This window comes from Homarus americanus, unplaced genomic scaffold, assembly GCF_018991925.1.
Source record: "Homarus americanus isolate GMGI-L3 unplaced genomic scaffold, GMGI_Hamer_2.0 scaffold16430, whole genome shotgun sequence".
Classification (NCBI taxonomy): domain Eukaryota; kingdom Metazoa; phylum Arthropoda; class Malacostraca; order Decapoda; family Nephropidae; genus Homarus; species Homarus americanus.
In genome coordinates, this window is record NW_024729259.1 from 7,479,809 (window position 1) to 7,609,555 (window position 129,747).

Sequence of the window (129,747 nt, forward strand, 5' to 3'; positions counted from 1 at the left end):
ATAAACAATGCCGGCAGCCGTCTCGTCTCCTCTAATATTCCACGTATTATTAATAAATTGTATTGTTAATTTTGCACACACGTACATTAATTCAATAAAAACAAATTCAGAAACATTAATTAAAATATATATGAACAGTAAATAAGTGTTGCTTTCATATTCTTATGTAAAGTAATGATGATATGTTTTCACGTGTGCGCATGGCCACTTACATATGCGATCTCTCTTTTTTCTTTACCATTATCGTTAGCTACTTCTATTGTTCCATTTATTAACATTAAATAACATTACTTAAAACAACCATATTGATTTTACTACAGCTACAACCAAGGTCTTATTTTCTTCAGTTTTATATGTAAAACCAGTCAGTCACTGGTTTTGTAATCAACGAATACAATGCTGTGTCATTTCCTTGTGTGTTTTAATATTCTACGTATTATTAATGAATTGTATTGCTCATTTTGCACACATAACATTAATTCAATAAAAAAGACATTCAGTAATAAACAATAATGAATCTTTTGTACATAAGAGAAATGACCCTGTTTACACGATTATGCACGTCATCTGCACGTTGGCGGGCCGTTCAAACCCGTCGAAATTCAAGTTTCCTCCGTCAAAATTTTTATTTATTTTTTTTTTGTGTGTTCCAATAAAATACGTTAAGAATTAAAAACTCGCGAAATTTGAGAAGCTACTATACGACATTAACCCTTCAATATGTCTTCAAAGAGACCATGATGCAGAGAAAGTGGTGCTAGTGCTTCCAAGCATAAGCACAAGTCACTATCTATCCAGGAAAAGGGTGAATTTCCATGGTCCGGCAATTTCCATGGTCCGGCAATTTCCATGGTCCGGCACCGGTCAGGTCCCGAGGTTGCCGGACTAGAGAGGTACAACCTGTAGAAGTTTTGCTGAAACGTAATGCATTTCAATGTAAATTAGGATAAACTACATGAAAACAAAAGACTTTACCTAACCTTCCGATGTTCAAGATATGTTACTCTTTTTAAGTAGTTTTCGGTTAAAATACTCTTATATTAGTGATATTCTATTCATACTGTGCTTGATATAATACATTCACGGAAATGTAATATTTTTGCAACTACAATGCTGATGTCAACTCAAGTGTGGTTACAGCAAGACTGACTGAGTGAGGGAGAGCTATGCGTGTGTGTGTGTGGTTGCGGGAGCGGGCGGTGTCCCTTGTTCGGTGCCGCACGCGAGTTGAATGGCGCGCGATTTGAATGTACTTCAATTACTTCAATGTACAGAATATTCCTCCGGCGGGGTAATCCGCGTATGTTAAACCCGCGTATGTTAAGGGCCGACTGTATCTCATAATACATTACGCCCGGATAATACGCGAATTTTTATTTCGCTGTACCCAAGAATGTTTGCGGGTAGTTTTAAAGTTGCCAGCATTTCCACAGATGGGACTGGGAGCCATTCATTCTAGAGACAATAATATCCTTTACCTGTATTGTATTTATGTGTGTGTATGTGTTGACACACACACACACACACACACACACACACACACACACACACACACACACACACACATACAAATAAATAATAATGGGAAAATACTCTCACAAATAATCAGAAACAAATTTATTAAAAATGTGACAGTCTACCCCCAAGTCTACTTCGTGCTTGTTATTATTAAAATACAGAGTAAACTTGAGGGTAAACTCATATTTTTAATAAATTTGTTTCTGATTATTTGTGAGGAGATTTTCCATTATTATTTATTTATGTATTTTGTGTGTGTGTCTACAAACACACACACGCACACATATATATAATACAGATAAAAGAAATAATTGTCCTAGGGGCAAACACATAAGGGGAATATACATTTCTTTGTACAAAAGTAAAAATTTAACCCCCCCCCCTCTCCCGTGGTCAGCAAATGTTATTCGCGGATTTGGCAATTCCCGATCATTTTGAGAACCTAACCCTCGCGAATTTGAAGGGCATGCTGTATTTTATTTTATTATACAGTAAAGAGCAGGGCCGGCGCTACCCACTAGGCGAACTAGGCGATCGCCTAGGGCGCCAACATCTGGGGGCGCCACAAATTCAGGGCAAACTTGGATAAAATTAAAAATGAAGGGAAAACTGTGGTGGACACTGTGGTGGAGCCGTGGAGGGTCGGAGCAGGATGTTAGAAGGGTGGGGGGTCAGAGGGAGGCGAGGGTAGGTAGACGGTAGCCGACTGCGTTTTCTTTTTTAATATTATTCGTTAACCCCCCGGAGGGACTAACCCGGGTCCTTATCTTTGGCGGCCTGGAGAACTGTCGAGCAGTGACCTGAAGGCTGACATCTGAGGAACCCTTCTCCCAACCCCACCATCCCCTCCCCTCCCTTACTGCCAGGGCGACTGAGCCGCCCCTTCCCTGTCTTTGTCGGGATGAGGCAAGGTTACCTGACCTCTGAAGTTTACGTCAAGGATTTATTGACTTAATGTAATAACAATAATTGGTTATTTGCATGGGTGAAGTAATAAAGCCACAAGATGAAAACAATGTAGTAATGGGTTACTGTACCTACATTAGCTTATCAAAACTTTCAAGGGGGCGCACATCTAAAGGCTTGCCTAGGGCGCCAAATCATCTTGCACTGGCCCTGGTAAAGAGTATTCTAGATCTGTTTTATTTATCAAATTAAGAGTTCTGAAGACTGTATATAAATTATATTCTGTAACATCAAAAGCCAGTTTTATATCTGACATTGGTTCTGGCCTTTATGTATCTATTGTACAATCACTCAAAAAATTATCTACACAAAATTTTATTGAGAAAATGACAATGGACGAAGGATTTTGACAACCCTACCGAGACGAAAAGAGTCTCGGTGTTCATTCTAAAATTCATTGACTCCTTCAAGTACAGATAGTTTTTTGAGTGACTTTACTTCTACTAAGAAGCAGGGGCTTACAGATTTGTCCACCCACCCATTCCAGTCTTGTGTAGACACACCGGTATATATGCTTGATTTACAGTTTACACAGTGCTTGTTTATTTGAAATGTGGGCTTAAGGTTGTGTTGTTGAAGTTGTGCTTTAATCATTAATTTTTAATTAAGTTTAACAAGTAAGATTTTTCTTTTACTATTATACAGTATCATAGTTATCACTTTGTTCTGTAGATATGTATGTTTAAGTATATTTAAATTTCATCTTTCAGATAATGGTCCTCTGTGCACCACACCATTTTACCGGCACACAATCAGTGAAGCCGCCTTGCCTGGTACTCCACTCCTCAGGGTTTCAGCTACTGACCATGATCTTTCACCCAAACCTCAGTTCTATCTCACTGGTCAAGGTGCTGGAATGTTTGCTATGGATATTAATTCTGGACAGCTTAGTGTGGCAAAACCTCTAGACCGTGAAAGGCAATCAGATTTTATGCTCAAAGCTACAGTAAAAGATGGAGAAAAATTGGATTGGGAATGCACATGCCAGGTGGAGATACAAGTTACAGATGTGAATGATAATCCACCCATTTTTGGCATGCCCAGTTACAGCATCAATGTACCTGAAAATTCTCCTGAGAACTTACTTTTATTGAAAGTTCATGCATCTGATCCTGACAAAGGTAAAAGAAATTACTGTACTGTACTCATATACAGTCTGCTCATGTTGGACTGTTTGTGTTGTAACAGCATATGTATTGGTGGTTATATTTTATGTTGTATTTGAGATGATTTGATAAAGGTCAGATGGGTACATTTGTTTCCCACTTAATAATGCAATTATTTTAATTTTCTAGGAATCAATCGAAAAGTTACCTATGCCTTAGAAGGACATAATATATTTGTGATGGACCAGCAAACAGGAATACTGAGTGTAACTGAAACACTGGACAGGGAAAGCCGTGCCATGTATAATCTAACAGTCATTGCTACAGATCATGGGTCTCCAAAACTGTCGTCAAGAACAAATATTCTCGTACTTGTATCAGGTGAGATAGAATAAGTTTCTCTTTTTAATTAATATATTTTAGATTCACTTAATATATAAAACAGTATTTACACAATATCCCTAATTCTCTTAGGAACTTAAATACTATACTGTACTATATTCTGTAATGAGGTACCATAATCTATATACTGTATATTACTGTAATAGGAATACCTTGGCGTATTGTCTAGTTTAATATAGTACAGGAAACCCTCGCCAACTCCGGCCTACTCGAGAAATTGGCCCTCTCTTACCCTCAGTTAGTCTGAGTTGGCGAGAGTGTACTAAATATTAATTTGTGTTGCCCTGCCTCTGCTGTGTATACAGGGAGACATAATGACTTTTACTTTCCAACCCATACTTTCACTTCTCCCAGGACTGTTAACAAAATGATATAAAAAGTATTTCGCAAAGATCAGTGAAACATGCATATATCTTTATATCCATATCACGGCCAGATCCAGGCTGATGTAACCAGTGCACTTGCATTGCTCAAAAAATTCTGGCTGACGCAAAGATTTCATATGCATCAGTCAAATAATTGACCTATTGGTAACATGATCTCATTGTCAGTGTTGACCTGCATGGCCCACCAGCTTCTAACCATAGCTGTCACTTTCCGTACCTGAGTGGCAGGTTTGACAAACCGTCCCCTAGGGTGGGATAATCGGAGCGGGGTCTGGGAGTTGGGTAAGGTAATAGGTATGGTTACACTCATCACATCCTGACTCATATCACCTGAACTCCAGCTGGGATTTCCCTTTGGGCCATCACCTTTGACAATGTCAGGTAACAAGGGCCAGATTACGGTTGTGAGAGGCATAAGGCTGATAAGAGGGAAGGGACGAAACTGTATATGTACTACTGTATATTATACACATAAAAAAGGAGGTATTTACTCAAGTATATATTAACCATAGAGCCTTAATAAACATAAGTCATTTACTTAACCACCATTTGACGTTGTGAACTTGTGAACATATTTGCTGCCAGAATTCCTTACATGGAATTCTGTACACACATGCTGTAGAATCACTGATAGTTTTATTTCTTATCAGCATAGATTTAGGGGTGGAAGTATATCTGAAGGCAATATTTACATCGAGATCCTGACTTACTGAATTAATAACACCTTAGGTTTGATACGTAGGGCAAAGATATGTATGGTTTACTTACATCCGAGAGCAATTTAGCTTAAATCGGGGAATGTGTTACCTGACTTTGTCAAAGGTGACTGCCGGGCGTGGTGATGCCTAGAGGGGAAATCCCAAATGGAGCTAAGGTGATGTGAGGAGGACCTGCCAAGCTTCAACAACCTATCTGGAGTGTTGGCTGTCTGGCATTATCACGCACAGAACACATATTCACAAAAACAAGAGTCGACGCACTTTCCAGTCACAGAAACACAGAACAATCGACAAGGAACCATATACAGGGCAGTAGTGTGTGGGTTGGCCATGTGGCGGCGCATGGGTTGGCTAACAAGTGAAGGTACAGATGTGCGGTGCATAGGGTTAAATTTTTTTCCCTATAAATGTCACTGACTTGACATAGAAAAATATAACTTACATTGCTGGAATCCTTGCAAGACGGCGATTAATTTGAGTATAAGCAACCCATAGTTTGCACAACAAGAAAAAAAATAATTTTCCAATCAGTGGCTATCGATGGGTATTCGATGAATACACTGTATTGTTAAAGTGAGTTGTTTTGATCGTATATCGGGAGATGGTGTGAATTTATAATCACCGTTGAAGTGAAATAACACCTCTCGGGGTTTACCTGAACTATTGTTCTACAATAACTTGGGCTTGTATCTGCTGATCCATGAATAATGAATACTCGGACAACGAGGACACCCTGTACATTATTGATATACAGTCAACCCTCACATTACGCAGTCCCGCATTCCGCGGTTCACCGTTAACGCGGTGCCCTGCCGGAACCTAACATGCTCACATTCCGCGGTCGTGAACCCCATTACGCGGAGAGCGGCTGGTAAGCCGCGCCATTTTTGGATCCAAACCTCCCGCCATCCGCCATGTTGTGTAAGAGGCGCGAAAATGGTGCGCACAAGGTCGCCCAGTCATCAAAACATTACCAGTTCTTCACCCGCCACCCACTACAGCCGGCCCAAGTCAGTGATAGTGATAATTATAGTGAGGATATGGACTTATATGAACTTTGGGGGGTTTGACAAAGAGGCCCTGCAAGCCTCTGTGGTGGATAGTGATACAATTGATACAAGTGATACAGGTGAGGGCCAATAATCTGCCCTCTGCCTCGGAACCAACCGCCCATCCCCGTGTGCCCAGCCATCTTTTCTACTAATGTAAGTGTTAAAAAACCTAATATTATTGATATTTCTCTTAATTATTAATTGTGTGTGCATGCCATCATAAAGTTAAGATAATATTTTTACTACAACATAGTTGTGTGTCGTCAAAAAGTGGAGTTTGGGGATCGGCCTGGACTCCATTTCAATTAATCCCATATGTTATGTTGTTCACTTTACGCGTTCCTCACTTTCCGCGGTACCCTCCGGGTTACATTAACCGCGTAAAGTGAGGGTTAACTGTATACAGACTTACTTCATTTTATTTTATGAAAAAAATATAGGCTCAAATATTTAGCTAAACATACATTTATTGAAGTAAATTGATTAAAAATACTCTTTTTAATCTGGGCGAGCCTCGACTACAATAACTGAAAAGTTGCTTGTACCTGGATACAGTATTCTCATCATGCACAGTGGTTTATAGTCATCACCCATATTTTTGTGAGGGTGCATTCCTGTCTTGTGAAACTAAAATTTTACAAGAATTCACTTCCTTAAACTAATTGAAAAGGAGAATATGTTCCAAAGCATCATACTATAGGTAATGTTTGTTTCAAAATAATTAGATTCAGTTTATTAATTATTCATTATAACAGTCAATGTGTGTTGTCATTAACCATCTGAGTTTCCTCAAATGTTTGTTTGGGATCAAAGTGGTAGGAGTCTTCTCTTTAATGACAGTGATAGATGGATGTCCCCTTCCTTTTGGTCACATATGTAGAGATAAATGGAAGTGGAGATATTATTACAATCAAGGGTGCATTCAGCAGTAAAGTGGTGGGAAAAATTGAGCTTCTGTAGTGACTGCTAAAGGAACTGTCTGCAACATCATATAAATATTAATAATTGCGATGATTTATTGTGATATGCCAACATTTTAACTTCTGTGCAGATTAATGCTCTGGTAAAGATGACCTTTCTGTATTTTATGTTATTCTATATTCCATTTTATATTCCTGTGAATCATCATATTATTATTTTTTTATTCTCATTCTTATTCTTCAGGAACTATGGTGTGCTATTGTATTGTTTTGAAACGCTGCTGCCGATCATGGTGGCTGGTTATGCAACACCTTTTTTTTTTTTTTACATTATAATTGCCTAAAATTCACATGCTCAGGTTTTTTATAAGGTGTCTTTGTTTGGAGGGGGTGCTAAATTGTTCCCCCCCCCCCATTTTTTCTAATTATTTTTGTTGTGTGTGTCAGTTTCATTTCCATTTTAAATACAGTATTTAGTTTTGACATATTGTGTTATGCCTTGATTATTATTTTGTTTTTTACTATGTTTTGTACAAATGATATATGGGCAATTTCTCAAAAAATATATGCTGCTTCTGTCAGTTGGATAATATTTGTTTGTTGGATTCCAAGAACATTTTTCAGGGGAACTGATTTTTAGTACAGTGCTTTTCTTTGTGTTACTTTCTATGTTTTTAAATGTGACAGAAAGGACATAAAGAGAGTTTTTATTATAATTCCAGATGTTAATGATAACCCACCTGAATTTGCCAGTCATACTTACTTCACAACTGTGACTGAGAGTGCAAATATTGGATCAGACATTGTACGTGTGTTAGCAACTTCTAGGGACTCTGGAAAGAATGCGGAAATAACCTACTCGATCATTGGAGGCAATGAACACCGCAAGTTTGCTATTCATCCGAAGACAGGTATAGTTTCTCAGGACTACATATTGGACTAAAAGCTAAAATTTATATCGGTACTGTAGATACATATAAATTTTGATATTATAATTTACTTGTCATTTGTATTTTGATAACATGAATATTTCTCTGGGAATTGAGCATACTTAACTAGTGGAAAATTTCTCAACAAATGAAGCATTTTGGTGGAATTCATGAATTATATGTCAGGTAATGAGATTCAGTTTTTTTGTATTATCCTACTCACAAATGTTTTTATAAGTACTGTATTATTCTCAGATATTTGGGAATTAGTTGATTTTATCACTTTGTATGATATTTATTTATTCCTCATAAATATATATGCTTTTTTGCAGGCGTCGTATCCATCCTAGACCCACTGGACTATGAAAGAGCACATTCCTACCAGTTGACTGTTCAGGCAACAGATGGGGGTGAGCCACCACTCTCAAATCATGCAACCATCAATGTTACTGTTACTGATATCAATGATAATGAGCCAATATTCCTGCAGAACTCCTACTCTGTGATTGTTAATGAAGCTGCAATCATTGGAGAAAGATTGATTCAGGTAAAGTGGATTCTGTTTTGTCTTTTTAGACCAATGAGTCAAAGGGTGTTCAAAATATGGTTAAGTTATTCTTAGCACTAGAGGAAGGTGCATCAAATGTGTAGAAATATCAAAGTGAATAATTATAGGTTAATTATGTTTTCAATATCTTTGATTGTTGAATATGTTTAATTTGCCATCTAAAACATAGTAAATTCCTAACTAGTTAAGGTGGAACAGCTATATGGAAAAATAAGACTAGTATCTGAATTTGTTTTTATTTATTTACCCTAATCTTAAACCGAGTGAAATAGGGTACATTAAATTTTCCATGTTACTATGAACTTTTCATAGATAAACACTGCTCAAAAAGTGTATTTCTTTAACACTGAGACTAGTTGTCATATATATTTCTTCTCCACCATACTTCTTTACCACTCTTTATTCATTTTAAGTTCCATGTGTCCACACCATTTCGCTCCCCTTACATATGTGTATATTTCATAAATGGTAAATTAAAAAGAAACAAGGGGAAGTGAGCATATCCCTGAGAATAGTATCCATCTCAAAGATGTGAAAGACCTTGAAGTCAGTGTTGTGACAGTCTATGGCTTAACTCCTGTGGGTATAAGGGGTCCTCGCTATATGTTGTACCGATATACGTCTCCAACAAATATAGAAAAAAAATTTCAAACGTCAAGTGTTTCACATATACGCCATCTGCATCATCCAGTGTTAAAAACACATATTATAATGTAAAAATACATTGCTCAATTGTTTAAGTGTAACAAGTAGCCATATCAAGCCATCATGTACAGTGGTCCCTCGGTTAACGAACACAACTTGTTCCAGAAGGTCGTTTGTTAACCAAAAATTTCGTTAACCGAAACCATTGTTTCAATGGGATTTTGGGTAATTGGTTCCAATTCACCGAAAATTACATAAAAAGTAAAAAATAAATGCAGTAAAGTACACTTCCTTTGAGGTGTGTCTGTAGAAGGCTCCTGGTTGATGATGATGATGATGATGGGAATTAGAAGTGAGGGTGGAGGGGAAGGGAGAAGAGAAGGAAGTGAGGGTGGAAGAGAAATCACCCCATGCTTGATGCTGTCATTTCACCCATAAAATTTTAAGTTCACTAGGTGTAATTCAAGATTATTTTCTTTAAATCAACACTGCACTGCACTATATATTGTCAATATGTTAAATATATTACAGAATGACCAATAATTGTACTGTAAAAACATAAAAATACTCAGTGTTCAAGAGACCCACAAGCAAGATGTTTCCTCCACTAAACAGATGCAAACTGAGGCCTTGGTGGGTGAGTGAAGTGGCTGATGGGCACACCAAAAACTAGTTCCCTGTACTGCAGTTATGTTAAATAAGTGTTAAAATTACTAAAAAATTTAATATAAAACTTGGAAAATTATTGAATAGTACAACCTTCTTGATATTTACTCCAATTTTAACGAATGTAAGCCCTAGAACCGATTTCTGTATTGGCGGACGAATCTTCCAGCTGGTGAGCAAACATTTTCGTAAGAATTTCGTTAACCGAATTTTTGTTCGTTAACCGAAATGAAGATTCTTATGGAAGGTAATTCATTAACCGAATTTTCGTTAACCGAGGGACCACTGTACTGTATTACTCAAAGGTAACAAATAATGTTCTTGGGAATGTATCTCCATATCAAATACTATACATACAGTACAGTATGCGATAACTCCATTGTAAGGTGATTTGTTGAGATTTCAAGAGGTATTACTGTACATGTTGGAATGGCATATACTGTACCCTTAATTGCATTAATTCTTATGGGGAAAAATCCTCACAATAAAACCTTCCATTATAAGTCGCTTTTCTCTGGAATACATCCCTGACATATAATTAGGAGCCCTTGTATATTTAGGTTAATTTGCACTAAAAAATAATGAAGCATTTAAAAAAAATACTATCATAGTAATATAAGTTGTTTTAGGAGAGCTTGCTTGTTACATGTGTTCAAGAAAGGTTGACTGTCTTATGATATTTTCCTATGCCATTTCACTTACATATTCTTACTAACAATCTTTGCAGATATCTGTAATATGTTTAATTTCATCTTTGATCACTCATGACAACTTTTACTCCTCTTTACCTTACTTATAATAAGTCCATCAGAAAAATATGATACTCTTAAATAATTTGAATTATATCTTAATTTGTGTGAAGTAAAAAAAACACTTGTTAAACAAGGATATTTCTTGATATTTCTTTTAAAAATGTTCATGTTAAGATACCTTTAGATTTCTAGTTGTATTTTATCCACATATTCTGATATTTAACCAGGAGGAATTTCTGAAAATTAATAAATAAAATGGACAATTAATTCAAAATTTATGCATTTGAATGTATCCAAAGTTAGGGATTGAGTATTTTGTGTCAATGGTTGCAAGTATCTGTACTGTACAGTGTGTTACTTCTCCCTGGGCCTCGGCCCAACACTATCTAGGTAGTAATTTTGACTCCATAGCCAGTTGGAAATATGATTGGTTTGTCTAAAATTTGTTTTAGAATGTTGTATTGCCTGTGTGATTTGAAGTACAGTTGATTTCCCATTAGTTTCTTAACAAAATCTTAAAGGTCATCTTTTATTTGTACAGTACTGTAGATTGTTTTATAAAATCTAATTGTCTATACTGTACTATATTTACGATCAGTCTGTAATCGTAGTACAAAATACTTTAATTAATTCAAATTCACTTTTCTAGGTAATAGCAACGGATTTGGACAGTCAGGCAAATGGAAGGATTACCTATGGTATAGCCAATGGAGACCCTAATCATCAGTTTCGAATTGATCAGTTATCTGGCTGGATATCAGTGGCAGGTCCACTGGACAGGGAAACCGTTGCATCATATAACCTTGAAGTAATTGCTCTTGATCAAGGAATCCCTCAGAGATCAGGCTCTGTCATGGTGAATATTGAAGTGAGTGATGCAAATGATAATCCACCAATCTTTGTGGAAACAAATCACACAGCATATGTCCAGGTATGGTAAATTACCTTATTATATTGTTTTTGTTTGTTTATTTGTTTTGTAAAAATTGCATATATTTTGTATATTTTGCTATGAAATAAATTTATGCCAGTAGATTATATATACATATACAATACTGTATATATGCGAAAATCATGGGATAACAATGTTTATTTTCTACTACTGTATGCCTTACTATAGCTAATTTTAATTGTTTCCATTATTTCTATCCTTTTAAGGAAGACAAACCTGTGAACCATCTGGTATTTAAATTTGATGTGATTGATAAAGATGATGCTGCCCATAATGGTGGTCCATTCACTTTTGAAATAATATCTGGTAATGACAACACAGCATTTCGCATTACTCAAGATGGACACCTACGGACCGCTACTAAGTTCAACCATAAAGTGAAAGGCCATTATCGTCTCCAGATTAGAGTGTACGACAATGGTCGTCCACTCCTGTACTCTGAAACCTGGATTGATGTAAAGGTCTGTATTATATGCAGATGCAATGGTATTCATAGCTAACGAGTTAAGAACCATGAGTGATATTTGGAGAAATAAAAGAATTTGTTTATGACCTTCACTGACTTGGAAAAAAAAATAAACATGATAGAGTCAATAAAAAATTTATGTTGGATGCATTACAAATGTATGGGATAAATGGAGGCTGTTCACAGTTTGTAGAAGGAATATCGCAGGAGGGTGTCAGGAAGAGAGAAAATGGTTTCTAGTTAAAGTAGGATTTTGTGAAGGATGTACGATCGTCAAAATGAATGATGTCACGATTTCTAGAAATTTTCAATCAGAAAGTGGTATCTGGCATCTACCTGATTTGCTTTATTTTTGCTTTAAATTTTTTGAGGTGGAACACAATTCTGTGAAATAGTAACAAATTAATTAATAAATGCTAAAGCAGTTTCTCATAACAATATTCCAAGAACAAATCACATAGAAATTTTAGTATATTTTGAAACCAAATAATATGACACACAATGTTATTGCTGAAGGGCATTCAGGAATAATTTGTGGAGTAATAATTGGATGTTAAAATGAAAAGGTACTGTATACATTAATTGAGTTTAGTTTAAATTAATTTTGAGTAAAAAATATGATTTGAATAATACTCCTACTCACTACAGTACATTTATGCAATGTCTTTAATGAATATGTAAACAACTATACTCTGTATTCACCACCTCAATGGTTGCACACCAATGCTCTTCATTTTTTTATAACAATATATTTTGTATATATTTAGGTACACTCCATATCATGAAATAAAATAACTACAATAACATAAAAACAATACAAAAGAACACTGTGTGCGTGCATGCATGTGTGTATGTGTAATAATAATAATAATTAATGGTTTATTGAAAGAACATGTCAACCAAAAGGCTGAAAATATACAGTTACACATGTGTGTGTATGACATTTGTAAGTGACTAAACATTTTAACTAGCATTTACCATTGCCATGTGAAAAATTCTAGAATGCTTGGCGTATTTTTTCCTGCCACGGTTTGGAAGTAGTGTACTGTATAGGTTGAAGCGTTGGATGAGCATCTCCCACACATGCTCCTTTTCTAAACCGCATAGGACCATATGTGCGGAAAAAATCACTTATGTGAAGTAGACTTACATAGGAATATGAGAGCTGCAGCTAGGCCACCCAGTTTGAAATATTACTGTTGGGTATTGTAATTTTTAATTTGCGAATATCGAATAGGGGTTAAAATATCAATTGCAGATAAGCGGGGGTTGCGAATAGCGAAGTATGTATGCCTGTAATTGAAATTAATTACTCAGCCCTTTAGCACCCCAAATATGGTGGTAACAAATATTTAATTTCATCTAAGTGTTGAGAGGAAAATTAAGATAAACACCATTTCTTTTGTGTTTCAGATAATTGAAGAGTCCCGTTATCATCCAGTAGTATTCCCACTGCAAGTGACAGTGTTTGTGCAAACAGGTGAATACTTTGGAGGAGTCCTTGGTAAAGTTAAAGCTGCAGATGAAGATCCTTATGACACCTTGACATACTCAATTATGCCTGACCCGCTGGGTGTTAACACAAGATATTTCGGTACTAATCCACAGGATGGTACACTGTCTGCCCAAGGAGGTCTGGATGAAGGCACTTATACTGTTAATGTGTCAGTTACTGATGGCAAGTTTACAACTTTTAGTGAAGTTGAAGTTGACGTTGTTGACATAAGCGATGATATGGTAGAGAATGCCGTTATCCTTCGACTTGGAGGAGCAAACCCTGAAGAATTCTTGTTATCATACAGACGTAGTTTTCACAGAGGTGTAAAGAACCTTCTCAACGCCAAATCCCGTGATGTAATCATTTTAAGTTTGCAGAACAGTAATGCAAGAGTGCGAAGAGATAAAAAAAAATCGGTTCAAAAGTCAGTGTTTGAACAAGGAGATTTAGATATTCTTTTTGTTGTTCGTAAGTCTTCTTATGATTTCTATCCAAGGAACTTGGTTCGGAAGAAAATTTCATCTGGTCGTCAGACTTTGGAATCAGTTCTTGGGCTTCGGGTAATTGGAGTGGTAGAAGATGAATGTACTGAAAATACTTGTGAAAATGGTCATTGTGAAGAACGTATTGCACTTGATGATGACCAGGTAGCCATATCCACCGACACTATGAGCTTTGTTTCTCTTCATCATCGCCATGAATCCAAGTGTATATGTCCTAATGGCTTCTCTGGTGCTCGATGTGACATTGTTGTTAACCAGTGTGCCTATAAACCTTGTCCATCATACAAGAATTGTGTTCCAGACAGCTCTACACTGGGATATGTATGCCTATGTCCTGAAGGATTGGTAGGGGCTACATGTAAGCAAAACAAGTCCAGTTGCATTGGCAAGGCAAATAGTCCAGAATGTTATAGCCCAGTATCACCACTATCATTCAAAGGCAAGAGTTATGCCCAATATTCACTACGTAATCCCATTGAACGTCACTTCTCCTTCTCTCTCTGGTTCCGGACACTTCATCCATCTGGGAATCTGATGTTTACAGCAGGCAGGATTGACTACAGCATATTAGAGGTATAAGGAACATGTTCTCTTTATATATATATATATATATATATATATATATATATATATATATATATATATATATATATATATATATATATATATATATATATATATATATATATATATATATATATATATATATATATATATATATATATATATATATATATATATATATATATATATATATATATATATATATATATATATATATATATATATATATATAATTTTTTTTTTTTCTAGTAACTGTCTCATAATACTGTAACAGCTGAATTACTTGATATATGTTTCAACTATCAGGTCATCTGTCTAATTAACAGAACATTCTTATTTCAGCTGGAAGGAGGCGAGTTGCGTTATCGCTGGGACCTTGGTAGTGGTGAAGGAATGGTAGCCGTAACATCTTTGCGTGTTGATGATGGCCAATGGCATCATGTTAATCTTGAACGATTTGGCAATACTGCTGAACTAACAGTTGATGGTCAACACCGTGGACAAGGAGCTTCACCAGGATCATCAGACTTGCTCAATCTTGATACACCACATTTATACCTAGGAGCAGAAGTACGACCTTGGGCAGGAGCACAGGACCCACGCCAAGGACTTGTAGGTTGTGTAGATGACCCTAGAGTCGATGATACTCCCTTGCCTCTGACTCACACAACTACCACCAAAGTTGCATCACTCACTGGCCTGACTCATGTAGCACCTCACTGTCAAACAGCATTGCAGCCTCCTGGTGTTTGTGGTGCCCATCCATGTCTTAATGGTGGCACATGTGAAGAGCGAGGTGCATCTTTTATATGTCAATGTCACCCCCGTTTTCAAGGTTCACGGTGTGAGTTGGACTCTAATCCCTGCGCATCATCGCCTTGTCTGAATAATGGGCATTGTGTCAATGTTGAAAATGCTTACAGATGTGAATGTCCAGCTCGAGTGTCTGGTCTTCGCTGTCAATACATGTATTGTAATCCCAATCCCTGCCTAAATAGGGGGATATGTGAAGAGGGGATTTCAGGACCAATCTGTAAGTGCAGAGGATTCACTGGTGCATACTGCAACATTGATATCAATGAGTGTGCAAAGAACCCATGTCACAATGGTGGCACTTGCATCAATTCCTATGGTAGTTTCCGATGCATGTGTCCAGGGAATGCCACTGGAACATACTGTGATTCACACATAGGACCTCTTATTGACATTGGCATAGAAGAGGTATGTCTTCAAAATCTAGTTTTAAAGTTGTTATAATTTATCTCTGCATATTCTTGTATAACATGATAAACGGTTAGTGTTTTAAGCAATCCAAAAACATTTCCTATCTGCATAATCCATTTTTTAAATACTTTTTTTCAGATCATCTACATAGTTATTGGCATTGTAGCCGTCATCATTTTAGGCCTAATAATTGTTCTTGCAATGCACTGTCGAGAAAGAAGAGCAGCGCGAAGACGGCAACTAATTCAACAGACAAATCACGTCATTCTGAAACCCAAAAATACAGATAACCACAACATCTATAAGCGAAATTCAAAAATGAGCAACTTGGAAGCTTCCCAGGTAAATATAAATGAAGCTTTCAAGCACCCTATTCAGGATTTTGTGCTGTGTGCTGATATGTGTGTGTGTGTTCTCATGATTGTGGAAGTGTACTCAGGTAATAATATCACTAAAAATCTGGTTAAACAATGTTTTAATGCACCTGTGGTAATCTTTGAAGCTAGTAACATCTTTGGTAAATATAAAGAGTATAAAGACATTACTCATAATTCTTATGCTTTCTGTATTTTGGTAGCATTATGCAAATATCTTAAATCACACTTTAAAATATCATTAGTAGATCTCACTGCTAGATATTGCTTTTCATCACCGTATTGGCATATTAGCTCTTTATTATTTGATAGAAGCTGTGCATGTGCTATAGGCTTGAAAATTATTTTCACATGCATTTCAATAAGTTCTGGGACATTTTCATGGTTTTTGTTCTTTTAGAGTGACCCAACTAACATTATGGTAACTCATCAAAATGTAAGCATATAAATTAGTCATCTTAATGTAATTTGGTAAACCTTGTTACATTCTTTATCAAGAGCATTTTAATGCAAACCCATTCTTGTCAATTAGCAAACCATCAATGAAAATTAATGCTTTTGATTAAAATATGTAACAATTACCAGTTTTTAGTTTAAAAATCTGTATTTTGATGGCTTACCCTTCCTCCTGAGCAGCCCCAGTCAGGTTCTGAGTGTTGTGTTGGCTGTGCCTTACTGTTGTGTTGGCTTGTATGTGTTGCAGAATCCGCACGGTTGCACGCCTCGCCCCGACTCCTACCCCACTAGTCCTAGTGAACCTGCGTACATGCCGCTAAACAACTTTGACACCATCCGTAGCTACGGCTCAGCTGGAGATGAGCTAGAGAACCTCCCTCAATACCCCCGGGAGTTTGTCCAAAACATATCCAAGTCCAACAGCCTCTATCACCACCACACACCCCAGATTAATCCCCTGGGAACCCCCCGGGGCTCCACTTTGGGTTCTATGGTGGGTTCTGGTTTGGGCTCGACCATGTGCTCCCCAGGTACTACCACAGCTGCTGACACTGATAGTTTGCACAAGCCCTGGAAGGATGCACTTGCACATAATCTGAAGGACACCTACTATGAGAATAACAAGATTCAGAATGGTTTGTATTTTGTGTGTTTTGTAGCAAATGGGTGAGGATTTATACAAGAACATTACAACATTGAATTTTACTAAAACAGCTGACACCACATGTAGACTTTTTTTTTTTTAGTAATACATTGAATTTTTATTAAATTTATTAGTTGGTCACTGAAGTGCGTTTCATACAGACTCATTACGGTATAAGAAAAGTTATGAATCCTTATGTTTCAAATAATTACTGAAGTTAGTAATTCTGTTATGTTCAATTTTGCTTGCATTACTTTGGTGACCCATCTTTGTATTTTATTTTCTAATTCACTTCCATAGAACCTGTCATTATTTTATATAAAGGTTTTTAGATGTTGTTTATGTTACAACAATCTGTCAATCACACAAGGCAACCGTCTTGTTCTTGGCAGATGTAAAGTTCCGCCAGGGTGAGTACTTGAGCCTCAAGAAGCTAAGTGTAGACGGCAGCACCAGGGATGATGCCAGTGTACGTTCAGGGACATCAGTGGATGATCTGCCAGGTGAGATGATAAGAGTTTTTGTGTCCCAGGTTTTCATGTAAATTCTTGGCATGAGCTCACACTTTATGATGTGCATCTTACATTTGTTGTGTGTTTGAGTTGCATAAAGTTTTATGTTACTGTATTTGCATGTTTTTGCTTGTTTTTGGATTAGTTTGATATATGCCAGCACCTGCAGCATTACATCCATAAAGGTATTTTAAAGGTAGTTATCCTTAAAAACAGACTATAAATAAACAGTGAAAATTTTTCACTGCTGGGAAGTTGTTAAAGAATGTAAATTGTCTTATAAAATGGTGTGGTGTCTGAAGCAAGCAGCTTGATAGGTTATTAGTGATTCTCACTCTAAGTGTGCAGCTACAGCCAATTAATTTCTTAATGTGATTTGTAAGGCTAAGTTAGTTAAAACAGAATACATCCAGGACAGTATGTATAGATTATTGCAAATTAGTTCAGATATGTTAGAATTAAAACCTTTTTGACCAATTGTCTCTAGAAAGTAAAATGCGTGAGATTTGTTTTTATTATTTGTAGTCAGTGAACACCTCTTTTAAATGGACTTTTTTAGTTAATGGTAATAATGCTGTATTACGTATAACATGATACACATAAGGTAAAATGGCAGTATTCCTTGACATTGATATGACGTTTGTTTAAAAATCTTAATATAAGTTCATACCAGATCATCATCATTTTTAATGAGAGTGCTTAGTTAGTTCATATGTAAGTCCATGAACCATGAAATGACTGGCAAATTTTGACATTTAGAATTTTGAATGAGTGTGAGTGAAGCCAGTACCGGGTATACAGTATTAGCAACTGGATGAGATGGTATGAAAAAATTATGGTAATTTTTTTTAAGGCTGAGGCACAAAGAGTAAAAGGAAAATGTATGTTGAATAGCATACTTTTGTAACCTACTATAAACTCTGAGTTTAGAAAAAAGAGCATTAAACAGTGTTGCCTTTTGCACCCCTATTACATTTAGGTCATTTTGTTACTGCAGTTTTACATGATCTTCTGTCACACTGTTGTTTCCCTTAACCCATCTTTTCTTTGACATACAGTACTTCACATCATAAAAAGTAGACATACTCACTCCATATTCCTCCATTATCACTTTTACAGGCACATTTTTTTACAGTTTGTTCATGATGTCAAATTCTTCTTTTATTGTAAGTCTTTTTGCTGTGCCTCTCCTTGGCCCCTTGATGTCACATTTTTTTTTTCTGTAGCTTTTGGCATACACATGCTGTATACTGTACACCCCTCCCCCCCTTACACACTAGGCTACAGTAGGCATACACTGCCAACTGCTTTCTACAGTATTGTATGTATGGTTCTTTCTTACTTATTGAATGCACAGTACAGGTATCCCCCAATTTACGATCTACTTATCTACGATATTCTGCTTTAATGCTGGTGATGTATTAAGGCTACCCCCTATATACAATGTAAACAATCTGCATGAACAATGGTTATCATCAGGCCAACACACACTCATCTTTCGGTGCACTTGTCAGCTGCTGTCTATTCACGCGCTGCCATGCAGCCACCCATTGTACGACAGTGCCAAGCTTTGTTCCAGCGTGATCTCACATGGCCGTGATTGTTTAGCTCAACAATTATCAGTCAGTATCAGTGCTGTTATTTATCATCAGTGGTTTTTTGGGGTTATTTACTTTACAGTGAGAGGACACCATGAACATTTACTTTGTACTCTATTTTGGGGACTGAAGTTATTTTAGCTATGTTTTTTTACTGTAAAGTGCTTTTCCTCTGTTGTTGTAAACATGTGAGCAGTGTTGGCCACAACAATGTTATCATCGTTCGCTCTGTTTTTGTGACTGAAGTGAGCAATGTAACTTTGAAAATGTCTGGGAAGACCAAGGCACCCAGGAAAACTCTGTCTCTGGAGGTGAAGCGTGAAGTGGCATGAGACTCCCTAGAGCAGGGGTTCTCAACCAGGGGGGAATTTTCCCCCTCAGGTTTTCAGGGGGGGGGTGAACTGATACTAATATGGAAAAAATAAAGGATTTTCAGCATTATATGCATATTATTTGGAATGCACTTTTTGAGGCAGACAATCTTGGAAAGGAGGGGGGAATGACATTCTGACATATGGTGAAAGGGGTGCATGGGGCAAACAAGGTTGAGAACCACTGCCCTAGAGGCTTTGTGAGAGTCAAGAGTGACATCTCCACTCCACCTTGAAGAGTCCCCTCAGCCTCAAAAGTGACATGTAATGATGACCAGGCTTGTTCTTAATGATATGGTGAGTGTTGTTGAATTGTGTTGTAGGTATGGTATTGGTGTAGGATTTTTTTTTTTTGTACGTGTGGTTGTTGGATTGGCCGAGAACATATCGCATTGAACTCCATGTTAAAACGATCCTGATTTACAATATTTCGACCTGTGATGGATTTTTCAGGAACGTAACCCCATCATACATAAATAGGGGGATACTTGTATAGTACTGTATATGTAACTCTAATCACTTTTTACGTCTTGACACTGCTTTATCGGTATTCTTGGCTAGTTGTATCCTGGGACAGTAATGTACAGTACTGTACTGCACAACACAGATCGTATGTGAAAACAGCAACGAATGAGTTGGCAAACTTGTACAATGGCAGCAGACAATGAACTAAGCACATCATGATAATAGAGTTTGAGGAGGTGGCCTGTGAGATACATCAGCCAACCATAGGTAACCCTTGCAGTCACATGACAGTACAGTAGTAACCAATCACAGTGAATGAGTACTATGAGCCTATGACCTAAGTTTCCCATGCAACTGGCCCACCCACACGCACAGTGCATAAGGCAATCTCTCGAAAATTCATTTGAATGCCCAGAATGGAGAGGTTTATTGCAATTTCTCAGAATTTTGAATTTTATTTTCATGGTACAGTATTGGAAAGTTCCTAGGGTCAAATATTCCATTTTTGGGGGGATAATACCTTTACTGTAATTTTTAAAGGTTTCTGAAATAAATATCATTTGTGTATATGTGGGTTTGTTTTTAGGTGCATGTGTGTGTGTAATAATAATAATAATAATAATAAACGGTTTATTAATAGAGTTGCAGCTGGTGGCTGAAAATATACAAACTTAAATGTGATTTAGACATAATCATATGCGTTCAATACATTTACAGACCTGTACAGTACATAAATCAGGAGTTGTTTATTATTTTAACAATAGATGGGATGGTGCTATTCTTATATTTATCAGTGTGGGCTCTTATGGGCTGAATTTTGTTGTAGTAGCGGACTGCGCGAGGTGAGCAGGGGACTGCCTGTGGCAGGAGGTGGCATGACGAGGATGGTGCATTAGTCCACTGCCAAACCTTGCTAGTGCTTGGTGGTGGAGGTCACTGAGGGATGGCATTTCCAGGGTGGAGAGGGTGTTGTTGTAGCTGGAGTAGTCTGCGCCGAACATGATTCTGCAGGCCCTTTTCTGTACCTTCTCTAGCTGACGTTGTTGGGTAGAGTTGAGAGAAGACGACCAGGCTGGTGACGCATACGTTAATTTGGGGAGAATAAAAGTGTTGTAGATAATGTGTGTGTTTGTACATGCGTGCACGCGCGCGTGTGTGTGTGTGTGTGTGTGTGTGTGTGTGTGTGTGTGTGTGTGTGTTTGTACGTGCATGTTTTTTTTGTACATGTGTTTGTTTTTGTACCCTGTAAGTGTGTGTGTGTGTGTGTGACTCGATATCACACACAAAAGGATAACAATATTGATCGAAGAGGAAATAGCCAAATGAGAAAAATTTAGAAGTACAGTACAGTAATATCCCGTTAGCTGGAGTCCCTCAAACCTGGAACTCTCCAATAGCCAGAATTGAAATTTGCTCGGAATTTTTCAGGAAATTCCAAAAATTCCAGGTTTGGGAACAAATTCTGAGGTTGAAAATCAGGAGCATTTTCTGAAAATTAAAAAAAAAAATATGGAAAATCTGTCCAAATTTTTATTTTTGGGTCTGGGAGCAAATATCGATTTTGAAATAATGGGCAAACCATTTTTCTTCTTTATAATTGATGTTTTCTTATTTCAAAGGGTGATACGTATCCTGAGTATTGCTAATAGGAGTGCTCCTTTTTATTTTATTCCAGACCAAATTGGCAATATCTGCAATAATTACATATGGGAATTAAGTTGAGCTCTCTTGAACTTATACCTATGAATATAGTAATAAATTTTCCTACAAAATCATCTTTTTTTATAATTGACATTAATCATTCAACAAGTAAATCTTGCTTCATGAGTGTTTAAAACCAAGATAAGTGTCTGACAGAAAATGAAAATTAGTCTCTTAACCAGAACTGTGAGCTTTCTCCTTGTGTGTTCCTCTCTTTCTTCTAGCTCTGTGGATTTGTCATTGATTAACTTTTTATTATATCACCTCATAAGCATCTTTCTTCTCTTTTAATGTGTTTTCACTACCTAATTCTGCCATTCCATTCCACCTTGTTCTTCCTCTCGACATAACCCACATACCGTACATGTATATGCTTTGATTTAAATATTCAAGGTCTCTTTTACTATACTGTATTTATAACACAATCCTTATATTGCTCCAACTCCTTTCTTTAACAATCTTTAGTCAGAAGTAAATTTAGCTTAATGCTAGTGCATCTTGACATAACCCTCTTGTTGCTTCCTCCTAAATTGTTCTTTATCATTCCTGACACTCCCTCACTGTAATGACAATTGACAATCCACTGTTTAAGACTGTTGGGCCTCAAGACAATCCACCACTGAAGCTGCATATCACTCACGTGTTTATTACCCTTTATTACTGACCACAGTAATACAGCCCACAAATATTCTTTGTTTAATGTTATCATATCATAATGTAAAGCCAAGTGAATTTATGCATGTGATCATTGTTAGTAATACTAAAAAAAAATCTGTATACAAAGTCCAGTACCCTTTCTTCATTCACATGCTGTACAAAGTATTGCTCTCTTTGTATGTCCAGACTTTGCATCTGCATTACCTGTCACTATTACTTTTTTTTTCATATATTGACACACACTCTTCAGTTCCTCTCTTTTGAATTTGAAACAAAGTATTTATTATTGAGATGAAAGGTAAATGCTATAGTTAAACTACCATACATTTCCAGGATTTTTAAAAATAAAAATTATATGCTCAACAAGCCAGTGTGTCTGCATGTAAGAGATGGATAGTTGTTTGTGTACAGTTAGCCCTCTTTAATCTACTTTATAGAATTACTGTATATTTACTAAATTTGAAGCACTGTATTACAGAATAAATAAAATTATAGCTGCAATATTCAAATAGATCCTTGGATTTAAAACAAACTTATAGTTATTTAAAATTGCGATAAATCTAAATCTTGCAAATGGTGAGATGATGAGGGCTGACTTGGTTGTGAATTGTTGTGACTAACCAGTGTCTGGTGTCTATGTGGTGGCAGGCTACCACTGGGATTGCTCAGATTGGGCGCGACCATCCCAGAATCCACTTCCTAACATCATGGAGGTCCCTGGAGGTGAAGTGAGAGATTCTTCATCATACCATTCCAATGAATCAAATGAGTCTATAGTAGTGGAACCAACAAAAAACCAACCTTTGATGCCACCAGGTGGGTTTTCTATAAATCTTTGATTTGTATGAGGTAATCCTAATACTTTTGTTTATGTAAAATACTGTAGCACTGGTGTTGACTTTTATCAGTAAATGTTTGTATGAGAAGTATTAACCAAATATAAACATGTACACACACACCAAAAAGTATCGGTGCAGGGTGAGATCGACGAGTTCCGAAACGATACTTATGCACTGTGATATGTCGGGAAGGTTGGTAAGTGTATCCTCATAACCCCCCCCCCTCTCCACTAGGTGTTGCCATATGGCTGACAATCAGGGCTGCCAATATACGGCTGGAACAACTCGCCTTTCCCAATACCTATCATCACTGGTCTCAAATTGTTCACACTACAGTATGCACCGATACTTTTTGTTGCGAGTGTACCTAAATTGTAGAAACGTTAGTATAGTAAACCCCCAATATAACGGACACCATCTATAACGGACTTCGGCTTTAACAGACACTCTAATCCGTTCGGACTGGGTTCATATATTATGGACACAGGTCCATCAATGTAAAAAATAATGGATCATTCCTGTCCAAATTATCACAAATAATTACAGTAATACCTTATTTAGCCCATAATGCTGATTTGTCATAGAGCTCTTTGGTCCTCTCCTGGAGTTATATTTTACTAGAAAAAAAATTTAAATCCATATTACAAGATAACATTCGGGACTCGCTGACAGCGGCCATGCTTGTTTACAGCCTCTCCGCCAATGAGAGTGATTTACCCATGTACGCTCTTAGCCAAGCAGCGCTCTCCTCATGTAAAAAAAAGTTCCCCAGTACCATTCAACTTACTTGACATGTTTGCTGTTTATGTCACTGATTTCCACTTATTATAATAAATATTTGTAACCAAAGTTATTTTTTACAAGAAAAAAAAAATTATGAAAATCCATGATACATACAAGTAAACTGTTCACTTGTGCCTGGCGCTGTAGTGGTCATTATTACGCATCATGCCCTCCCCCACCACTTACAACCAACAAGTATCATATGTGTTACTAACGTGTAGAGTGACTTTGTTTATTCTGCTACCCTGCAGACCGTCACTCCATCACCCCAGTTTGAATGCATTCTCATCATGTAAACACCAGGTGGCAGTGGTGTACTTGCCATTGCAGCATTGTAGAAAGAAGCAATTGATAATCCCAAGGAACCAAATCACTGAAATGTATATGAGCAGATTAGAATGCGAAATAGGTATCAATGCAGGTTGATGTACAGTAATCTTAAACTTTCTCATATGAACAAGTTTCAAACTTACATTTTATCTTTTCTTTGGTTGCAGTTGAGGGCCCTGTAGATCCTGGCCGTGATATGGAAACTTTGCCTGCTGATGAGCTCATCAGTGAGTGTGATACAGAGTTTGAACTTGAATCTCGGCCTGATATGGATACCTCCCAGCTTCTCGATCCTAATTCTGATGCCGGGGCTGAATCAGACACCTCCCTCTTCACTCCACAGCCCCAAAGGTAAGCTTTTCTAATTGTCACTAAGTATACAGTAAACCTTGTACTGCATTTGATGCCATATTCTGCAAAAACCCTCTGCTAACATTTGCCTCCTCGCATGCATTGATATTGATGCCCTCCATAGTAACATAACATATTTTACGGCATATAAGACGCACGGCCATATAAGACGCATGGCCATATGAGACGCACGGCCATATAAAACGCATCCCATATTTTAGCAGGGAGTATTTAGAAAATTTTTGTGTATTTTTCTCCTGTATCCATAGTTTTCTTAAAATAATATATACAGTACAGTACCAGTAAATATGAGGAATAAATGAAAATAATACCAATCAGTAAGTTATAACAAAAAATACTGTACAGTACAGTAAAACCTTGCTAAGGTGGACTAATTGGGGGGGAAGGGGTATCCATGATAGAGGTTGTCCACCTAAGAGGAAACTTCTCTAAAAACACTGCCATTTTAAACAGAAAACAAGTACAACACCAATGTATCCAATTTTTATGAAAGAAATACATGTTTTTAATCAAAAGTAATCTGACAAAGTAATGTACACAAAGTAATGTACACTTACTTTTAGTTCACTGATAAGGTCTTGGGCTTAACCTTCTCACCACCTTTACGGATACCAAACACTTTCTTAAGGGCCCAGGTTATTGTTTAATTTTTCAATAATAATGCAAAAAATATGAATGCTACTTCAGCCTATGGTAAATGTACTAAATGTATAAAAAAGACTAAATTATATAAAAAACACCAAAAATATAGTACCATATTTTATGGCAGGGAGTATTTAGGAAAAAACTTTTGTGAATTTTCCTCCAGTAGCCATAGTTTTCTTAAAATAATATACTGTATACAATACAGTACCAGTAACTGTGAGGAATAAATAAAAATACTACCCCAAAGTAATTCTGTATTGCAAAATCAGTAAATAAAAACCAAATGAAAGTTTAACACAGTCGCCATTTGCAAACACTCCTAGTTTCACCATAGTAACGAAGATCAGCTGGGACACCGATTCCCTAGCAAAGCCCCCCCCCCCATCCCCACCTACACTGTGACCGTCTCCCCCCCCCGACACTGAGCCAACTAACTCGTGTGCAAAGAAATGTTTATTCCATTTACGTGTTTGCCTGTAGGACAATTATTTTTTTACTTTTTTCACAATGTGTATGTAGGATGGTATGTACATGTAACCGAGTAAAAATAAATGAAGAAAGTTACATATACAGTATCTACCCAAAAATACAAGTTGAAAAATAGCCATCTCGCAGCTTGGTCCAGTAGCCTTGTGGTTACAGTGATGAGTCTAACCTGGCTACAGTGCCATGATTAATCACTAAGCACGATTATATCAGTAAACACTAATCATAACAATGAATCCAGTGAAATATGGCAGGAAGGGAGGAGAGTTACAACAGCAGATGATGCTCTAACTAGTGGTAACTCACTTACTTCCACGCTCCCGTTGCCAAGCGTACGATCAAAATACAGTACGTATGGGAGAAATACATATCTTGTAGTCTAATTTGAAAACGGTGATGGACACAGTGATAAACAAATTATATAAACCGTGCATTTACCTATGATAACATAACAAGAAATATCATTTCTAGAGTGAACGAAATAATATTCCCACAAACAACAGTTGATAACTCTTATAGTCCTGCAAATATGATCAGTACAGTATCATTTGATGAAGTTTTGAAATATTTTTAATTTTTGAAGTTCTCCATTGGTGTAAAAAAATTCTGGCATTTCAATGAAAATTTCAAAGTACTGTATATTGTAAAGAAATATTGTTGTAGAAAATCATTCTAATCTTATTGCAAATTTTCCATTTTTAAGTACGTACCTTTATATTTTTCTCTCATATGTTTGTACAGTAGGGTATAGGTATTTCTGTAATGAAGCTTTTTATTATTGCTGTACTGTTTTTTGTATTATTATTATTAATATTACCATTTCTTGTGCAGCATATTTCAGATTGTAGATGTTGATACTTAATTTTTTATGTACTGTTGCTTGTACAGTACAGTACATACTGTATTATGTAGTATTATCATGATTCAAATACTTTTTCATTACATTTTACTGCCAATTTTATCATATACATACAATATACAACATTTATACATTATAAATACAGTACAGTAAAATATAGTATCATCTGACTTCTACATAATTCACAGAAGTAGGCATAATAATGAGTAGATTGCTTAACCTTGGAAGTGGGCAAAGTGGCAAGTACTGTAGATTGTTTAACCATTGAACTAGGCATAGTAGTAAGTAGATTGCTTAACCATTTTAACCATTAAATTAGGCTGCAGTAGTACAGTAAGTAGAATGCTTAACCACACAATATGGAGGAGTGGCTGAACTGAAGGAATGAAACCAGGAATACAATATGGCCAACCCTGTTCACAGGCGGGATGGGCACACACTTTTTACTTCAAATGGCTATTCATGCTCCAGAAGATAACTTTAGGGACTATGATGTGACAGGGACAGCAGAATTAATTAATGAATTAGTCTCAATTACTAATGTCTTGAGAGTTGTGAAACAGTATTTGCTTATGGAGGGTGTCGGGTCATAAAAAAAGATCATAGAACCAATCAGTGGAGTTAAGAAGAATCTTGATTCTCGGAAAACTTCACTCTTCATTCATAGAAGGTTCATGTTCTCAGTGTTGTATCCATTTTGTAGGTCTTCTTTGAGTCTAATGCTTTATCAAACTGTACCTGTACAGTATATAGTTTTATAGCCATGCTATTTCCCAGAGATTTCTCTCCATACATTCTTAATTGTATTCATTTTTACATCTTTATTCTTCCTCTGGTTCATTCTTTCATTTCACTTATATCAAATCATGCAGAAATCTTTCCATATCCTTCAAAGTAGTTAGTCATGTGTAGTTTTGACCATGTTCCACTGAAATCTAAATTATATATACTCTTATGTATACACAGTATATGACATATATTTTCTTATTGTTGAAAGATGGCATTTTCTCTGTCTTGGTCAGCTAAGTCAACTTAAAAGTAAATATTTTAATTAGCATGTGTAAGTTTTCAGTATCCAAGTTAAAAATAGAAAGAGCTATGACTCTTAAGTCTTAAATTTTGCCTAGCCTTGTGATTTTTATGTATATTGGAGATTAATTACATGGACTGTAATATTTGGCTATTATTAGTACAGTAATTAACATGAGGAATATCTTATTATTTACATTTTATTTTTGCAGAATACTAACTTCAATTTCAAGTTTCAAATACTTTAGTAGAACTGTGTGCTAGCATAGAAAAAAACCATTATCTATACATGTGCTCCATGTACAGGTATATAATATCTAAACAATTCAGTTTCCCTTCTTTATTTGCACAATAGATGGATAATTTGCCATCCACTTACACTAACAGTAAAAAACATGACAATGCATAGCCACAAGAGTAATCTAATCCTAGTAGAAATAAGACTGGGCAACAGAGATTATTGATGATTATCTAGGATTACAGTCAACTAATCATCAGTGAAGGAAAGAGTTGAATAAGGTGTAAACCTTAAATCTTTCTGCTGATTATTTTTCATTCTCATTCTTATGTTCAAAGGGGAAACTAGGCCTAATTCTCTTCCTGCATTACTAATGAACAACATTTGGCATACACTATAAATTGAAATAATCGCCAAACACATATCATGAAACACCCACATTTTTTCTCTTCAGATATGAGACTCACCCCAACCAATACCTTCCACATTACCAAATTGGCAGTGAAACAGAAACAGAAGATGAAAGAAGCAAGCTACTAAACACATTTGATGACCCTTACAGCATAAACTACCAGCCTCCACCAATCAGTCATCTCCCAGAGGATCGTAATGGTGTCACTTATTCTCCATACCGAATCCGCAGTAATCGCAGACATGATACTGTAAAACGTTTCAGCGAGTTTGGAGGCGACATGTCTGTGATCTCTGGTATGGAGGATGAAGAGGAGGGAGCCTCCCTTTGGGGGGGTGCAGCTTCCAATACATCTGCATCAGACCTGGATAATGTCTGTGATATTGAGGACTCAGAAGTAAACTCGGAATTTGAAAATGATGATAAAACAAAGAAATAAATACTAAGTACCACTAAAACTGTTCATATCTCTTGCAGTCTTCAAAATTGGACTGGATGTCTAAATAGACTTCAAATATTTTGAGTGAAATGCACAAACAAAACAGTAGGAAATATGTATTTTTATATTTGAGAAATCAAAAGACCGGTTAGAAACTTCTCAAACAAGCCTAGAGTGATGGAAAAATACTATATTAAACTGTGACATACAGACAATAACAGGACTCTCATTTATATTTCAGCTGCCATTTCCTAGTGCCTGTATGCTGATTAAGTAAAATAAGGGTTCATATAACTTATGTATATCTTCCAGTGTGCCTAACATCCCAAGGTTTTCATTAATTCATATAATGACTCAGAGAATGGTTCTGATATTTTCTTGTGTGAACCTGAATTGTGATTTCCTTGGGCAAAGTGCCAATTTTTAATTGTTAAAGGAAAAACAAGGACTTCCTATGTATGAAGTGTCAGTAAGTTAGACCTACTTTATAGCACTGGAGATGATAGTTTTTGTGAGCCAGGAAGTGACTGTTGGAGATATCTCCCTGGAATATATAGATTCTCAAGGTCTATGGTGCTATTGCAGTGAACTGTGCAAAAATAGCTAGCAGATATAGCAGTTTGCTGGCATTGACTGGGCCATGTAAGAGTGCTGTGTATATAAATGTGTAAATAGAAAAAGTTGTCATTGTATATAATTTACATAATGTGTTCCACAGAATGTTTATATTTTTTGCAGTGTGAACAGACAGGGTTAGATTTTTTCAGGTATGTTGTGCTGCCTGTGAGGATTCTGGGTATGTAACCAATCACAGTTTTGGCTGAATGATCGATTAGTCTGTATTAGACATTTAGCAATCTCTATGTAGTTTTTATCACCATTTGGACGACAGTTTAGTACTCTAAACCCATTTCATTGTTGATGGTATACTATCATTAATACATTTGTTTTATATTATTTTGAAGGTATTTAAAAACTTAACCCAACTGTTGTGCAATTAAATTTGTAGAGAATATTTTAATACATTTTATTACAAATTTCTTATTTTTCAAGTGTACTGCATTTTTCAATTTACCCCTGTGCCAAAGGTGGCAATCATTTTCTTGTGTCCACAAGTGTCCTTGAATTGAACAGAGCAGAATAGAGATTCGGGTCATTGACGAGAGACATCTTGCTGCATGTCCGATATCCTGTGGTATGATACCGGCCCGTGTCCTGACTGCCCTGAATGTAGCTTGCAACTCTTAAGATTAACTGGAATTTAACAGCTTTTTGTATAATCCTTTTAATTCTTATGTAATCTTTATGTACTGTATATCAATGATAAATTGATTAATCTATTCCAGTATAAGCAGATCTCCAAACAGCTTCCCAGAAAAGGCTTCCTCTTTATCAGTGGAATTCTTTGTACACTGTGGTTAATCATCCAATTGTGTAACACATGCATTGTAACTAGAGATTCAGATTTATCATAATTTACTTATCATTAAGTGTGTGTGACGAGGCCTGCAAAAATGGTTCAGAAGTAGTTGCTGGTATTTTAATTACATTCAAATATTTTCTGGTAATTTTACAGTTAATATTAGGGTTAATGATTGCTGCTTGGTGTTGCTGGTCATGCCACATACAGTGTACTCTGTTTTTGCTGTTTTTTCAAGCTGTCATATCCTCTTTACCATTCCGTTCCTGATAGGTTATTGTACTAACCGAAGTAATTGTGATAATAGCTGTACTCTGTAAAGGAGGAATTCATATTTTTTATGTGAACTAATACAGGAGTAATGGTTATATTAAAACAGTTTTATGGATAATGTATGGTTGCCTTGGCAGCTAATGTTTTATACAGATTTTGTAAATAAACTTGTAATAACTTGTAATCATAATGTCTTTGTATACCCTGCAGTTACCGGTTAACTTGTAATGTTGACCAACTATAACCACCTAAAACAGATACCTGGTAGTAAGAGAGATGATATTTAACAGAATTATATAATAAGGTTCTATTCAAGGAATACAGTATCGCCTCTACTTACAAACTTTCATACATATGAACAAACCTGTCTGAATGTCCTAAATTCCATTCAGTGCAAAAGTTATCAGTTCTAGCAACGCTCAATAGATGGCATTGGTGTACTACTCCCAGCATTCCCAGTCAAGCATCAGCCATTTTAGTTGTTTTTGTTTGAAGTGTTACGGAGGTGATAGTTCATTTCTTGTGGCTTTTAGGAACATTATTGGCCGAGAAGTGTAAAGGTAGTGCCTGATGAGAGTGTGAGTAAGAAAAGACGCATAATTACAGGTGCTCCTCTACTTACGAACGAGTTACGTTCCTAAGGCTTGTTTGTAAGTCCAACTATACTCTTGTAGATACCAAACATACATACTGTAAAAAAATGAAAAGATAATGGATACTTAGTATAGCTATACCCTATAATACAGCCTTAAAACCTGGCTAACTCTTCTCCTCTTAGGTAATGTTTGTTCTATCTGGATTTTTTCTTCAAAATAATCCGGTCTCATCCACATTAAACACCTGTTCTGGCAGGTAACCCCCCCTTGGTGATGATGTTTGTATCTCTGAAAGTTTGTAAGTTGAACATTCTTAAGTAGAGGAGCACCTGTACAATGGAAATGAAAAATAAAGCAAGTGGAAAGAGGTGATAAGATGATAAATGTGGCTCGTGCTTTCAAACTGAATCATTTGACTGTTGGTATGATTTTAAAGGACAAAAAAAATTATGGAGCATGTGAAATGTTCTATGCCTATGCAATTGATTATTCTAAGAAAAGAAGAAAATTGCATGATGAGATGGAAAAACTTTTGTTTGTGGTTGTATGTTTCTCAGGTAGGGAATACATTAAATTAGTATGGAGTACTGTGCTGTACATTAGGTATTTTTCATATTTAACACATTGTTTGCAAGCGATGTAGGTGACTTTGGACTACCAAACAGACCTCCAGAACCAATTATGATTGTAAAGAATTATAACTCCCTTATATTTTCTTTAGGCTCCCAACACTGTCACCATCTATTGAAATGTGGGTATTAGTGGAAAAACTGTTTCAAACTGTGTAATTTTAGTAATGAAAGCCAAGAACAAGGAAAGCTCAAATCAGGTATTTATTGGTATGAATGTATTACAAGAATCTATTTTTGGAAATGTTTGGATCCAATTACCAGCAAAGACTAATTCAAACCCTTGGAAATGAGGCATTAGTGCAATGTTTAATAGTAGTAGAACAAACAATAATATATATATATATATATATATATATATATATATATATATATATATATAAAACGAGGAAGTTTCCTGTGGTTATCAGCATATATTTGGATCACGCACACCTACAGTGATTTATTGTAAAATAAATAGATGTGTCTATAGGTTGTTTCATTGAAAGTCCTGATGCGCCAAGATTAACATTGACATTATTCTGGTGGGTGTGTCTCATAAGTAAGACAAATAATGTAACTGTAGGAAAAATCAACGTATTCACAGACTGCTTCAGTAATCCTTTGTTAAATGCCAAGAATCATTAACATTTTACTTAAAAAATATTATGATGGATTTGTTTCCTAATTAATAAAAAAGACTGATTGTAAACTGAAAATATCGTAAGGTAGACATGACGATAAACTGTTTCACTGTCCGTGATAATACAATATTAACATGACTTTTAGGTTAGGTAGGATATAAATATTGGTGGGTTGGCCAGAAGAAAAACACCTAAATCGTAATGCGGCCCATGACTGAAGAAAGGTTGCCCATGCCTGGCCTAGATTATGCCATAGACGGGCAAGGGGGGACCTACTTGAGGTGTATAAACATCTCAAAGGGCACTACTCAGTCGAGTGCCCTTACCTGGAGCTGGCAGACGCTCACTCCACAAGGAGACACAGCTCAAGGTTGATGAAGAAGACGCAAGTCCAGAAAACCGAGGGGTAACTTTTTTGGAGTGAGAGTTGTGAACTCTTGGAACAATCTGCCAGAGAGTGTTGTAGTGTGGTCTATGTGGCGCAGTTTATGGCCACATACACACGTACAGTAAGGGAGATCTTGCACTCAGGATGGAGGTGAGAAAGGAAACTCAGAATACCTTAACTCTACATGTAATGTATGTACAATACAGTGCTAGGGAGTTACTGTGTGGTGAGGAGTTTGTTGAGAGGAGGTTCTGTCCGTTTGGGAGCATTGAGTAGAAAATGCCTCAAATTTCACCATATCATAGTAAGTTCTCTCTGTTTAATATACAGTCAACCCTCGCTTTACGCGGTCCCACATTCCGCGTTTCCACGTTTACGCGGTACCCTGCCGAAACAGGAATGCTCACATTCCGCGGTGCGTGTACCCCTTTACACGGAGAACGGCTGGCGAGCCGCGCCATTTTTGGATTCAAGCCTCCCGCCATCCGCCATGTTGTGTAAGCTGCGCGAGCATGGTGCGCACAAGGTCGCCTAGTCATCAAAACATTACCGAGTTCTTCACCCGCCACAGCCGGCCCAAGTCAGTGATAGTGATAATTATAGTGAAGACATGGACTTATATGGACTTTGAGGGGTTTGACAAAGAGGCCCTGCAAGCCTCTATGGTGGATAGTGATACAATTGATACAAGTGATACAGGTGAGGGCCAATAATCTGCCCTCTGCCTCGGAACCAACCGCCCATCCCCGTGTGCCCAGCCATCTTTTCTACTAATGTAAGTGTTAGAAAACCTAATATTATTGATATTTCTCTTAATTATTAATTGTTTGTGCATACCATCATCAAGTTAAGATGATATTTTTACTACAACATAGTTGTGTGTCGTCAAAAAGTGGAGTTTGGGGGTCGGCCCGGACTCTATCTCAATTAATCCCATATGTTATGTTATTCACTTTACGCGTTCCTCACTTTCCGCGGCACCCTGTGGGTTACATTAACCGCGTAAAGTGAGGGTTGACTGTACTGGGGAAGTTAGATAAGGTTAGGTAGGTTCGTCAGGTTAGGTCTCTTCTGTTAAGTAGCTTTTATTTAAAAAAAAAAAACTTTTTAACATATTTCCACAAACTACAACACTATAATACTGTATAACAATGAATATCCGGCGTTTTTATAATTATTTTCAATCAATTTCGCTCACGGGTTAGTCCTATATAATTACCATAGTTTTTTAATTAGACTTGCCAAATAATGTACAAATGTGTCTTCTACTTGAGCAAAATTGGATAGTGGCCACAAAAAAGTTGTAAAAATAGGCTAAATAAGAGGTCAAATTAAAAAAAAATTACCTCACCTACATTAACCTACATTTTTATATGTTATTCTACAATAATAGCTGGGTTAAAAAATATATATTTTGCATTTTTTCCACCTCTGGTCCCCGAGATATGCTAGGGACTGTCAGTTGGTTGAAAATGTTCAAAGGAGGGCCACCAGACTGGTGCCTGCACTTGGGCACCTCAACTACCCTGAGAGATTGGGGCGCCTGAACTTGCCTAGCTTATACTACAGACGGGCAAGGGGTGACCTAATTGAGGTGTACAGGTATAAGCATCTCAAGGGGCACTACTCAGTCGAGTGTCCTTACCTGGAGCTGGCGGACGCTCACCCCACACAATCTGCCAGAAAGTGTTGTGACTGCACCGAGTGTGAGTTCTTTCAAGACCAAACTTGACCAACACTGGAGCAGGTTCAGGTACATTGAGTAACCAGTGCCTGCCCAGTACTGTACTTGCCAACAGTGCGTAACAGAGACGTGACCGATCGCCCAAGCGGCTAACGAGCCGATCAGTGATGAAGAAGATGAAAGTAAAGTAAAACAAGCACAGATTGGAGTGATTGGACTATACAGTAGTAGTATAGTACAATATATACAGGATGCGGCTTAGCTAACTTAGTTAGGATATATAATTTTGTGTTAGGCTGGTTAGGTACTAAAATGTTTGGGGAAGGTATGTCTATAAAGGGGGGTTGGAGGCAATTAAAGGGAGTAGTTATACGCACGTAAAGTCCTTTTAAACCTGGCTGGGCGCTGGGGCGGTCGGGAACAAGTGACGTCCACAGTAAACAATCCACGACCACGTAGCAGCAGACACTTGGCACAGCTGGTGGAGGACAAGATGTGACTTCTGTCTCAACATACAACAAACATGCACCAATGGTAAAGCCTCTAGTCATTATGTATATCATGTATGAACTGTGTGGAATTAGCCATGCCATTTAATGAGTGTATAGTAGTTGTTAGTGCATTAATGGAGAGAAATTTCCTGTGGGGTGAGGTCATGGCTAAAAGCGTAGTTTTTGTATGAGGTGACTAACCCACTTGGCAATATATTGTAGAAGTACTTACTATACTCAATTAACCATAGGAGGGATTAAGCTTGGTAAAGAGTCGTTGGTATTATTTCACTTGTTGCCACTAAACGTATCTCGGGAATTTTAAAGTTACAATCAGTAGTTTTGACGGTAAATGTTTGCGAAACTTATTTGAAGTTGTTTGTTGATTTTCTTTATCTTTGCTATACTTATTGTTTACATGATTTTAAGTATATTAAAAGAAACGAAAACTCTATTATAATCGTTTTGTATTTTTAAGGAATTTTTCAATTACTCCATTCTACGATCTTAAATTCCTTGTTAGTGGGCAGGTATGAAAGATGGGGGAAATTACTGGGTAAAAACACGGTGAACAATGATGTTATGGCATTAAAATTACGTTTCTAGGTGCATTTCAAATGCCACAATCATTTTCTTACCTTAAGTCACCTAATTCCCTGCTGCCTCCATTCCTCCCTCGACGATTGTATAAGTTGTGTTCCATTATTTCTGATCCTTTTAATAAAATAATTACCACTTTATTCTTCTTTTGTTTAATTGGTGAATATATTATCACACCGGTTTTTATTTCTGTATTAAAAATATGTATTGTAATGTTTACACAATTCTAAGACATTTTTTTCTATGATATTTCCACGGGAAATTAAGGATAACCGAGATATTAATTTGTCAAGATTAGTACTTTCACTCAGGTACAAATGTCTCCATGATTTGTTTACTTATGGTGGAAGTGGTCTGACCCCTGCTCTCACATCGCCCCAGGCCTCCGACAGGGGGTTAGGTTAGGTTTTCTTGGTTGTTTGGTAACAATTTGCTATTTATTCTAAAAAAAAAAATATAACTTTTTCCGTTATGATTGCTGGGTGGGGGGTTAGCTAAAAAAAAATACGTGATTTCCAGCGGAAATAAATATCAAATTCGTTCGAAACTCATCAAAATATTTAGGAAAAGTCTATTTTTAATATCGAAATAAAGACCGGTGTGATACTATAAATTGACCATTTATTTATTAAATGCATTTTCTGTTCTCTTTATATCATCTATAGTTTGTACACCACGCGATGATTAGGTGTTAGAGCATCTTGTTTACATCATGTTTGACCTGCATTGTGATTATTTTTATCGCAAATTATCAGGCCTGGTTCTTGATGATTCTCGTTTGTTAGCGTAACCATGGTTTAATTAACTCAATACTAAGGTAAGTTGTTTACGATTTTCTATTAGCATTATATTAAACACAGAAATAAAAACAACAATGAGTAGAACCTAATAGATCTTGACCTAACAAACCCTGTTTGGTCTGGCTAGCAAAATTTGGCCCACGGGCAGTATCTTGCCCACACTTGTCTTGGAGGATGAATGTAATTGTGGCACTTGTTGAGATTTTAGAGAGGGGCTTCCATCAGCCATTGTAAAATACTTAAGTGTGGAGTATCTGGAGGAAGCCTGCGATGTTTGGTCGGGTTGCACTGGATAACACCCTGCCCTCATCAGTCCCGGGTTAGTACTCAAGCCCAGAATACATTAGTGAGCGATACCATTATGTGCATACTGCTGTACCACCACTTGGTAAGCTGCACAACATCCCTGCTGTAATGCTATGTACAGGAGCACGGACATACATCCTGTTCTCTCACTTGATGCATTGTGACTGCCAGGTTTTGTCAGGTTACAGCTTGTTGGCAGAGGTCCCATCTATACTGTAATTTAATTTTTATGATTTTTTTTGAATTTGTTTTCTTTTTTGTAGCTATTAAGCAGGGATATAAACATATCAAGATAGTTTTGATTTGCTGAATATTTATCGAAGGAAGCAAAGGCAAACAATAATTTTCTGAAGGAAATGTGAAATACCAATAGCAAAATAGCTGATTGTGTTCATGAAAGCAAATTTATTTTTTTATTTATATATCTTATTTCTTGATAAATAAAAAAAATTCAACAAATCCATATATCCCGTATTTATGCATGGAAATATGATTTATACTGATTCAGTAGAAATTAAACTCACCAGAGATGGCTGAGAAAAGTGTTTGTAGATGCTCCTCACAGTAGTGATGGAGGTACTGTGGTGCTCAAATTTTTTACGTATTAAAGGAATGCATTGTTAGTTTTTTAGTCATATTGTACAGTGTATATGGATTGTGATAGGTACAGTACCGTACTGTATGATGGAAGTCACAGGGTATGCATATCTTCACTGTCGGTGAAAATTTTAGCAAGATTGGGGTTTTCTGAGGCAGTTCAGAACATAACCCCCTATAATTAATTATTACCTATGGGGAATTAGCTTTCAAGTTCCAAACAATTGCCTGACAAACTGGTCCTTCAGTACATAACCTGTTTGTTAACTAGGGTGTTCCTGTACTGTATCATAGGAGCATGTAATTTTTACTTCTGGCAGTATGCAGTATTCTACAGCTGTTCTCTGATTAGAAAGACAAATTCAGGCATTTTTTACCAGTGGCCCAGTTTTTTAAGATTGATTAGGGTTAAACTTTTGACTACCGGGTATTGAAATCAGAATACAGTGGTGGATTAACAAACCACTTCCTAAATGATTGCCATGGGCATCAATATTTCACATTAAAACTTGAAGGCTATGCTTGAAAAATTACCGTAATGTACAGTATATGGTAGAGATGTGTTGATGGTAAATAATCAGAGAGAAAAGTGATTCATTCTGTTTATATTGAATTACAGCGCACAAATAGGGATCTTATTGTAAGTGCAATGTTGTGAATATTTGTGTGATAAAATGATAAATTTATATTTCTTCCAGGTATGGCAATTTTGTGCTACCTTGATTAACGATGGAGGCTGGTGACATCAAGGCAGACAAAGACTCTGGAACGCATCACTCTACAAATCTCAGCGGCCAGTACAGCAGCAGCACTGATTCCCAGGTTTTTGATGTGGTGGTCGACCCTCTGACAGACTTTGAGGTGAGTTGTGGATGTCACTTTGTAGTTTAAGGAGAGACTAATGCATTCCTCAGCACATTTCTAGACATAGCTATAGATCTTATTTGGGTGTTTATTTTCATGTAGGAGGTTTACTTTAAATTTATGTTTAGTGAATAAGAATCCTATAGATCTAACCCACTTTATTGAAGGTTAACCAATCCAAAAATAATTACCGTATTTTATGGCATATAAGACGCACTTTTTTGTCTGAAGAATGGCTAAAAAATTCAGCCTTCATCCTATATGTGAAGTTGTGCGGTCTCCTGTAAGCTAATGAATCCCCCAGTTGCTGTCTCCAGTAGGCTAAATTCTACCTCACCCAACTCCAGATTTAAAATGTTATTGCCTACTTAAACACATTATTATTTTTAAAAGTGATACAGTATTCCCATTAGCCGGAACAATTGGTGCAGAGCATTTCCAGGGATGAGAGATTTTCGGGTAACAAGATGACTTTCTCAAACCCGGAATAATTCCTTATCCCCGGAACTTTTTCCGGTTACTGGGAAGTTTCCCACTTATTGCCCACCACCTCCACACACGTTCACTTCCCACATATACACATCCATCTTCTTCATTTTTCTTATTTTATAGTTTTGTAATAGATTTTCTTTATTTCCAAGCTACATTGTTTATATAGAGTGGAATAAATGTTAAAGAAGTCCATTTTTCTGAGTGACAAATTTGTGAGGTCAGCTTGTAGCATTGTGCATTGTAGGATTTATTGGGGGATCCTAAGAGTGAGTGTAAATTAACCGGAAAATATATATTTAGCCCTTCTCAATCCCTGTAGGTGCCAGATAACCAGGGGTTCTACTGTATATACTGTATTTAGTTTCCAGACATCACTTGAGGTACAGTATGCAGTCTTGAGCAGTCATTCATATCACAGCAAATGAAAAAGTTTGTGTTTGTTCTTCATACCCTCCACTCTGTATCATCGCATTAAAAGGCTTGAGTGCCAAGAAAGTCTCTACACATGCATCATCCAGTGAGTATTTATCATTATCTCTCATATTACAGAAAGTATCAGACCTGAGCAATCAACCCATATCTCCCCAGCAGTCGTATAATTTGACATCACCTCCCTCCCCGAACGACACGTGTAGAGGAATACACAAGGAATGTACGAAGACAGACTGTAAGCAGTGTAAGTTAGAAGCATCACTCAGAGAAGAAAAAAAAGAAGTCACCTCCCTTCCTTCTAGTCCTGCCCACCCTGGTCACACCCTACTCTACAATATCATTGGTAATGTCTGATGTTGATTTATTGGGTCATAGTCATCTGTTGGATATCCATTTTAACGGTTATAATGGTGTTAGCAAACTAGCTTAAAGACTTTATGAAATACAGTCAAGGAAGATAATACTTAAACTTTCATGTTTGTATTAACATAGACTAGTCATGAGATTGAGTGGTTCTGTCTCTCTGTTCATACTTTGCATCTTCCATTAACCTTGTTACTCAATGTAACATCAACCTAACCTAGTCTAATCTAACTTAACCAATCCCAACCTAACCTAACTTACTTTAATGTCCCCTCTTTTTATACTTTTAGCATGACACGCCAGCTGTAACACATCCATTATCATAACTTAAGAAAGACTTGTATTTAATATATGCATGTAAGATTTATATATATGGGTCACTATAGCCAGCTCATGTGTTAAGAGATTTGCAATGAGGGATTGACAAACAGAAATCTTTGCATGAATTTACTGATGTTGGACACTTGTCATTAGTTTAGTTCAGCGACTGCATGAGAGCACATGTAAATAGTAATATGTTGATAAAGAATATGGGTATCTTAGAATCCACAACATGTTAAGAAAAAACACTGTCTCTGAGTATATTGTCAGATATTGCAGGGGTACTTTTTCTTATTTTCATTTTGCAAGTGCTAGAATTTTTAAGCATGAGTTTTCTAATCCATTATAATTCTTGTCAACCTAACTCGGGATTGAAATATAAACTATAAAATTGAATAATACTCCTTGTCTCTTGAGTGGGTGTAAAGCGCTATGTACAGTATATGGTTGCTTTTTTCCCTGATATACTATACCCTCATTACTTGACAAAAAAACGGGGCTCAAAGCCTCTGGGTCACTCGAATTACCGAAAAATCAGAATTAACCAAGTTTGGAATATTTTTACATTATTCAACAATTTCCAAATTTTTGCTACATAAAATAATCTACTATTTATAATTACTGTGCAAGCATAACTCTTTTTTAAATGTACCTGTAAATACAGTAATAATAAAGCAAATACTACTGTAATAAATAAATGTAACACTGTGAGGTAAGCTGACAAGGTGTGAGGTGACAAGGCACTTACACAGCACACACACATTAACAGCACTACTAAACCATTGTCTTATAACATTTTAATTTCTATTTCTGTTTTAAACTTAATTGATACATGATAGCTCGATTTGGCTTAGACAACTAATCAGTGAATAAACCAGGTACAGTATATGGAGACTCATTATACACTAAAGTAATATATTTATTAAGTTCTGATCAATACGTTACAATATTATTTATTAAGTGCTTGAAACAGACCCTCTGATAAGCACCAACCGTTTTGAGAAGTGACAACAATGGTGCTATTACCACTCTGCTGTTACCGCTCCTTAAACAAGATACTGAGAATATACTATGGCGCAATAGCATGTCTGGGAGTGAGTGTAGGATTTTTTTAGGAAAATTAATTATTTTCCGGTAATGTTTTATTAACCTGGCACCAAATTAACCTTAATAAAATTTAACTGTAATACAGGTATGGGAATTATGGTGAAATTGCATACTGTACTGTCAATATAAAGGGATTACAGGATGGCGAGCAAGGGTGATGAGTTTTCCTCTCCTCCCTCCTTCTCTTCCACCCACCGCCTTCTCTCCCCGGCTACACACCAACGTACTATGCACAGTATCTTAATATAATTCATATTCTATTCCTATAATTCATTCATCTTAACCTATTTCATAATATATTCTAATAATAATAATCGACTTTGCGGAACTGCTTGGTTATTTCAAATTTAAATGGTAGCACTGATATGTAGCAAATGAAATAATTTACTTAGGATATATTTATGAATATGAGAGTCTTCCTCTTCTCAGACCAGATCATATTTTAAAAATTATGTTATAAGATTGTGTTATTGGATGGTTTACAATAATACCTAGATTATTTTGAAATTGATTATGCTTGTGGTTTAATAACACCAAAAAGGGCTTTTGCTAGCATGTTTGGAAATGAATTGTGTAGCACCTCTAAATAATATGTAAGCACCATACATATTTGTAGATAATTATAATTGTAATTTTTAGACACTGTAAATACCTGGTACTCATCTTCCCCAACTAGACTCACATCTATGGAACAGTGACGTGAGTTTAGTTAGTGATAGTGGCAGTGGTGTCGGCGAGGGTAGTATTGGTAGTAGTGGTGCTGGAGGCAGTAATAATCACCATCGTCTGGTAGTTGCTGAGGTTCACCGCTTTGGTTGTCGGCCACCATGTGCAGGTTCCCCACATGACCTAGCATCATGCCCTGTTGTTACTGCTGCGTCGGCACCACACAAGGTTCACCAGGTGAGCCTTTTAGAGCTGGATCTTCAGCATGGTCTGTAACTTAAATACTATATTGTTGTACTGTATATATACGTGGGTAACCACATAGCATAGCTGAAATCATTTGAACTACCAATTTCATAATGTATTTCCTTTAAAAGCTTCTCCAGGTTATTCAGTCAGTACACATGTTTGCTTTTTCTTCTAAATGAACACTCAGCACTCACATTATTCGAAAGGGTTTGTTAGGATAAGTTTATTTCACTATCATCTTTCCACTTACTTACATTTCTCATGCCATTACACACAGGTCAATTTTCTTACTTTTTAATTCACAGCTTTGAATGTTAGGGGGAAGAACATTAGATTAAGTCTGTATGTTTGTTTGTTTATCTGTTGAGCATTAGGGTCTATATCTTGTGTAAATGTCTCCTGTATTTTTCACATGATTTTTCTGTATTTTGGCAGAGTTTTTACTTTTAGATAGAAGATTATTCATGTTGTTGTATTTTCACGTAAATGAATTTGTATGAAATAGATAACAATGATATATTTTGCAAGTTAAATCCTCATCGAAATTCCATTTTCCATTGTTGATTGTCCCTCTTTCAATAATGTAATTGATTATCCCCATTGCTTGTACAGCATGCCGTGACAATTTGCGAATTTCTTATGCGCAGACCTCGATTATTCACGGATGACACCCTGGATGTACCCAAGAATGTCTAAGGGTAGTTTTAAAGTTGCTGGCATTTTCACGGCCGAGACAGGGAGCCATTCTTTCTAGACAGTAATTTCTTTTACCTGTATTGTGCAATATATGTGTGTGTGTGTGTGCACACACACACACAAAAACATACAAATAAATAATAATGGGAAATTCCTCTCACAAATAATCAGAAACAAGACAACAAATTTGAGAACAAATTTGAGTCTACCCTCAAGTCAACTCTGTGCTTTGTTATTAAACTTAACTTTAATAAAAAAGTACGGAGTTGACTTGAGGGTAGACTCTCACATCCATTCTAAATTTTGTCTTGTTTCTGATTATTTGTGAGAGGATTTTTTCATTATTATTTATTTGTATGTTTTTGTGTGTGTGTGTGTGTGTCTGTCTATGCACACACACACACACACACACTCATATACAATACAGGTAAAAGAAATAATTGTCTTTAGGGCAAACACATAAAGGGATTATACATTTCTTTGCACACAAGTAAAAATGTAACCCCCCCCCCCGATCAGTAAATGTTAAAATGTTATTCACGGCCATTTTGAGACCCCAACCCCACGAATTTTAAGGGCATGCTGTATTGTATAAGAAAGTAAATCAGACACTTAACTGATACTGCAGCTTTTAACCACTCACAAAAGCATAATGCATGATCAGATAAATAGGAATTTTTTATAAAAGTAATTGTAAAAAATTTTCTAATTTGTAACAGAGAATGAAGGATAACTTATTGTACTGAATGTATTTGATGCAGGTAGTGTTTGTTGTTAGACTGCCAAACTTCTTTTGATAGTTATGCATGAAAGACTTTAGTATAAAGAACAATTGGGGCAACAGAAGATTGAAAAATATTTAGAGTGAAGAAATCGGGATTCTCTTTGAATGTAAGTTGAGCATGTGTGGCGTGCTTCTGCTGTACGTATTAGGCCCCTTCCTGTTGATTTCCAAACCTTTCTTGAACCATAGCATGGTCTGAGAGGTTAACAAATATTGGTACATCATCAAAATTCTTTGTATAATCGGAGTTAATTTGAGACAACTGATCCCAGTCTGACCCATGACATATGTGGATATAAACACATGATATAAAAAGTTAAGATCTATTAGCTCCAGAAAATTGGAAGAGCAGAGCTTCAAAAAAGGGTCAGCCACCTAATAATCAATATCACCACAGGTTAACATTTTCCTGTGTTTTCCAGAAAAAGTTTAAAAGAAGTATTAAACTCTTTAATAAACTCTTGGAATGTAAATAAAAATGACAGCCACTTTGATAAGTTGGCAGTAAAGGTCAATACTATAGCAACTTTTATAGACTAATAGAAAAACATATTGTATCTAAGTCAGCAGGCACTTACCAGGAAATGCACCAATGTGTTACTGTCCCTAACAATTTGGAAACATGAAATACTGAATGTCTTATGATGAGCAACTCAAATGATACTGAGAACTGACTCAAACAATCAGGTGTCATGTGAACAGCAGGTATCGTTTTTTTTTATTGTACTGTGTATTCTTTTATGTAAACACTCATTTGCTATGTTACATTACTCCCAGAACTGTTCTTAGGTTAATGATGTGCAAGTGGGTGTGAAAAATGCAAATGTGTGAAGAAAGAGTAAGTTCTGCACTGTATGTGGGAAAAGTGCAAGTCTGTGTATAAAATTCAAGGTAATGAATTAAACATAATGTTATGTGTTAGGAATATTTTAGCAGAGTATGATAAAGTATTTTGGGTGTATTGTATTTATTGTTTTATTAAATGTTTTCCAGTTGCACAAGTATACTTCAGGTAAATCCATTGAGCCGGTCAACACTTGCGATGCTTTAAAGGCACTGAATCAAGCCGCCTCTGCTTTAGCCCTCACAGAAACTCTAATAGGTGAGTTCAAATTAAATATCAGTCCATTAGAAGAATTTTATAAATCATTTTTATTTATTATAGGGAAACATATTTGTTGAGCACCTAGTACTTGCAGGTGTTTGGATTACAGAGTGGTTCAAGATATATCAGTCCACTTGCCATAATTGCTTATGCAAGCCTTATTTAAGTTATTTTACATATGAGCAGATGTGGATTTATTTTCCTAGTTGGCAAGTACAGGCAATGACCATTATACGATGGGGTTAGGGACTTCAAAAAGATTCCATTCCTGAGCCCCTGGAGAGCCCATACAAGTGTTTTATTTTGCTGCTGTTATGATTAGATAATGTCTAAAAATAATTTGAATCATTTATAAATACAGGTAGACATAAAATCAATAAATTTATACAAAATAATTTTATTTATCTTACATGAACAAGTGTATGCATGTGTGTGTGTAGACTTGGCAGGTCGCCAAGTTAGATGTCACCTTAGCTGCAGCACCTTACCTCTTATCAAGGGAAAGCTATGCTATTGTTATTATTCACCTCATAATTTTGAGTAGATATATGTATTTTTAGTAATTTTCTTTTACTCTGTTACATGCACACACAATTGTTTGTGACAAGTCTAATTTGGCTACAATGCCACCAGCTATGTTAACAGATGCAAATGTAAAAAGAAAGTCCTCTGTAAATTTGTATTTATATCAGGTATTTATAGATTTAAAAATAAATGTTGCAGGTATGGCATAAATAGATACTATGTAGTAATGCTTGGAAGAGTTCAGAAATGGTTAATGCTTAGCTATCCTTGAAGAGTTGGGTGTCTGCCATATGGATGTTAATCATCTTGGGTTATCATCATCAGTACAGTAATTATTAATCCAGCTTTCATTTTAACATTTAACTTTTCCTAATTAATTAAAAATAATAATAATGTGTTTAAATAAACAGTAACATGCTTTTAATTCTGGAGTTGGGTTAGGTAGAATTTAGCCTACGGGAGACTTCAGCTTCACATATATTGCGCTGGTCGATTTCTTGGGCCATTATTCAGACAAAAAAGTGCGTCTTATATCATAAAATACGGTAATTTTCTTCATTTTCTTTTACTCTGTTGCTTGCACACACAATCATTCATATAGAATGTGCAAACAAAATAAAAAGTAATAATTTTCATAAGTTAAAAACATAAAGGGAATAAACATTCAACAGTTAGCCAACATAACAGGGGAAGGGGAAGGAGGAGCGGTGTGGGGGATCTCTTACCTGTTCTGTGTCTCATGTCCCGGGAAATGATTGCCAGATGACAACCTAGTATTTTTTTCTTTTATTGTATTATTATTATTACTGTACTACTGTATTATTATTTTTATGAGTACACTGTATTATTATTATTACAGGAGTACTATTATTCTTATTATTTATTCCTAACATTTACTACTACAGTGTACGTTATTATTGTGTACAAAGAATAGCCTCTTCTACATGCAAACCAATCTCTGGGCAATGTGACAGTTCAACTGCTTAGCCTGGCAATCACTGGGGATGGGCAGAACCTCCCGTGTGGGTTGCATGTTTTACTCCATTCCAGTATTGTGTCATGATATCTCCGAATATTGCGAGTTATTGCACAACACTTTCATAGCAGTGATAATGCATGAAAAGCCTTTGGGTAGCAACCATCGTAAAACTGATTGAGTACATATTGATCCATAATATAATGATCATTGCCTGTAATCTTTATGTACTGTATTACACTCATGTGTAAATTGTTCTCACTTTGTACATAATTGGTATCATTGTCTAAGACTGCCCCTGTATCGTTTTCCCAATTTTATGATAAAACAGATGACCAAGCCATGTAAGAAAAGGAGAGTGTACAAGAAAATAAAGAAATTAATAATGCTATAATGAATAACTTGTGTTTAATTTGGGTTCTTCATTTGTTTTAGGTCCACTGAGGATTCCTCCTGTTCCACAAGAAGTCTTAAATGAGGTAGTCAGTAACATGGAAAAGAAAGTTAAAGTTCCAGTCCCTGTTAACAGTGAAAGTTATAAAGACTCTACTAGTCCAGTGATCAGAGAGGCAGCAGACACACAGTCTTCCAGTATCACCGTCAGTCCATCTGACATGAAAACTGTGATAAACTCATTATCTGTGGTAACATGTGATGTTGGAGGCCAAAGTCAAGTGCCTGGGAAGATGTTGGGGTCTCTGCCTTCCATCCTACACCCAAGAGTTCATCAGCAACCCACTAATTCTGTCATTAGTGTAACCAATAGCACTGGGAGAATGGACAATACTCAGGTTTTCAGCATGTCATCTAAGGATGTTAGACCAAATACCTTAGGTACATTGAGACAGGATTCTTTGGAAATTATTCCAGAGAGACACAAGATTGCCCCACCAACTAGTAAAGAAAATGGCAGTAGAAGTAGAGTTATTACAGTTCCAGTGGGCATGAGTGACCATGGGCCAGTGGAAGTGTATAGGGAAGTGCATCAGTATCCAGCTGGCTCTATTACGACTGTTGTGGAGAAACGTTCATATGTGGGTCAGACACAACCAGATAAAAGGCTTAACTTAGGAACATCAAAGCACAGAAGAAATTCACACAAGCTCAAGAAGAAACAAGGAAGTAGTCACTATGCTTCCAAGTCATCTTTGGTTAGTGAATCATCTACATGCACTTCAGTAGCGAGTGGCAATACACTGGTGTCTCAAAGTAGTTCTGAACTTGTTCCCATTACACAGAGTCAGGCCTCATCCTCTAAAACAAGTCTAAATGACACACGTAGTGACTCTGCAGGACCCATATCCAGACCAGTACTGTCAGCAGCAATTATGCAGATGCGTCAAGCTTTAGAATCCGTTTCAAATGTTTCTGATAATCATTCCGACAGATCAAGTGGTGGCATTGAAGTTGCATCCAACTTCTCTGATACCTCATCTAATTTATCCACTCTTTCTGATCTTAGTGGATATGAAGATGAGTATATTAAAATCAAACGCCTTGTCTCAGATGCAGTCATACCTCCTGAGGATTATAAGAAAATTATAAACAAAGTGAACACTAAAACTTCTTTGTTAAAACCAGTGCCTTCAGTTGATTATGAAAAGGTTATTCGGGACCTTCAAGCTCAGAAGGAAGATCTGGAGATCCAGCTTCATCGGCTCTCCATTCAGGTACAGAATGCTGTACGTGAGAAAGAGCTGTATCAACAACAACTGGAATTGATGCAGACAAAAGTTACAGAAACCAATCAGAAACAGTATTTTGAGGTTTTGAAACAAAGAGCCAACCTGGAGGGACAGCTTGAACTTCTTAAGCAAGAACTGGAAAATTCAGTATATGAGAAAAATCAGCTGCAGTCTAAAGTTGCAGATTCCATTAAAGAGTGTGAAGTTAGCAGAAGTTTTGCTGCATCAGCTAAGGAAGCAGAGTCACAGATGAAGGCAAGATTAACAAAATATGAGGAAACAAACAAAGAGCTGGAGGAGAAAGTAAAAAGGTCAAAAGAAAAAATTGAAAGAATCACTAGGGATTATGAGAAAACAGAGAGAGAAGTTAAAGACTATGAAGGGAAGAATGAACAATTAGAAATGTCTGTATTACAATTACGAGATATTGAGACCCAGCTGATGGGAGATATAAAGACCCTGAGATCACAAACAGCACAACTGCAAAATGAGTGTCAGACCAGGTCTGAGGCACAGGCTCAGGCAGAATCATCTGCAAGCAAAGCTTCTTCTGAATTACAGACCTTACAGTCCTCAAGTTTATGGTACCAGGAGCAACTGCAAATTGCCCAATCTGCACGGTCAAATTTACAGCAAGAGCTACTAGAAGCACGAGCAAGTCTGGCCAGAGAGTCTACAGAGAAGGAAACTCTTGAGACCAAAGTACAAACATTAGTCCAAGAGGCTGAGGATGGTCAAGCAAGAGCAGTAAGAGAAAAGGCATCATTAGTTGCACACTTAGAGGCTTTGCAAGCAGATATGGCTGAACGTGAGGCAGTACTCTCTCAATTAGAGCGTGACCGTGGGAGCGATACTAAGTTGATGGAAGACAGAAGACAGAGGTTAGAACAGGATCGTCATCAAATACACAAACTTCGTCTCGATCTCTCTGACACAGAAAGACAACTAGACTTTGTTAGAGATGATCTTAAGCACAAGTGTAATCTCATAGCAAAGTATGAGAGTGAGCTGAAGGATTTGAGAACTACTTCAGCTGTAAATCATGAAGTTCTCAGAGAAAGAGACACTCGGATTGAAAATCTTGAACAAACGTTGAGGGAGATGATGATGTCAGTGAAGGATTATCAGGAAGAGAGATCAGCAAAAGATTTACTGGTTAACACTTTAAAAGAAGAAAAAATAAAGCTTGAAATTTCTTTTACTGCTGCAAGTAATGAAAAGAAGGAAGTAGATGATGCCATATTGAAGGTACGAGAAGATATGACAAAATTATCTTCAAATTTCTACAGAATGAAGCATGATTTGGCTGCCAAAGATCGCCAGATTGAAGTGTTTATGAGAGAAGCAAAGGATAATAATCAAATGAAGCAAGCACTAGAAATGAAGGTGGAGGCCTTAGAAAAGAATTCAAGAGAAGATGAAGAAAAGAGGGGACTTGTTCAGCAAGTAGATAGACTCCAATTTACTCTCAAAGAAGTCACTGAAGGAAGAGATAAATTGGATGGGCAGCTGACAGACTTAAAGAAAATCTCAAAAACATTAGAGATTGAAAAGAAGGGATTGAGTGAAGCTGTGCACTTACGAGAAGAACAGATTCAAAATATGCAAGGCAGTCTGGAAAGCTATCGAGAAGCGTTACTGAAGAAAGATGAGGAACTTTACGTCGTCCATGAGCAGAATTCAACAATGGAAAAGACGTACATGGAATTAAGAAGAAACTGGGAGGCTCTTAAAGAAGAAAACTTGGCTCTGAGGCATGATGCTGAGGCTTATGCAGAACATGAAAACATTCAGAAGAGGGAAAAATCAGATTTGAAGGAGAGCATCCAAAAAGAACGTAAACTAAAGCAAAGTCTGGAGAAGAAAATTGATAGTTTTTTCAAAACACATGAGGAAGAGAAAAGTAATATTTTGAAGGAAAAGGAAAATGGTGGAAAAAAAATCAAGGAACTCTCCAAGGAACTTCAGGCAGTCAAGGAAGAGAAGATGAAGACCCATGAAAAGCAAGTCCAGCTGGAGACAAGGTGCAACGAACTGAACAAGGAATTACAGGGTACAATTGAAGAAAAGGTTAGACTGGAGAGTAGTGTGAAAGATATTGTCATGGAACTTGACAGTTGTAAAACAAACCTGCAAAATAAGTTTGTAGTTATTAAGACATTAGAAGTCAAAGGTGAAGCATTATCCAAGGAAAATTATGAAATGAAAGACAAGTTGATATCACTGCAGAATGAGAGTGAGAAACAGGTAACAGAGCTACAAACTTCACTACAGGTCAGATCTGATGAGATTGCAAAGTTTCATAAATTGCATAGTGACACCAAGGCTACTGTAGCAAAATTGATACAGGAGAAAAGTATATTGTCTAGTCAGATGAACACCCTACAAGCTGAGAACACTCATTTGAAGAAGACAGGCATTACCCATGAAAATTTGGTCAAAGAAAGTAAATCTCCAGCTGAACATAATATTGCCAACACAAAGAAATTACACAAGAATTTTGAAAGTTTGCACAGGGAAGTCACCAGTTTACAGTTCAAATTGTCTGATTCTGAGGTTAAATTGAAAGAAACAATTAAACAGAAAGAGAACTTACAATCCATAGTGAAAAATACCAAAAAAGAAAATTTTTTAATGAAAGCAAAACTGAAGGAATTAGATGTATTAAAAAAGAGATGTAAGGAGTTTGAATCACCAGGAAAAGATTCTAAAGAACTTGAATCAATGAAAACCAAATTCAAAGAACTGGAGACAAAACTGGTTGCTAAACGTAATGAACTGTCTTCTCTCAACTTAACTTTGAACGAGAAGACGAGTCTCATCCAAACACTGAAGCAAAGAGAGCAGGAACTCTGTGTTCAGGCTGAAGTTTTACAAACTAATAAAAGGGAGATGGAGCAGAAATTATTAGGCCTTGAGGAAATCCATCAGAGAATGCATGAAGATGTTTCAAACTACCAGCAACAACTTAAGATAGCAGAGAGTGAGAGAGATGAATGGATGGCCAAATATGAGAGTTTAAGAGACTTTATTCCAGAGCGAGACACAAGCACTCAACCAGCAGTACAGTTAGGTCCAACAAGTACCCAATCTTTCTCTAGTGATCATGAATCTATATTAGTTTCAAGTACAAATGACAATGCTGAAAGCTTGGTGGGGAACTCGGTAAACAGTCTCGGCTTTTTTAGGGAAAGTTCCCAGACTTCTGTTTCTGATGGTATTCAGTTTGACAAGACAATGGCAGATCTACAGGCACAAGTTAGCTTAACATCAGAAGCTTTGCAGAGTAAAGAACAACAAATTCATGATCTTCAACATCAGTTAAGATCACTTAAGCAAGAAGGCTCAAACATTGACACTAATCTTCAAGCTTCACTCTTGTGTTCTGATGAGGTGGAACCTGAGTCAGTACATAGAAAACAAATCAATAAACATCTTGAGAGAAAGCAACAACTAGAGGTATCTTCCTCAACATGTTCTAATTGTAACACACAAAAGGAGTCCCAACCTACAAGAAAGGAACTGACAGAGATTCAATCACTGTTAAATAAGATCAAGGGCTTAGAATCAGAAATTAATGGAAAGGAGGTTGAATTAGAGGAAGCACAAACAAAAGTCACACTGGCGACGACCGAGTTTAGCGAAAAACGACGACGATACGAATCTAATGTCCGATTGCTGACCAGGAAACTCAAGGAACATATGAAAGGACGAAAGGCAGCTGAAAAAGAAATGCAGGCACAGGCTGAGGATCATCAACGATTAATGAATGAAGAGCAACAGAGATATGCTGTGCTAAGATGCCGGTGAGAATTGATTCTTTATGTAGGTAGCTTCCTTTTGACTCAATCTAGTATGTATGTATGATGATAAAAAGTATTTGTGTACATTACCTGTATTAGTGTCAAAAAATTTACCCATACAGTGTGATTGGAGGGTTGTAATTTAGTTGAGTACAATTAATTAAACTACTGTATTATCATTTAAGTGAAAATCTGAACAAGGATAAATATAATTCTTAATAAATTAAATTTTAGTAATTTATAGTTACTAAATAGAGCTGGATTGAGAAAACCTTTAGTCCTGCCATATTCAAATCGGAAAGGTTGGTATTGTTGCACGAGCTGTGGTTTTTGTTTTGGCGGGCACTCCGAGCCAGAGACAATCCATCCTTCAACCCGCACACACTTCACACCCCATGAACTTCAAATTTCACAGCTAAGGGTTGAATTATTATAGTGACCTGTTGTTATTGTTTTTCACTTGTTTCCTTGCAATATTAACTCTGTAATTAAAATATTTATATGACGATTCAACCAGAGATGTCGGCCATTTTTGTATTAGGGCTGTTGAAGTCCTCTTTTCATTTGTTGGTGGGATTCAGGAAAATTGTAATTATCAAATGGAATTATTCATTTTCTGATTAAATTAAGGAAGTTCTGATATAATTTTTTAACATGGTGTCAAGGTGATGGGTTCAGTTTAAGGTTATTAACATCAAGAACATTGACTACACCTGCAAACAAGTTAAATACTCTACTTTTCTGTGTAATATTATATTACATGTAGTATTCTAGACTTCTACTATAATATCATAGAACATTTTTAGTGGCCACCAAGAATTCTTGTGTTACAGTGGTGCTTTAAGAATGTAAGTGTAAAAGTTGACCTTAAATGATAATTAGTACAGTACAGTACAGTACAGTAGAACCTCAATAAATCAGAATTAGCTTTTTTCGGACTTTGAGATGCTCTGGTCACCAGAAAAAAAGAAATTGGGAAGATTAAATAAAAAAATAATCCTTATGAAATGAACACCACTTACTGAATACTGTTCAGTAGTCTAATCAGATTTGCTACAAGCCTACTGAGAACTAAGACACTTGAGTACTGTATTACTGTTTGTTGTATTTGCCATTTCTTGTCATTTTCTACACCTGCCATGCACTAATCTTCCTTTTAATTTCCTTTTTCTTGCTACATTTCTCCTCCCCAAAATTGGATAAGAGTTGAGGCAATAGGAATTTGTGGGTTATTATGGCTTGAAATTGAATGTTAGAGATCGCCTTTACTAACGTGGAGTGCAAAAGACTTTAAATAAATGTATTCACAGGTGTATGGAGCTGGAAGGACAAAGAGAAACCCTTGGGGGCCAGGTGGGTGGTTTGGAGAGTGAAGTGGAGGAGGTACGCACTGCACTAGGGCGCTCTCGCCAAGAATCCTATGACCATCACAACAACACCCTTAGACTCCAGAAGGAAATTGGACGATTGCAAGGTGAGTCAACATTCCATACACTCAACTTAATCCTTGGGTATGGGGTCCTATCCCTATTGAATAAAATTGTCTGGCATTAGGCAAATGTTTATAAAAAAAAACAATCCTGATAATACAGTTTAAGAGAATAAATGTAGGTAAGTGATGGGGGTGTCTGTATTATGCTTGATTTTGGCCACCCTGTACCTTACTAGGAAAGAACTTACTCAGTTATTGGTAAAAACAGCCCCATAACATATAGAGAGGAGGACTTTGGTCACCAACCCTCAGATATGAGGACAGTACTGTACTCAGATTGATTGACATAGTAATTTATTTTATTTTTGTGTGTGCGAGTGCATGCGTATGTGTAGTACCCAGTAGTATTTGGGCATTCAAGAGAGATATTAGTTGACTACACAAAATGATACATCATGGTGTAAAAACATGTGTATACAAAATGATTCTACTAACTTACATTTGTAAACAAAATATAACAAGTTTAACTCAAGTAAGTGCATGTTCAAGCTGGATCCTGTGGTGAGAGCTTTGGTGGTCAAGTTTCTTCCGACTTTTTTTAACTACCATATTTTACGGCATATTAGACGCAACCCCCATTTGAACAGGGAATATTTAGGAAAACTTATTTTGTGTGTACAGTAAAACCTTGCTAAGGTGGGCCCTGCTCAAGTTGGACAAAATTATTTGCCAAAAAATAAATTGTAAATTAAAATACCCTGTAATTAAAATATATATATATATATATATATATATATATATATATATATATATATATATATATATATATATATATATATATATATATATATATATATATATATATATATATATATATATATATATATAAAACAGAGCTTTAAAAAAAACAATGCAAGGAAGTGAAATTACACAACTGGGATCTGTATATAAGAAGAGAGAAGGGAAATTTGTAATATTAAAATATCTCGAGAATTTTCTTTACTGTGACTTAAAGGAGTATATCTAACCTAACAGAAATATGCAAGACTGCTGACAATTTACGAACACAAGTAACCAGCCTGGAGGACAGCATCAGACAGAGGGAAACACAGGTGAAGGAGATGGAAAGAGTGTTACAAGTAGCCCAGGAGGAGCTGAAACAGTCACGGGAAAATTGTCTCGGTCTCACCTCAACAATGCAGCAGATAAAGAGTATGAATGACCATATTCAACACAAGGTTAGTGTGAGAAAGTCAGTATCTCCTGGTGAGTACAGTATTGTATATACAGTAGTAATTTTGTTAATTTACAATAAATTATGTGTACAGTGGAGTTTGTAAAAATAAATACAGCTCTGTGTCTGTGTGACTGCATTTAAGTCACTGGGGGAGATGCGTAATTTAGACTCTCCGAAAACTTCATCAGTACCCTGAAAATTTCCAAGGATAAGAAAATTTGTTCTCCATACATGGAAATCTCTCAAACCTGGAACCACTCTACACCAATTAGTCCAGTTAACAGGGAGATTAATGTAGAGTATTTACTGTATATACTGTAGTACAGTACAGTAAATAAAAAAAAATAAAAATAGGATTAAGGAAATCAAGAGTTTGCAGGAGTACTGAAGACAGGAATTTAGGCATAATTTAAAAATATATATTTTATTTGAACAAATAATTTTGAAATGTTTGTTTCAGGAAAAAATTATGACTATAAATAATTTTGGGGGGGATGTTCTGTTTCAGTTTGATGCTGCAGATACAAACCTCACAGCTGTGAGACAAGACCTGAAGGCCAAGGAAGAAGAAATATTGAGAGAGCAACAGACTATGAATCAGTTACAAACTGTGAACACTGAACTAAGGTGTTGTGTAACTGAGAATACCACTAAATGTGAACAACTGTCTTCCGAAATCAAGCAACTGAGAGAAGAGAGGCGAGCAGTTACTGAAGAAAATCAGAGCACCAGAGTTCACCTCCAGGACTCCCTAGCCAAAATTACAGCACTGGAGAATCATATTAAAGTGTGTATACTGATGTTAATTGTTGGCATAGTTTAAAGAGTAGGTCTTCTTATATGAAAATTACGAGATGTGAACAACAGTGACTATAGGAGCAGTCCCTTCTATTATCATAAACCTCTCACTCACGCAATAAGTTTTAAAGTTTCTATGACCACAACAAAAGTCATATGTGACCTGTCGTCGCCACTCGCGTGCAGTCTCGGCATCTTTGTTTTCTGGCCAATTTATGCCAAAAGATTTTTTTTTTTTTTTCATATTTTACACTGTACATCACTGGCTTCATTATTGTTATGGCTTAAACATTGTTATAGAAGCAGTATTTTATGAGCTGTTCAATGGTGACTTTGAAATTTTTATGCTTTATTTACCTAATGGCCACCCACTAAAGGTGGCTAAGCCGAGGGAAGGAGGCCAGCGGCCTCTATAAGATTCCTCCATTGGACCGGTAGACCGTTCCATAGGTCTACTACCCTCTATGTGAAGTATTTCATTATATTCATTTTGCATGATAACTTGGCAAGTCTGTAGATATGTCCTCTTGTGTTGGTGGTGCATGACATCACAAAGAAATGTCCCGGATTCATGTGGCACGATTAGGTGTCAAATAAGCAAGTATGTCATCCATTCAGGATGATGACCCAAAGAGAAGCTCTAAATTACTTAGGCTCATCTTTTCAAAAGTTTTTGCCCTTAGAAGCTCATTGAGCTCCCAATCCTATAGAAAATAGTTTAATTGATTTCATAATTGGATAATGTTCTTTCTTCCTCTCCCAAAGCTTTGTTATCAGCCAGGTGATTACATATAACCTTGGTCACTGGGCACATTACATCCTGCTGGCCTTGTTCATTAACACTTCCAATTTTTTTTAAGTACAGTCAACCCTCACTTTACGCGGTTAATTCAACCCACAGGGTACCGCGTAAAGTGAACAACATAACATATGGGATTAATTGAAATAGAGACCAGGCCAATCCCCAAACTCCACTTTTTTAGACACAATACCTACGTTGTAGTAAAAATAACTTCTTAATTTTATGATGGTATGCACACACAATTAATAATTAAGAGAAATATCAATAATATTAGGTTTTTTAACACTTACATTAGTAGAAAAGATGGCTGGGCACACGGGGATGGGGGGTTAGTTCCGAGACAGAGGGCAGATTATTGGCCCTCGCCTGTATCACTTGTATCAATTGTATCACTATCCACCACAGAGGCTTGCAGGGCCTCTTTGTCAAACCCCTCAAAGTCCCTATAAGTCCATATCCTCACTATAATTATCACTATCACTGACTTTGGCCGGCTTTGGTGGGTGGCGGGTGAAGAACTCGGTAATGTTTTGATGACTGGGCGACCTTGTGCGCACCCTGCTCGCGCCGCTTGCACAACATGGCGGAGGGCGGGAGGTTTGGATCCAAAAATGGCGCGGCTCGCCAGCCGCTCTCCGTGTAAAGGGGTACACGCACCGCGGAATGTGAGCATTCCGGTTTCGGCAGGGTACCGCGTAAACGTGGAAACGCGGAATGTGGGACCGCGTAAAGCGAGGGTTGACTGTACATGTAAGAGAGGAAAGCAGCTATGAAAAGTAATAGAAGACAGATAAGGAACAAAGCCAAGAGAAACAGTAAGAGATTAAGAAATGGATAACAACAATAGCGTTAAAAGTTTAATAATTTATGGAAGCCAATGGAATAGAAATGGAAGTAAGAACTGCCATTGGAATGAAGAACCTTTAATAGTTGTGTCTTCCAGGGTAATTAAGAGTAGCCAACTTGATACTGTACCTACAGATATGTTTAGTTAAAGGAAACTGACTGATAAAGCTACTGTAGTTGATATATCTTCTCTTCAGGTGGTTGAGGGAGAGGTGAAGGCTGGCAAGGAGGAAGTGAGTCATATGAAGGACCAGTTACTGACCAAGAATACCAGCCATCAGGTAAAGGTGACCCAGCTAGAGCAGAGTGTAGCCCGGGCGAGACAAGAAGTAGTCGCCCTAACCTCGCAGCTAAACCAGGTGCAGCAGGAGAGAGTGAGTTACCAGTCCCAGGCCACTGAACTCCGTACGGCCCTACACTCAACCCTAAGACAGCTGAAGGTCAGTAAACACAATAATAAGAAAGTACAGTGGAATATCTTTCTGAAAAATTTGAGCCTGTAAAGATTGTCCTAAACACATCTGTATTCCATATTTCTGTACACTAGTACCTCATCATTCACAAGGGATAGGTTCCTGGCATATAAGATGCACCTTTTTTTCTGAGAAATGGTTAAAAAAAATCAGCCTGCATCCTATATGTGAAGTTGAGGTCTCCCGTAAGCTAATAAATCCCCCAGTTGTTCTCTCCAGTAGGCTAAATTCTACCTAACCAAACTCCAGAACTAAAGATATGTTATTGCTTACTTAAACACATAATTATTATATTTAATTAATTAAAAAATAATTATTGTAAATATAAAAGCTCCATTTATAACTACTGTACTGAAGACGATAACCTGAGACGATTAATCATACGGCAGACACCCAACTTCTTAGAGGTAGCTAAGCAGTAACCATTTCTGAACTCTTATAGGCATTACAATCTATTAATGCCATACTTGCAACATTTATTTTTAAACCTACAAATACTGAACCTGATACAAATGAAGATTTACATACAACTTTCTTTTCACATTTGCATCTGTTAACATTACTGGCAGCATTGTAGCCAGGTTAGACTCGTCACTGAGACTACTGGGCCAAGCTGTGAGGTGTTATGTTTGTCTTCATCTTGTATTTTTGGGTAGATATGCGTAACTTTCTTCATTTATTTTTACTCACTTACATGTATACACCATCCTACATACATATTGTGAAAAGGTGAAGGAAATAACTGCCCTAAGGACAAACACATAAGAGGAATATATATTTCTTTACACGTGAGTTAGCTGGCTCAGTAGGGGAGCGGGTGGAGGCGAGACGTGTGGGGGGGGGGGAGTTTTGCTAGGGAATCGGCAAAGGTGTCGTCTCTGTTGCTATGGTGAACCAGGGCATGTGTGCAAATGACGACTGTTAAACTTTCATTTGGCTTTTATTTACTGATTTGGCAGTACAGTATTTTTTGGGCAACTTATTTATTGGTATTATTTTTATTTATTCCTCACATTTACTGGTACTGTATTGTATATATTATTTTAAGAAAACTATGGCTACTGGAGGAAAATACACAAAAGTTTTTTCCTAAATACTCCCTGCTAAAATGGGAGGCGCGTCTTATATTTTGTAAAATACTGTATGGTAAATGTTAATAGAGAAAACTCAGAGGTTGTGTACAAGGCCGGCTTCCTCAACAGAGGAGAGGACATTCCCTCCCACGCTACCCACTCCTCCCCCAGCATCAAAAAGAAACAGTAAGACCCGGATTTACCCTGGCACTGGGAGATGTCGAACAGTTAATGGGATCAGGCACCATGGAAAGATGCTGTTCTGAGCCTCAGGTGTTTTGTCATAGTCAGTGATAAGATCACTGAGGCAGGCTAGCTCAGTAACCACCACACTCAGCTGCTGCTTGGTAGGTCACACCACACCTCCTGTTCACACGTTCTGATCAAAACAAACCACCCCACTCGCTGACATCATCAAGATGGCCGCCCAGATATTGGATGGATATATGAACGATAGAGGTTCTGTGTAAACGGGACTGCCCAGTATGGGCCATTAAGCCTGCTGCAGTTTCCTTCACTCTTATATTCTTATGAACTTGCACTACTGATCGTTATTGTGTTGAAATGTATCGTTAATGTGTTGAGGTGTCACATTTCATTACTGTCGTTAGTGTGATGAATCGTTAATGTGAAACTTGTTAAAGTGAAGTATGTACTGTATATTCCTATAATGATCGTCCAAGGGGATGGCAAAAACCACACAGAAAAGATCATCAAGGTACAGTAGGATGATACCTGAATCAAGCCTGCTTAAGGAGACACGAGAGCATAGTTGAATTGACTAGAGTGAAATTTGAAGCCTATTGTCACACAACTTATTGGAACCACTCAGTTATTTTGGATTCATTTAAAACAAAGCTACGAATTATAATGATCTGAATTAACGAAAGTACAGTGTACGGTATTTCATTATTTATTATGCATCATTTTTATTGTTTATTAATTGTTTGTTTTTTTAAACTACAGCCGTCATTAATGGAAATTAGCTTTTGGGATATTTCACGAACCTTGTGTTCCCCATGGGGGTGAAATAGGGAATCCTTAGCTGTTGGTTACGGGTTAAGACATGAATCGCTTGGTCTTCCAGACTAGCAATTGTCGACTAAGTAAAGATGTGTGTGATGTAGACAATTTTGTTATGAACATAGCATCAAGCCTTGCATTGATAACATTGCAACCCAAGATCTATTTTATTAATGTACAGTATAAGTTGTTTTCCAGACACACAAAGAAGAGGAGGAAGTAAGAGCAACAGAGGATTCAGCTATTAAGTCAGAATTTGGGGCTATCCCTTCTCCAACTCCTTTGGATCTAACTGCTTTAACACAGTTGATGGAGAGGTCTGCACGTCCACTGCGACCTACACTTCCACTTACCAACTTAGAGTCGTGCTTGTCATCACTCAAGGCTGAGGTCAATATGCTTCAGACTCAGCTGCAGAATAAGACTGAAAAGATGGCTGAAGGGTGAGCTTCTGATAAACATCACCTAAAACTTTATTTATAGTCTTGCATCCAATGAAAACTATTATAGAGACATTTGAAGGAATAACTGGTGTTTAGAGGCATTGTCATTGTCACTGTACATAAACGTCTTTGAATGATTATTGCATACATCACTCTTCCATATTTTATAGAAGATTCTTATACAGCATTATATAACATAGATAGAATTTATGAATTTACTCATTTTTATTTCTCCTGCATGATTCATTTAATTTCATGTGTATAGTCCCCTTCACTAGTGCGTTTACAAGCGGCGTGTCAGGTTTTGTGCAGTGTGGCAGTGCTGTGTTTCTTTACATTTGACAATAGGAAACTCACAAAAGTAAAAATACTATGGAATCAAAGTAAAAAAAAAAAATCTGAATGTAAAGATTTGTGGAATGTTTATATTTTTAATAAGAAATGCACTGATTAGACTGTGAATTAGGCCCAACATAATAAATGTATGTGTGTGGACTTGGCAGGTCACCAAGTTAGATGTCACCAAAGCTCCATCACCTTACCTCTCCTCCTGGCAAGCAAAGCTGTCTTATTGTTATTTTTCAATTCATAAATTTGAGTAGATATACTGTACTGTACATATTTTTATTCATTTTCTTTTACTCTGTTACATGCACATACAATTGTTCATACAGAATGTGGAATAAACTAATATTCACCACCACTATCATCACTAACATTCACCACCACCAACTAGTGTTTACAGGATGAGAACACAATCAAACTGGGGTAACGGAGTGGTGGCCTACAGACTAGCAGAATAAATAAAGTCGCTCGAGTGGCTCTGCACATTAGTAACATGTATGGTGCTGGTTGGTTGTAAGTGGTGGGGGTGAGTGTTGGTGGAAAGGTGAGTAGTGTTGGTAGTGGTGGTGAGTGTTACTATTACAATACAACTGTCAGTTGTGTTTCACCATTTAGTAGGTAATAATTAAGACAATGTATTGTTTTTTTTGTAATAGCTATAAATTAACCTGAGTATAGTTTTCATTTTTACCATTATGTACAATACTGTGATATTTTTGTTTACCTAAACTCTCCTCCTCCCTTCATATATGAGGTTAATCAAGGCTATTTGGCAAATATTTTTTTTTCCAGAACAGCAAATCATTACCTTCATAAATTTCAGATTGAATGCTGAAGTTGTAGCTGTGTCTGAAACCAAGAGCTCAACTCCTAATGCAGCAGAAAGCTGTACCAAGGATACTGGCAGCCAAGAAATAGAAATTGTGTAACCTGTTGATGTAAATAGTTGACATTGACTCCTGGTTCCTGAGGTTTGTGGTTTCTTTAGACTTTAGGAGTAAAGTGGGCAGTTAAGAAAGATTTGCAACAGGTTTTATTTTGGCATACAGTGATTCCCAAAAGATGTCCCTTGTTGACTGTGTGTCAAGTTAAAAAAGGGGCGCTTGTATAGTCATTATTTTATCCAAGCCAGAGATACTACTGAATTCACTTCCCAGAAACCTGGCCAAAATGCATGACTTAAACATGTACAGTATTGATAATTTGTTCACAATTATTTTACAAAAACAGGTCATGTGCTGTGAAGGTCTTTAGATCTTTAAGATAGCAATGAGACATTTCAGTTTTTATTTCTTAGATCTGTTTTACTGATACAAAATGATCTGTTTCTTTTAATGATTTTCTTAAACCTTCAAGTACAGATAAATAAACATAATATTTATACGCTTTAGATATTATAAGCTAAATCTGTATTGCAGTCCATTTGCAAGTATAGTCTCTTCTATTACTATGTGAAATATTATCAATAACAATTACGGTACTGAAACTAGATATAATGGAATGTTACTGAGTCTGTAGAGTGGATATGAAGAGAATTTTTGTTATTCTTTTTAACAGAAATGTGTGTGCAGCAAGAACTTAAAGTAGGGGATAACCCATTACAGTACAGTACCTAGTTATATATTGCTGGGGCATCACTGAAGTCTGTTGTAGGTCAGGTGGAACTCATTCATCCTAAGCCTAAATCTTCCTAATCTAACCAATAGAATTGATTGGGTGTTAGTCCTAATGGTTAAGTTAAAGTTAGGTTAGGTTGGGACTTCTTATAAATAAGCTTTGTTTGATCTGTCATAACTTAAATTTGTCTTTATGCAATAACATTGGCTTTTTCCCTCATACTAAGAATATAATGATATATTTGCAAACATAAATATGTGTTAATATATTGCATTGTGTGGATGTATGAGAGATAGTATATGTACTGTAGTATAGTACATGTTAAGAAAATGCTGATTAAATTTCAGAAATCTCAAATTTTCTAACATGGTTGCACATTGGACGAATCAGCCATACAGTTCTAAGAAGGAAGAGCTGTTGTAAGAGAATTTAGTTTTAAATTCTACTGGAAAAGTCCATGTACTAGATTGTATGTAAATATACCAAATGTTAATTAGCTGTATTTAACTAGTATTAACCTTTTAAATACAGTATAGTTTATTTCCTGATTTTATGTTTTCTTAAATATGATATCTTTAGAAATATTAATGTGATACATGTATATACAGTATATATTAAATACTATATTATACTAAGTACCTTGCCAAAATGTCATATGCTCAACAGCATAACTTGTGTCCTGTGATAAAAAATTACCTAGGTTGCTAAATCTATCCTTTGTTGATGTTGTAATGCAAATAACTAATTTCTATATTTTTGTATCTCAATGTGTTATTTCTTTAAATTGCTCTTGTAGTTTGTTTTTTGTTATTGTTAATGATTTCTGAGCTTTTTCTGTGTACAGGTATCTTTCGATATCCGAATGGGTTAGGTCCCCCTCCCCCCAAAAAATAAAAACTTTCGTTAGATGAATTTTATTATATTGAATAGAATAACTTTTGGGAAAAATATGGTACGGATCCCCAATGACAAAATACTCCAATATCATATCCCAAAAACACAGAATTGGTTCACAAAGAAGAAAATCTACCCAACTAATGATAAACAGTACACAACTTCTCCAATTTACTACCTAACATATGAAATTACAATAAGAACATAAGAATGGAGGAAACTGCAGCGGCCCTATTGGCCCATACTGGGCAGTCCCGTTTACACCCAACCCCTATCGCTCATATATCCATCCAACCAATGTTTGAAGCTATCCAGCGTATTTGAGTTGATGATGATGTTTGGTAACTTGTTCCACTCGTCCACTATATATTTCCAAACCAGTGTTTACCAATGTCGCGCCTAAATCTAAATTTGTCTAATTTAAAACCATTGTTACGAGTTCGCTCCTGGTTGGCTAGTTTGAGGGCGGAACAAAGGTGATATAATAAATCACCTTTTATCCCCGAGTTCCATTAATACACCTCGATCATATCGCCCCTCACTCTCCGTCTCTCGAAGGAGTGCAAATTAAGATGCTTAAACCTGTCTCTGTACTCCAGGTTCCTAATGCGTGGGATTAGTCTTGTCATTCTCCTCTGAATTCTTTCTAGGGATTCTATATCCATTCTGTAGTACGGTGACCAGAAATGAACTGTGTAATCTAAGTGAGGTCTCACAAGCGCAAGATATAGTTTTCGGATAACCTCGCTACTCTTGTAACTAACGCTGCTTTGTATGAACCCAGGTACTTTGTGAGCCCTGTTTTGAGCAACTACACATTGTTTACATGGTTTAAGATTCCTACTTATCATTACTCCTAAATCTTTCTCACGTGAAAGAAATTAATAAAATATTGTTTAACTTTGACACATTACCTTATGGCAGGGCAGTCTTAGCTCACCACCACTAAAAATTCTGAACTGATAGAACAATTCTGACTTCAGATTTGAAATCAACATGTTCAAATTAATAAAGAACAGCTATATTTTTACAGTAACAGACAAAAGTTTTGATTTTGTTGTCCAGTGTTATTTTTCATTTTTGCACATTCTGTATGAACAATTGTGTGTACATGCAACTGAATGAAAAAATATGAAGAAATTTATGTTTATACACCCAAAATTATGAGTTGGATATTAACCATAACATAACTCATATCTCAGCCTGGTAGAGAGAGTGTTAGGGGGATGTGGCCTTCCCTAGCTGACTCTCAGGGCTGTGTGATTTTTATTTTTGCCGGGATCCAAATTTGTAGAAGCAGAAGCAGGGGAGCTATCATAACACAAAGAAAGAGGTGGTAATTTAGCAAATTCGTATAAGTAATTTTTTTATCTTGAACATTCATATATCGTGGGATACCTGTATGTATAATTTGACAAATTTTATGATTATTTGAATTTATGTCAAGAAGGAATGCCTTGATTTAATTTTGATACAAGGCCAAATGTTTGTTATTTTGCCTTTCCCAGGATATACCTGCAGTAGATGATTCCATTATTGTCTTCCAGGACTTGTGACTGTAATAATCAATTCTTTCTCTCGTACTATTATTGTTATTTTACATGATGGCTATTATAATGGTACTCCTTCAGTTATGTGCTACATATTATTTAGGACATTGCAGTAACAGCAAACAGTGTTGTCTTGTGGCCACTGAAGTTAAGGTTGCAGTTTAAATAACCCATAGTCCTAATGTATCACATGCTGGCTTAACCTAATCTAACCAGTAGGAGTGGAGTGCAGTATAATTCAGGCCCCTTTCCTATTGGTTAAATCATAATAGGTTAGGTTATGGCCCATTAGACTAGTCACAGAAGGTAATGGATAGGATAGTTGGGACTTGTATTATATGATCATGAATTGTGAATAACAAATTATTTATTTCAATTTTTCTAAGGTAGAAGGGACTTTTGAGCATGAATTATAACATGATGATTGTGGTAATTGTAAATGCAACATTTTGTTATGCTCTTAAGTTGCTAATTGATACAGGAAATCATTTTACTTTTTAATGTTCAGTGGTTCAAGAAGCTTCATTAATATGAAATACCTGATATGGTTTGGGCACTTTTAATATTGAAACATGAAAAACTTGTTAATGCACAGTCAACAAAAATTTTGCACCTTTACAGTGTTAAGCAATATGACATACTGGACCAAGAATTCTGAACGACACTTGTGAGTTATGGTTTATATTGGAAGTACTGCTTTCTAAAGTTGCCAGTTATCTTTCATTAATTTCACTGTATTAACTATATGTGATAAACAGAATACATCATATTGGTTACACAATCAGAAATACCAATGATCATGGCCTCAATCAGTGATCGTTGCAAAGGACGTCAGACCCAGGGGTGCAGAATTTTTTGTTGTTGACTGTACAGGAAGTATGTAGATAGTACCAGCGTATATTATTTACATTTTTAAACCATATTTGATATTGTTTTTTATGTGGAGTTAAATGAGGGGCTCATTTGTTGCAGTGTGGTGATTTTTTAAGGAAGGATCTGCTGCCTGTGGGTGAAGTTGGTCTGTATGAAGTAACAGGTAAATCAGATTTTGGACGTAAAGGGTTGAGTTGAAAAAATATAGAGTATATATAAAGATACAGTATACTACACTAATTCCCCCATTAACATTGTTTTGTTTTAATGTCGTTGAAAAAAGGAAAAAGAAAATGTGTATGGAAATGATAAATGTACGATAATTAAAAAAAAATGGTACGAAGAATTGCCAATTTAGCGCTTTGCGCACTAGATCTAGTGTTTTTTTTTCTAATCTAGTGCCAAAATTTTGCGTTTGGCGCTTTTCTTACATCTAGCGTCAAAATTTTTGCTTTTTCAATTGATGGGAATTTTCAAGTATTATAAAAGAATATCTTAATGTAAAAAAGGAAGTTTAATCAGAACTTATCAAAAAATCAAACAAAACAAAGTGAATTTTGTATGGAATTCCTGTCCAAAGTCCTGAAGTTCAGACATCACTTGAACTGAAAATGTTCAGGACCTGAACGCATCTTTATTCATAGGAATATTGTTAAGTCAAAACTTCGAAACAGACTTAGCATCAAAAGTTTAAATGCAGTACTAACTATCAAGTATGGACTAAGAAGAGATGGAAGTTGTTGTTATGATTATAAACTGCCTAAGGAAGTGTTGAAAAGCATTGGGTTATTAAAGACATTTCAGTCATCACAACTACAACCAGGATCCTCACATGAACTGTAACAACCTGAAAGTGACCTTGGACAAGATAAAGACATAGAAGAGGAGGTTGGAGATTGGGAATAAGCAGATCTGGAATATTGGTGAGTAGTATCAAATCATTTGTACCAGTAATATTTGTATAATTTACCATAACTAATTCCTAGCACTTTTTATTAGCTTCTTTTATAAGTTTAGCGCTTTTGGGAGTGAATCTAGCGCCACTTGAAATTTTCAGTCGGCAACTATGCTGATTTTAATAACAGCTGGCTGTGTAAGTGACCAGCGTGGGCGCCATATTTGTTTGTTATTGTTCGGTCGTTGTTTGATGCTTTTCCAATATTCATTCAAAATCCAATTATAAATTTATTTGACCCCTAGAACAATGAGTGCTAAATGTGCCTTATGCATCACTACTGGTTGTGGTCACAGAAAGAAGAGAAAAAGTGTTAAATTAGGTGTGGTAAAGAGATTTGAAGAAGGACATTGAGCTGTGGACATATCAAGAGCTGTCGGTTTGCAGCCTACAACTGTAGGTAAGAACTATTTGTGGAAATGCGGATATCAAATTGTGCTAAAAGTGTTACTCCTTTATATGCTACAAAATTAACTCGTAAAAGAAGTGACATTATGAAAAATATGGAGAGAATACTGAACAAGTGGATTGAGGATCAACATCAACAAAACTTTCTATGTTTGTTACTTTCCAACCAGGCAAAAGCTCTACGTTTATTGAAACTTTAAAACAAGAAGAAGAGGAGAGTAAAACATTTATGGCAAATTGTGAGAAAATTTTGATCAGAAATGTACCCAAGGAACATAACCCCTATTTATATCATTTTCACTTAAAGTCGTGGTTTTCAGGAACCTAACTAGGGCGTTAATGGAGGTATTGGTGTATATAGCTTTAAGATCATTATATTAATACAGTAAGGCCCTTCTTCAAGAGTAACCAATTAACGAGAATTTGTTTGAACGAATTTCAGGTTAAGGATGTGAGAATTCAATTACCGAATATCACTTTAATTTAACAACCAAAAGTTTGAGCGAAAAATTGCTTACTGTATATGCTTGCCTGGACCCTCACTAAGGAATACACTCGCCTCTGCCCATTTTTTAATGATTGGTTCTTTTATTTTTACTTTTATTAGATTTCATACTTATGGTGTATGAGAGGAAATAATAACATCTAAGTAAGGTGACTGGGGGTAGGGGAGGAGGATGATATTGCTCATTACAAGTAAACTTAATAATGAATAATAATAATTAACGGTTTATTGAAAGAGCTTGGCAGCCAGAAGGCTGAAAATATACAGTTACATATTTGGGGAATGGGTTTCGAATTACAAATAATATACAAGTAACATAAGTGATACAAATAAGATATATAATAACTAGATGGGGAAAAACTCAAACTACAGTGCATTTCAACATAGTGACAGTGCAAGAAGTAGTGTTTACTGGGAGTGAATACACTGGTTTATTACAAGTTATTGATAATTTTTACAATGGTTGGGACTGGGCTGTTCTTATAGCGATCAGTTCGTGCACGTATGGGCTGGATGCGGTTGTAGTGTCGAACAGCAATTCTCGGGCTAGGGATCTCAGGTGGTAGTAGGAGCCGGTGTCGAGGATGGTGTAGAAGCTTCTTACCAAATTTGCAGATGAGGTTGTGGTGATGGTCAGTGAGAGTCGAAAGGGTCAGTGTGTTGAGCGCTTCTTAATATGTGGAGTAGGAAGGGGAGAGAATAATCTTGCATGCCCTCTTTTGCACTTTTTCTAGGTGTTTACGTTGTGTGGCATTTAGGGAGGAAGACCAGGTGGGGGAGGCATAGGTGAGCTTGGGAAATATGAATGTTGTGTAAACACTGAGGAGCTCGGGTGCAGGAACTCTGAGGGACTTGAGTCGGCGGAGGAGGTGGAGACGGAAACTGGAGGATTTGACAACTTCACTGACGTGTGGTTTCCAATTTAGTTTGTTGTCTATGGTGACGCCGAGGAGCTTCGTGGAATCTACAACCTGGAGTGTGTTCGGACCTAAAGTAATGGAAGGGGGTGGGACAATGTCGGAGGACAAAGGACAGGGCAATCGTGTGTGTGTTTCTTAACATGCACACATTCAATCCCATAACCCACAAACTTCTATGTTTGCACATATCACTGCCAGGTTTTAGCTATAAAGTTAAAGATTATCCATTTAAAATCATTTTTATTGTAAAAATGTCTTAAAGTATACAAACAACTAAAGTATAAGCAATTGTAAGTTGTGAAAAGTGGTTGTGATACTGGGTGCAAGAGACTGTTGTTGCTGAAATTTACTCAGACATTACTGAATCTTTTTATACCTCAGCAAAATTATGTCTAGTGTAAAATTATCTGAAGTACATGAGCCAGGAAGTGGTGGTGGTGGCAACTGGTGGTAGTAGTGCTTTAAGGGAGTGGGGATGTTAGTTGGTCTAGTGTATTTGTGGACTCGTTTTCTATACCAACACTGGTAGAGTATTCACAAACAGCATGACTACCGGCTCTCCAGTTTTCAAGTGTAATATTGTCAGGTTAGGTCTTAATTTTTGGGCTGGAATACATTGCAGCTTTTAACATGGGTCCTGCAGGTAAATGGATGTAATTTAGTTGGAATTCACCACACAAACTATTTTTAAGGAGACAATTTGCTCATTAAGTGGGACCTTACTGTACATTATCAGAATATATTTTTACACTGCAAATACATAAAGTGTTTGTGTGTATAAGTATTAAGAAATTTATAGGATGGAAAAATTTTAAGAGATAAAGTGTTCATGTGTAGAAGATAAAGAATTAGGAGGGAAAGGTTTTGATTGTTAGTAAAATTAGAGTAAATTATGAATGTATGATCTTTAAAATGGTAAAGAGAGAGTGTTACAGATAGTTTGTAAATACTTTAATACAAATGTAGAATTTTTTTAAATGTCCGGTAGGGTATGTATCAGTTGGTAACTGCCTAAAAGTGTTTGCTGACAATAGAACTGAAATAATAAATAAGGCAGTGTTACATGATATAGGCACTTGTATTTTAAACAAAGGGTAATGAAGGTTTTACATAGTTTTCTTAGAATCCTACTAGACCGAGTGTGTTTACAAGGTTAGTGTCATTTGTAAAGTAATTACTTTATTAAAATTCTTATCACAAGTTTTGGAACTATTTTTAAATATTTGCTTTCCATTAGAATGGATTAAAATTATTTAGGTAACATTAACCTTTGGCTCTTAAACCACAGATAATTTATGTATGCACGTTGAAGATATTAGCAGGTATAATTGAGCTATTCTATACATGTTCTCTTAACTCTTTCCTCCCTTTCCTTATTAAATTATAAATTTTTCCCTTCCTTTGAGATGTCTATACACCATGATCCATCTTGCAGAAGAGTAGTAACAATAAAAGATGTGCAGTAGAATCCCAGTTATCCAGTATCCGGGCAACCAGTAATTTCAACTACCCGGTAACCAGCACCAGTAATAATAATAAAAATAAAAATTCCTCCAAAATCAGCTAGAATCGTAAGTTTGAAAACCATGCGCAAGCAGCGCATTTGGGATGAGCTGCCATATTTATTGCTACGATAAACAATAAAAATTTTTATATAGTATAAAAAATTGCTCCTTCCACACTCAAATCATCCTCTGGGTGACACAACACAGTTCAGGCAGTCAACCAGCTGACTAATAGATGTGTCGCTGTCGTGCTGGCTGTGTGTATCCCATAATGTCATATCGAGAGGGAGCGCGGCCATGCAGTTATAGCCTAGTAACTCGGTGCCTTAACACATTCACTTCCAACATAAACACACTGATGCTCTTCATTTTTCTTATTTTTTTAGTTTTATATTATATTTTCTTTATTTTTAAGCCACATTAGAGTACTGTATTGTAATGACTTTTTCACAACTTTTAAAGTTTCTTTACAAGTAACAATAAATGTGGTGGCTGGGCTGGCGAGTCGACAGCAGTGCAGTTATAGCCCACCACCTTCATACGTATTCACTTCCCACACACACACACACACACACCTATGCTCATCTTTTTTCTTATTTTATAATTTTATATTACGGTATTACCCCGCTTTACACGGTTTCACTTTCCGCGATTTCTCATTTACGTTCTCATTTACGCTGCTCATTTACGCGGTACCTTGCCAGAACCGGACTTTCACTTTCCGCGGTGCATCTACTCATATACACGGTGAAGTATAATTTTTTATTTTTTTTTAGCTCATAAAATTCATACAAATTACCCGGCCAGAATATAATTTACATTGCTGGAATTCTTACAATATGATGATCATTTTGAATATAAACCATGGATTTTGCATTAGACATACAAATTTTAGATCTAATGTAATAATTTGGTTTACACAAAGCAAATATTTTATCTTTTGTGCAAAATATATGAAGTTTACATTCAAAATATTCCCTGACCTGCAAGGAATCCAGAAATGTCAATTATATTATCCTTACTGTAGTCTGAGGTATTATTTATTACTAAAAGTTAAAATCTAGTGTTTTCACCCAAACATTTCTCTGGTAGGGAGGGAAGGTGGCGGTGGCGGGGAGGGTTGGGACAGACCCAGCTGGCGTGAGTGTGAGGAGGGGGGGGGGGTGGGGTACTTTGATTGACAGATAGTGTCGTGAAGAATAGTTTTTTTTTTTATTAACTGAAGATATTTGTTTTAGCTCATAAAATTCATACAAATTACTCGGCCAGAATATAATTTACATTGCTGGAATTCTCACAATATGATGATCATTTTGAATATAAACATCATGGATTTTGCATTAGACATACAAATTTTAGATCTAATGTAATAATTTGGTTTACACAAAGCAAATATTTTATCTTTTGTGCAAAATATATGAAGTTTACATTCAAAATATTCCCTGACCTGCAAGGAATCCAGAAATGTCAATTATATTAGCCTAACTTTAGTCTGAGGTATTATTTATTACTAAACGTTAAAATCTAGTGTTTTCACCCAAACATTTCTCAGATAGGTAGGAGCTAGTGAGCTGAGAAGAGGGGGGGGGGGGATTTGAGGCCATTATTTGAATGGACATTAACCTGGGGACTGTATTTCTCTTAAATATTAATTGTGTGTGCATACCATCATAAAATTAAGATGTTATTTTTACTACAACATAGGTATTGTGTCTGAAAAAGTGGAGTTTGGGGGTCGGGCCAGTCTCTATTGGAATTAATCCCATATGTTCTGTTGTTCACTTTACACGGTTTTCACTTTCCGTGGTACCCTGTGGGTTCAATTGACCGCGTAAATCGGGGTACTACTGTATATTTTCTTTATTTCTAAGCCACATTGTTTATATTGAATGGAATAAGAGTTAGAGAAGTCCATTTTTTGGAGACACAAATTTGCAAGGTCAGCCTGCAACACGTGCACTGTAGGATTTATTGGGGGATCCTGAGAGTGAGTTTCAGCTAATTGGAAAAACTCTATCTGGCACCTCTCAATCCCTGTACGTGCTGGATAACTGGGATTTACTATATGGAGATTGCTTAATGTTAAAGGCAGTTAATAGTCATAGTGTTCAATATCATCACTGCACATCCCTTCCCCAGCATTACTTTCAGTCTCTGAGAAGGACTTGCTAATCAAGGAATATTTTGCCTGATATTGACAAGTCAACATTTTGAAGGTACAGACTGTAAATATTTTCCATATCATAACTTATAAGTTTTACATGGCCAAGGCTCAAAGCCATGTTCTGTATGTAGATTTAATTCTGTGGTCCAGAGTTCAAATATTTATACTGAGGTTTACACTATATCCTGTTAGTATATACTCTTTTTTGGGGGTAATATTGGTAATATTTTACTAAAGTAACCTGTAAACTTATATTTATGCATTACTCATTGTGTTTGTGATGTATTGTAAACTTTGTGTGTTCTGGAAAAAGAAAATATTTATGCCCTTATTTAAAATGAGTTTTTCAGGTAATGAAATAATAAAATTTATCCATTGATAGTGCACATTGTCTTAAAAATTTGTGTTAAAAATATCCACTAATAATCCAGCAAATCATAAGAAGTTTGAGATGATGTCTTACACCATACACTGTAGCCTTTTCTTTTTTTCCTTTTTACTGTACAAACCCTCCCCATTTGCTGCTCATTGGTTCATAAGTAATATTCAATAAATATTGATATACAGTATCCTAAATATATCCATATATAAAACTATTAAGGATTCCCAGTTCTGGCTCACTTTAATTCTGAATTCAATGTATATAAAAATATAACTGCTTGAAAACATTAACTTTAAAGATAGGAGTGGAAAAAAGTTTGAAATACAGAATATTTACAATCGAAGTTACAAATAAATTCACTCTTATTGAAGAACATGTTTCCAACTCGTTCTTTTCTTTTCACTAATTATTATTTATGTCAAGAAAAAATTACACGAAACACATAAAGCATTGGATAATAATGACCAGTTTATAAAGAGTATAATCAAGTGTAAACACTACATATTTACATAAACGTGTCGTTTAAGGCATATGTTCGGGGTGATAGTCCAAGCGCACTGTATTAGCTTCGGGTTACCTGTAGAATCTCTGATTAGAAGTGAACTGGAAACAAAATTCATAAATGTTTTTGGGTTCAGTTTTCAAACCCAAATGGTCTTTTCTCCATTTATTAAAAAGTAAACTATTGCACAATTACTGTATACTAGGATATCACCAAAATTAACGCTATGAGCTGTGAGCATGAACAAGGGATGAAGCATATGTAACTAGCTTCGTAGGCACATGTCTAGTGGGCGTGCGAAACAGGAACAGACTGGCCAAGGGCTGGCTACTTTGCTCATGACTCTGCAGTCAAGAGACGAGAGTTCAGTGGAAATATTGTACAGTATACGGTCACATGTCCAATGGAAATATACTGTCACATGTCCAATGGATGATTACTCACAGCTCATTGGAAAGTTATTGTGGGTGATGTAATTATATAAACCTAATGTCTATAAACCACATTTTATAGTTAATGCTGTCTGTTAGATGGGCTAATACAGCAATACCTCCCTGAAGCATTTGGTGTCAGCTAAAAAAAAAAAGAGAAAAAAGGATTATAGTTTATATGTTGCCAGTACACCAAGTCTTTTGGTTTGCTTCACTGTGGCTGTACATCAGTTGTAAAAGGTCACTGACTGGATATCATGGATTACTATTTTTGTTGAACTATAAGTACTACATAATGATCCTATACATATAATTGCACTTTATGATATGGAATTGCGATTCAAGCCTTATATCGTGAGTACTGTACATAGTTACTGTATGTTGGAGATACATGTACATATTTTCATGTGCAGTGATTTACCAGAATTGATTATTTTCTTTTTCATTCATTGTTCCATTTTCAAAAAATTTAAGTTTTTATACTTTCTCTAATATAATTTGTTATTGAAGGGTGTATCCTATATTCCTTGGCCCAAATCTTTTTTACTTGCAGAGCTTCTTAACTTCTATGAAGGAAGTTTTGTCCCCAAAACATCATATTTTCTCTATTTTTACTTTTTAAGTAATAGACCATCAACTTCTTCATGATTTCCCTACCCTTGTAGGGATGTATAGTCTTTATATGTAAAGTTTGATTACTACTGTAGATGAACAGAAAATGTCTTAGTAGTGTCCTCAGAGACTGTCTAAAGGAAGTGTTTAAGTTATACCTTGTATGACTGTGAAGCAGTTTAATTCTTTTTGCCGTTTCAAATAAATACAGAATATATATATTTTTTTTTTTTTTTTTTTACACATTGGGTAGATAATAAATTAAAAGCTCCACTATGTTTCAGGTACATTTTTACATGCAAAGATTTTGAAAATGTAAATGCCAAAGCCAGTGAGAAATAATGCTTCTGCTTCCTGAGAAATTATACACATGAAATATATTAATGTGTTTAAGGGTGCACTGGTTACATTGTAATGAAATACAGTTTTACAAGTTTTCAGTTTGTAACACATGGTTGTTGTTGTAGCACAAGGTTGTCTTAGTCAGTATTGACTATCTTCTGTTCAGAAACACATTTTTCCATTTGCTATACTGTACATAATTAAATATATTATTCTTCAAAGAATACTGTCTTGTACTTGGAGTAACCATCAGGCTCTAGTAACCTTAAATTATTTTGAGGTAAATCTAAACCAATTAGCCACAAAAATTTAACTTCCTTGTGGTTTATACAGTACTGTGACAGGTCCAACAACTACCATGTGATAAGATATGTTATTAAAATTTATCTTGTATGCCACATAATTTTCTCATTTATTTAGTACACTCGACAAGTACGGTATCAAGGTGCACACACACACTGCTGCTCCAGGGCAAGGGAGCTTTCAACACTACATATAGGTTTAGTGATTTTGATATATGGGGAATACAGTTAACCATGTATATTTTAGGAGACTGGTATCAGTTTATTTTGCTCCCATTTACCTTATGTTTACCACCACAACTGCACATTATTGACTGTATAAATGGAAAAGTTGCTTATTTTAGTAGTTCTATATATATGTTTATTTAGTTTATCTAATTCTTGTAAATCTGGTTTATAAATGCAATATTTTAAAAGAAACTCATTCAAAATTTGATATCTTGGAATACTATAAATTGTCAAGTAATATATATATATATATATACATACATACATACATACATACATACATATATATATATATATATATATATATATATATATATATATATATATATATATATATATATATATATATATATATATATATATATATATATATATATATATATATATATATATATATATATATATATATATATATATATATATATATATATATATATATATATATATATATATATATATATATATACTGTATAAAATAAATAATTCATACTTTATAATTAAAGATGGGGTAACATAACATAATCCTGTACAAGTATATTATATGAAAAAAGTTTCTGCTCTCCATCTAAAAATAATATGTAAAGTTAAAACAATGTATTTAAAAATAAATTTGGTTAAAAAAAAACTAAAGAATTATAGGAGTTGAAGAGGCCATGTCACAGGCTACTTACTTTACTGTATGAAAACTGCATCATCATTCTTAGATGGTCCAACTGTAAGGCCTTCTGGGAAGACAACATTACCACTAGTTATGAAAACCTGTTACTTCTAGTCTACGGTATTTTTATTTGTTAATTTGAATGTTACTGTTCCATTTTATAAAGCAAAATTATGCAAAAAATTTGATTGTAAAGATAATGTATGATATATAATACAGCTTTAATAATTTTTACCTATTATGATGTCTATTGATTATTCCTAATACATAATTGAATTAATCACTTTTCTGTTTCGTACAAATGATTCATAGGTCTTTTCCTCTTGCTTCCTACACTTGTCTTGCACCGTATTATTTCTCTACCTTTGAATCACCCAAACACTGGTCTTACATTTTCAGGCTATCAATTTGCATTTTTTTTTCCATTTACAACTGTAGACTCGTGGCCTAATTATTTCTGACTTGTGGCTGGAGCAAGTAGAAGATGTATCTGTTCAAGAGTATACTTACAGTGATTGCTAAATGCCAAACTTGAACACAGGCAGTGCCCACCTGGATCTTGTAGCAAGATCTCACACCACTCTGCTGCCCACCAAATTCAAAACAGCTCTGTTGCACCTCTCCCAATCGTTGGGTCTCCGGGGTATCAACGAAACTTGTGGGATATTTCCCTTATATGTAATTGTAGGTGATGTGAAGCAACGGTTAATTAGGACGTCAGTTTTCGGGGTATACCTGTACAGTGATTCCCTCGGTTAACGATTTACCTTCCATAAGATTCTTATCTTCGGTTAACGAACAAACCCTCGATTAACGAGTTTCTTACGAGTGCCCCTCAACGTGTTTTCGCTTGCATTTGGCGGTCCACCAGCTGTAGTATTAGTCTGTCAATACAGTAATCGGTTCTAGGGCTTAAACTCTTTACTATTTTAGTAAATATCAAGAAGTTTATACTACAGGTTGTACCTCTCTAGTCCGGCAACCTCGGGACCTGACCGGTGCCGGACCATGGAAATTGCCGGACCATGGAAATTCACCCTTTTCCTGGATAGATAGTGACTTGTGCTTATGCTTGGAAGCACTAGCACCACTTTCTCTGCATCATGGTCTCTTTGAAGACATATTGAAGGGTTAAATGTCGTATAGTAGCTTCTCAAATTTCGCGAGTTTTTAATTCTTAACGTATTTTATTGGAACACAAAAAAATAAATAAATAAATAAAAATTTTGACGGCGGAAACTTGAATTTCGACGGGTTTGAACGGCCCGCCAACGTGCAGACGACGGGCATAATCGTGTAAACAGCGTCATTTCTCTTATGTACAAAAGATTCATTATTGTTTATTACTGAATGTCTTTTTTATTGAATTAATGTTTATGTGTGCAAAATGAGCAATACAATTCATTAATAATACGTAGAATATTAAAACACACGAGGAAATGACACAGCATTGTTTTCGTTGATTACAAAACCAGTGACTGACTGGTTCTACATATAAAACTGAAGAAAATAAGACCTTGGCTGTAGCTGTAGTAAAATTAATATGGTTGTTTTAAGTAATGTTATTTAATGTTAATAAATGGAAATAAATGGAACAATAGAAGTAGCTAACGATAATGGTAAAGAAAAAAGAGATCGCGTATGTAAGTGGGCATGCGAACACGTGAAAACATATCGTCATTACTTTACATAAGAATATGAAAGCAACACTTATTTACTGTTCATATATATTTTAATTTATGTTTCTGAATTTCTTTTTATTGAATTAATGTTTGTGTGTGCAAAATTAACAATACAATTTATTAATAATACGTGGAATATTAGAGGAGACGAGATGGCTGCCGGCATTGTTTATGTTAAAGCTTACAAAACCAGTGACTGATTGGTTCTACATATAAAACTGAAGAAAATAAGACCCTGATTTTAGCTGCAGTAAAATTAATGTAAAAAAATTAATATGGTTGTTTGAAGTACCTGTAATGTTATTTAATGTTAATAAATGGAACAATATAAGTAGCTAACCATTAATGGTAAAAAAAAGTGAGACTGCGCGTATGTAAGTGTGCACATGTGAAAACATATCGTCATTACTCTACATAAGAATATGAAAGCAACACTTATTTACTGCTCATATATATTGAAGGGTTAAATGTTGTACTCTGTATAGACAAGCAGAGAGAGAGAGCAGCCGAACTGCCGGATGTAAACAAACCTTAATTTCCCGCGGCTTTTTTTTTTTAAGGGGATTAGCCCACCCGGGCATAGGTCACTGACCCACATTGGGGCCTGAGGGGCAAAAATTTAATACTCCTGTAATAATAATAATAATTCAGATAAAAAAAAAAAAAAAAAGCTGCCTATCTACCTGTTGGACAAACTAAAATCGTTCCGGACCACGGGAGTTTCCGGACCACAGAATGCCGGACTAGAGAGGTACAACCTGTATTCAATAATTTTAAAAGTTTAATATTAAATTTTTTAGTAATTTTAACAATTATTGAACATAATTGAAGTACTGGAAACTAGTTTTATGCGCGCCAAACAGCCTGTCAACACACCAAACAGGCGTCAGTCTCTCTGTCTTTTCACTGGAGGTAACATCTTGCTTGAGACTCTTCAACTAGACGCTTTTTTTCTGTGTTTCCAAGCAAATTATTGGTCATTTTGAAATTTATTTTACATATTCACAATATATAATCTTTAATTACACCAAGTGAACTGATATTTTATGGGTGAAATGGCGCCGTGGGGTGACTTCTCTTCCACCCCAATGCCTTCTCTTCTCCCTTCTCTTCCACCCCCATTCTAATACCCATCATCATCCAGGAGCCTTCTACATACACACTTCAAAGTAAGTTTACTTTACTACCTTTTTTGTTGAGTTTAGAAAATTTTCGGTGAGCTGGAACCAATTACCCAAAACCCATTGAAACAATGGTTTCGGTTAACGAGCAACCTTCTGGAACGAATTGTGCTCGTTAACTAAATTTCGGTTAACGAATTACCTTCCATAAGAATATTCAATTCGGTTAACGAATTCCTTACGAATTTTTCCCACATGTTTTCTGCCTGCTCACCAGCTGTAGTATTAGTCCTCTAATACAGTAATCGGTTTTAGGACTTAAATTCGTTACCATTTGATAAATATCAAGAAGGTTGTACTATTCAATAATTTTCCAAGTCTTATGTTAAAATTTTTTTGTCATTTTAACAATTATTTAACATAATTGAAGTACAGGGAACTAGTTTTTAGCGCGCCAAACAGCCACTTGACTCACCCAGAATGGCGTCGGTTTGTGTCCCTGCTCAGCGGAGGTAGCATCTTGCCTGAGACTCTCTTGAACATAAACTATTTTTACATTTTTACAGTACAATTATTGGTCATTCTGAAATTTATTTTACATATTAACAATATATAATTCAGTGCAGTGTTGATTTAAAGAAAATAATCTTGAATTACACCAAGGTAACTTAAAGTTTTATGGGTGAAATGGCGGCATGAAGCATGGGGTGACTTCTCTTCCACCCCCACTGCCTTCGCTTACGGTATCTCTTCTCCTCCACCCCCACTTCAAATTCCCATAATCATCATCATCAACCAGGAGTCTTCTACATGCACACCTCAAAGTAAGTGTACTTTACTGCATTTATTTTTAGTTTGTATGTAATTTTCGGTGAGCTGGAACCAATTACCCAAAATCCCATTGAAACAATGGTTTCGGTTAACGAACAACCTTCTGGAACGAATTGTGTTCGTTAACCGAGGGACCACTGTACAATACTGGGCTGTACGGACATATTTAGGTTCATTGTCCTAAGATAAATTGCACTCCCATTTTAAATCACTCGCTCACAAAATTTACATACATACAATATTCACTCTAAATTTAAAACTAAAATTATTTCTAATATAAATTGTGCATGCACCAATGTTTTCTTTATTTTGTTATTTAAGAAGTAAAATACGTAATGTTCAACGGAGTTTGTGTGTGTGGAAGCAAAATTTGACCTAGTCTACTGATTGGCCTAGGGCAGGGGTGGGGGAAACCTTTGAACCCGGGGGTCTGTTTAAATTCACAATTTTTTTTTTAGCCACATTATTTTTAAGTTAATAACAATCTCTGGATATTTTTAATTCAATCCTACAACAACCTTGGGTGGGGCAGGAAGTAATGAATTTTTCCTATGCATTTGCAGAGGGGGATTAAGGACATATACAGTACAATATAGTTTTTTTTTATTTCATCTATATACTGTACATGTATCAATTTATATTTCTGATGACTTTCCTTTCAGGACTTTCAGGATTTGACAGGTGCTTATAATATAGAATTCTGTATTTTCTTGATATATCTGCCAATAACCACCTACTGTATACAACACAAATAAGACTATGCAAACATTTTTATTTTTTTTTTAATTTTACTTGTTAGTTTAGCAATCAGATGAGTGAAACCATGCACATACACTTGAGATACAAGCACTAGTAAAATGAGGGTTGTCTTAGCAATTGTTACAAGCAGGAAAACAGAGGAAGAAAATGATACAATGGCATGATTATGGCAAGCACAGTACAGTATTGGATAATGAAATGGCTGAGTGCGATCAATGCCCTTATCAAAAATTCTAAGCTGAAAAGGTGACTTAATTGTGGTAAATATGCAGTATAAAAAGCACTGATTATCAAACTCAATACAGTAGATATCAACCACTTAAGGCTGTACACAAACTTTCATTTTGGTTTATTGGCCCAGTTTCTAGTTATTAAAAAAAAATAAAAAATCCGTACTGACTAATATGGATAACACTATGTGCCACATAGTATCGATAGTGAAAACATAAAAACATGATTTGCTTATTGGGCAACAAAGAGGAGCTGCTGTGAAAGTGTGATGACAGAGAAGATATAGCCACTTTGATGTACAATACACCCTACTGGTACATTACTCTCACTAGTCTCATGCAATTGCTTCCTTCCATAACGACAGCCTAATACCTGAAACAGTGAATTTCAGTAAATCATTTGAAAACGTCTGTTTCCAAAATCTGGAGTGGACTGTTAGCACCTTCCATTTTTAGAAGTTTAGTAACTTCTTGAACTCTTGCACCTGCTGAATGGGTTTCACTCTCAATGCCCTGGATTAACACTAGCTTTTCTTTTGCTTCTTCAAAGTTAGCCATGCGAGATTCACTTAGAGTATCATTGAGGACCTTCTGCTGTTCTCCTAAGACCAAATCAATATCCTGGAGCTCCTCTTCCAGCTTGGCGTGCAAGTATTTCTCCTGTAAGCATATTCATATTGTAATTGCACAATTTTGCATGAATTTGTTTGCGATACATTCAATACCGATATGTACACTTCAATCAGAAACAGGTGTGAAATGGTTGAAAAGGACAAAGCAGAGTTCAAATTGATTTCTGAACAATTCCTAAGTAAATCTGATCAGCTTCAAAAGTACAAGTGATCACTCCCTACCTGCACTTGATCATCTAAAGATCTATACAGTAATTTTATCCTGATCTACAGTTCTATTAAATCAAGGCTAAAAAATACAATGAAAGAGGATATTCATAAAAATATTGTACTGCACTTACATTTTTTAATTCCATGTGCAATTTTTCAATTTCTGTATTCACTTTAATAATTTCTGAAGTTGATGGTTGAGTAGCTTGTTCCATATCAGTTGGTAAAAGAATGTGAGGGGGCACATTCATTATGCTCTCCAAGATGTGTGACTGTGGGGGAGCAAGTCTTGTCTCAAAAGATACCAACACAATGGAATATAGAATCATCAAAGCCAAACTCAACCTTATCTATACTATCTTAATCCAACCTACAGTAATCAAACCTGACCAAACCCAACCAACCCTTACCTAATTAAACATAATTTAACATAACTATCTCAACATACCTACTGGTAACCCAATGTAATCATACATAACCCAACCTAATTCCAGATCTCAGCTAACCAAACCTAAGATTTATTTCTTAAAATATGGCTTACCCAAGTCTATAACTTTGGGGAAAAATTCTTGAGTTACCCAGTTCTGGGCAGTTACCAAATAGGATTTCATGATGAAAAACTTAGTTTTCAAAACCCAAAGCACATAATTTTACAATACAAATGGCAAGTTTACACTTTACTAGAATATTTATATTGAATGTTAGACGCTGAATTTCATTAATTCTTCATTAACTTTTGAGAAAAATCCAAGACTTTCTGATCATCACATTCATCAATTTATTTTCCAAAGTTCCCAAAGAGACACACTGGTGTTTGTAAGTGCCACCAGAAAATAACAATACTTACCTCAAATTTCTGAAATGTCTTAGTAAAATTGGTGTCTGTCTGCTGACGAAGTAGGTTAATACCCTGCTGAACTTCTTCATGTGGCAGACCCTCTCCCTGGACCTGACAAGAAGATAATTACAATAAGTAAAGTTATATTCAGCACACTAGAAGGAAAACTTCTTACAGTGTTCTCTCATCTCTTTCTGCATTTGTGTTGTGTGTTGAAGAGGGCACTGATTGCAGAAAGTACTGGACTTTAAATTTGGGGAAAATATCAAGAATTCAAAACTTGGGTAGCCAAGAATATCAGAGGCAGCTCATATTCCATTTATAAAACTTAATTCCTTCCCACTGAAACTGGGTGACTCAGGAAAACCAATCCTTATGAGAAATTGAAATTAATTAATTTGCACTATTTACACTCAAAGAGATCCAGGTTTGATGCTGAATCATAAATGGCATGAGCAATACATGACAATACACCTCACTCAATGGAAAGAACTACAATATTTTCAATGACATCTCACCCAAATACAGTACGTACCCAGTAATAAACAATAAACACTCTTCCTGTAGTTTGTTCACTTGTGTTTTTTTTTTAGATGAAGACTAAGTGAAGCTTATTAAACACAGTACTGTAGTATATATCTCCTCACACTAAAGTACAGTACACTTGGCATTCATTGACTAACCTTGGATAGGTGGCTCTCAAGGTGATCCACTGCCTCACACAGTCGATCAAGGATAATTCCCTTTACTAGAAAAAATACAAAATTGATGTATATTTTGACTAAATATAATGCTATTTCCACTGAAAAGTAACAACAGTGTAAAGTTAGTTTCAATTAGCAATGCATGTGTTTCTACTGCAGGGCTCTCCAAATAGGGTCCGACTAATTACCCAAATGTAGCCGCAATGAAGCCAAATGATGGTCCTACATGAATAAATCGGACTGCCAATTACTTCTCGACTAGTATTTGGTGTCACAAAGTCAAAAAAATTGGAAAACTTAATTTAATCTGAGTTAATAGATCGCGTGCATGTACCGAGGGAGCGATTAATTACCCAAATGAACCCAAATGTAGCCGCAATGAAGTCAAATAATGGTCCTACATGAATAAATCGGACTGCCAATCACTTCTCGACTAGTATTTGGTGTCACGAAGTCACAAAAAATTGGTAAACTTAATTTAATCTGAGTTAAAAGATCGAGTGCATGTACCTAACCTAACCTAACACAACTCGGATTAAATTAAGTACCAATTTTTTGTGACTTTATGACACCAAATAATAATCGAGAAGTGATTCACAGCCCGATTTACGCTTGTAGGACCATCATTTGACTTCATTGCGACTACATTTGGGTAATTAGTCGGACCGCTCCAAATATTCTATCTCAATAGGCATTGATAGTACAGCACAGGACCTGTAATACCATTGCCTACCTGCACTACAGGTATAGTCAACCAGAGATATATCAATCCCACCCTGGCTCTTGGTCTCGCAATTTTACCTGGTAATAATTGGCAAAGTAGGGTTGTATGCAAAAACCAATTCCTACATTAACGCCCTTGTTAGGTTCCTGAAAACCACGACTTTAAACGAAAATGATATAAATAGGGGTTATGTTCCTTGGGTACATTTCTGATCAAAATTTTCTCACAATTTGCCATAAATGTTTCACTCTCCCCTTCTTCTTGTTTTAAAGTTTCAATAAACGTAGAGCTTTTGCCTGTATGGAAAGTAACAAACAGAAAGTTTTGTTGATGTTGATCCTCAATCCACTTGTTCAGTATTCTTTCTATATTTTTCATAATGTCACTTCTTTTACGAGTTAATTTTGTAGCATATAAAGGAGTAACACTTTTAGCACAATTTGATATCCGCATTTCCACAAATAGTTCTTACCTACAGTTGTAGGCTGCAAACCGACAGCTCTTGATATGTCCACAGCTCAATGTCCTTCTTCAAATCTCTTTACCACACCTAATTTAACTTCGAATGTAACATTTGTCCTCTTTCTGTGACCACAACTAATAATGGTGCATAATGCACTTTAGCACTTATTGTTCTAGGACTCACATAAATTTATAATTGGATTTTAAGCAAATGAGTTACTTGTTTTGTGGTTTATTTTGGTCAATTTATTGCAGTTCACCATTCTTTCTTTGGGTATTAGAAATAAGTGTGTGTAAAAAACAAAGAAAACATAGAAAATCACCTAAAACCAACCTAACCTAATCAGGTGGTCCAAGGGGGGCAGAGCCCCTGATTAGGTTAGGTTAGATAGAATAGTGCACTAATATAAAAAGACCTTTATTTTCTTACACTATTTTCATAAGTGAGTTTTGATATGATAATCATTCCTTGTGCAAATGCTTCGTTTGGTAGATATTTAGGCACCTAAGGTGCGGTGGTTTTGTTAAGGTTACGTTAGGTTAGGTTGTGTTGGGTCGGGTCGGGTCAGGTCAGGTCAGGTTGGGTTGGGTTGGGTTAAAATAAAATAAAAATCCCAGAAATAAGGAACTAACACGGGTTTTGCCAAATCCAAGACTGACCACAACGCAAAACATATAACAATTACCTCCTTCCAGAAACGAAGACGGCGAGAATTCAAAAAACTGAGCTTCGTATTGCTCATTTCGCATATCTGACCTCGAAGCCATCACGAAGCAGTAGGAGAAAAAAGGTTTTAGTGCCCAGTTGTCGCGGCGCCTTCTTTCAAAAAACGTACAAAGGTGTTTACTGTTTGGCTGCCAGACTCCCAGCTCCCACTACTGAGTCCGGACTCCAGACCCGAGCCACTTTGTAGGTAGTAATGGAGCCATATTTCAAAGTAATAAAACCTGTTTATTCTGATAATGTATTATAATTACGCTGCTTATAAATTAAAACTACTATTATTCAAGTACAAAATAAATATAAAACCCGGGGGTACGGGTTCAGTGGCCACAGGCAAAATAATGATCTCTAACAGTCTAACCCAAGTTAATTTTTATAATATTTATAAATAGTTATTAATATGTTTAACTTGTGTATATATCACACGTGTTAAAAAGAATCTGGCTCCATCATTTGAAATATGGCTCGTTAACCCAAGCGGCTAACGAGCTGATTAGTCTCAAATTCCTATGTAACGGGTTTGGGTGTGGGGCTCGGTAGTGGTACCTATGAATATTTATACACCAACTGTAGTTTCATATACTAAATATTACATACATAGTTGGTCAGTATACAACAACAGGAGCTGAATATAAGATATTTTGCCAGATAAAAGTTCCCGGTCTGTGGTAGTAACTAAACGTTCCGTTCCTCCTTTTCTTTAGCCATATTAACTCACAAAACCATATTCACGATAATAAACAATATTTCTGATGTACTTAAATTTATCCACCAACAGCAGTATACGCGCTGAATTAATGTAAATTTGTATGAGCTGACTGAAGTAAAGGGGAACACAACTTAACTACTTATTATTTTCATATCCTATTGTAAATTTACTTACTTATTACAGTTCGATAATTTAGATGTTCTGGTGACTACAAATTCAGTTTAAATATATTATGAAATAAATATTTGAGCACGGGGCGTACTAAATCTTGTTTAGGCACGTAATGACCATAACAAATACTGTGCCCCCATGAGGAACAACACGTGTGGAGTGAAGACATTGTGGCACATCAACTAGTTAAAGGTAACCACAGCAGTAATGTACAGATTATTTGTTAAAATATTACTGGAGGGAGCATTCACGGGTCCGACCAATTACCCAAATGTAGCCGCAATGAAGTCAAATAATGGTCCTACATGAATAAATTGGACTGCCAATCACTTCTCGACTAGTATTTGGTGTCACAAAGTCACAAAAAATTGGTAAACTTAATTTAATCTGAGTTAATAGATCGCGTGCATGTTGTAGGGTTTCGTGGTATAAATGTTGTCTAGCACTCAGGATGGATGGAAACTCTAAGGTGGTTTTCTTATATAATATAAGTTATATGATAGACAGTCTGGTGCTGGAGGTGCCGTGTGGTGAGGAGCTGCTCAGTAGACACGTTCGGTGAGTAGCGTGTTGAAGGAGGTAGATGTGCAGGAGCTTCATTAGAGAAGATGTTGCCTGTTGCTGGCCTCCTGGTTGAATGAGAACGGGACAGCAGGAGCTTGCTTGGAGGAGGTGTTGCGTGTTCAGGAACCGAGAGCAGAATGAGAGCTGGTTGGTGAGGAAGCTCAGAGAAGGACAGCTGGTGGGTCGCCATGCTCGCTGGTGGGAGCGAGGACCGCCAGGCAGGCGGAGGAGAAGCGAAGGCCGCAAGGCAGCGGCGGAGGAGGAGGTGTTCCTAACTTAACACAACTCAGATTAAATTAAGTTTACCAATTTTTTGTGACTTTATGACACCAAATAATAATCGAGAAATGATTCACAGCCCGATTTACGCTTGTAGGACCATCATTTAACTTCATTGCGACTACATTTGGGTACATTTGGGTAATTACTCGCTCCCTTGGTACAAGCACGCGATCTATTAACTCAGTTTAAATTAAGTTTTCCAATTGTTTTGACTTTGTGACACCAAATACTAATCGAGAAGTGATTGGCAGTCCGATTTATTCATGTAGGACCATTATTTGACTTCATTGCGGCTACATTTGGGTAATTAGTCGGACCCTATTTGGAGAGCCCTGCGACTACATTTGGGTTCATTTGGGTAATTACTCGCTCCCTTGGTACAAGCACGCGATCTATTAACTCAGTTTAAATTAAGTTTTCCAATTGTTTTGTGACTTTGTGACACCAAATACTAGTCGAGAAGTGATTGGCAGTCCAATTTATTCATGTAGGACCATCATTTGGCTTCATTGTGGCTACATTTGGGTACATTTGGGTAATTAGTCGGACCGAGCATTCACGGCTAAACTATGTCTCACTTAACAAAACTGGACAAAAAAGGAGGTTGGCAATACTCTAGAGTCAGGCGTAGATTTTTATTTTATATATATATATATATATATATATATATATATATATATTATATATATATATATATATATATATATATATATATATATATATATATATATATATATATATATATATAAGAACATAAGAAAGTGGGGTACTGCAGGAGGCCGACTGGCCCATACAGGGCAGATCCTTTTCACACCCATCCCAGCACTTCCATGTGCCTATCCAACTTCGTCTTGAAGCTCCCTAGCGTCCCCGATCCTACTATAGCACTCGGTAGCCTATTCCACATATCCACAACTCTATTACCAAACCAGTGCTTGCCTATATCCTTTCTGAATCGGAATTTATCTAATTTAAAGCCATTTGTTCTAGTTATTTCGTTATTACTGAGCTTCAGAACATCTTCCATTTTACCCTTGTTAATCCCACTTACCCACTTGAACACCTCTATCATATCTCCCCTAACTCTACGCCTCTCTAATGAATGCAAGCCTAAGCTTTTCAGTCTTTCTTCATATGGAAGGTTTCTAATATTATGGATCATTTTTGTCATTCTTCTTTGTACTCTCTCCAAAGAATCTATGTCCATTCTATAATAAGGACACCAGAATTGAACCGCATAATCCATGTGTGGCCTCACTAATGCTAGGTAAAGTTTCAAGATAACGTCAGCAGTTCTGTTACTCACACTCCTAGATATGAACCCAAGAATCCTGTTTGCCTTGTTGCGAACGCTAATACATTGTTTTCTAGGTTTCAAGTCGTTGCTAACAAATACACCTAGATCTTTTTCACAATCTGAGTTTTCTATTTCCGTGTTACCTAGTTTATACTTAACGTTTGTATTCGTCTTCCCTATCTGTAGTACCTTGCATTTATCAGTATTAAAATTCATTTGCCAGTCTACTGACCACTCATATAAGGTATCTAGATCTCTTTGAAGGTGTTCAAAGTCACTGTCTGAATTTATCACTCTCCCCATTTTGGTATCATCTGCAAATTTACTAATCCTACTAGTTATACCTAAATGAAGATAATTAATGAATATAACAAACAGCAGAGGGCCTAATACAGATCCCTGGGGAACTCCGCTTTTGACCGCACCCCAGTCTGACTTAAATCCATTTATGCTGACTCTTTGTTTCCTGCCAGTTAACCATGACCTAATCCATTTTAATAATGATCCACCTATTCCATGTGCTTCTACCTTCCTTATCAATCTCTCATGAGGGACTCTATCGAATGCTTTACTGAAATCTAAATAAATTATATCATATGACTTATCATTATCTACCGCTTCATATACTTCTGAGAAAAAGCTAAGCAAATTTGTGAGACAAGAACGTCCCTGGGTGAACCCGTGCTGAGAAGAATGAATTAAGTTGAATGTTTCAAGGTGGCTTCTGATTTTTGTAGCAATAATTGACTCTAGCAACTTGCCTATGATTGACGTGAGACTAATGGGACGGTAATTTGATGCAATTGATTTATCACCTTTTTTGAAAATCGGAACTACATTTGCAAGTTTCCAAGCTTCTGGCACTAGGCCCGATTCTAATGACTTATTAAATAAAACTGCTAATGGATTACTCAACTCATCTCTACATTCTTTTAATATTCTAGCATATACCTCGTCTGGACCAGGCGATTTATGAGGCTTCAGTTTGTTAATTACATTAAGCACATCGTTACTAGTAATATTGATATTCATCAACATATTTTCTATACTGTCGTTATATACCTTGGTGAACTTCTGGAACTGTATAGGGTTTTCTTATTCAGAATACGGAGCGCGAAATGACTATTTAACGTACTACTACATTTCCCTTAACTCCATCATCAGTCATTTCTCCTCCTGTCAGTTTTAAGGGGACCTATTGGTATCTCTAACCTTGATTTATACAGCGATAAAAAAGCTTTGGGGGTTATTTTTTCATCTTATTTCATACCTTGATTTCATATAATTTCTCTTTTTTGCTTTCCTAATTTCTGTTTTTACCTGTCTTGTTAGGTTCTGATAGTAACCAAGCAAGTGATTTTCGCCTTTCTTAACTTTTCTATATACCTTTTCTTTTTCCCTAGAAGATCTAAGACTATTATTCATCCATTTTGGTTGGTTCCGTATCGATCTGAAAGATTCCTGATCGATCTGAATTGGTTCCAGACGATAACCACAAGGTTATCAGCATATACCTAGATCACGCCAACCTACAGTGATTTATATATATATATATATATATATATATATATATATATATATATATATATATATATATATATATATATATATATATATATATATATATATATATATATATATATATATATATATTTTTTTTTTTTTTTTTACGGGGACTAGTCTAACCGGGCACAGGCACAAATCTATGCAATAGTTTTTGAGATGATAAGCTCCCACCCCTTTCCCATCTCAGAATCTAGAGATTTGCTATAAAAATCAAGGTAACAAGCTTTCAAAACACATCAAGGTAATAATTGACGACGATTATAAAAATGCCACAATATCACTGTTTTATAGTGGACACTGTCGTAGTTTGTGCAAATGTATTAAAAAGTGGTTATTTCTAAATTAAACCTAACCTAACCTAACCTAATTTTAGTTTATAAGAAAAACAAGCGGCAGAGGCGTTGTTAGAAGACCTCACCAACCTAACCAAACAAACCTACCTACCTACCTAACCTTCTAGCCATGGGTCTTCGTCCCTCTGGAACGGTAGATTAAACAGAAAGAACTTACAGTACTATGATATGGTGTAATTTTACGTTTTTTGTGGACCTGAGAGCAGCCGCCCATACCGAATGGCTCATAAGCATACACTGGAGGATTAGTGATCTCACATTACTGACCTTCTGATGCACTGTCAGATTACTGTTTGTCGAGGTGGGGGATCATAGTGAAAGCACTTCAAAGTAACTAAACCAGGGAAAGTACTTCACAGTCAGAGCAAAAACCCTCCACAGTAACTAAAACTGAGTACAATGTGAACTTTAGTGATGTTCTTTCACAGGGAGGTACTACCACCTGGGAAGATATTGGAAGCATAATGTGTTGTCTAATGGTAGACCCTGCTGCCATATGGCATCACAAAAATTGTAACCAAGTCCCAGGTTGCTGATCTGACTTTCTGCCTCATTGACACACAATTGCAGGGTGTCAATTGTTTCTCTTTCTTTGACAACACAACATATAATTATATCGTTTTTCACTCTTGCTTTGTTATTTTTTTTCCATTTGATTTATTTTTGGTTCAGAATTTTTTTCCTTCTCCCCCCAGGCCCCGACGTGTGCCTGAGTGGGCTAATCCCATTAAAAAAAGAAGGGAAAAAGAGCTCCATTTCTTACACACATGTAACCAAGGAGAAACAATGCTTGGACTGTAGTTTATCAGATGGTCATGAGGAGGTGTTCGGGTAGGTAACACCTCAGCTGAGAAATAAAGTGAGTGATGCGTTCCATATTCCGAGTTGTTGGGATTATGAGTATCGTTAATGTGGGTTTGCTTACATTGCAAACAGAGGAGTGGTCTTAATATATCAGCATCATTAATGTAAAATATCGTAGATAGGGACACTGTAGATTGGGGGATATCTGTAATGTCACCTGAATGTCACTTCCTTGCCACATTTTTGGCACTTACATGTCTTTTTAAGAAGTTCATGATAACATGTTAAGTCTTTAGCAAGGTCTTGATCATCAACAAGTATAGATGGTTTGGTTTTTCCTAGTTCTTATCATAAATAGATATGATAGCTAATAGAGTGAAATTGTGTCTGGGTTAACCAGTAACTTTAGAATTTATATCTACTGGTTGTCTGTTCATAAAAACTAGCCAAAAACTGTGATATGCAATGCTATTTCTCATATATAAATTTCCATTTTTTTTTCTCTTTTTTTTTTTTTCAGAACACCATAATGGCCAAAGGGAATGACAAATGTCGAGACCTTTTCTCAGTAAGTAAAGTATTTTGTCAATTTCATTGTTGTACATATGAATACAATATCTTCCTTTAACTGATTAAGATCTTTTTGTATAAAAAATTACCTACAGTAAATTAATTTTTTTTCTCATAGGTTAAACCAAAAGTTGATTCAAACAAAAATGTTAAAAAGAGGAAAAAACAGAAGGATAAGAATGAGGGAGATGGTGACAAGAAACGACAGAAAGTGGACAAACAAGTTTCAGACATTGATATGCAACCTTTAACTTATGAGGTAAGTCTTAAACATTGGCATTTTCTTTAAAGCAGTGTGATACTAACCTGTTGATTTGCAGTTCAGACCAAGGATGGAACTTCTGTTCATTCTTGCTGGCACTTAACACCATGTTTCACTTAAAGCTTAGTTTTTTCAAAGAACAGGCACTCCCCGAGTTATGTCCGTCCAAGTTATTATTATCCACACTTCCAATCATCGCTCTATTGTATTCTTAAAAAAATAAATAAATAACTAAATAAACTTACGACCGTTTGTAATACTGTACTTAGGAACCAAGCATGGAGCGCTTGACTTTGTTTGATGCACCGCACCAGCTCTTGGTGGTTCAGAGTATCAGTTTCTTTGGTAACTACACCTGCATCACTGCTAGACACTATTGAACAGAAGATACCTACCCACAAAATTGAGTGTACCGTATATACTGGTGTCTTATATGCTGTGCTCTCCTCTTGTATGTCTGTCCATACAGGTACTTTATTTTTATTTATTTTTTTTAACCTATAATGAATGTATTTATCTCTCCATGTTTTTCAAATTATATTTACTTTATAAACTGGGTGAGCACCAGAGGTTATGACTTTCTCCTTTTATATCCCCCTTTGAATTAGATAATATCATCATTGTTTTGCTTGTATGGGTTAGCCATGATTACTTGATGGCAACTCTCCATGCTGGAGGACTCTTGCAACCTTTTTCACCAGGTTCTTAGCTTTGATGCAATTCTTGGCCTACCCCCTCCACATTCAGACTCATACACCTCCTTTTCTAGTTGGACTCTTACATTCTCTGCACATGCCCAAACAATCTCAATCTACCTTTACACAAAACATTGCCAATACTCTCAATAGACACACAAGTGTGGAAAATGGCCATAAAACAATGATGATGACCCAGCTGCTCTCTCAGCTCAGAACAGGGTTCCCTATCTCTCAGTGTCTTATTGACAGATCCATCTCACCATTTTCATTTCAGTCTCATACCTCTTTAACTGTCCATGTTTTACTGCCATACAATATCATACTTCTCACACTAGTTGCATACATGCTTTCTTGCATTTGAAAGAAAGGTCTTCTTGTTGTAAATAAAGGCAGCAACTCCTTAACTTTTCCAGCCACTTTTGACTCTTGTAACAAAGTTAGCTTCAGCAATCCCTACAGCACTGTTCATGTCCCAAAGTAGCAGGACTCATCGACTTTATTGAATTTTTGCCAACACCTTTTTCACAGACAGCACATTGCTATTTTCCACTTTCCACCTCAAGTCCCTCACCCATGTCACTAATCAATACCTTTTTCATCAATATTAAACAACTCCCAGGGTACAGCAGTCTTAAAGTCCAATGATAACAGAAGGGGGGTGGGGGTGGTCAAGATAGACCCTTGATAAACCCTTACTTTCACCTCAGATTTGTCACTTTCCTTTTCATTTACTCTCACAGAGGTTTTTGAGTCCTCATATACAGTAATGCTATAACCACTTAAACAAGACACTTTTTGATTCTTAGCTTTCTCATTGCCCACTGTGCTGTACCACATCATGTGGCACCCTGTCAAGTGCCTTCTCTAAGTATAAAAGTATAAAATTTAACTTTCTCTCCATTTTGGGATATTTCTCTTGCAGTTACCTGGGTATATTGCCTCTAGTCCCCCTACCTGGCATAAACTCAAACTGCATTCATTACTGTCCACTTTCCTCATCAACTTCTTCCTCATTCTTTCCAAAACATTGATAACTTGATCTAACAGCTTTGGGCTCCTATAATTCCCACATATAAGTTCATCAACTTTACTTTTAAATGTTCAAGAACATTTTTGAGTGTCAATGCAGTTGGGGGGCAGGGTAATTCTGTATGGAGATATGCATTACTGCAGCATACCTGTATAGGGTTAATTTTAAATGCATCATAAATACATAAATCCTTTGATTTTGATTTCTTTCATTTAAAATGTCTACATGTATACCTGTATTTATAAAAAAAAAGTAAATAAAAATAGAAACTAGGATATAATTTACATACAAATTACGCAATTTTTTAAAATACTTTTTTCAGGCTTTGACAAATGGGCAGGTGATACTGGGTTGTGTACAAGAAGTGCGCAACTATGAGCTATTGGTGAGCCTTCCACACAAACTGGTGGGGACTGTGACCCTTGCACGCATCTCTAAGGCTTACACTGCCCTGCTTACAAAGGTAACTCAGAGATGATTGTTATTTATAACAACTGTTTATTTCATACAGAAACAATGAAAGGGAATTCATGGTGACATCATAGTTCGTAGCTACCGGGTAATTTTAATGATAAATGGGTACCGTATTTTTCGGCTTGGAAGACGCTGCATCGTGGAAGACGCACCCTAATTTTGGAAATGAAATTCTAACAAAAAAAAATTATGGGTTTTCACCTACCTGGGCACAGGTCACTGACCCACATTGGCGCCTATGGGGGGAAAATGTAATAATAATAATAATAATAATAATAATAATAATAATAATAATAAAGAAATACAAAAATGAAAAAAAATATCAAGAGTGAGAAACAATATACCTGTATGCATGTTGTGTTGTCAAAGTAAGAGAAACCATTGAGACCCTGCAGAAAGTCAGATCATCAACCTGGGACTTGGTCACATAGCAGCAGGGTCTACCATTACACAATACATTATGCTTCCAATATCTTCCCAGACGGTAGTACCTCCTTGTTTGGTACATTAGCTGCCTAATACCTACACCAGTGAAACCGTTGCTTGATATACAGCCCTTTTGGCACAAGTACACACACCTCTTTGAATATTATCACTTAGAACTGCTTATCAGTCGTCATTTTCATCAATTAAAAAAAAATCTGTATAAGAAGGTGAAATCTTTAATACAGCACTCATTTTATACACCTGGTCACCTCCACATCTTAGGGGCTGTAGTGTTTACATTCTTTCTCTTGTTTTTGTCAGTATGACAACGACGGGAAATATTTCCACAGTAGAAGGTAAGCAAATGTAAACATGTATATCAACGTCAATATAAAACAAAAAATCTTTACAGTGGTCCCTCGGTTAACGAACACAATCCGTTCCACCAGGTTGTTCATTAACCGAAAAATTCGTTAACCGAAACCATTGTTTCAATGGGTTTTTGGGTAATTGGTTCCAGCTCACCGAAAATTGCCTAAATTCAACAAAAATGGTAGAAAAGTTCACTTACTTTGAGGTGTGTATGTAGAAGGCTCCTGGATGATGATGATGATGATGGGAATTAGAATGGGGGTGGAGGGGAAGGAAGAAGAGAAGGCATTGGGGTGGAAGAGAAGTCACCCAATGGCACCATTTCACCCGTAAAATTTTAGTTCTCTTGGTGTATTTTCAAGATTATTTTCTTTAAATCAACACTGCACTGCATTATATATTGTCAATATGTAAAACATATTTCAAAATGACCAATAATTTGCTTGGAAACAGAAAAAAAGCGTTTAGTTGAAGAGAGTCTCAAGCAAGATGTTACCTCCAGTGAAAACAGAGAGAAACTAACTCCTGTTTGCTGTGTTAAGAGGCTGGATGCCGTGCATTAAACTAGTCGCTTTACCTTCAATTTGTTCAATAATTGTTAAAATGACTAAAAAATTGAATATTAAACTTTTAAAATTATTGAATAGTATAAACTTCTTGATATTTACTAAAATAGTAAGGAATTTAAGCCCTAGAACCGATTAATGTAATAGCGGACTAATACTAAAGCTGGTTGACCGGCCAATGCAAGCGAAAACATGTTGAGGTCGGTTCGTAAGAAATTCGTTAACCGAATTTTTGTTCGTTAACCGAATTTAAGAATCTTATGGGAGGCAGTTCATTAACCGAGGCGTTCGTTAACCGAGGCGTTCGTTAACCGAGGCGTTCGTTAACCGAGGGACCACTGTATTTAAAAACAAAATAAAAGTAAAAAACAACTAGTTTTTTTGCAAAACCAGTGACTGATTGGCTCTACATAATTATAAAACTGAAGAAAATAAGTCCTTCACTGTAGCTGTATTAAAATTAATGTAGAAAAATTAATATGGTTGTTTTAAGTAATGTTATTTAATGTTAATAAATGGAACAATGGAAGTAGCTAACAATTAAGGGTAAAAAAAGTGAGATCACGTATGTAAGTGAGCACATGTGTAAACAGATCATCATTACTCTACATAAGAATATGAAAGCAACACTTATTTATTGTTCATATATATTTTAATTAATGTTTCTGAATTAAAAAAAAATTCTACCCACCAGTGGTAGTAAAGTTGAAAACATAAGGACAGCCAATGTTGTTGTGTGTGTTTTGACTTGGATGACGAAGTTGTATTTAAATTTGGAAGATTTTAATTTTGTGGGGTTTTTACAGTCTAAATGGGTATCCAGATATGAGAGCCTACTGTAAATACGTGTCAAAATATGAGAGCCTACATATAAAGAAACAAACATTCCTGCATTTGAGACCAGTAGACAACCTTTAGCAATTCCTCAATAGATGGCGCTGCCGCACCACTGCCATTAGTAAACAAACCACACAGCAGCCAGGGTTTATTATTTTTATTTTTTTTGCAATATATCAACAATTTTAGTTAAATCAATAGTTTTATAGTACCGGTACTGTATAGAGAATACTTGTAATTGTTAAGTACTGTAATGAGGTAACAGTCTTTGTAAGGGGCTGATTTCAAAAACCTCTGCTACAACTCACCGATTAGCATCCTGGAAGGACTAGCATCCTGGAAGACGCATGGTTATTTTCGAGGTATATTTTGTCATAAAAAGTGCGTCTTTTAAGCCGAAAAATACGGTAATCAGTGTTAAATAAGAGTTTCTAGACGCTCCATTTTTTTTATCTCATTTATTTCCTTTGTGGCTCTCCCATATATTGTGATTCATATTTGTTATTTTTTTATAAGTTATGATGATAATGAATTGAAAGAATTGGGAATGTACACTAGTGTTGACAAAGACCATTGAAGTATATTCATATTGTTAGCTATATTCAGTCAGGCTTTAGAACCTAAACCCCCATGATTACATTGCTCCTATGGGAAATAGCTTTCAGGTTCTGAACAACTGCCTTATGAGCTGGTCCTTCAGTCCCTTACCAATTCGTGAAATGGGATGTTTCTGTACTAGATTTCAGAACTATCAAAATGGTGCGAATTAAGAGGAACTCCAAATTGTAGAGGAATTAGTGTAGTGCATATTGAATGTTGTTATTAGAACATGTGGTAAGTAAGAGTGTTTTATGTTAGAAGTACTGTAATATATGCAGACTTAACCCTCAGATAAAAGAAGTTGAAAATGAGGCAGAGGAGGAGGAGATCCACACACTACAAGAGCTGTATAGCCCGGGGCAGTACATAGTAACACAAGTTGTGTCTGTAGAAGATATCAATGGTAAATTTAAAGGTAAGTCTGAGGTTTTGTCATTTTTATCTTGTATCCACACACCATTGCTGCTTCCCCCCCCCTTTTTTTATTACTGACTTGTCCCACTTTTCTACAACCAATCAGTATCTCCAAGTCCAGTATTGATTTCGCTTCCACTGCCTTCTGCATTCTATAACCAACAATTGTGTGGATGATGAGACTATGTCCCCACACTACACTCAGCATGCAAGCCTCCCACAACCTTTTGACTTCAGGGTAAGGGAGGTTGTGAGTCTTCTTTCTCTTCTTCTTGTTCAGATGTTCCCGTGCGGTTCCCTAGTGCTGTTCCGTGGATTTTCCCTGAAGTCCAAGTTTGTCAGTATTTTAATGAAAGGAAGGATGTACTCCTTCCCTGTGGTTCATTCTCTTTTTTTAGAGCATGCCTTCTCTCAGAGGGACTATCCCTGTTTACACTGACAGCTGTAAGTCGAATGCAGGGGTGAGTTTGGGGTACCGTAGTCTTCCCAATCTCCATCGGGTTGGTAGTCTCCCCACTATGGCAGAGCTTTCGGGTATATTTACCCAGCATCGTAGCGATTTTAAATTTTTTTGTGATTCTCGCAATGCTCTCCAGGCCTTAGCTTGTGTCTCATCGCCCCATCCCTTGGTTATAGATATTTTACAGTGGCTGTTTCTCAATCAGCTGAAAGTCAGTTTTTGCTGGGTTCTGGCCCATGTGGGGGAGAAGGGGCATGAACCCTCTACCTGCCTCTGATATGAAGCCAGTAATAAGAGCTGCCATCCATTTGAGTTGGCAATGCAGGTGGGATGCTGTCAGAGCAAACAAGCTCCCTGACATCCACCCTACATTGGGTGCCTGGGGATATCAGGGACTGTCGTGCCGCTGTGAGACTGCTTTGGCCTGCCTCCGCATTGGCCACATACTGCTGACTCATGCTTTTTTAATGGAGATGGCATCCCCCCTCCCCATTGTGAAGACTGCCTGGTCCCGTTGACTGTTGAACACCTCTTGATGGTACCCCAGGCTCAGAGATCTTCATTGTAAGCACTTTTGCCAATGCCGGGGAGGAGATGGGTCTTACCGTCTCTCTTTGGTGCTTGGTGGGGGGGGGGGGAGCATGAGAGGGGACATCTTCTCCTTCGTGGAGGTAGCCGGCCTTCTACTCAAGCTTTGAGTTTTATCTATTAATGTTATCTTAATTCGGTGATTTACAACCTAGACTCATGTGTCGCCAGGGATGTACCGGCAATTACCACACTCAATGAATCCCTAATTCACCCCCATCTACAGTAAGTTTGACATTTTTCTTGCAATCAATTCTTTAAAAAAAAAATCCACATGCTATTTTTTCAGTTTGTTCATTTTTACAACCTTTACATTTCTGCAATTTTTATTGGCCCTGAACCTTCCATGCTTTATTGTCAGTGTATCTACCAATTAATGGTTTGTTATGCCACATTAGTTCCTCCTAGTTTATATGTATCATCCAACTTGCATTTCAATCTACTGTCAACCAACATACAGTATCGTCGGAGGAAGCACCTTCTTCTTATTTTGTAGTTGTCCCTTTATGTATGCTTATGATTTTTTATTTATTTTTAATCATTCCACTCTCAACTTATTTCTAACAGCATCTTCATTTCCATTCATTTCCTAGTGCTCCAGTCCCCCCACTTACCTGTCACCCACCTATGCATGTAGGTATCCCATCCTTATCATTCTTATCTCTCATAGTGAAGCTTTCAGTGCAGTTATGCATTTCTTAAAAATTTGGACCCCCTTTCCCTCCTCTCTGCTTCTCTCTGCTTGGTGTTTTTACAATAATCTATCTTATAACTTGCCTTTGGTTTGATCTAAAGTATGTCGGACAACCCTTAAATATACCATCCTGCCACACCCCATTTCATCATATAATAAGACAGTTAGAAATAGTAATAATAATAAATTGTATATGGTCCTTCACAGTCAACCTGACCATCGAGCCCCGAGAGGTGAACTTTGGCATCTCTGCATCACACCTCCAGATTGGCCTTGTTTTACCTTGTGCAGTGACCAGTGTGGAGGACAATGGGTTTATTATGGACACGGGGATCTCTAACATAAGAGGGGCTTTTTTGAAGAACACAGACATCGATGATTCTGGTAAGTGTATGAAGGCATTTGGGGTTGTGTAGTTTGTTCAATGTAAAACATGATTGGTGTGTTGTGGATCAAGTAGGATCCTCTCTTTAACATCTCTCTCATCTGTCATATTATGGAATGTTTTCTATATTCAATTGAAAAAGAAAAAGTATTTTAAAGAAGTCAAATTCATCATATTCCATATATTACTTTTGAAACCATGTTGGATGGAGCCTGTATACAAACTGTGTAGCTTATGTAATATTGTTGAAGACCTGAATCCACCTCGACAAATCATGAGAATTCTGCAGAGTTGTCTTCCAGTGGTTTCTGTTTTATATGATGTAGCAGTAAAAAATATTAAAGTCAGCTGTTGCTTGCAAATGGCATTGGTCTCGTGGATAATTTGGATGAAAATTTACAATGTTAGTGAAAGAGTTTAGATAGTGTGTACTTGAAAAAAGTTGACAATGGATGTAAACAAAAGTAAAGTGATGAAAATATGTAGAGCATGGAGATAGAGAAGTAAATTTACCTTTGTATGGAGAGACTAGAAGCAGATTAGAGTTGGTATTTCAGCAACTCGAATGGTGAGTGATACCTTGAACCCTAGTACTGGTCTGGTAGTTTAGGGAAATATAGGAAGGGAAGGAATCATTTTAAAGGAGGCAAATTGGGTATGTACAGGGGAATTGTTGAACTAATGTTATTATTTTATCAGTGAGATGCAAGTGGAAAAGCCAACTTAGAAGCTGTAGAAAGGAAGTGCTTTAGAGCAGTATGTTGGGTGAACAGGATCCAGAGAATAAGAAATTGAAAGAAAAGTGAGGTTGAGAGCCAATCAGGGTGTTCCCAGGTGGTATGGATATATGAACAAAATGGAAAGTGAAAGATTGGGAAAAGGAGTATATAATAAAACCGGGATAACTCGGCATTTGATAACTCTATGCTCTCTGGAATTTATTTGAAAATAACCCAGGAAAAAACAGAGTTATATAAAATAATCTCTCAATATTTAGTATAATTCTTCTGGTGCTGAGTCATGCATGTACAATTTTGGAATGACCATGCTGTCATCTGACAGCGAGTTATTTACTATACACTGTTCATTATAGTCTCATAGTGCTAACATAGTGTTTAAGTGAAAATAGCATTTAAGTAAAGATAAAATTCCTCATTTTGTATAAGTGAACAAATTACAGTGGTACAGTACATGATCATTTTACTGTGCTTGAGAGATGGTTCACTTCCATGGTTAAACCCTAAGCACGGTCAGGGTCATCAACATCACTCTCACTATCGTTGTCATCATGTGGGTAATCTGGGTCATTGACATCATCAGAATCACTCAAATCACTGTCCATTCCTAATGGCTCCTCAGCATCACATGGAACACCTCATCAAAGAGAATAGAATTTATTTCGGTGTCACTGATAGCATGACGTAACGACATCCTTACAAAGTGGGACAGGCGAAGGTACTAGCGTGTTGCCAAGAAACATGAGGCCTAGTCACGTGATTGCCTGCTGGGGTGTATGCCAGACAACTGAAAATGCTTATTTATAGCTCTAGAGCCATAGAGATTAGTGGGAATTTTAAACAATTCAGGGACATTGATATATGCCCTAAACCTGGGTGTCCCTTACCTTAGGGGACGTTAATCCATGCCCCAAACCACGTAGGGGTTAATAAGGAACGGTAAAGTTTGGGCTCGAATAAATGATCATCTACTGTACACGAACATACTGTAAGTGCCACACAGTTTATTGTTTATGTAGTTTCCCCCTCCATCACCTCTGCTTCTTACAATTCCCCTACATCACTTACCATGCCTCTGTCACCTACTTTGACGCTTCATTCTTTGGCTGCAGTGCTGTTAAGTGTTACTTTTTGAAAGTTAGCAATTACATGTAGACGTATATGGGCCGATACTGTTTTATTGTGGGGGGGAAGTACCTTGATAAATCGGAATTTTGGATAATTTGGCATGGCCAGGGCCCCATAGGTGCCGAGTTATCTAGGGTTTACTGTATACAATAATTCAAAGGTGGATGGCAGGAAGGAGGGGGGAAGAGGAGACAAGAAGATAGAAGGTTGGGGTGAAGGACACACCAGAAGAGAGGGGATGGACATACAGGAAACAGCAGAGTTCCATTGAGCTGGAAGTCAATTAGTTTTTAGGGGAAATACTTGCTGCTGATGGGTGATGCTGGGTTGTGTAAAGTAACCGAGGTTTACCATAATGGATATTCAGGGTCGTGCGCAAAGCAATACAAAGGATAACAAATAACAGCAGATCGTAATTTGGTCTTTATGAGGCTGTATTTCATTGTAAAGGGAAGAAAAGTGCAAAAGATGAGTTTAAAATAAAAAAAGCAGAATTAAAAAGTTAATGTTGGTGTTTATACTAGGAAAGTGTCACAAGCATAGGTAATCATGGCTGTCATGTCATGCAAGCATGGAAAATGATTGTAAAATGATGATGGTGATGATTCTTACTTTTATTAAATGGGTAATGTTAGCTAGCTGTTGCGGGGTGGTGGTGGATGACCCAGATAGTCAGTTGATGTACAGTCAAGAGTAGGAAAATATGCACAGGCTTTTCAATTGTATTTCTTATTTTTTCATGTATTTTTTTATTTTGTATTGATAGAAAATGCTTCTGTACCAAAAAATCAGCCCAATTTGCCCTAAAGCTTCCTGCCAGGAATGCATTCCTCCAAGTACATAGCTTAAGGGTTTTCAGGAGAACAAAATGCTTTCAATAAATTCGGAGTACTTGTTCAACTAATTAATTATTTCTTTCATTATTATCCATAGGAATTGTTGGAGTGGGTAATGTTGTTCGTTGCATGATCACCAAGATTATGTGGAGTGATGATGGACACAGCTTGAGACTGAGCCTTAGTGCTGATGCCAAGACTGTGAAGGAAGCCACAGTGGACGTTGCTGATACGACCAACCTGGCACTCCTCTTACCGGGCACCGCAGTCAACACCTCGGTATCAAAGGTATGTTGAACTGCTGCTTGAATTCTCTTTTCAAATGTTTATACAGTACAATCTCTTATGGTAACTCTTAACCAGTTTTAATGACTCGTATTGTTACAAGCAAATGTTTCTTTTTTGCCATTTCATTGATTACAGCCCTGCCAGCTAAGAGAGTGCATGCGTATCTTATATTATAATGTCCAGCTTGGGCACCATGCCATCAGGTAATCATGGCTAACCTGCTCAAGAATAGGAAGGGAAAAGGTGTCCAAAAACTAGGTAAGGATTCCTACCTGTCAATGATTTTCAAAATCTGACTACAAAAATCTGATTGCTCTCTCTTAGAAAACTGATCGTGCTTTTTAAGGGCAGCATCCCAACTTTAAGCTATTACTGTATTGGAAAAAAAGAAATCTAAAGCTGGACACCATATCAAACAACTACTGTATCACTCATTCCCAGCTTTCTGTACCTTTATATCCATCTCTCAATGCCCTCCAACTGTAATACTCAATATGGTGATGAAATTCAAACTCAATTTGTTCACCTATGAAACAAGGTGCCTTTCTTACTACAGGTTCACCTTATCCTGTCATTGTTACACTATTGACACACCACTCAGAAATATCCTCGCCCCCTGTCATCTTTTGCTGATTTTCACTCCTTGTGGCATTGAAATGCTATCCCAACTTATGTTTCTCCCTTTGCAAGTAACTTGCAGGTCTTCAGCTCAGTTTTAAATGTTGATTGTAAGTTTATGTTTGATACAGAAAGAATATCATGAGTTTGAACACATTTCCTCCATGGTATTTACTTTATTTTTAGGTTCAGAAGGAAGGTCTTAATCTAATTCTGGCAGAATTCGATGGGGTAGTAAGCCGTCTACATCTGAAGAAACCTCTTGATCAACTTAATCAGTACAAGATGGCTCAAAGGGTACAGGCTCGAGTCCTTTACATCATGCCACTAACGAAGGTGGTGCACTTCACATTGCAAAAAAATGTCTGTAATGAGAGGTAAGTGAAATATTTTTGAGTTGGTGCAGTGGGAGTCAGGGCTCTGAATCCATTCTATACTAAATACACTCATCTCTGAATATTTGACTATATAGAATTGATGATTTTGAAGATTTGTGAGAGACACTAAAATATTTAATATTCATAATTTGACATCTTTTGTATTTTTGAAAATTGCGGGCAGCTACTGTACTGTAAACTGCAGTATAGCCAACAAACTAGTGCACATTAATCTGCCAGCTTCTCTGGCATTGGTTTTACACTATACCCTTGTTAATTCAACATAAAAAGGGGCTATTGGTCACTCAAATTACCGAAAAATCCAAATTCACAGAGTTCGGAATGTTTTGACGTACCTGTATTTTTTTTCTGTTCAATTTGTTCAGAGCGTTTTTCATTATTCCAACTAAAAAATATACTCAGTTACCATGCCTTGGCTGCCATATAAAATATTCTACAGTAAAGCCTCAAATACCGACAGTAATGTGTCCTCCAATATTGCAGTGTAAGGTGAATCGTCGCATTTTGATTCATTACTTACCATTAAAATAAAGCAATAATATTGAGATGGTTCCCCTGTGTGACCTTTTCATCTATTTTGTGTGGCATTTTACCACCTTTCCCCCAAATTGGGAAAATTAATGAAAAATAAAAGCTATATTCTTTAATGGTTATTAAGGCACCTTACATAATATCAATCAATAATAATATGGAGTCACACAAGTGGAGATGGGACATCATTGTTGTTTTCAGTGTTTACACCCATGACGATGGTTCTCCATCTGAAACTGAAGAAAATAAGACCCTGGTTGTAGCTGCAGTAAAATTAATGTAAAAAGAAAATGTATTGTTTAATTAATGTTATTTAATGTATGTACAGTAGAAGTACAGTTACTGAGTTTATTTGTTGGTTGGAATAATGAGGAACAAATTGAACAGAAACAAACTAATAATCGAACACAAAAATTCGTAATTTTTCAAATACCCTGTATTGTTAAAATATTCCGAACTCAGTTAATTCAGATTTTTGGTAATTCAAGTGACCCAGAGATTGCCCCCTCCCCCCTTTTTTTCAAATTAATGAGGTTACTATAGTGTACTGTGTTTGGTACCCCAACCATTTGTGTTCATCAAATATATGTATATTTATGTACTTGCCATTAAGCTTGTACTGTACCCTCATGCTTTATTTATTATTATTTTTGTTCAACATTAGCTCGCCAAATATTAAAATGTTTAAATATAGATTATACACCTTATGGTAATCAAATTGCTCTGATTGTTGTGGATACACAGTGCACAGTTGCACCACTGATCTTATGTAAAGTATGCACAGTATAATTATCCCCTTTTTTTTTCAGTGATCATCTACATGGCATGAAAGTTGGAGATAGAATAGAGAATGCAGAGATTTATGAATCAAAATTCAGCGGTGTTTATCTAAAGTTACGGGACAACTGCAGAGCATTTTGCTCAGGGAATCGCCTGACTGATAAAATCAAGACACCAAAGCATTTTAAACGTGATTTTCCAGTTGGATCTAAACATATGTGTCGTATAATCAAGTATGACTATATGGACCAGCTCTTCATCGTGTCTATTCAAAAGTCTGTTTTGGAGCAGCAGGTATGTTGAGGTCTTGTTAAGGGCTACACTTGATGAACGGATATGCAGACAGTCTTAGGGCTTATAGCTAGAGTTGGTTACTCTTTGAAAACCTTTTCATGTATGACACAGGGTAGCTGGAATCAGAGCAGCACAATCTCCCTTTAATTTTTTGTAGCTGGTGCAAGAATTTTATTAAGGTGTTCCCCTGTTTTCTTATATGCTCTGTGTTACTAGGTATTTCTGCCAGTTCAACTAATCTTAAAATTGTGAATGGAATAATTTGAAACTTGGTACGTGGACATCATTATCTTTTAAACATTTAAAGGTGCTTTTTGGAATCATATGTTAGAAAGTCAGAGTCACTGTTGTCTACAAACTGGCATTTTGCAAGACTATTTCTATATCATAAGAAGGTCTTATATTTAAAGATTAAGCAGATTTGTAAAAGAGGACACAGAAGACAGTCGGTAAGCTGTTAAAATACTGTAGATTCTAACTTTTCAAGTCAAATTTGTTGCGTATTGTAGTTAAATATGAAGTTATAATCATTAATTAGGTTTTCTTTATTACTTTTCCTTTACAGTTTATGTAGAGGTTAAGTTGAAACACTAGATTAGGTTTTAATCAATGTTTAGCTCCCATGTTTCTCTTATTGCAGCTTGTTGGGTATAGTGAAGTGAAGCCTGGTGAAATTCTGCAGGCCACTTTGAAAGGTTACAATGCCCATGGCGCTCAAGTAGCTATTAGCAAATTTGTCGATGGTCACATCCCATTTCTCCACCTCACCAACACCAACATGAAGCACCCTGAGAGGAAGTACAATGTTGGTGATGTTATTAAGACCCGAGTCCTTAAGGTGAATCCAGAGAGGAAACATATACTTCTTACCTGCAAGGAGCATTTAGTCGAATCAAAGGAGCCCATTGTAACTGAGTATACAAAGGAAGTTGAAAATACTATAACTGAAGGATGTATTGTGAAAGTTGCCTCTTCCGGCTTGCTAGTTGCAATGTACAACGATGTGAAAGGTTTTGTTCCCAAGATGAAAGTGAGTACTGAACCTGTTGATAACCTACAGACTTTGTTCACAGAGGGTCAGGTGTTGAAATGTAAGATTCTTCAGGTAATTCCTGAAAATAAAAAAATTATCTTAAGTCTGATAATTGATGGAAACAGTCCACTAAAGAAGATGAAGGGTAAGCAGATTAAACAAGTGAATAAAGTACAGATGAGAGAGAAAGTAAACTGTGTTGTTCAGGAAGTTAGAGAAGACAATATCATGGTTATCATCAAACCACAAGATATCAAGGCTGAAATTCCAGTGCATCATTTATCTGATAACTTTAACAAAATTAGCTTAATAAAGGAGCTTGTGAAAACGGGAGATGAGATCCACAATGCTGTGGTATTCAGGAAAGACACTACTACTGTTACTTTAACTCTGAAGTCATCTGTTTATCATTGGGTCGATAGTGCCAGTGAGGAGGCTCAGTCTAGTAATGAATTATTGGAGCATGAGAGTTATCCAGCTGCTGTAATTGAAGTCCGAACTTATGGATTGTTGGTGTTGATTCCTGTGGGTGTTAATGGATGTAAGCAGCTTGTACATGTCAAGAACTTTACAGACTCTGGTATTTGGCTTGATTGTACTGACTTGGGGATACCTGTTGGGCAGAGTATATCTGTTGTTTTTAAAGGTAAAGACAAGCAAAATCGCCCAATTTTATCATCTGCCTTAAAAGATAATCTGAAGAACGTAACTCAGTCTAGTATTCAATTGCTTCATAATCATTTCAAAAATGAAGACATGATTAGGAAGCAATGGTTGAAATATGGTACGTGTAATGCAAAAGGTCAGTTGGCAAAGTTTGAAGTTGGAACCAAACTGAAAGCAAAGGTAACAGTTGTCACTCCTCCTGGGATTTTTGTGACAATAGACAACAGCAAAGTGACAGGGATTTTGTCGCAGGATCATCTAGATGTTCATACCAAAATTGAAGTTGGTCAAGATATAACTGTTAAAGTTCTTCATGTAAATCAGGAGGAAGAGTGTTTGGAACTGACAGCAAGAAAAGACCATCTCATGAGTCTCCATACACAGAGTAACTCCAAGGTTAAAGTTGGAAAGCAGATTAAGTGTGAGGTTCTGTTGGCCAGAAAGAATTTTATCATGGTTGCACTGAAGACCTGTTGTGTTGGAAGGATTGCCTACATTCCCTCCCAGAGACACATGAATGATTTTAAAGGCCGGCAGTCCCTTTATACAGTTGGTCATGAGTATTGCATGGTGATCAAATATATCAAAGAAACACTGGTTTTAGGTATTTTGAAACAGCATGATAAAAAGGAAGATGTTAATATTTTTGATGATCAACCTAGTATCCAGTTTAAGTCAAGTGTTGGGGTTCCAGTTAGGGAAGAAGAAGATATAGAGGCAGAAGCATACAATGTAGAAGAAATAGCTTTAAGAAAATTACTGAGGGTCAGAACAGACTCACAGTGTTCCTTGGGAAGTTTAGGTGATATTACAGAAGCTAACATTAAAGATAAAGGAGACAAAATAGACAAGGAGAAGTTCAAGAAATTAGTGGCAGACAGTACTCCTCAGGTTGATGAAGAAGCTTTACAGGCTGAAATTGCAAAGAAAAAATTGGAGAAAAAACAAATACGACTCTTAAAGAGAAAGAAGGAACTTTCAGATGCAAGTGAGCAGCTCGAGGAAAGTATGGAAATGGACGAAACTAAGGACCATGATGCAGTAGAGGCTATGGATGAGAACCTTTGTGAAAGTGTCAGTCAGGAGCAACCAAAGGTTAGTTTACTATTATATCATGTGAATAAAAAATAAATCGCCAAATATTTCTAGTAAGTTTCAAATGAACCATCATATTTTGTTTCAGTGGAAAGATGTATGAAAGAAGGCGATAGATTAACTTTCCGTTCACAATATGGTATTGCAGTGTGTGTTCAGATTCAAATAAAGTACAGTTAACCCTCACTTTACGCGGTTAATGTAACCCGGAGGGTCCCGCGTAAAGTGAGAAACGCGTAAAGTGAATAACATAACATATGGGATTAATTGAAATGGAGTCCGGGCCGATCCCCAAACTCCACTTTTTGACGACACACAACTATGTTGTAGTAAAAATATTATCTTAACTTTATGATGGTATGCACACACAATTAATAATTAAGAGAAATATCAATAATATTAGGTTTTTTAACACTTGCATTTGTAGAAAAAATGGCTGGGCACACGGGGATGGGCGGTTGGTTCCGAGGCAGAGGGCAGATTATTGGCCCTCACCTGTGTCACTTGTATCAATTGTATCACTATCCACCACAGAGGCTTGCAGGGCCTCTTTGTCAAACTCCCCAAAGTCCATATAAGTCCATATCCTCACCATAATTATCACTATCACTGACTTGGGCCGGCTGTGGTGGGTGGCGGGTGAAGAACTGGTAATGTTTTGATGACTGGGCGACCTTGTGCGCACCATGTTCGCGCAGCTTACACAACATGGCGGATGGCGGGAGGTTTGGATCCAAAAATGGCGCGGCTCGCCAGCCGCTCTCCGCGTAAAGGGGTACACGCACCGCGGAATGTGAGCATCCCGGGTTCCGGCAGGGCACCGCGTAAACGTGGAAACGCGGAATGTGGGACCGCGTAAAGTGAGGGTTAACTGTATAGTTTTACTAAGCTTACGTCTTGAATAGATGATACTCTTAAAAATATAGTAGTATGCCTTTAAAATTTCGGGGGTTTGGGTCTCAAAATGCCCGTGAATGTCCAAATACCATTTGCTGACGGGGGTTACAAATAAGGTAACACACTCCATTCTATGCTGGCTGTTTGTGTAGAGCCCATTCCTATTCTCCCCTGCCACTGGATGAATCTGATGAATGATAATGATGAAGGTAGGGAAGTTACAAGTGTTCACCAGTAATCCTCACATTGTGCAGGTTGTAGTGCTTCTTGAAGTTCTCAAACCACCCCTTACTGGCATTAAAACCTTTCTTTGGGGTAGCACCTGCACTATCACCACCTTCAATACTCACTGCACCTTCAACACTCAATTCACCTTTGTCACACACTTCACCTTCACCACATTTAACACTCACTTCACCTTCACCACCTTCCTCAGCATGGAATAGGTATCAGCCTTGGTCCTTGATTGAGGGTTGTTCTGCAAGTCATTTGAAACAGCACGTTTATCGTCGACGAGTACATTGATTTCCGGGTCATTTTCATCAAACCAGTCCTGGTGTATTCTTTCGACCTGGCTGAGGGTCTCTCTGCAGGTTTTTGTCATGACAGTGTCGGGAATATTCCATTCGGCACTGAGATTTTGGTTGTTTGTTTTGGGTTGTTTATCAGCCCATGTTCGAGTTCCTCTCTGTAATCATGTGATACCACTGGATCCTCCAAATGCTTATTGTTAAAACCTCTTCTGGAGGCTTTTTGCCTTCGCTGTTTTGGGGCGACGTGAAGTGAGAGCTTGACTGACAAGCTGATGATCAATGTCGCAGTGGTCTGAGCCACGCATTGCTCGGGTGATGAGGACATCTCGGCAATCTCTTTCTCTGACAATGATGTACTCAATGAGATGCTAATGTTTGGATCGTGGGTGTTGCCACGAACCCTTGAACTTGTCGGCCTCTCTAAACAAGGTATTGGTGATAGTGAGGTAATGTGCAGCACTCTTGCCTAGTACATTTGTCCGTATGATTCCCTGCCACATGGTAGCATCTCTACCAACTCTGTCATTAAGTCATCAAGGAGCACAACCCTATCTTCTCTAGGGATAGAGGTTAGCACTCTGTCAAAGTCAGCATAAAAGGCCTCCTTGATGTCATCCTCTGCATCCAGTGTTGGGGCGCATGCACTGATGAAAAAGGCATGACTTGAGTGATTCAGTGGGACTCTGAGCGTCATAAGGCGCTCGTTGATCGTAATAGGCATTTCAGTTAGCCCGTGTAGGATGTGTTGGCGGATGGCAGAGCCAACTCCATGAATGCAGTTTCTCTCCGCAGCAGGCTTACCCTTCCAGAAGAAGGTATAGCCAGACCCCCATTCTGTGAGTCGACCCTCGTCTGGGAGCCGAGACTCACTAATGGCTGCTATATCGATGTTATATCTAGCCAGCTCTCTTACCACATGGGCGGGTCTTCTTTCAGGACGTGCATTTGTGCCAGTATCCAAAAGTGCCCTGACATTCCATGCAACAACCATAAGAGGTTGTATAGTTTGTTTTTGTTTTGATCTGTGATTATAATTGTGTTTTCGACTGCATAAGGATGACCATATGATAATTCTTTTTTATTTATTTATTTTTCACATTCTGTATGATCAATTGTGTGTGCATGTAACAGAGTAAAATAAATTGAAGAAAAATACATATACTGTATCTACTCGAAAATTGCCAGCTGAAAAATAACAACACAACTCAAAGGTTGGCACCGTAGAGGTGAAGCTGCTGCTATCCCGCCTGGTTTGAAATACAGTATTGAAGTACGGTATCATAATTTTTCATTTGTGAATAAATGGGGTATGCTTTGTGAATATTGAATAGGGGTGTTAAAACATCAATTGCAGATAAGCGGGGCTGCAAATAGTGAGGTATTCCTGTAAAGCTGAATGGAAGTTTAACTTTACCATCATTTGCATAGACACTGGTTGTGTGGCCTCAACACTCACCATAGTACACAGCCCAGCTGGGACTCTTAACTTTGCCAATTTCCTAGCAAAGACACACACACACACACACACACACACACACGCACGCACGCACGCACGCACGCACGCACGCACGCACGCACGCACGCACGCACTGCTCCTTCCTCCTGTTCCTCAGGTCAGCCTACTGACTCATGAGCAAAGAGATGTTTATTCCCTTTACGAAACTGAGTTAAAAAAATGAAGAGGTACGTATACAGTATCTACCTAATATTATGAGTTGAAAATAATCGCAACACCTCACAGCTTGGCCTGGTAATGAGAAGGCTAGAGGGATTTGACTTTAATGACGAGTCTAATTTTGCAACAATGCCGCCAACGATGTTAACAAATGCAAATGTGATAAGAATATTATATGTCAATCTTCATTTGTATTAGATATTTGTAGACTTAAAGATAAATGTTGCAGGTATGACATTTATAAATAGTAATACGTGTAAGAGTTCAGAAAAGGTTACTGCTTAGCTCTGAAGAGTTGGGTGCCTGCTGTATGGATGCTAATCTTCTCAAGATATCATCATCAGTAGTAATAAATCCAGCTTTTATATTAAAATAACTGTTTTTTAATTAACAAAGTATTTTAAATTAGCCATAACATATTTTTAATTCTGGAGTTGGGCAAGGTAGATTTTAGCCTACTGGAGATAGCAAACTTGGGGACTCATTAGCCTACTGGAAATCGCAACTTCACATATACTGTAGGATGCAGGCTGAATTTGTATTTATTTTATTTTTTCCAGACAAAACAGTGTATCTTTAAGTGCTGTAAAATACAGTAAGCATTGTAATTTTATGTACTTCTAGAAAAAGAAATTAATGAAGAAAAACAAGGCTTGCAAAAAGAAGAATCCTGAGGTAGAGGTTGATGACAGTGGTGTGGATGAGACGATGGACCCAGAAGATAAAGAACCAGAAGTTCCCTCAAGGAAAAAACCATACCTAAAATTAAGTTCTGGATTTGTATGGGAAATCCCAGATGTTGCTGATGATGTGGGAAAAAATTCATCAGAGAGTGAGGAGGAGGAGGAACAGGAAGCCAAGGTATGTTCTGTTTGTATTACTTTCTTCCAGAAAAGAATCAGTTTTTTTTTTTTTTTTAGATAGAAGGGTTCAGTTATCCAGGAGAATGGTGCATCTGTGTGTCAGATTTTGCTGCATACAACAGTCATTGCATTGGTAATTTATTCAAAAGACATTTTTTACAGTGAATGTGAACCGAAGTGATTCAAATAAGTAGAAATGGATGTGATGTTGAATGGAAACAATGCAGGAGGCGGGAGTCTTCAGTTATGTAGGAGTGGATGTGTCAGTAAATTGAACAGTTAAGTAACAAAATGAATCATAAAACAGCCAGGGGAAAAAGGTATTAAGTGTATTAGGTAGTGTGTAAAAGGTGAGCGAGAATTCTGTCAATGGAGGCAAAGAAGGGAATAGGTAGGGGAATAGTTGAGCTTACATTACTGTATGGGTAAGATGCATGGTCTATAGATATAAAAGAATATGATGCATGGAAATAAGGATGAGATGTGGAAGCGAAGGAGGTATTGGACAGAGGGTTGATTAGGAAGTGTTAAGGTGGCATGACATATTGAGAGAATTGGGTAAAAGGAGTACTTGATACAGTGTGGGTAGCAGGAGAAAGGGTAGAAGATCAAGAAGAAGGTGGAGGACTAGGGTGACAGGTACTGGATTGGCAGAGATAGACCTGCGGGAAGTAGCGTTACTTGTGAGTGATTAGAGAGCATGGTGTGCACTGGCTTATTGAAAGGGAAATTATAGCAGAACACATTTATTACTGTACAGTAGTTAAAGAAAATGAATGACAGTGACTGATTATAAAACTTATGTTGCTTGTAAGAGTGAAGAAAAAAGGAAGTTGATCAGTTAGAATTTTTATTAAAAAAATTATTGGCAGAAAAAGAAGGCAAAAAAGCTGTCAAAATCAGAACGAGAGATAATGGCAAAAGAGGAGGAAAAGCGCTTGCAAGAGATGGAGTTGGCCCGCTTGGAGAAGGACCGGTCACCCCAGTCTGCTCTTGATTATGAGGAACTTTTGCAGCACAGCCCCAACTCATCTGCTCTTTGGATTCAGTTTATAAGCTTTCATCTTGAGGTAATTCTTTCTATGGTTCTAGTTAAGAAATATATATTCTTAGATGTTTATAATCTCATATGATTATGGAGGTGATGTATGTAGATCTTTTGATATATGACAAGTTTCAATGGCATATGAATACACAAAAACAGCTCATGTGGAGCATTCATCCATCTGTCCATCCAAGTTTTTACCTGGAACATGCAGAAAGTATTCAGGTAGTGTAAGGCAATGATATTACTGTTAGCTCTCTTTTTTGCAACTTTTGATAACCTGATGAAATTTTCATTCAATGTAATTTATCTCTGTGCCAGTAGGTGCATGTACTGTACTGTACAATATGTGTATTACACACACAAATGTATTTTCCCACTAATTCGTGGGCTTAATTTGGCATTGTGTTGATTATTCTCAAGTGCCACTCATCTTATCTGTTCCCACCCCCTTTCCCTTTTGTTTTATTTACAAAGACTTCCTGAGTGTTTATAGCACACTTTGACCCAGTGGTTGCCACTTTAAGTTCTGTAGTCAGCCACCAAGTGGGGTTCTTCACCCAACTGCACGATGGATACCTGACTTTGCAGTTGGGAAAGTGAATGACTGTCTAGAGCAGTGCTGGCCACATGGCCTCTGGGTACCAAAAGCTTAGTTTTCAGTGCTGTATCCACATTGCCCCTAAGAAACTGTCAGGCCTAGCTTTGGTACCCACTTTAACTTTTTGTAGTTATAATTCCAGACTAGGTACTGAAAATATTGAATTGTATTTCATAGTGATCTAAACCAAGAATTAAACCCCACAGTGCTAGGCATAATAAAAGCAAGATTTTTATTTTTTTCCAGTGTGTATACATTTTTGGTATTAATGTTGGTTTTGACTGTGGTGTGAGTTTTGAGTAAAACTTTGTGTACATCATGTTCCATGTATGTAAATTGATGTCATAAATTTTTAGGAAGTAAATTCTCCAACCCACCTTGCAGAGTGCAGAAGTTGACAAGGCTAAAGCAGTGACTCGTCGTGCTCTTCAAGTGATAGATATTCGTGAAGAGGAAGAACGACTTAATGTATGGACTGTCTTGTTGAGACTAGAAGTTTTTTATGGCACACCAGAATCTGTTGTTGAAGCTTATCGTGAAGCACAGATTACTAATGACCAGCTGAAGATGCAGATGGCTATGGCCATGGTGTATGCTGAGAACAACAAGTTAAAGGTAACATTCTTTTTGTTTTCAGAGCACATACGTTAATGGCTTGTTTGTAGTTGAACACCAATTAATTTTTATGGATATAACAGGTACAGTATACATTATTTTCTTGATTTAACAAACTAATTCAAGCCACCCCCTGTTCTTTAAATCAAAATTTCCGCTAAGTCAAGCTTTCCATTGTGTTCGCTCGATTTTCTAAACTATTTCACTAAATCGAGCATGATTCCATTAAATTATGTGCCACACATCATATGGCGCGTTGGGTTTGTTTACATCTGCTCAGTCTGTGTCCTGCTGCCACCGCGTGTGTTGTTTGCTGCTACCTCTCGGTCAACTAAGTACACTGGAGCACCTTAGCTTTCGTCTTTATTCAAGACATCTTCAGAGGCAACTGAATTTACAGAGATGGAATGTCTTTCTTGGGTGGGGGATTAGTGGGTCTCATGACCTGAAGATGTCTTGAGTAAAGACGAAGGCTAATGTGTTTTTAGGGAGAATATGATAAGTGTAAGTATAAATGAGAGCAAAATTGTTTCCCTTCAACATTACATTACATAGCATTTTAAAATATAGAGTGAGAAAGCAAAAAGATGTGGGTAATGAAAGAGTTGGAATGAAAAGGTGAAAAGGAGTGGTAACATAAACAGTGTTGCCAAGCGCTCCTCAACAGCTGATGTTTATCTTGCCAACAGGCAGGCAGTTTTAATTCCTGTGTGTGTGTGTGTGTGCAGGGTGTGCGTACGTGCATGTGTGTGATGCGTCTAGTGTGGCAGCATTATGTTAGTGTTAAGGTACAAGCACTGCTTGCTCCCTTTCACTTTCAGCTACCACTGCTGGCTAGCCCTCGTGGTGAATAGGGAAGCAACTTGCATAAGTCCTCCCCTGCCAGTACACAGCCTCTTCACCATCAAGACTCCTGCTATGCCTCCTCGTGGTAACACACAGTAACTGGGTGCCTCAAAGGTCCAGGCTAGACCAGCAGGGGATCTCAGAGTACCAGTGGGCCCCAGAGGGACTGTGCATAGGCCCACTGACATGTGGACACGTCCTGGTGCTTACCAACCACTGCCCCGCTGTCTTGTGGATTAACCTTGGTAGGTATAAGGCTACGGGAATAAGCCCCAAACGAAAAATCTGCGATGGAGCCACACATTAGGCAGACATGCTTACAGAGTTCCAACAAGACCCCAATGGCAGTATAGGTGAAAGAGGTGACCACCATGGGAACCCGACGACTACACCGGAAGATAAAGACAGTGCATGATGGACAGGCTACTAAGGCAAAACCCAACAAACTGGGCTATTGGCAGTCCATTGCAACTCTCCCTCTCCCCAGTCTTTGCAACTGCTTACACCACTGGATCAGGAAAAGGGAGAGCCAAGATGTGTTGTCGCAGCCGGCGCTCCTGCCTCACCACATAAATCAACTCGCACACAGCCATCATCCAGCTCATCATACTTCTCATCATCATCAAAACCCCTATACCAGGGGTGGGCAAAGTACGGCCCGCGGGCCACATTTGGCCCGCCAAATTATTTCTGTGGCCCGCCACTGCATTTGGCAATCAGAAAAAAAATTCTTATTAATTACAGAAAGGAAAATTTTGGAAGTTGGGTGGACATAGCAGCAATACACGTTAAGCGTGTGGCCCACGAAGTGTGCCACCATTCATGAAGTGGCCCTCCATCAAAAATAATTTCCCACCCCTGCCCTATACCCCCAAAAGTCCAATGGCGACAGGGACAGGCAGAGATGACTGCCGGGAGTTTCTAGTCACAACTCTGCACACGGGCGGCATATATAATATGGTCATTTATGCACTGGGATCTAGGCAGCAGTGCAACCGGTCCTGTCTGTGCGACTGAACAACCTTTCGAGGAGCCACTCTGCTCACTACACATGGGGAGGGGGCTAGAAAAGGTGCCCTAAACACAGCCTGCCGAAAGAACCAACCTGACTGGGCAACTGCACCCAGTAAGGTCATCCTTATGCGGTTGAAAATGCAATCATAATCACGGATCAAAACAAAAACAAACTATACAACCTCTTATGGTCACTGCATGGAATGTCAGGACCCTTCTGGATACTGGCACAATTGAGCATCCTGAAAGAAGAACCACCCTTGTGGCAAAAGAGCTGGTTAGATATTACATCGGCATAGCAGCCATTAGAGAATCCCGGCTCCCAAACGAGGGTCGATTCACAGACCTGGGGTCTGGCTATACCTTCTTCTAGAAGGGTAAGCCTGTTGTGGAGAGAAACCGCATTTATGGAGTTGCCATTGCCATCCGCCAATGCATCCTACATAGGCTAACTGAAATGCCTGTTGACATCAACGAGCACCTTGTGACACTCTGAGTCCCACTGAATCACTATGTCATGCCTTTTTCATCAATGCATGCACCCCCAACACTGGATGCAGAGGATGACATCAAGGAGGCCTTTTATGCTGACCCTGACAGAGTGCTAACCTCTATCCCCAGAGAAGATAAGGTTGTGCTTCTCGGTGACTTCAATGCCAGAGTGGTAGAGATGCTGACATTTGGCAGGGAATCATAGGGAGAAATGGACTAGGCAAGTGTAATCCCAATGGCTTACTCTTCCTCAGCAAGTGTGCTCCACACAACTTCACTATCACCAATACCTTGTTTAGGCAGGCTGACAAGTTCAAGGGTTCATGGCAACACCCACAAACCAAACACTGGCCTCTCACTGACTACATCATTGTCACAGAAAGAGATTGTCAAGATGTCCTCATCACCTGAGCCCTGTGTGGCTCAGACCACTGCGACACTGATCATCAGCTCGTCAGTGCCAAGCTTTCACTTCAAGTCGCCCCAAAACAGCGAGGGCAACAAGCCTCCAGAAAAGGTTTTAACACTAAGCATCTGGAGGATCCAGTGGTAGCATATGCATTCAGAGAGCAGCTCAAACATGGGCAGAATATAATTTGCATTGCTGTAATCCTTGCAAGATAGTGAGAAATGACAGTATATTTGTTGTGTTGTTAATATTAAGAGAAACAATTGAGACCCTGCAATTGTTTGTAAATGAGGCAGAAAGTCAGATCAGCAACCTGGGTTCACAATTTTTTTGATGCCATATTGCAGCAGGGTCTACCATTAGACAACACATTGTGCTTCCAATATCTTCCCAGGTGGTAGTACCTCCCTGTTTGGTAGCTGCCTACTACCTGCTTACATGCTCAAATGTCTTAGTTCTCAGTAGGCCTATAGCAAATCTTATTAGACCACTGTACAGTATTCAGTAGGTGTGGTTCACTTCATAAGATTTTTTCTTCTCCCCCCCCCCCTTTTCTTGTATTTCTGGTGACCAGAGTATCTCAAAGCAGAAAAAAGCGAATTTTTATATATTGAAGTCCGATTTATCGAAGTTATATTGCATGTTTAAAAGGATTCTTAGTAGAGTAATGCTCAGGATAATAAAAAAGTGTTAAGAGATATGAATGAATAGATAAAAAGTAGTAATAACTCCTCAGCATTAAATTGTACTGTTCTGCACCTTATATTTTTTTTTTTTTTGTGCAGTACCTCCCTTTAAGAGGATATCCATAACAGAAGAGTTTTCAAGTCTTCCAATCTTTTCTAGTTATTCTGGCTATTTCTGTTATCCCCAAGAAGGGTTATAGTCTGCATTTTAACAAAATCTTTTTCTTAAGTTTATTCCAGTTTTATGTTGTACTGAGAATTTTTTTTTAAATATTTGTTTTTTACAGGAGGCTGAAAAGGTGTACTTTGCCATGACTAAAAAATTTGGAAAAATTAAAGATGTTTGGCTCAAAGCAGCAATATTTTTCTTCAGTCACAACATGGCAAATGAGGCACGACGCTATATGGATAGAGCTTTACTTTCCCTTGAGAAGACAGAACGTAAGTAGAAAAGTAATTGTTATGTGGCTATAATGTCATAATTCTTTGCATAATATTATAGAGTTTCTTATTTGCTCCTCTGGCTTATTATTGTTATGTGACAGATGTTGATATGGTGTGTTCACAAAATTTTCTCTCCCTCCCTGTTTTTTAATAGATGTGGATCTGATTAATCGGTTTGGCCAACTTGAGTTCCGTTTTGGAGAAGCTGAGCGAGGCAGGACCATCTTCGAGAGTCTCCTTAGTAATTATCCCAAGCGCATTGATATATGGAGTGTATATGTTGACATCCTAAGAAAGAACGGAGACATAGAGGGAGCCAGGTGAGTTGCTTATGAGAATAAATATGTCAGCATGTTCATGTTACAGTAATGTTATTAGTCCTTTTTATTTTATTTCTATTGGGTCATTTTCTTTGTTCACAAGGAATTTTTTGATTTCCATTAAGTAAAAGTTGAGTATGAATTTCAAACTCAACCTAAAGGAAAAAGGGGAACCATGCCCCCCTCCCCCCATTTTTCATGCCTTTTCTCATTACTATAGTAAAAACCCCATAATTCATCCCCATCAAATTCGAAATCACTCATAATTTGTTATGTTTTGCTGTTATGAAATATACTGTATTACAAATTTTGTAATATTTGGTAAAACTTTTAAATACGAGAGACATTTTGAAATATTATGATATACGGTATGTACAGTATTATGATTTTCATAATATTTGGTAAATTTTTGGATTAAGAGAGACATTTACTGTATGAATATATATGGCGCACATGTCGCCATGGGATGCTACTGCCCACTTCAGGGTAAACTAGTTACGTGTGTTGGACTTTCGGTTGGGGTCTATGGCCTACCACGCAAGCTTTTTCCACTTCTTTTTCTATCATTGTCAAGTGTTTGAGCCATTATATCTGATGACCTTAAATCTGGTACTGTACTTAGAAACATTTTAAATTTTTATTGGGGCAGATAACGGAAAAGTACCGTTGTTTTGTTTGTTTTTCCTTCGGGACAAGGTGTTCCACATAATTCGTAAAATTTCATAATCTTTATGGGCTAGAGCCCTTATTATTTTGAATTAAGAAGGTTTTACTGTAATATGAAAAATGAAAAAATCATTCATAATTCAACTTCATGATAATGATTAAAATTAATGTCTATCCTCTTTCCTTTTTCAGACATGTGTTGGAGCGCATGACGGGATTAAAGCTCAGACTTCAAAAAATGCGCTTTGTTTTCAAAAAGTTTTTAGAATTTGAAAAGGATCATGGAAGCCCACAGAGTGTCGAGGCCGTTAGAACAAGAGTTGAGGAATTTGTGGCCTCCACACTCCACTAGGGTAATTAGATGGAACTCTGTTGTGAAGAATTGTATCAGATATTGAAAACAAAAATGATAGTTGCACAGTAAGTACAGTGATATCCCCGTTAGCTGGAACAATTGGTGCAGAGCACTTTCGGGTATGGTTGATTTCCGGGTAACAAGACAATTTTCTCAAACCTGGAAAAATTCCTTATCCCTGGAACTTTTTCCGGTTACTGGGAAAAAAGTGTCTAGATTTGACCTCTTGCACAGACACGCACTAGCCCATTTCCCCAGAATGGTTCTGGATGCTGGCGATGCTTTCCTCGAGTCTAAACTACTGGACTCCATAAATACAGTTCTAATTAAGTTAGAAACTTCATTTCTTTACTATAATAATCCAGAATAGTTTATCTAAAAGTTTGTGTAAATAAATATATTTAAAAAGACTGTTATTTTCCACTCTCATGGAGCTGTAGGGGATTAGTGGGTCTCATGTAACTGACCTGACCTGATGGAATGTCAGGTCACCCTTTCTTTTGTGGAGGTTAAGTGGGTCTAATGACCTAAGGATGTCTTGAATAAACACAAAACCTAAAGTATTTTTAGAGAGATTGTGGTAAGTACAGATGTACGTATAAATTAGAAAAGTTGTATCCCTTCAACATTACATTACATAACATTTTAAAATATGGAGTGAGAAAGCAGAAAGGTGTGGGTGATTAGAGAGATTAGCTGATATTTAACTCGCTACCATGCAGTCGCACACACACGCAGATGTGTCATACAATAAGACCTTAACGCCTTATGCTTGCTGTCTTAATTCTCTTGCTGGGGGTGTGTGAGTGGTGTTGGAAGGTTTGTGTGTGTGTAGTTGTGGTGTGTGTGGGTGGTTATTGGAGGGTGTGTTTGTGTGTGATGTAGTGGTGTATGTGTGGGTGGTGTTGGTGTGTGTTGACAAGTGAACTTTTTTTTTAGGGGGGTAGGGTCACATGGTCCCCCCTCCCCCCCTTTCCTCACTCAAGCGTGACTAATTGTGATCTGGAGATGAATTTGACATCATAATGATCTTTAATAAATTCTGTACAAAACGTTTGTAATAAGATATCCTTAAACAAAAGACAGTGTAGGGGCTGTAATTTATGGAAACACCATTGTACACATACAATATTGTTCATACTGTAAACACAATAATGTATACTTCTGTACTGTTATACTGTATATATTGTACTCGCCAGCAGATCCTGTCAATTTTAGCCTAGAGTAGGCAGACACTTAACTCAGCTGACTTTAATACTTAACTGTAATCACATCTTAACACTTGCGATGGAGGTTAGGTGGGAGATTATTGGGTCAAGTTACTAACCTGGTCTGATGCCAAGTCAGGGCGCCTTGTTGGGTAGGGGATTAATGGATCTTATGACCTGAAGATGTCTTGAATAACATTATTTTTTACCTATGAGGTACTGTATATACATAGTATTGTACAGTGAACCCTCACTTTACTCGGTCACTTGAACCCACGGAGGCCCGCTTTACGAGAAACGCGTAAAGTGAACAACATACCGGTAATATATGGGATTAAATGAAATAGAGACCGGCTGACCCCCAAACTCCACTTTTTCCGACACAATACCTATGTTCTAGTAAAAATAACATCTTAATTTTATGATGGTACATGCACACAATTAATACTTAAGAGAAATAGAGAAATACAGTCGCCAAGTTAATGTCCATTCAAATAATGGACTCAACTCCCTCCCCCTGTTCTCACACTCCTGGCTCTTCCCTCTCTGAGAAATGTTTGGGGGAAAAACCACTAGATTTTAAGGTATAGTAATAAATAATACCTCAAACTAAAGTTAGGATAATATAATTGACATTGCTGGATTCCTTGTAAGACCAGGAATATTTTGAATATAAATGTCATATATTTTGCACAAAAGATAACATATTTACTCAGAGTAAACAAAATACTTAGAGTAGATCTAAAATTTGTATGTCTAATGCAAAATCTATGATGTTTATATTCAAAATGATCATCAAATTGTAAGAATTCCAGCAATGTAAATTATATTCTGGCCGGGTAATTTGTATGAATTTAATGAGCTAAAACAAATATCTTCAGTTAATAAAAAAAAATATTCTTCACTACACTATCTGTCAATCAAAGTACCCCACCTTGCCTCCCCCCCTCTTCCAAGCGCCAGATGGTCGGTCCGTCCCAACCTACCCCCCCACCCCCCACCAACCCTCCCTACCAGAGAAATGTGTGGGAGAAACCAGAATATTTACCTTTTTAGTAATAAATAATACCTCAGACTAAAGTTAGGATAATATAATTGACATTGCTGGATTCCTTGCAATACCAGGAATATTTTGAATACAGTTGGTCCTCACATTACGCGGTTAATGTAACTCGGAGGGTCCCGCAGAAAGTGAGGAACGCGTAAAGTGAACAACATAACATATGGGATTAATTGAAATGGAGTCCAGGCCGATCCCCAAACTCCACTTTTTGACGACACACAACTATGTTGTAGTAAAAATTTTATCTTAACTTTATGATGGTATGAAAAAACAAGTAATATAGAAGAGGTTAGGTTAGGAAAGATAAAGGTTAACATAGGAAAAATAAAGAATAGGTTAAAAAACTAAAAATTTTGTGTAACACTTACGGTAGTAGAAGAGATGGGTCGGCATACGGGGATGGAGGCTGGTTCCGAGGCAGAGGGCAGATTACTGGCCCTCAGGTGAATCATCATTACTAGGTGAATCATCATCACTGTCACTTACAGTTGTCAGGGCTTCCCTGACAAATCCCTCAAAGTCAACTTCACTGTCACTATCACTGGCTTGGGCTGGCTGTGGTGGGTTGCGGGTGAAGAAATCTGTTATGCTTTGCTGACGGCTGGCGTTGATGTTGTCGTGATACACCTTGATGTACGGCTCCATAGCCTGCACCAGCGATAATGAATCTGAAGATTTTCTAGAAGTAGTACAAGATAGTTTTTTATATCAATTCATAAACTCGCCCACTAGAGGAAATAATATCCTCGATTTAGTTCTCAGTAATAATGAAAATCTAGTAAAAGATGTTGGGACTGGAGACGAACTAGGAAACAGTGATCATAAAGCCATATATTTTAACATAATATGGGATGGCAGGAAGAAGGAAAATTCGGCCTTGATCCCGGATTTTAGGAAGGCTAATTACGGTAGCTTAAGGAGAGACCTAAGGGATGACCCTATGGTCAAAAGATTAATCCCCCCCACACCTCCGGAAACTGTCAACTTAGGACGGGATAACCCCGAATTTAATTTAGCAGCTACTTATGAACAATTTATTGCGACAATCAATAATGCCCAAAATAAACACATCCCTAAAAGAAAATTCAGATCGATACGGAACCAACCAAAATGGATGAATAATAGACTCTTAGATCTTCTAGGGAAAAAGAAAGGAGTATATAGAAAAGTTAAGAAAGGCGAAAATCACTTACTTGGTTACTATCAGAACCTAACAAGACAGGTATAAACAGAAATTAGGAAAGCAAAGAGAAATTATGAAATCAAGGTAGCAAACGAATCGAAATATACCCCCAAAGTTTTTTATCAACTGTATAAATCAAAGGTTAGAGATACAATAGGTCCCCTTAAAACTACGACAGGAGAAATGACTGATGATGAGTTAGAAATGTGATACGTTAAATAGTCATTTTGGCTCATTATTCTAAATGAAAACCTAGCACAGTTTCCAGAAGTTCATAAGGTATATAGCGACAGTATACAGTAGAAAATATGTTGATGAATATCAATATTACTAGTAACGATGTGCTTAAGTAATTAACAAACTGAAGCCTCATAAATAAGCCTGGTCCAGGCAGAGGTATATGCTAGAATATTAAAAGAATGTAGAGATGAGTTGAGTAATCCATTGGCGGTTTTATTTAATAAGTCATTAGAATGGACTAGTGCCAGAAGCTTTGGAAACTTTTACAAATGTAGTTCCGATTTTCAAAGGTGATAAATCAATAGCATCAAATTACCGTCCCATTGGTCTCACGTCAATCATAGGCAAGTTGCTAGAGTCAATTATTGCTAAAAAATCGAAGCCACCTTGAAACACATTCAACTTAATTCATTCTTCTCAGCACGGGTTCAGCCAGGGGCGTTCTTGTCTCACAAATTTGCTTAGCTTTTCTCAGAAGTATATAGGCGGTAGATAATGATAAGTCATATGATATAATTTATTTAGATTTCAGTAAGCATTGATAGAGTCCCTCGCGAGATTGATAAGGAAGGTAGAAGCACATGGAATAGGTGGATCGAGTATTAAAATGGATTAGGTCATGGTTAACTGGTAGAAACAAAGAGAGTCAGCATAAATGGATTAAAAAGTCAGACTGAGTGCGGTCAAAGCGGAGTTCCCCAGGATCTGTATTAGGCCCTCTGCTGTTTGTTATATTCATTAATGATCTTGATTTAGGCATAACTAGTAGGATTAGTAAATTTGCAGATGATACCAAAATGGGGAGAGTGATAAATTCAGACAGTGACTTTGAACACCTTCAAAGAGATCTAGATACCTTACATGAGTGGTCAGTAGACTGGCAAATGAATTTTAATAGTGATAAATGCAAGGTACTACAGATAGGGAAGACGAATACAAACGCTAAGTATAAACTAGGTAACACGGAAATAGAAAACTCAGTTTGTGAAAAAAATCAAGGTGTATTTGTTAGCAACGACTTGAAACCTAGAAAACAATGTATTAGCGTTCGTAACAAGGCAAACAGGATTCTTGGGTTCATATCTAGGTCTGTGAGTAACATAACTGCTGACGTTATCTTGAAACTTTACCTAGCATTAGTGAGGCCACACATGGATTATGCGGTTCAGTTCTGGTGTCCTTATTATAGAATGGACATAGATTCTTTGGAGAGAGTACAAAGAAGAATGACAAAATGATCCATAATATTAGAAACCTTCCATATGAAGAAAGACTGAAAAAGCTTATAGGGGCTTACATTCATTAGAGAGGCGTATTAGGGAGATATGATAGAGGTGTACAAGGGGGTAAGTGGGATTAACAAGGGTAAAATGGAAGATGTTCTGAAGCTCAGTAATAACGAAATAACTAGAACAAATGGCTTTAAATTAGATAAATTCCGATTCAGAAAGGATATAGGCAAGCACTGGTTTGGTAATAGAGTTGTGGATATGTGGAATAGACTACCGAGTGCTATAGTAGGATCGGGGACGCTAGGGAGCTTCAAGACGAAGTTGGATAGGCACATGGAAGTGCTGGGATGGGTGTGAAAGGGATCTGCCCTGTATGGGCCAGTCGGCCTCCTGCAGTATCCCACTTTCTTATGTTCTTATGTTCTTATGTAACATGCTCCTCACGACACAGTAACTATTACCAAGAAAATATATTTTTCAAAATGTGAGGGGTGTATTTCACTCATATACGTAATAAGTTGTGGGGTTCAAGATGTTTGGTTCACACTCAGGATGGAATGGAGAAAGGAAACTCACAATGTGCTCTCTATATACATGTTGTATTGGATGTACAATGCAGCTTGGTGCTGGGAAGGCAGCATGGTTACAAGTGTGATGTAGAGAGAGCTGGTTGGTGAGGACGCTCAGAGAAGGACAGCTTGTGGGTCGCCATGCTCGCCGGCGGGAGAGAGGACCGCCTGCCTGGCGGAGGAGGAGGTGTTGCTAGCTGGTTGGTGTGGGTAGAAAAAGAGCGATCACGACGAGGTCAGGTCTTAAATAGCGGGGGATGGCGTGGCTTAGTAGTTGACCCCGCTCCGTGATGTATGGCGGCGCTGGTTGACCCAGACCACGAGGCATATACTGGGGAATTGGTGGGGTCGGCTACTCAGCGACAAACAGCTTTGTAGGGGAGAAATCCACTACAAAGTCATTTAAAACTTAACTCACAGTTTTGCCACCACCATTCCCAATCCCAGACGTTGATGGAGTGGTACCGGTGTAGTGGACCTGAAGTAACTGAAACGATAACTGCATGTGCGGTTGATAACATCACATTCACAAACACAAAGACTGTAATAAGACTGCACAAACAGTGACGTGATCCAACTTCACCCTGCGTCGGACCAGAAGTGACCAGTTGTGCTGTGGCGATAGTTAGTGGATATGGCGACTCTGACAGGGCAGGAAATGCAGAGTGAGAACATTAAAAAGTTTTCTGAGATACATGGAGTATGTTAAGTACTACCTAAAAAAATAACACCTATCGGCCAGGCAGTGACTATCGTGTAAAGAAGGCAGTGGTGAAGGCTACGAGCAGTAATCAGTAGTCGGAAAGAGTTTCCTGGGAGGAGTGAGAAATGTGTTGCTAAATAACTCGCAGCCTCGAGGCTCTGAAGTGGGATGACACGAGGTCACAACCAGCACCTTCACACACAACACTCGATTCACCACCGGCTGCCTTATTACATACTCGAAAGCAACAGATTTGAAAGTTTACTATAACAATGTTTCCTGATTGAAAGCGGTTTAGTTTGCCCATAAATATTTAATAATGATAATCTGTTTAACGTAAGATGAGTTGATGAAGTATAATTAGATGTTTTACTCTGTGGTGATGGTCATGGTCACGTTCGACAACCACAGCCAAACCCAATAAACCTTGAACCCCTTCCTTACATAATCAAGAAATATTCATTGTACATAAGTTTAAAAGAAATGAAACCTGCGATGGGTTATGCTAGATTAGACTAAGTTGGACAGAGAGAAATTGCCTTCGGTTAAATTGGATAAACTAATTTAGACTTGGGTTGGCTACTTAAGAGTCCAATATCTCCCCTGCCATTAGTAATTCGACCAACAGTCGCTGTCCCACACTCACACAACTGCTCTTTCCCACAGATAACATGGGCAGTATCTGGGGAAGAAGGTGCTGCTGCTACTTGTTGACAGCCACTGACCGAGGAACGAGTTAAAATGGGATGGGTGCTAGTAGGGCTGGGACCATACTTTACTTTTACTTTATCCTCTTCGCCACTGATCGGCTTGTTAGCCGCTTGGGCGATCGGTCACGACTCTTTTCCTTTATATTCTTCACCAAAAGGTCGGCTCGCTAGCCGCCCGGGCGATCGGTCACGTCTCTGTCACGCACTGTTGGCAAATACTGGGCATGCACCGGCTCCTGAATGTACCTGAACCCGCTCCAGTGTTGGTCAAGTCTTCTCTTGAAAGAGCTCACACTCGGTGCCGTCACAACACTTTCTGGTAGATTGTTCCAAGAGTTTACAACCCTCACTCCGAAAAAGTTTGCCCTCACGGTTTTCCGGACTTGCGGCTTCTTCAATCTTGAGCTGTGACCCCTTGTGGGGCGAGCGTCCGCCAGCTCCAAGTAAGGACACTCAACTGAGTAGTGCCCCCTGAGATGCTTATAAACCTCAACTAGGTCCCCCCTTGCCCGTCTGTAGTATAAGCTAGGCAAGTTCAGGCGCTCCAATCTCGCAGGGTAGCTGAGATGCCGAAGTGCAGGCACCAGCTTGGTGGCCCTCCTTTGAACATTTTCAACCAACTGACAGTCCCTAGCATATCTCGGGGACCAGATGGGGTGACAGTACTCCAGATGGGGAAGCACTTCACTCCTGAAGATCGTCACGAGGGACGGACCGTCTAGATATCTGAACGACCTTCTTATAAGACCCAATAATTTATTTGCCTGATTTACCTTCTTCTCACAATGGCCCGAGAACTTCAGCTCATTGTCAACATACACACCTAGGTCCTTCTCACACACAGTCTCAACTAGTACATTTTCTTCATCCCGTTGGGACATATGGTACGCCTCCTTACCGTTGGTACGCCCCAGGTGCATCCTCTTACACTTCGTGACATTGAATCTCAGCAGCCATTCCTTCGACCATTCCTGGAGCCCACAGAGGTCCTTCTGCAGCTCTTCACAGTCCGCTTGGTTCTTAATTTCCCGAAATAACTTGGCGTCATCGGCAAACATTTGTATGGAGGAGTGTACAACGTCAGGCATATCATTTATGAAACAAACAAACAACAGCGGGCCCAATACACTACCCTGCGGTACCCCACTTGTTACAGGTACAGATGACGATTTCGTGCCATTAATCACCACACATTGCTTGCGGTCATGTAGAAAGTCTTCTATCCACGCTAGGACATTTCCCGAATTCCGTACCCTTCCAGTTTGATTTTCAGCCTTTCGTGGGGTACACTGTCGAAAGCCTTGGCAAAATCTAGGTAAATATTGTCGATATTACCACCCCGTTCTAGAATATGGGTCCAAATATCCAATACCTTGAGCAATTGTGTCAAGCAAGAGCGCCCCGGCATAAAACCGTGTTGGCAATCTTTTACAAGGTTGTTTCGTAGTAGATGTTCCATCGCTGCATCTCTGATAATACTCTCAAGTACTTTACATATTATGCTGGTCAGGCTCACCGGTCTATAGTTGTTCGTGGAGTGCCTATCGCCCTTCTTGAAGATAGGACTCACATAAAGACTTACAACCGACAGAATTAGTTTCTTGGTAGTAAATGTTGTAAAATATTGGAATAATCTCAAAGTAATTAGTTGATGATGTTGAAGCTCTGAGTGAGAATTTGTTTCAAGTTCAAGTAAGCCCCAACATTGGCACACTTAAAGTTGCGGCCCAACTCCCCACACTAGGAAACATCTGACATAGTGAGTCATGTACGTGATTGGTGTATAGAGGGCACAGAACCCAGTTCTTCATTGTGAATTACTTACAAATAACAAAGGAACGTGAACTACAATACAAAAATCTGAGTAAAGAGATGTTAAAATCCCAATCACACTTTACCTAGAGGATTTTGACAAGAGCCTGTTGTGTCCGGTACTTGCCTACGGTGGAACCCCGAGTAATTACCGAATGTCTAGGATAGGTTTGGAAAATGAAGAGCATTTACAATTGAGTTGTAAAGAAAAATAGTTTTAAACGACATCCAACCATTTTTATTTTCTGGGGGCGAGAGGGGGGGACACGAGTCTTAATAATGAAATTTTGTGATAATGTATTGTTGTAATTTTGGTCCTGGACAGCGATAAATAATTGTTGAGTATTCAGTACTTGGTACCATCATGTTTCCTGTAATTTCCTATAACCCCTTTATGGTAAGTATACTAATTCTGAACACTCAGCCTTTAGGTGATTATTACAAAGCACATTCTTGGCAACTGTGTGTATCCATGGATTTATTTATATGAATGCTTATGTCGTTTTTGTTTTCTTTCTTAAAGGCTGTAAGGCTTAAACTTCCCTAACCCTGGAACACCTTAACCAACTCATATGCACTTCACCACTGAATATCGCCAATGCTCATTTCTCAATTAAATCTGTGTATGCAATAAATTAGACATTTTTGCAACCTACTTTAAGTATATTATATAATGTTGACAAAGATTATTCAATATACATAATGTCCGAGTAAAATTCTATAAAAAACGAACCAGGTTAATAACAGAGGCACGAAATATCCTCTACATAACTTGAACAGAGGTGTCTCCCCACTATAACCCTGGTTCACACACACACACACACACACTGTTATTTATTATTATTATTATTATTATTATTATTATTATTATTATTATTATTATTATTATTATTATTACACACGCACACACACATATGTAACTGTGTATTTTCAGCCTTCTGGCTGCCAAGCTCTTTCAATAAACCGTTAATTATTATTATTATTATTATTATTATTATTATTATTATTATTATTATTATTATTTTACACACACACACCTGGCGTGTATGTCATTTTCTTGCCAAAATATTCCATGAACTAAAGTCTATCTTTAATTCAGCCAACAAGGTTCAGCAGGACCTTGGTGTTTACATTATTATTCTGGCGCTCAACAAAGACAATAAACTAGTAAGAACTTTTCTACATATCTCATTAATTATCTCAATGGTTTAAATCATAGCTGTTTTTAGTACCAGCGGTGTAAGGCTTAATTTAAACAAAGCTATATTTTTCGTTCTTTATCACCACATTATTCTGACTGACTCCTCTCTCAGTGGTTTTAATGAACCAACTAATCAGACGCCGTCGTCCATCCACGTTACGTAATTACGTAACGTAATTAAATGACGAGAGGGAACCAGTTACGGTCTGGATGGGGGTGGACAGGTGGGCGGGTTCCCTGAGGCTCAGTCTTGATAAAGGGAAGCGGTGGTGTTGTGGTGATAGTGTGTGTGTGTGTGAGGGAACCACGAAATAATACCATGACTACAGCGCTCCTTATATGTGAGTGTTGCCTCCCAGTGCCCTTTCTCTCTCTTCTGCTGTACAGGGATGAGCTTCAAGTCAGTTCCACACAAGGTTAAGTTTAGTTCTACTGTTATTCTGACGCTGAAAGTTTTACAATAATCAGGCGAAAGGTGTCTTGACAGATCAGCGACACATCATTTCAGTAGCATATTTTTTCCTTTCCTTGCCAGAGATAAAGTTTAAATTTCATCTTCTTTCAGTAGAATATTTATATTAGTAATATTCTTAAAAGATAAGCTTTTCACCTAGAAACAGACGTTATCCTAACCTCTCCTCGCCCCCCAATAACTAGCAGTAAGTACGCTTCTTCACCTGAATTCCATCTCCCTAATCTCAAAGTGTGAGTAGCTGTTTAGTGTAAGATGTAGCTTTTACACTTAAAGGTTTAATAGAAGCAGAAAATAAATTGTATTCACTCAAATTCGACCTTACTGTTGGCAGACAAACACTTCCTCATTGGATACTAATAACAAATTCTAGAGAACAATATTTGGACTCGCAAGAAACTGAAGGTGAACTCCGGGGATCTAACCAACAGGAAAAAACACCAAAACTTATAAAAAATAATACAATATTAACTCCCACTGACATCCTCTTCAGAAGAATTTACGAGAAGAAAAAAGAGGTTTCTTCTGTATTCGTTAGATTCCCAGCGAATGAATATCAGCAGCCGAATAACAAAGCAAATTTAGTCAGTGGCCAGCAGACACAGGGAAGCATTACGTCATTAATCAATAATGCAAAGAGAGAGGCTGATAAACCTGACTCTCCCTACACAACTTGTCTTTACATTACCACACACACACACACACACACACACGAGTGATACAATTAACCAAGACTTATCTCACCACCACCTGCTATCTTACTCCCCAGAAAACAGAGCACCAGAGATGTAAACAGCATCCCTCGCCTCAAAACCTTATAAATAATGAACACATTCCTAGGAGCCATTCCTAGGCGGGTCCCTGCGGGCGGCGCCATCCCTAGGATGGTCCATAGGAGCAGCTTCATCCATGGGAGGGTCCCTGGGGCGCCGCCGCCCCTTGGGGGCTCCTTGGTGTCACCCACCGATCCTTAAGGGGTTCATGGTGAAGCCACCACCCCCGAGAGAGCCTCTGCGAGCGCCGACGTCCCTAAGAGAGTACCTGACGCCGCCACCTTCCTGGGAGGGTCCTCGGGGCGCCACCGTCCCTGGGGACACCGTTGCCCTTAAGAGCGCCCCTGCGAAAGTCTGTTGGAGCACCGATGTCCCTGGGGGAGCCACCGCCTCTGGGAGGGTCCCTGGGGGCTGCGCCACTTCTGAGAAGGCCCCTTGGGGGGTCCCGGGGTGCGCCGCCGTCCCTGGGGGCGGCGCCGCTCCTGGGAGGACCCTTGAAAGCGCCAGACCTGTAAGTTCCCTGGGTGCTGTAGTTTTTGCGCTATTTAGAACTCAGGGAGATGCAACGTTAAATAAATACACCGCACTTCACATTTCCAGTATCATTGCATGCTGAAGAAGATAATGGAGAATAATATCCGACAGGGAATCATAAGTTGTGGTGTTGTGTTGACTGACAGTTCTCTTCTCCTATATGCTGATTTTTTTTTGCGAATATACCACCAATCATAGTTCAGCAAGGGACTGCTGGAGGTATGTAATATAAATGACCAACGAACAAGCAGGCCATAGGGCCCTTGGGGAGCCTTAGTATGGTCAATAGGGGGGCGCCGCAGC

General features: G+C 37.3%; 5 protein-coding genes and 1 long non-coding RNA gene across 15 annotated transcripts in view; 4 read left to right on the forward strand and 2 right to left on the reverse strand.

The window, feature by feature from the left end:
* LOC121866494 (fat-like cadherin-related tumor suppressor homolog) overlaps positions 1–30,922 on the forward strand; it is a 205,712-nt gene extending 174,790 nt beyond the window's left edge. For 2 of the 4 annotated variants that reach the window (XM_042366219.1, XM_042366221.1), the window contains 14 exons: positions 3,195–3,605; positions 3,780–3,971; positions 7,792–7,980; positions 8,331–8,545; positions 11,279–11,560; positions 11,788–12,042; positions 13,461–14,621; positions 14,955–15,833; positions 15,975–16,178; positions 16,914–17,301; positions 17,702–17,812; positions 23,262–23,429; positions 24,733–24,916; positions 28,649–30,922. In XM_042366219.1, coding sequence (XP_042222153.1) covers positions 3,195–3,605; positions 3,780–3,971; positions 7,792–7,980; positions 8,331–8,545; positions 11,279–11,560; positions 11,788–12,042; positions 13,461–14,621; positions 14,955–15,833; positions 15,975–16,178; positions 16,914–17,301; positions 17,702–17,812; positions 23,262–23,429; positions 24,733–24,916; positions 28,649–29,045 — 5,036 coding nt within the window. In that variant the 3' untranslated portion in view covers positions 29,046–30,922. Of the gene's footprint in view, positions 1–3,194; positions 3,606–3,779; positions 3,972–7,791; positions 7,981–8,330; positions 8,546–11,278; positions 11,561–11,787; positions 12,043–13,460; positions 14,622–14,954; positions 15,834–15,974; positions 16,179–16,913; positions 17,302–17,701; positions 17,813–23,261; positions 23,430–24,732; positions 24,917–28,648 lie in introns of those variants that run through there. The other 2 variants (XM_042366220.1, XM_042366222.1) reach the window with 2 other exon arrangements.
* A 4,145-nt stretch (positions 30,923–35,067) lies between these two features.
* Positions 35,068–62,515, forward strand: LOC121866495 (golgin subfamily A member 3-like). Of its 4 annotated transcripts, XM_042366224.1 has the most exons (13): positions 35,085–35,192; positions 36,415–36,566; positions 38,151–38,313; positions 39,358–39,583; positions 41,708–41,934; positions 44,420–44,528; positions 46,468–51,523; positions 52,831–52,994; positions 53,988–54,190; positions 54,698–54,976; positions 56,833–57,075; positions 59,403–59,647; positions 60,816–62,515. In XM_042366224.1, the coding sequence occupies exons 3-13, from the start codon at positions 38,182–38,184 to the stop codon at positions 60,919–60,921; spliced, it is 6,990 nt and encodes a 2,329-aa protein (XP_042222158.1). In that variant the 5' UTR covers positions 35,085–35,192; positions 36,415–36,566; positions 38,151–38,181; the 3' UTR covers positions 60,922–62,515. The 4 variants fall into 4 exon arrangements, with proteins under 4 accessions (XP_042222157.1, XP_042222159.1, XP_042222158.1 ...); XM_042366223.1 differs by lacking the exon at positions 36,415–36,566 and having other exon boundaries at positions 35,068–35,192; XM_042366225.1 differs by lacking the exon at positions 36,415–36,566 and having other exon boundaries at positions 35,068–35,192; positions 39,358–39,484.
* Positions 62,516–79,060: 16,545 nt separating this feature from the next.
* LOC121866496 (protein MIS12 homolog) lies at positions 79,061–83,958 on the reverse strand. Its single transcript, XM_042366227.1, has 5 exons — positions 83,720–83,958; positions 81,827–81,891; positions 81,153–81,254; positions 80,437–80,577; positions 79,061–80,123 (listed from the first exon to the last, which is right to left on the reverse strand). The coding sequence occupies exons 1-5, from the start codon at positions 83,799–83,801 to the stop codon at positions 79,860–79,862; spliced, it is 654 nt and encodes a 217-aa protein (XP_042222161.1). The 5' UTR covers positions 83,802–83,958; the 3' UTR covers positions 79,061–79,859.
* An 807-nt stretch (positions 83,959–84,765) lies between these two features.
* On the forward strand, positions 84,766–118,154 carry LOC121866497 (protein RRP5 homolog). 3 transcript variants are annotated; one of them, XM_042366230.1, is made up of 17 exons: positions 84,766–84,829; positions 89,395–89,558; positions 90,024–90,071; positions 90,192–90,332; positions 92,386–92,526; positions 95,630–95,753; positions 97,702–97,878; positions 100,678–100,868; positions 101,673–101,863; positions 103,225–103,489; positions 104,130–106,283; positions 110,013–110,249; positions 111,124–111,321; positions 112,282–112,512; positions 116,247–116,400; positions 116,558–116,723; positions 117,582–118,154. In XM_042366230.1, exons 3-17 carry the CDS (start codon positions 90,033–90,035, stop codon positions 117,739–117,741), a joined length of 4,569 nt encoding a protein of 1,522 aa, XP_042222164.1. In that variant the 5' UTR covers positions 84,766–84,829; positions 89,395–89,558; positions 90,024–90,032; the 3' UTR covers positions 117,742–118,154. The 3 variants fall into 3 exon arrangements, with proteins under 3 accessions (XP_042222164.1, XP_042222165.1, XP_042222163.1); XM_042366231.1 differs by having other exon boundaries at positions 89,395–89,530; XM_042366229.1 differs by lacking the exon at positions 89,395–89,558 and having other exon boundaries at positions 84,768–84,829.
* LOC121866498 lies at positions 102,513–120,419 on the reverse strand. Its single transcript, XR_006088990.1, has 2 exons — positions 120,384–120,419; positions 102,513–102,651 (listed from the first exon to the last, which is right to left on the reverse strand). It is a non-coding gene; the product is annotated as an uncharacterized LOC121866498 (long non-coding RNA).
* Positions 120,420–127,900: 7,481 nt separating this feature from the next.
* Positions 127,901–129,747, forward strand: part of LOC121866499 (trypsin-like) — a 12,892-nt gene continuing 11,045 nt past the window's right edge. Inside the window, exon 1 of one of the 2 annotated variants that reach the window (XM_042366233.1) lies at positions 127,901–128,006. In XM_042366233.1, coding sequence (XP_042222167.1) covers positions 127,985–128,006 — 22 coding nt within the window. In that variant the 5' untranslated portion in view covers positions 127,901–127,984. Of the gene's footprint in view, positions 128,082–129,747 lie in introns of both variants that reach the window. The other variant, XM_042366232.1, reaches the window with a different exon arrangement.

What these genes read in the sequence shown, in the direction of transcription:
- LOC121866495 (XM_042366223.1), top strand. Translation starts at nt 38,182, where the DNA reads ATGGAGGCTGGTGACATCAAGGCAGACAAAGACTCTGGAACGCATCAC. An exon ending in CCTCACAGAAACTCTAATAG is followed by an intron (nt 44,529 to 46,467) that starts GTGAGTTCAAAT and finishes CATTTGTTTTAG; the next exon opens with GTCCACTGAGGATTCCTCCT. An exon ending in CAACCCTAAGACAGCTGAAG is followed by an intron (nt 57,076 to 59,402) that starts GTCAGTAAACAC and finishes GTTGTTTTCCAG; the next exon opens with ACACACAAAGAAGAGGAGGA.
- LOC121866496 (XM_042366227.1), bottom strand. Translation starts at nt 83,801, where the DNA reads ATGGCTTCGAGGTCAGATATGCGAAATGAGCAATACGAAGCTCAGTTT. An exon ending in AGACATTTCAGAAATTTGAG is followed by an intron (nt 80,578 to 81,152) that starts GTAAGTATTGTT and finishes GCTCCCCCACAG; the next exon opens with TCACACATCTTGGAGAGCAT. An exon ending in TGCACATGGAATTAAAAAAT is followed by an intron (nt 80,124 to 80,436) that starts GTAAGTGCAGTA and finishes ATATGCTTACAG; the next exon opens with GAGAAATACTTGCACGCCAA.
- LOC121866497 (XM_042366230.1), top strand. Translation starts at nt 90,033, where the DNA reads ATGGCCAAAGGGAATGACAAATGTCGAGACCTTTTCTCA. An exon ending in TGCAACCTTTAACTTATGAG is followed by an intron (nt 90,333 to 92,385) that starts GTAAGTCTTAAA and finishes TACTTTTTTCAG; the next exon opens with GCTTTGACAAATGGGCAGGT. An exon ending in AGGAGGAACAGGAAGCCAAG is followed by an intron (nt 110,250 to 111,123) that starts GTATGTTCTGTT and finishes AATTATTGGCAG; the next exon opens with AAAAAGAAGGCAAAAAAGCT.